Genomic DNA, 142,891 nt, shown 5'->3' with positions numbered 1-142,891 from the left:
CTACCTTTACGTTCTAGGGAGGAACGGGAGTGTTATTATTGTCATGAATTTGGCCATTTAATTGCTGACTGTCAGCTTCGTATGAGAAATCATCCACCGCCCGTTCAACAACCAAAGGGGGTTGGGTTGATAAGTACAGTTTCTCGCTCTGTGGCAGTTATGCCGAATGTGTTTATTTCTGACCTTCCTGACCCCAGCTACAAACCATTCATTTTGAGTGGTCTCGTGTCACTGACCGGTGATCCAAAGGAACAGCAAAAGGTTCAGATTCTCCGTGACACTGGGGCGGCCCAGTCATTTATCCTCTCTGATGCAGTGCCATTGTCAAGTGATTCATTCTGTGGTTCCAGTGTTTTGGTTCAGGGCATAGAGATGGGGTTTGTGCCAGTCCCCTTGCACCTGATACATTTAAAATGTGATTTAGTCAGTGGAATTTTCAAAGTCGGGGTATGTCATAACCTGCCGGTAAAAGGCGTTCAGTTTATCATGGGCAATGATATTGCTGGAGGCAGAGTGCTGCCTTTGTTGGAGGTATTGGACTGTCCCGAAGCTAACGCTGAGGATGAGTTAGCCGAGAGATTCCCTGGGATTTTTCCGGTGGGGGCTGTTACACGGGCGCAGTCCCGACCATTGAGTAATGTGGTTGACCTGTCTGACTCCTTTCTTTTCCCAGTGGGGGACGTAAATGAGGTTGCTGGTTCTACCTCTGTGCCCCCTCCACAGCCTGATAAGAACAGTGCCGTTAAGAGTGCTGGCTTTAGTCTCGACCCATTGCCTCTACCGATAACTCGTGATAAGCTGGTTGCTATGCAAAAGATAGATTCTACACTGGAGCAGTGTTATGGGAAGGCTGTTACTCCGGGTGGGGATATCGACGGTAAGGTGGGTTACTTCCTAGATAATGCTCTTCTCATGCGTAAGTGGACTTCATCTCTTGATTCAGAACGTGACTGGAGTGTGATCTATCAGATTGTAGTGCCTGTTGCATATCGACAGGATATTCTATCACTTGCTCATAGTCACGTATGGTCTGGTCATTTAGGTATCACGAAAACCTATGACAGGATTCTAAGGCACTTCTTTTGGCCTGGACTGAAACGTGATGTAGCTGCATTCTGTCGTACTTGTCATACCTGTCAGGTCACAGGAAAAACAAACCAGGTTATTCCACCCGCTCCTCTCTGTCCGATACCCGCGTTAGGTGAGCCTTTTGAGCACGTGTTAGTTGATTGTGTTGGCCCATTGCCTAAGTCTAAGACTGGTAACCAGTTTTTATTGACGATTATGTGTGTTGCTACACGTTATCCTGAGGCTATTCCCCTTTGGAAAATCACTGCTCAGGCAGTGGTCAAGGCTTTGGTTAAGTTTTTCTCGACGTTTGGGCTCCCGAAAGTGGTGCAAACTGATCAAGGAAGTAATTTCCTTTCTAACCTTTTTGAGCAGGTGCTGACATCTTTGTCTATTACACACAGAGTTTCCAGTGCCTACCACCCTGAGTCTCAGGGTGCCCTCGAACGTTGGCACCAAACGCTTAAATCCATACTGCGAAAGTACTGTCTCGAGACCGGGAGAGACTGGGATGAGGGTGTTCCTTTTGCCTTGTTTGCGGTTCGTGAGATTGTTCAGGACTCCTTAGGGTTTAGTCCGGCTGACCTTGTTTTTGGACATACGGTACGCGGCCCTCTCAGAGTTCTGAAAGACCAGCTTATCTCGGGTAGTGCTTCTTCTCAAAATGTGTTAACTTATGTGAGCCGGTTCCGTGAACGGTTGCACAGTGCCTGTGCCCTCGCTAGGGAAGCTCTGTCCGCCTCACAGAAGCGGATGAAGCGTCACTTTGATGAGAAGGCTGTCCCACGTTCACTGCAGACGGGTGACCAGGTTCTAGTTCTGCTTCCCATTCCCGGATCCTCCCTCTCTGCCCGTTTCTCCGGTCCTTATTGTGTGGGACGGAAGTTGAGTGACACAGATTATGTCATACAGACCCCAGATCGGAGGCGCAAGACAAGAGTTTGCCATGTTAACATGCTTAAGTTGTATCATGCAAAAGTTACTCCTCCTGAGGACTCCGTAGAAGGGTCTACGGGTCCCACAGTCAAGTCTGCCGTTCCAGCTGTATTGGTTCCAGGCTCCTACCAGGTTCCTGAGGGTGACGAGGATGGATTGGAGTTGCGGAGTGCTCCTCAACAGACCCCTCGGTTGTTGAACTCTCGGATGCTGTCATCTCTTGACTCGCATCTGGCCTATCTGGATGAGGAACGTAGGGCTGACATGGTAGCCCTAATACGTGGGTTCCCTTGTCTGTTCGGTGATGTTCCTTCCCTGACCAACGTTTTGAAGCATGATATAGATGTGGGAGGTGCAGCACCTATCAAGCAGCATCCATACCGCATTAACGCTACGAAAAGGTTGATCATGTCGCAGGAGGTGTCTTATTTAGTAGAGAATAGTCTGCCGTCTTCGAGCTCTAGTCCTTGGAGTTCACCATGCCTCTTGGTACCCAAGCCTGATGGCACGTTCCGTTTCTGTACGGATTATAGGAAGGTGAACGCAGTCACGGTTCCTGACTCGTACCCGTTGCCGCGTATTGATGATTGTGTGGACACCATTGGGTCTGCCCGGTATGTGACAAAGCTGGATCTGTTAAAGGGATATTGGCAAGTCCCACTTACTGCTCGTGCTTCGGAGATCTCCGCATTTGTCACTCCAGACAAGTTTCAGCAGTACTCAGTGATGGCGTTTGGGATGCGGAATGCACCTGCCACTTTCCAGCGCTTAGTGAATATTGTTTTAGCTGACGTCCCACACTGTGCTGCTTACCTTGATGATGTGGTTGTGTATTCGTGTGATTGGGCTGCTCATGTAGATACCTTGACAACAGTGTTCCAGCGTTTGGCGAGGGCTTCCTTGACGCTGAATTTGGCAAAATGTGAGTTTGGTAGGGCTACCGTTACTTACCTTGGTAAACAGGTTGGGGGTGGTGAGGTGCGCCCTGTGGAGGCTAAGGTGACTGCTATCACTGCCTTCCCAGTGCCAACCACCCGGCGTGAGCTGCGCCGCTTCTTGGGTATGGCTGGGTATTATCGTGGGTTCTGTAGGAATTTTTCCTCTGTTGTCGCCCCTCTGACTAGTCTGCTGACCCCCTTGGTCCCGTTTGCGTGGTCTCCAGATTGCCAACACGCTTTTGTTTCTGTTAAGACTCTGCTATGTAGTACCCCTGTTCTGGTGGCTCCTGACTTTGAGAAGCCATTCAAGATGGAGGTAGACTCATGCAATGTAGGTGCCGGTGCCGTTCTTATCCAGGAGGATTCCAACGGGCTGGACCATCCGGTCTGCTAGTTCTCACGGAAGTTCAATGAGTGCCAGACACGGTACTCTACTATTGAGCAGGAAGCTCTGGCTTTGCTGATGGCACTCCAGTTTTTTTTGAAGTTTATTTGGGATCGAGTTCTAGGCCAATTGTGGTCTACACGGATCACAATCCGCTGGTTTTTCTCCACCGGATGTATAATCAGAACCAGCGCCTCATGCGGTGGGCGCTGATTGTGCAGGGGTACAACCTGGTGATTCGTCACAAGAAGGGCTCCGAGAATATGTGTGCGGATGCCCTTTCTCGTGTGTGATGTTTGCTCTTATGGGTGGGGGTGTTACGTGTGTGGTTGTTTTCCTGTGTCTCCCCTCTCATTCTCTGTAGGTCTCACACCATTGGCTGTTCCTCCACCATCGTCCAACCCCCTGTCCAATCTGGGAGCTGTCTGTTGGCCAATCAGTGTCGTCAGGCCTTGATAACTTGCACCTGTTTTGTCTCCATGTGGGGAGGCCATTGTCTGCCTGTGTGTGGGCTGTGTGGGGCTGTTGCCTTTTGTTTGTGAGATGCCACCGGGGTTTAGGTGAATAGGTAAGACACCCTTGGGTTTACATTGCCATCACGTAGACCATACTCTGTTATCACATCAGGTTAGGAGCGGGGCCACCCTCTGTATGTATTAGCTAGGTTGTATGTGTGCACTAGTTAGTTGTCACTTTATCTTGTTTTCTTTGCTTTGGCTCCGCTTATAGTTCCCTATTCCCCTTGGCGGAATCGCTGGCTAAATAAAACACACTTACTTATCCAGTTTGCTGTTGTGCCCTGTTTTGTTGTTCTCCGAGTCAGCCTAACAGTAACATGTGTTATGGTTCCCCTACTCCCCCCCTAGACGTAGCAAGCTAACATCCTCGAGCCGTAACAATGTGACACATTTAGGATTTTACTCATCAGGGGATGAAAAGCTTAAATACAGAACAGAGGATGACTGCTCATGACTTTGGTGACTTATATCTTGTCCTCTAGCGCCACCTGCAGTTCCAAGCTTCCATTTATCCACTGAAATCTAAATGTATCTACAAATGTCTTTTCCTCTGGCTCTACCTTGTGGTCACTGGTTGTTCCAACACTTCCTGAGCTCCAGAGCCGCAGGTTGCCAACCCATGGTCTAGATTGACTCACAGATGGTAAATTTAACTATCGGGAGAAGTAAAGATGAGATGGTAGAAGATAGAAGTTCAAGTTAGTTTGCATCAAATATTAAATCTGAACACACAGACATGACACAGATTTTTATATTCAGTGCAACTTACACTTGTGTGTATCTGAGTAATTAGATCCTTACACACACAGAAATTTAAAGTTTTACAGAATTTGTTTTATGATGAATAGACGTTTTTAACTTTAATGTTTTCATGTGTGTGGTTCAGGGTTGGATCCAGTCCAGAGACTTTTCCTGGAGAAGATCAGAGAATACAACAACCTGCACAGGTAGACACACAAAAGAAGTTTGTGTGTCATATTGTTTTATTATATTAAATTATTATAATTTGATCAGATCTGTCTAGTAAAGAGAAAATTTAGGATGTAGATGTCCTGCTTATTTAAAGGTTAATAAGTAATTGTACCACATTGTTAATACAGTACATGAACAGCTATGACTCCTGTTGTCTCCTCTCAGGTCGAGTGGAGGACCAGTGGAGGAGGAGACAGATTATGAGCGACACCTGTCAGAGGAGACAGCAAAGCTCCAGAGACTTTATGGAGGAGGAGACCTGAGCAGCTTCCCTCAGTTCACCTTCACCGGTGAGAGACACATGGAGGGAGAGAGTCAGTCCCTGTAGTGCTTTGTGAAATATTGTTTGTTGTTTTTACCCTCAGGGCCACCGTAGTGTCAGGTCCCAGAAGGAAATGTCCCTTTCACTGCACAACATTAACAGCATCAAACTAAAATAGGATAAATGAATGTTCTTATTGTGTTGTTTTCTTTCTAGAGCCTGAATTGGACCAGGACCCAAAATGATTCATGAATTTCTGCCTCCTGCTCTTTATCCTCCTCTGCCTCTGTGAGGAGGAAATGGGAGAAGAGGAATTATTTGTTGTGGTGATCTGCTGGTTAAACAAAGGGAAAAACCAATGTATGGTGCAGTATTGATAGAAACTATTTTAATTTATTAAAGCAGAACTTTCAAAAGACTAAGTCTGTTTTTTTTTTAAAGGTTGGGGATGTGTCACATGAGGCGACTTGAATCAGACTTTGACATTCTTTACTAATTACAGCTGATGAAAGAGAGAACGATGGTGTTCTTACTGTCTGTTAGAGTTTTCATTCATATTTGAAATTAAATGTTTGTAATTTTAAACTGTGGTTGATAATCAGACTTTATTATGACATCGAACTTCTGTGACCTGAGCAATGATTTGTCTGGATCAGGGGTCAGCAACCTTTACTATCAAAAGAGCCATTTCTCCTCTTCCCCCAAATAAAACTTGTCTGGAGCCTAAAAATATATTTGATAACACAGCCTATAAAGTTATAAGTATAAAGTAATGTACACAGTTATACTCAGTGTTGTGCCAGTTTACACTTAAAATTAACTACTTTAAAGTTCTGTTCATGCAAATGAAAATGAACTAGTTCACATTCATATGTAATATTTTTAAATTTTGAATTAAAGTATTGTTTACAGGACTAAACTAGTTAATTTGTTTCATTTTATATTCATTGGGATGATTTAGGAGACGAACTGACGATCATGTGTTTAATTATTAATCGAAGGTAATACATTTCTTAATGTTTATGAGCTTCGCCCCGAGGTGGAGTGATCTGTCTGAAAGAGGCTGCAGCCAGAGGGTCAAAGTACAGAAACACACAACACAGTGTGAGTCGGTGAGTTGATGAATAAATGTAGCAGCTGCTCCAGGAAAGCTGAAGTGTGTTTGTTAGGTTCAAATCAACCTGATATCTGAAACATGTCCTGGATGTGTTGACCTCGAGGTCAAGCTCCTCTTTATTTACACCGTGTTCACTCACTTCTCTCATCGACTGTGATCGTGTCGGGATCAGTCGCTGGAGAAGCTTTTGACTCGTTTACTGTTCGTTTGTCTTTATGACTTTAGCTTCGGTTATTAGGAGTTCACCAGGTTTCAGGTCTGTTCTTCAGTAACAGACCCAGGGGAGCGGAGACCCGGTGGTCCGTTGAGTAAACTCTTGATTTCTTAACGCTTGACAGGATTTACCTCCACCTGTGGGGGTGGAGCACTTTACAGAAACACTTTCGGTTTGCATTACCCAATGTTCACAGTGGAACTTAGAGTGTGTGAGGCTACAGTCTGAACTCTGCAGAGATCGGAGCTGCAGAGTCTGATCCTCAGCTGCTCTGACTCTGTGTCATGAGTCCAACCAGCTGTTAACTGGTCTCTTCTTCCATTGATCCACAGTCAGTTCTCACAGAATGAAAGACAGATGTCTGTGTTCAAGTCTCTGGTTGTGTGGATCCTCATCATGTGGACTTTCACCACAGCAGGTACGTGAAGTCTCATCTTTCTATATAGAGTTTGTCACAGTGTAGAGGTTGGAAAAATTCACACTTATGCAACATTAATAAAAAAAATTGTTGAAGAAAAACATTTACGATATGTGTGTGTGTGTGTCTATGTGAGTGTGTGAGCTTTCAAAATGGCGGCTTGCCACTATAAAGATAACAGACCCCCCTGGAGGCGGGAGTCAGAGAGATGTGTGGGTAGATGTGTGTGTTGGTGCCAGGTTAGAGGAAGTAGCTCGTTGCATGCAGAGAAAGACTGGGAAGAGCATAACATTAACTTTCAAATAACTTATAACCAAAATATCACAGCAACACAAATCAAACTTATAAACATCACCCGGAATCGAATAAACAGTCTTTGCTTTGCCTAGTATAATTATTAAGCCCAGCTTTTCTTCAGCTGGAAACGGGGCCTGAGTCAAGGTGGAGGGAATTATGAACAATTCCAGATACCAGTAAATTTTTGTACAAAATCTTCAGACTTCTGTTAGAAAGATGAAGATGAAGAGGAATTTCACCTTTTAGCACGACAACGACCCAGCACACATCCAAATCACCAGAAGAAGATTCAAGTTTTGTAATGGCCCAGCCAGACCGCAGACCTGAATCCACTTGAACAACTGTAGGGTGATCTGCAGAGGGCTGTGCACAGGAGACGCCCTTGCAGTCTGACAGATTTGGAGCCTTTTGCAAAGAAGAGTGGGCAAATATGGCCAAGTCAAGATGTTCCCTGTTAATAGACTCCTACCCAAAAAGACTGAGCGCTGTAATAAAATAAAAGGTGCTTCAACAAAGTATTAGTTTAAGGGTGTGCATACTTAGGCAACCAGGTTATTGTAAGTTTTAAATTTTTCCCCCTAAATGATTTGTTTGTTTTTCAATTGAATTGTTCACATTATAGGTCACATTAAGGTGGAAAAAGTTCAGACCTGATTCAATGAGAATTTCAACAGCACATTATTCTACAGTATTTGTCACGAGTTATAATTTAGATAAAAATGCAGGAATCTACATTAAAACACTGATATCTGCTTACAATCAGATTTAAGTTGTTTATGTGCCTCTTTATAAATGGCGACTTTCAAGTCTGTTTAATAATAATAATATATGCAGAACAAAAATAAAAACGAAGATGTCTAATGAGTTTAAACGTTTATTTAAACCACACAAATCAAGTTAATGGATTTTATTTTCTCAAAGAGTCACAAGACCTACGAGTCAAAATAAAGTTAAATAAAGTTAAACTGAATTGACCTCTGGCTCTTGAGAGCTGGTGATCATATATTTCATCGCTCAATCAAAACAACCACAGCTTCTGCTGGTGACCCTTCACAGTAAAGGTTCCATACGGTTCCACTGCTTAGGATGACAGGAAACACAAATTCACTGACCAAACCTTCACAATAAGGCAACTAAATAAATTAGCTTACATTCACACTGGGTGATGATCGACCGGTTCTGCAGATGAGCTGCGTTTATACCAGAGGTTTATACAGAGGCTTTCTTTTGAAAGTGGGTGTGCACGTGTGTTATTCTGTGTACAGACACACACACACACACACACACACACACACACACACACACACACACACACACACACACACACCCCACAGGATTAAAAAAGTAATAATCTTAAATCTTAATTTCCAGATCCTAAATTCTTCTCATCGCAAAGAATGTTCAGATTTTGGTGAATCTCAAAGTCAATTTTCTAAATGAACATTTCTGTGATCAACACAACTTTTCCAACTTGGTGTGAATCTGAGCCTCTTTTAGTTCATATCTTTGGTTTGACAGTAAATGTATATTACACATTTGAATGCCTCGTGTGGCAGGAGGTTGTTTTTGTGAAAGCAGCTCAGGTAAAACTACTGTATGTTAACTGTCAACAGCCAAACAGACAGACAGTTCCATCAGGATATTTACATTCACAATCCGTCTGTTAGCAAATGCTCTAATTGCACTTTGAAAAAAGCTTCGATTCCCCACAGTTGATCCTGAACTGGTTGTTTTTTTACCCGGTGTCTCACAGATGATGAGGTCTCCTGCTTTTTAGAGGAGAGCTGCATCTTACCCTGCAGTTTTCAACCTGGTCCAGACCCAGTCATCCACTGGATGCAGGTGAAACCAGGAAACACTCGTGTCCACTCCTACTACAGTGACAGAGACCAGTTTGCACACCAGGGCGGGCGCTTCAGAGGCCGGACATCGCTGTTCACAGATCAGATCTCCAGAGGAAACGCCTCGATGAGGCTGACAGGGCTGATGCTTCAGGACCAGGGCAGATACGAGTGTTACACCAGCACCATCACTGGAGTCAGGGAGGAGTCAATTATCAACCTGAGAGCAGCTGGTAATGAAACTCACATTGAAAACAGAACACAAATACTAGAAATGATATTTGTCTCTTATTGCTGTTACCTTGTTTAACATGTGTACTGTTGGGTTGAGTTGAAGCTGATACTTAAGCATTGGACGTCTCGTTGCTTGCCGTCACCATTACCTCTTTGAAAAATTGTTAGTCACTAAAGTGCAATGAATCCTGGGACAGGTTGGACGGGGACGGATCCACTCGTTGGAGATCGGTCTTCAAATGCAGCCCCTGAATTGAGACACAGCTGATGTCAGCAGCACAACATAATGGCTCATATGTGACGTGTTAAATAATAAACACAATATGTCAAATTAATGAAGAGCTCCACAGTGCATGAGGTAAAGATGATCAATGAGTTATAAAAGAGAAATGTTTTGCAGCTCCGGTGCATCACGTGGACATTGAGCAGGTGGAGGACAGCTTCACCTGCCGCTCAGAGGGGATCTACCCCGAGCCGCAGCTCACCTGGTCCACCAGGCCTCCGTCCAGCTTCACCCTTCAGAGCCAAACCTCAGTGAAGGAGACGGAGCAGCAGCTCTATGAGATCAGCAGCACACTGACACTGTCAGACAGAGACACTGTTCTGATCTGCAGCATCAGCACTCGCCATGGCAGGAGGAGCGCGGTGTGGTATCAACCCAGTACGTTGAATCTGCTCTATGGAACTGAACCTTTGCTTGATTCACCTACTGCTGCATATTTATATCTGCTCCTACAGATAACTTACATTTTATATCAATGCTGATTCTCAATCTTTACTTTGTTTGTTTTTTTGTCCGCTGAACAGATTTCCACTAAACTAGTTGTGAGGATGGAACGTGGGCCACAAGTCACTCAGTAGAGCTCAGACCTCCACAAGGCCCAACAGCCTCCTTATGAAACCACATTGAAATTCACCAGGTCCAAGATCTGCACCAAATTTCACAAACTCATAAATATCAGTCCTCTAAATTTGTCAGATTGTTTTTTCATCTTCATCAGGTATTCGCAGGGAAATTAATAAAAATGGTGAAAACTCACAATGGAAATGTGAAAAAACAACAAATCCTGGATCCACACAAACATGTGATGAGTTCTTCTCTGAGCCTGACCCATAACACACCTTCCTGCTAAGTTTCATGGAAATCTGTCCAGTAGTTGTTGTGTAATGTTGCTTGAAGCCCAACAAACAAATGGAGCATTGAACAGATCCATTAGTTCTCTTTCTTTAACATTGGACCTTTCTGGACATTTTCCCTGAGAGGACTGATGTGTGTGAGATGTGGTGCAGCTTGAATTGACTGTTGGGCCTTGGAGGAGATATCAGCTCCACTGAGTGACCTTCTAGTTCAGTTCATCATTCCAAGGCCACACCCTCCTCCACATGAATCATTCTGATGATAGAAAATGTTCAGAAAGTCTCATCAGAGCCTGAAACCACATTCTGACAACGATGATATTATTTGATCCCTTTTCTTTTCAGCTCCCGTCCCTGTGTCCCCGTTTAAAACAACAACAACAATCCACTGCACTGCTCCAAACACCAAACCCCCGACACATTGGGTGTGGAAATTCAACCACAGGCAGATCATTGTGAACCAGACCGGGGTCGACGGCCTCCACAGCGTCTCAGAGCAGTGGAGGCAGCAGGTGGAGGATGTGTCAGCGTCAGGCAGCCTCACGCTGCACCACTTATCTTCAGATCACCAGGGAACGTTCACCTGTGAACTCAGTAGTGAAGAGGAGACGCACTTCATCAACAGCTACGTGACGATAGACAAAGGTAAGATCCCATGAGACGAGAACTGATTGATGAAATCCTCAGTGTGACTGTCAGACCTGAGGCTCGTGCAGTGAGCCCTGGTTCCTCCTGGTGGAGCAGATCCCCCAGGGCTCCGTCCTCCAGCTCATCAGGAGCATCATGTCCACATGTTGTCAGGAGAACAGGAACGAGGAGGCCACACACACACACACACACACTACACTTTACACTGAAGACACATCACTGCACTTTGTTGATGCTACAGTTCTACTCTCTGAATTACATGTTTTTCATTTTTAGCTGCAGCAATTGGGGTCGGAGTCCTCGTTGTGTGTGTAGCATTAGGAGCTGGAGCAGGATTCTTCTTCTTTAAAAGACTAAAGGTAAATATTAATACTTACAATAATTCTGCTGTTCATTTATTATGTGATGTTTCTTCTAATGATTTCTTTTGAACTCAGAGAAAACGGATCATCCACAATCAGATTCTTCAGATGACACATTTACAGTAAGTTTACTGTTTATTCTGAACTGAGAATTAAAATATTCTGCTCTAAAGAATAACCCTGTTGTCATGGAGATGCTGTAAACTACTTTATTCTTGTCACGTTGCTCTAACAGCTTCATCTCAGCTGCATCAGCTGACACATCCTAAAGCATCAGTTTCTGAGAGTTCGTTCAAAAGCCATATCCATATTAGAGTAAAAAAAAATCTGATACAGATATAACGTCCAATTAAATTTATGAAAAAGATTTGACAAAGATTCTTAAGATGTCGTTATCAAACCCTTACGGCAAAGAAATGTAACTGAGACTTGATATTTTACAGTTAAACATGAACTGTATTATTAATAACACAAATACAAAGAAGTTTAATTAAAATGGCTGCAACTGGCTGAGTAATCGAGTGGTTGAGGCCTCCTGAGGTCACCTGTCTCACTGCTACAGACAAAGAGTTCAGTCCTTATCAAACACAATGGAAGTGAGTGACTGACAGCTGGATAACTAATGTTAAATATGTACTTATATAAAAGGTAATATTCATATTTAGGACCATATTAAAGTCAAAGTCATTTGGTCAACATTGTGCTGCAGTAGCAGAACTCTTCAGAGCATTGTTGAACTGAGAAGATAAAGATTGAACAGATGCTGTAAATATGAATTAATATTAACGTGAATTTTGTGCATTGAACAGATAAAGTTGCACAACTGCATTTCTTTGTGTATTTTTATCCTCGTGCATTCAGCCTTTAATAGAATTTACAAAATTCATAAATACGAGTGTGACCCTCCTATGTGGGTTTTTGGAAAATGTGTGTGTGTGTGTGTGTGTGTGTCTGTGTGTGTGTGTGTGTGTCTGTGTGTGTGTGTGTGTGTGTGTGTGTGTGTGTGTGTGTGTGTGTGTGTGTGTGTGTGTGTGTGTGTGTGTGTGTGTGTGTGTGTGTGTGTGTGTGTGTGTGTGTGTGTGTGTGTGTGTGTGTGTGTGTGTGTGTGTGTGTGTGTGTGTGTGTGTGTGTGTGTGTGTGTGTGTGGTCCCTCAAGGTTCCTAACATAATTCACAATAATATGAGGTCACTTTGACCTTTGACCTTTGACCACTGAAATCTAATCAGTTTCTTTGCGTCAAAATGTGAAGAAATCCCCTAAAGACAGACTTGAACTTAAAAATGGCATGAACATGTTGTGTGACCTTGACCTTTGACCTTTGACCACCTGATCTAATGAGTTCCTCTGTTAGTCTGAATGAACGCTTGAACCAAATCTGAAGGGATTCTCTTGAGGAGTTTTTAACATGTTCATGAGGCAAAGAGCGGATTTACCAGGATGAGGGTCACATGATCACGTTTTGTATGAATGTTGTGTTTTCTGATTTTATTTTTTTATTTTAACAGATATTTTCTTTATTTACAGATACAGATATGGTGAACTCCCAAAGACTCAGTGTAAAGTTGTGGCCTCTGTCCTGAAGTCAGACCGCTCAATTCTGGTAGAACTGGATCTGAGTGACAACGAGCTGCTGGATTCAGATGTGAAGCTGCTGTGTTCTGGACTGAAGAGTCCAAACTGTCGACTGGAGACTCTGAGGTCCTTAAATCCTTCTTCACTTTTCAGACTTTCTTTCTTATTGGGTTATTATTTATTTAAAATTGTCTCAGTTCTGCTCTGCTCACTGTCCCTCAGTCATCTGTCACTCACCCAGCCTGTCAGTCACGTCCACCTCATCAACTCCATTCACCTGCACTCACCTGCTCCTGATCACTAAGAAAGTGTCAGTAAATAACATGTGGACTGAGGCCAAGCACTCGTGGACATTTGATAAGTATAGAAACAAACAGGAAGTGACTGACAGGAGCCATCCCTACTTCAAACAGTGTTTAATTACACAAACCTGCTCAGTGACCAACACACAGAGAAGAAGCTGATGAATGACACAATGGTCCAACATGTCTGATCTGATATTTACCTTCAGGTCACAGACTGAACTGAGGTCAGCAGCATGTTGAGAGTCTGTGTTGACATGATGATGATCCACAACAACAGGAGGACACATTCAAACATTCATATTTCTTTATCCAGGTTGATGAACTGCAGTCTGTCAGAGATCAGCTGGTCTTCTCTGGCTTCAGCTTTGAGGTCAAACCCCTCTCATCTGAGAAAACTGGATCTGAGTGACAACGACCTGCAGGACTCATCAGTGAAGGAGCTGTGTGGTTTTCTACAGAGTCAAACCTGTCAACTGGAGACTCTGAGGTCAGACATCATGTTTTAATGTTTAAGGTTCAGTCTAAATATGATGTTTATATTTAAATATAAAGTTTTTAATTCTAAATTCTGTAAATATAAAGTATGTAACTATACAATATGTAAATATAAAGTATGTTAATATAAAGTATTTATATATAAAGTATGTTAATATAAAGTATTTAAATATACAGTATTTAAATATAAATGGCTCATTCTAAGTAAAGTAAACAACAGTTGGTACAATTCAGATGAAACTAGTGAAAACATCTCTAGGATTCTTTTCTATTCAGTTTCTAACAATGGATCCTTTCAACTGAATCTTCCACACTGGACCGTTAAGGTCAAAGGTCAGAACATGTGTTCCTAACAGTGAACACTGATACTGAGCTGAGATATGTTTGTAGAATGAGCGCTGAGGACCGAGTCAGGCTCAATGTGACTGAAGTTTTACTGACAGAGAAACAATCCAATGCTGAACAATGTGTACATGTAATGTTTCTGTGGAAGCTAACCAGGACTTGTCCCGGTGGTCCTGTGGACTGACCACATGACAGCGTGCTGCGATGCTGTTCTGGGACTGGGCTCAGGGTCCAGAGTCCAAGTTGATTATATTTGATTCCTTTTATTTTTAGGACCAAGTTCTTCAGCCCTGTTTCTTCCACTTTGGGTTCATTTCCAACATGAAACCCTTCCTCTGGTTTCAGGACTTACACGGGGTCGTCCATGCCTTTATCTTTTCACCTGTAGATCTCTGTCCCGCCCTGTACACACGTGTTCCTCAGGCTCCCTGGACCACTTTCAACTGGTCAAACTGCTGCTCAGATCATCACCACTTCAAGAAAACATGATCATAGAACTGCTCGCCCTTTCACACATCAACTGTGGAACATGCTCTGACAAGTGGGTTGGACATTTTCTGGAGCTGAAGCAGCAGCAGGAGATTGTTCTGGTCCGACTCGTTCACAGCATCAGGAACATGTGGGAACATTCAGACGAGGGGCGGAGCCAAAACACATATCTCCATGACAGCCAGTTGACTCTGAGGTCCTTAAATCCTTCTTCACTTTTCAGACTTTCTTTCTTATTGGGTCATTATTTATTTAAATTGTCTAAGTTCTGCTCTGCTCACTGTCCCTCAGTCATCTGTCACTTACCCAGCCTGTCAGTCACGTCCACCTCATCAACTCCATTCACCTGCACTCACCTGCTCCTGATCACTAAGAAAGTGTCAGTAAATAACGTGTGGACTGAGGCGAGCACTCGTCCTCCTCAGGTTTTCAAAATAAGACACATTCTTATTGAAACATGTTGGACAGTTGATAAGTATAGAAAGAAACAGGAAGTGTCTGTCAGGAGCCATCCCTACTTTAAACAGTGTTAAATTACACAAACCTGCTCAGTGACCAAACACACAGAGAAGAAGCTGATGAATGAAACAATGGTCCAACATGTCTGATCTGATATTTATCTTCAGGTCACAGACTGAACTGAGGCCAGCAGCATGTTGAGAGTCTGTGTTGACATGATGACAATCCACAACAACAGGAGAACACATTCAAATATTCTTATTTCTTTATCCAGGTTGTGGCGCTGCAGTCTGTCAGAGATCAGCTGTTCTTATCTGGCTTCAGCTCTGAGCTCAAACCCCTCTCATCTGAGAGAACTGAATCTGAGTGGGATCGGCCTGCAGGACTCAGGAGTGAAGGAGCTGTGTGGTTTTCTAGAGAGTCCAACCTGTCGACTGAAGACTCTGAGGTCAGACATCATGTTTTAATGTTAAAGGTTCAGTCTAAATATAATGTATATATTTAAATATAAAGTATTTAATTGTCAAGTCTGTCAAAATAAAGTATTTAAATATAAATGGCTTATTCTAAAGTAAAGTAAAAAACAGTTGATACAATTCAGATGAAACTAGTGAAAACATCTCTAAGATTCTTTTCTATTCAGTTTCTAACAATGGATCCTTTCACCTGAATCTTTCACACTGGAGATTTAAGGTCAAAGGTCAGAACATGTGTTCCTAACAGTGAACACTGATACTGACCTGAGAGATGTTTGTAGAATGAGCGCTGAGGACAGAGTCAGGCTCAATGTGACTGAAGTTTTACTGACAGAGAAACAATCCAATGCTGGACAATGTGTTCATGTAATGTTTCTGTGGAAGCTAACCAGGACTTGTCCCGGTGGTCCTGTGGACTGACCACATGACAGCGTGCTGCGTTGGTGTTCTGGGACTGGGCTCAGGGTCCAGAGTCCAAGTTGATTATATTTGATTCCTTTTATTTTTAGGACCAAGTTCTTCAGCCCTGTTTCTTCCACTTTGGGTTCATTTCCAACATGAAACCCTTCCTCTGGTTTCAGGACTTACACGGGGTCGTCCATGCCTTTATCTTTTCACCAGTAGATCTCTGTCCCGCCCTGTACACACGTGTTCCTCAGGCTCCCTGCACCACTTTCAACTGGTCAAACTGCTGCTCAGATCATCACCACTTCAAAACATGATCATAGAACTGCTCGCCCTTTCACACATCAACTGTGGAACATGTTCTGACAAGTGGGTCGGACATCTTCTGGAGCTGAATCAGCAGCAGGAGATTGCCCTGGGTCCGACTCGTTCACAGCAACAGGAACATGTGGGAACATTCAGACGATGGGCGGAGCCAAAACATATGTCTCCATAACAACCAGTTGTCTCTGAGGTCTTTAAATCCTTCTTCACTTTTCAGACTTTCTTTCTTATTGGGTCATTATTTATTTAAATTGTCTCAGTTCTGCTCTGCTCACTGTCCCTCAGTCATCTGTCACTCACCCAGCCTGTCAGTCACGTCCACCTCATCAACTCCATTCACCTGCACTCACCTGCTCCTGATCACTAAGAAAGCGTCAGTAAATAACATGTGGACTGAGGCCGAGCACTCGTCCTCCTCAGGTTTTCAAAATAAGACACATTCTTATTGAAACACGTTGGACAGTTGATAAGTATAGAAACAAACAGGAAGTGACTGTCAGGAGCCGTCCCTACTTTAAACAGTGTTTAATTACACAAACCTGCTCAGTGACCAACACACAGAGAAGAAGCTGATGAATGAAACAATGGTCCAACATGTCTGATCTGATATTTATCTTCAGGTCACAGACTGGACTGAGGTCAGCAGCATGTTGAGAGTCTGTGTTGACATGATGACAATCCACAGCAACAGGAGGACACATTCTAATATTCTTATTTCTTTATCCAGGTTGTGGAGCTGCAGACTGTCAGAGATCAGCTGTTCTTCTCTGGCTTCAGCTCTGAGCTCAAACCCCTCTCATCTGAGAGAACTGGATCTGCGTAACAACGACCTGGAGGACTCGTCAGTGGAGGAGCTGTGTGGTTTTCTACAGAGTCTAACCTGTCGACTGGAGACTCTGAGGTCAGACATCATTTTTTAAATTTAAAGGTTCAGTCTAAATATAATGTATATATTAAAAAATAAAGTATTTAATTCTAAAGTCTGTCAATATAAAGTATTTGAATATAAATGGCTCATTCTAAAGTAAAGTAAACAACAGTTGGTACAATTCAGATGAAACTCGTGAAAACATCTCTAGGATTCTTTTCTATTCAGTTTCTAACAATGGATCCTTTCACCTGAATCTTCCAAACTGGAGCTTTAAGGTCAAAGGTCAGAACATGTGTTCCTAACAGGGAACACTGATACTGAGCTGAGAGATGTTTGTAGAATGAGCGCTGAGGACCGAGTCAGGCTCAATGTGACTGAAGTTTTACTGACAGAGAAACAATCCAATGCTGGACAATGTGTACATGTAATGTTTCTGTGGAAGCTAACCAGGACTTGTCCCGGTGGTCCTGTGGACTGACCACATGACAGTGTGCTGCGTTGGTGTTCTGGGACTGGGCTCAGGGTCCAGAGTCCAAGATGATTATATTTGATTCCTTTTATTTTTAGGACCAAGTTCTTCAGCCCTGTTTCTTCCACTCTAGGTTCATTTCCAACATGAAACCCTTCCTCTGGTTTCAGGACTTACACAGGGTCGTCCATGCCTTTATCTTTTCACCACTAGATCTCTGTCCCGCCCTGTACACACGTGTTCCTCAGGCTCCCTGCACCACTTTCAACTGGTCAAACTGCTGCTCAGATCATCGCCACTTCAAGAAAACATGATCATAGAACTGCTCGCCCTTTCACACATCAACTGTGGAACATGTTCTGACAAGTGGGTCGGACATCTTCTGGAGCTGAATCAGCAGCAGGAGATTGCCCTGGGTCAGACTCGTTCACAGCAACAGGAACATGTGGGAACATTCAGACGATGGGCGGAGCCAAAACATATGTCTCCATAACAACCAGTTGTCTCTGAGGTCCTTAAATCCTTCTTCACTTTTCAGACTTTCTTTCTTATTGGGTCATTTTTTATTTAAATTGTCTCAGTTCTGCTCTGCTCACTGTCCCTCAGTCATCTGTCACTCACCCAGCCTGTCAGTCACGACCACCTCATCAACTCCATTCACCTGCACTCACCTGCTCCTGATCACTAAGAAAGTGTCAGTAAATAACATGTGGACTGAGGCCGAGCACTCGTCCTCCTCAGGTTTTCAAAATAAGACACATTCTTATTGAAACACGTTGGACAGTTGATAAGTATAGAAACAAACAGGAAGTGACTGTCAGGAGCCATCCCTACTTTAAACAGTGTTTAACGACACAAACCTGCTCAGTGACCAACACACAGAGAAGAAGCTGATGAATGAAACAATGGTCCAACATGTCTGATCTGATATTTATCTTCAGTTCAGACTGAACTGAGGTCAGCAGCATGTTGAGAGTCTGTGTTGACATGATGACAATCCACAGCAACAGGAGGACACATTCTAATATTCTTATTTCTTTATCCAGGTTGTGGCGCTGCAGTCTGTCAGAGATCAGCTGTTCTTCTCTGGCTTCAGCTCTGAGCTCAAACCCGTCTCATCTGAGAAAACTGGATCTGCGTAACAACGACCTGCAGGACTCATCAGTGGAGGAGCTGTGTGGTTTTCTACAGAGTCTAACCTGTCGACTGGAGACTCTGAGGTCAGACATCATGTTTTAAATTTAAAGGTTCAGTCTAAATATAATGTATATATTAAAAAATAAAGTATTTAATTCTAAAGTCTGTCAATATAAAGTATTTAATTATAAATGGCTCATTCTAAAGTAAAGTAAACAACAGTTGATACAATTCAGTTGAAACTCGTGAAACATCTATAGGATTCTTTTCTATTCAGTTTCTAACAATGGATCCTTTCACCTGAATCTTCCAAACTGGAGCTTTAAGGTCAAAGGTCAGAACATGTGTTCCTAACAGTGAACACTGATACTGAGCTGAGAGATGTTTGTAGAATGAGCGCTGAGGACCGAGTCAGGCTCAATGTGACTGAAGTTTTACTGACAGAGAAACAATCCAATGCTGGACAATGTGTACATGTAATGTTTCTGTGGAAGCTAACCAGGACTTGTCCCGGTGGTCCTGTGGACTGACCACATGACAGCGTGCTGCGTTGGTGTTCTGGGACTGGGCTCAGGGTCCAGAGTCCAAGTTGATTATATTTGATTCCTTTTATTTTTAGGACCAAGTTCTTCAGCCCTGTTTCTTCCACTTTGGGTTCATTTCCAACATGAAACCCTTCCTCTGGTTTCAGGACTTACACGGGGTCGTCCATGCCTTTATCTTTTCACCAGTAGATCTGTGTCCCGCCCTGTACACACGTGTTCCTCAGGCTCCCTGCACCACTTTCAACTGGTCAAACTGCTGCTCAGATCATCACCACTTCAAGAAAACATGATCATAGAACTGCTCGCCCTTTCACACATCAACTGTGGAACATGTTCTGACAAGTGGGTCGGACATCTTCTGGAGCTGAATCAGCAGCAGGAGATTGCCCTGGGTCCGACTCGTTCACAGCAACAGGAACATGTGGGAACATTCAGACGATGGGCGGAGCCAAAACATATGTCTCCATAACAACCAGTTGTCTCTGAGGTCCTTAAATCCTTCTTCACTTTTCAGACTTTCTTTCTTATTGGGTCATTTTTTATTTAAATTGTCTCAGTTCTGCTCTGCTCACTGTCCCTCAGTCATCTGTCACTCACCCAGCCTGTCAGTCACGTCCACCTCATCAACTCCATTCACCTGCACTCACCTGCTCCTGATCACTAAGAAAGTGTCAGTAAATAACATGTGGACTGAGGCCGAGCACTCGTCCTCCTCAGGTTTTCAAAATAAGACACATTCTTATTGAAACACGTTGGACAGTTGATAAGTATAGAAACAAACAGGAAGTGACTGTCAGGAGCCATCCCTACTTTAAACAGTGTTTAATTACACAAACCTGCTCAGTGACCAAACACAGAGAAGAAGCTGATGAATGAAACAATGGTCCAACATGTCTGATCTGATATTTATCTTCAGGTCACAGACTGATCTGAGGTCAGCAGCATGTTGAGAGTCTGTGTTGACATGATGACGATCCACAACAACAGGAGAACACATTCTAAAATTCTTATTTCTTTATCCAGGTTGTGTCGCTGCAGACTGTCAGAGATCAGCTGTTCTTCTCTGGCTTCAGCTCTGAGGTCAAACCCCTCTCATCTGAGAGAACTTGAATTGAGTGGAAACAACCTGCAGGACTCATCAGTGGAGGAGCTGTGTGGTTTTCTACAGAGTCCAACCTGTCGACTGGAGACTCTGAGGTCAGACATCATGTTTTAAATTTAAAGGTTCAGTCTAAATATAATGTATATATTAAAAAATAAAGTATTTAATTCTAAAGTCTGTCAATATAAAGTATATAAATATAAATGGCTCATTCTAAAGTACAGAAAACATCAGTTGGTACAATTCAGATGAAACTAGTGAAAACATCTCTAGGATTCTTTTCTATTCAGTTTCTAACAATGGATCCTTTCACCTGAATCTTCCACACTGGAGCTTTAAGGTCAAAGGTCAGAACATGTGTTCCTAACAGCGAACACTGATACTGAGCTGAGAGATGTTTGTAGAATGAGCGCTGAGGACCGAGTCAGGTTCAATGAGACTGAAGTTTTACTGACAGAGAAACAATCCAATGCTGGAAAATGTGTACATGTGATGTTTCTGTGGAAGCTAACCAGGACTGTTCCCGGTGGTCCTGTGGACTGACCACATGACAGTGTGCTGCGTTGGTGGTCTGGGACTGGGCTCAGGGTCCAGAGTCCAAGTTGATTATATTTGATTCCTTTTATTTTTAGGACCAAGTTCTTAAGCCCTGTTTCTTCCACTTTGGGTTCATTTCCAACATGAAACCCTTCCTCTGGTTTCAGGACTGACACAGGGTCGTCCATGCCTTTATCTTTTCACCACTAGATCTCTGTCCCGCCCTGTACACACGTGTTCCTCAGCCTCCCTGCACCACTTTCAACTGGTCAAACTGCTGCTCAGATCATCACCACTTCAAGAAAACATGATCATAGAACTGCTCGCCCTTTCACACATCAACTGTGGAACATGTTCTGACAAGTGGGTCGGACATCTTCTGGAGCTGAAGCAGCAGCAGGAGATTGTCCGGTTCCGACTCGTTCACAGCAACAGGAACATGTGGGAACATTCAGCCGAGGGGCGGAGCCAAAACATATGTCTCCATAACAACCAGTTGTCTCTGAGGTCCTTAAATCCTTCTTCACTTTTCAGACTTTCTTTCTTATTGGGTCATTATTTATTTAAATTGTCTCAGTTCTGCTCTGCTCACTGTCCCTCAGTCATCTGTCACTCACCCAGCCTGTCAGTCACGTCCACCTCATCAACTCCATTCACCTGCACTCACCTGCTCCTGATCACTAAGAAAGTGTCAGTAAATAACTTGTGGACTGAGGCCGAGCTCTCGTCCTCCTCAGGTTTTCAAAATAAGACACATTCTTATTGAAACACGTTGGACAGTTGATAAGTATAGAAACAAACAGGAAGTGACTGTCAGGAGCCATCTCTACTTTAAACAGTGTTTAATTACACAAACCTGCTCAGTGACCAACACACAGAGAAGAAGCTGATGAATGAAACACTGGTCCAACATGTCTGATCTGATATTTATCTTCAGGTCACAGACTGGACTGAGGTCAGCAGCATGTTGAGAGTCTGTGTTGACATGATGACGATCCACAACAACAGGAGGACACATTCAAATATTCTTATTTCTTTATCCAGGTTGTGTCGCTGCAGACTGTCAGAGATCAGCTGTTCTTCTCTGGCTTCAGCTCTGAGGTCAAACCCCTCTCATCTGAGAGAACTGGTTCTGAGCTACAACGACCTGCAGGACTCATCAGTGGAGGAGCTGTGTGGTTTTCTACAGAGTCCAACCTGTCGACTGGAGACTCTGAGGTCAGAAAACATGTTTTAAATTGAAAGGTTCAGTCTAAATATAATGTATATATTAAAAAATAAAGTATTTAATTCTAAAGTCTGTCAATATAAAGTATTTAATTATAAATGGCTCATTCTAAAGTAAAGTTAACAACAGTTGATACAATTCAGATGAAACTCGTGAAAACATCTCTAGGATTCTTTTCTATTCAGTTTCTAACAATGGATCCTTTCACCTGAATCTTCCACACTGGAGCTTTAAGGTCAAAGGTCAGAACATGTGTTCCTAACAGTGAACACTGATACTGAGCTGAGAGATGTTTGTAGAATGAGCGCTGAGGACCGAGTCAGGCTCAATGTGACTGAAGTTTTACTGACAGAGAAACAATCCAATGCTGGACAATGTGTACATGTAATGTTTCTGTGGAAGCGAACCAGGACTTGTCCCAGTGGTCGTGTGGACTGACCACATGAAAGCGTTCTGCGTTGGTGGTCTGGGACTGGGCTCAGGGTCCAGAGTCCAAGTTGATTATATTTAGGGATGCACCGATTTATCGGCCGAACATCGGTAGCGGCCGATATTCGCCTCGTTTACTGATATCGGCTTATCGGTAATAAACTTGACTTTCACCGATATCATTGGCCGATGTTCATATTTGTGGTAAAACCGCTGGGCACGTGCCGCGGCTAGGGGAACAGTCGCTCCGTTGCCCTCCTCTCCGCGCCTCACGGCGTCGCTGGTGCGTGGGCTTTGTTTCTCTTGGACCGCGGGATGGTGTCCATCACCCGCGCGGAAGGCGGGCCGTTGGAGTGGACTGGGTACGGCGGTCAGCGGCGGCCACTCTGGACGCGTGTCGGGCCCTTCTCGCGGATCACCTCAGCTACGTCAAACGCTTGGGGAACCCTCTGTACGCGCGGGGGGGGGGGGGGGGGGGGCTAGCAGCTGATTGAGAACTGGTGCGGACCAGGGGAATCCGACTGTTTAATTAAAACAAGCATCGCGAAGGGCCACGGTGGGTGTTGACGCGATGTGATTTCTGCCCAACACTAAAAACAGGTCAAACTGAGGAGGGCTTGTTAAGTTATCTTGACTCACGCAGTGTAACTTGGCGTAAAAAGTATGAGCGTAGCGTCTGTTTAAGTACTTTATTCTCATGTGCGTCGGCTCTATTCATCCGTGTCATGCACAGGTAACAAGGGAATTGACAACATACGTCATACACACAGAAGCCGTAACACATCTAATAAACGGGCAATACTGCTACCGTAAATTAATGAGAAGAGCGTTCTCTATAATGATACTTTAACAGGGCTGTTTTAGACAGGGTAAAAAGGTGCTGTTTTAAATTATCCTTGTGGTATTTTGACCAAAATATGTTACAGTCATTTCATTAAGATCCCAAGGAACCATTTCAACTTGCGCTAAATTGGGTATAATATGTCTCTGTTAAATAAAGTTTAGTTGAATCAAAGATTGTTTCATAAATCTGATTCAATTTGTGCTCATTAAAAGATAAGAGTGATGAAGGGCTGAACATTTTTTAAATAGTTCATTTTTAAATAATGATTTAATTATTTTTCTGGCACAAAAGGGTGAATGAATAACAACAAAAAGAAAACAAATAAATATCGGTATCGGCTATCGGCCAGATTGTTATTTTAAATATCGGTATCGGTATCGGCCAAGAATTTCCATATCGGTGCATCCCTAATTATATTTGATTCCTTTTATTTTTAGGACCAAGTTCTTCAGCCCTGTTTCTTCCACTTTGGGTTCATTTCCAACATGAAACCCTTCCTCTGGTTTCAGGACTTACACGGGGTCGTCCATGCCTTTATCTTTCACCACTAGATCTCTGTCCCGCCCTGTACACACGTGTTCCTCAGGCTCCCTGCACCACTTTCAACTGGTCAAACTGCTGCTCAGATAATCGCCACTTCAAGAAAACATGATCATAGAACTGCTCGCCCTTTCACACATCAACTGTGGAACATGTTCTGACAAGTGGGTCGGACATTTTCTGGACCTGAAGCAGCAGCAGGAGATTGTCCGGTTCCGACTCGTTCACAGCAACAGGAACATGTGGGAACATTCAGACGAGGGGCGGAGCCAAAACATATGTCTCCAAAGCAACCAGTTGTCTCTGAGTTCCTTAAATCCTTCTTCACTTTTCAGACTTTCTTTCTCATTGGGTCATTATTTATTTAAATTGTCTCAGTTCTGCTCTGCTCACTGTCCCTCAGTCATCTGTCACTCACCCAGCCTGTCAGTCACGTCCACCTCATCAACTCCATTCACCTGCACTCACCTGCTCCTGATCACTAAGAAAGTGTCAGTAAATAACATGTGGACTGAGGCCGAGCACTCGTCCTCCTCAGGTTTTCAAAATAAGACATATTCTTATTGAAACACGTTGGACAGTTGATAAGTATAGAAACAAACAGGAAGTGACTGTCAGGAGCCATCCCTACTTTAAACAGTGTTTAATTACACAAACCTGCTCAGTGACCAACACACAGAGAAGAAGCTGATGAATGAAACAATGGTTCAACATGTCTGATCTGATATTTATCTTCAGGTCACAGACTGAACTGAGGTCAGCAGCATGTTGAGAGTCTGTGTTGACATGATGACAATCCACAACAACAGGAGGACACATTCTAATATTCTTATTTCTTTATCCAGGTTGATGGGCTGCAGACTGTCAGAGGACAGTTGTTCTTCTCTGGCTTCAGCTCTGAGGTCAAACCCCTCTCATCTTAGAGAACTGAATCTGAGTGGAAACCTCAACCTGCAGGACTCATCAGTGGAGGAGCTGTGTGGTTTTCTACAGAGTCCAACCTGTCGACTGGAGACTCTGAGGTCAGACATCATGTTTTAATGTTAAAGGTTCAGCCTAAATATAATGTATATATTTAAATATAAAGTATTTTATTCTAAAGTCTGTCAATATAAAGTATTTAAATATAAATGGCTCATTCTAAGTAAAGAAAACAACAGTTGATACAATTCAGATGAAACTCCTGAAAACATCTCTGGGATTCTTTTCTCATCAGTTTCTAAGAATGGATCCTTTCACCTGAATCTTCCACACTGGAGATTTAAGGTCAAAGGTCAGAACATGTGTTCCTAACAGTGAACACTGATACTGAGCTGAGAGATGTTTGTAGAATCAGGCTCAATGTGACGGAAGTTTTACTGACAGAGAAACAATCCAATGCTGGACAATGTTTACATGTAATGTTTCTGTGGAAGCTAACCAGGACTTGTCCCGGTGGTCCTGTGGACTGACCACATGACAGCGTGCTGTGTTGGTGTTCTGAGACTTGGCTCAGGTTCTAGACTCCAAGTTGATTATATTTGATTCCTTTTAGTTTTAGGACCAAGTTCTTCAGCCCTGTTTCTTCCCCTTTGGGTTCATTTCCATCATGAAACCCTTCCTTTGGTTTCAGGACTTACACGGGGTCGTCCATGCCTTTATCTTTCACCACTAGATCTCTGTCCCTCCCTGTACACACGTGTTCCTCAGGCTCCCTGCACCACTTTCAACTGGTCAAACTCCTGCTCAGATCATCACCACTTCAAAACATGATCATAGAACTGCTCGCCCTTTCACACATCAACTGTGGAACATGTTCTGACAAGTGGGTCGGACATTTTCTGGAGCTGAAGCAGCAGCAGGAGATTGTCCTGGTCCGACTCGTTCACAGCAACAGGAACATGTGGGAACATTCAGACGAGGGGCGGAGCCAAAACACATATCTCCATGATAATTATGGTTAGGTTAAGTTATGTAAAGTTACAGGTTCACTGTGAAGGAGTTAGTGACGTCTCCAGGTGTCGTACATGTGAACGTAGTCCACTTGTTCACGTGTACGACTCCTGAACATGTCCAGCAAGATATCTAGAGACATCTTCACCCTGAGATATTTGTGTTTCACGTCCGTCACGTGTTAGAAACCTCATCAACATGTCCACTCACTCTCTGTGAATCCTCTGGACATTCTCCTGCTCTATTCTCACATGGACTCACTCAGAAACTTTATTAGGAGGCTGCAGGAAAACTTCCAGAAAATGTCCAGAACAACTTGACTCAGACTTCAGGTCTGAAAACAGAGACAGTGAGGTTTAGTCAAAGTCCTTTATTTTCACACATGAACTCAGTTTAATTTACAGTTAAGTTTTATTCTTTATCCAGGTTGGATCTCTGCAGTCTGTCAGAGATCAGCTGTTCTTCTCTGGCTTCAGCTCTGAGGTCAAACCCCTCTCATCTGAGAGAACTGGATCTGAGTAACAACAACCTGCAGGACTCAGCAGTGAAGGAGCTGCTTGATCTACAGAAGAGTTCAACCTGTCGACTGGAGACTCTGAGGTCAGTCAATGGCTGGAGTCAGTCCACGCTGCTTTCATCAGTATTTTACTAAACACAGCCAGTATCACAGATCCTGGGTCTGTGCTACCAAGCAGGATTTTGTGGTTATCAGGTAAACTTCAGGTTTACTTTTTTCAGCTCACTTCTTAACGAGGTATACCACCATGGTAACTTCTGATGAACGGCTAACTTGTTCCAGGTTAAGTTGGAGATCAACCTGTATAGAAGCTCCGCCCACTGACCACAGTGACTCTCCACGGTTGTGTCGTGCACACTCTCCGTAAAGGGACGGATAAGGAAAGTTTAAATCAACGTCTGGTTGGTTCAGTTGATCTCTAACTCACCCAGAACATCTCAACGTCTCCAGATTCATCCTGTCACCAAAACACCAGATGACCTCAGTCAGCTTCCTGGAGATAGAGAGACACTGTCCTCAGAGACAGTGTGTGTCCTCAGTGTCAGTGAGACAGTGTGTGTCCTCAGAGACAGTGTGTGTCCTCAGACACAGTGAGACAGTGAGTGTCCTCAGAGACAGTGTGTGTCCTCAGACACAGTGAGGAAGTGTGTGTCCTCAGAGTCAGTGAGACAGTGTGTGTCACATCCTTGGATTCAAACGTTTCTCATCAAGAATTTTCTTCTTCCACTCTTCTTGTTAGTAAACAACAGATTCAGATCTCGTGGCCTCGAGTTATTTATCTCGTTCACACACATTATTATATCGTGGTCATGTAATATATTTTTACCAGATGCCACCAGGGGGCGCTGTAACTTACACATTGACACGATCCAGATGCTTTACCAGCTGTTCTTCCTGCATTTAGCAGCTGTGACTGAGTTTCTTTTATTCTGGATCATGTGTTTGTTCTCCTCTGATTTTTATTATAGAACAGTTTGATCCTGGTTGTGAAATATGAGGCTCTGCTGTCAGTCAAACTGTCCATGTCTGTGATTGGTCATACTCAGTTAACCCCGCCCCTTTTATGTACAGCTCAGACCTCGATGAGGAAAACCTGAGTTAACTTAACGAGTTGATAACCAGCATCATGTGACCACTTAGCCTGAATGTGTCAGTCAGGTTCAGTTGAGCTGATCTCAGAAAGATCTCCTGGACATGTTGAAGTGTCTTCGTAGTTCAGGCCTCAGTGTTTCCTCAGTGAAGCTGTGAGAGGACAATCAGGACAGAGACACAGAGAGACAACAGTCGGCCAATCAGATGAGCCACAAGCTGCTTGGGATCATGTGATTGAGTTGACGTCAAGACGACAGTTGTTGTTGTTTTCATGTGAACAGGAAATGAAGCTGGACCACAGTTGACAGCCTCACACGAGGAACAGACGATGTCGTCTTCATCTGATCTGAGACAGTTTGGTCTTTCACTTCATCAGTGAAGAACTGATCAGGTGGATCTTTGTCACAGCTCTGAGATCAGTGGGACTGAAGCCTCTCCTCATCAGCATGGTAACCAGGAGCTTTTTATACAGAGCAGAACCTCTGCTGAGGTCCATCTGTCTCATCTGGTCCCAGTTTGTCAGAAGCAGATGTTCATCAACACACAGTGAAACATGGCTTCACCTGTTACAGCAGTAAATCCACCTCTCAGGTGTCCACTCTGCACTTTGACATGCAGAGGACACACACTGAGCTCTTAGCGTGTTCATTCCAACACGTGAACATTGGCAGAGGGGAAGCTGCTCCACCTCTGAACAGGACTGAAGTCCCTGCTGCTCTTTCTACTGGATGTGCTGCATCACTGACTCACAGCTGATGAAGTGAGTCTCTGTAACACTGATGTCTTCTTCTCTCCAACAGGTTCTGGTGATCTATGTGTGGACGGAGCCTGAGCTATGTCCTTAGGATCCAGAGGCTGAAGAAGCAGCAGCTTGTGTGTAGAGCGGCTCTGACTGGGCCTTGCTGCTGGGAGGCAGAGTGGAGACAGGGCTCCAGAGGAATCAGAGGAGGTTGTTGTAATATGTAACTTCACCACTAGATGGCCATCGCTACTGATTGTGTTTATTCACATGAAGAATGAACTCTGTAAAGAGTTGCAAATATGTATTTAAGTTTCCTTTATTCTGTTCCCCCTTTGTCCCTCAGTATGTATCCATGTGTGTAGAGCCACATTCTGTGTATATGTCTGTTAGTCTCTGAGGAAACTGTTTAATAAACATTTTACCAGATTTAATAGAAAACTGACCCAAGGACGTTTTATACAAACGTAGATGAAGATTCTTGTTGTACGTTCTCGACCACCACCTCAGAACAACCACCAGGGGGAGACTGTAGCAGGCCTTTATATCCGGAACTGTTTTGTATTTGTTCATATTTTTATGAAACTTTACTTCATCGACTGTTATGGCACAATTAATGTCTTATTAAAATGTATTTTTATAAATCTGTGTGGTATCTTTCTGTGTGTGACACATTTAGGATTTTACTCATCAGGGAATGAAAAGCTTAAATACAGAACAGAGAATGACTGCTCATGACTTTGGTGACCTCTATCTTGTCCTCTACCGCCACCTATAGCTCCAAGCTTCCATTTATCCACTGAAATCCCTAAATTGATCTAAAGATGTCTCCTCCTCTGGTTCCACCGTGTGGTCAATGGTTGTTCCAACACTTCCTGAGATCATGTGTTGTTCCTCTACGATCATGAACTACACCTTTAGAGGAAACACTTGTTTCCTTGAGGAGATAAAATCACTCTTTACTTTTATCCTATTTCACTGGATAATTTCCTCCATTACTTCCAGCCCTCGGCCTCTTACAGTGATCATTGAATCATCTCAACACACAGAACACGTGACTCGATGCAATCAGCTGGTTTTACTCACGGTTCGTCACGTGTCACCGATGTTCTTTTAGTCACATTTTCTTTGGAAAAAATAAACTCACATCGATGTTCACAGGGTTTGTGTCTCCTCCTCTGTTGCTCCATCCCTCCATCATCTCTCCCAGCTGTCAGACCTTCCTCATCAGACACGTGCTGATAACATCATCACGCTTCTTTCCTCATTGTTATTTACTCTTTATTTCAATTTAATTTGTTAAATTAAATCCTAACCAGAAATGATATCATGATCAGAGAGAAGAAGAAACACAGAATATACAGGATGTTGCAAAAACAATATTTTCAACACAAACATACACAATATATATATATATTTATATAGATATATTAACATTTTAACAGCACATTATTCAACAGTATTTGTCACCAGTTACAATTTAGATAAAAGTGCAGGAATCTACACGAAAAAACTGATATCTTCATATGCTGCTTATAAACGGTGACATTCAATTGTGTTATAATTATAATAATAATATATGCAGAACAAAAATCAAATCAAAGATGTCCGCTGAGTTTAAATGTTTATTCAAACCACGCAAATTAAAATACCAGTTTAATTTATTAGTTATTCTGTTGTCCACTTTTAATTAAAGAAACACACAACTATGCCCTTGGACCTACAAATAATATAGAGGCAACAAACTCTAAATTGACTCACAGCAGAGACTCAACTTGATTCATTCTCACGACAGAAACTTGTGACTTGGAGTCTTGTGACTTAGGTTTGATTTACTCCCACCAGGGCTGATTCTTTCTAAACGACAATGTGTGTGACCTGCGATTACAGCATCATTACCCAGTGTTCCCAGCCACAGTGAACTTCAGGTGAAGCTCCCAGTTCTTCACCTCTTTAAGTGGAATACATTTACATGTCTGCCTGCTTCATCCTTTCATCTCTCTCTCCCAGTGGAATTAATTCACAGTATTTGTCTGCACATGCTCTCTCCATCGCTGCTGGATGTGGTGACAGAGCCAATCTTTGCCAAGTCAACCCCCGCCCCCCCCCCCCCCCTCCCACACACACACACACACCCTCCTCAGTCACGACTTTGTAATAAATACAGTGTGAGTCACAACCACAGATTGCACACACACAAACACCAACACACACAAAATAGGCGCAGCACCAGCCTCAACTATAAAAGCAGGCACAAATAAAACTTCTATCCCGTTTCCCTTTTATCTTGACAGAGTAATCACCCATTTGATCAATAAATAAATGTGAATTCTGTTTATGAACAATTCGGCCGCGTGAATTCACACGATGGAGCAGAACGGAGCCCACGAGAGCAGAGTTAACGGTCACGTTCATCCACATCCAGATGTGCTCATCAGGATGCGCTCGCTGCTGACGTCATCCGGTTTGAGGCGGTCTCTCAGATTGCCTGTTCAGAATAGTTGCGTCTGTATGAGTGTATCTGTGTGTGTGTGCGTGGGTGCGTGCGTGTGTGTGTGTCGCCCTAATCACGCCGCTCGTCAACACTCGTTACAACCGCGACACACAAGCGCTCCTCGCACACACGCAGCCATCCTTGCGTGCGAGACACACTTGGTGCGTTAGCCTGCTAGCTAACGAGCTAACGAGCTAACGGACGTCTGGACCAAGCGGCGTCGCGTCGGTTTCACCCGGGTCCCCCCCCCCCCTTTTTCCTCGTGATGTTCACGGGTCTCCACCGTTGAGGTACCGGGATTATCTGCTTCTGCTCCCCCCGCTCCTCGGCTGACCGGGAGCCGCCATGGAGTGCCGCGTGCTGTCCATACAGAGCCATGTAGTCCGGGGATATGTGGGCAACAAGAGCGCATCGTTCCCGTTACAGGTAAATACACCCGAGCATGCACCCAATGTCGGACAGTTAATTGCATCCATTTCCAGTTCGTGCACATGCACATGCTAACCGGTCGTCTCGCTAAGCCCCCGGCGGTACGAGCTGGGTTCGTGTCCGTCGCTGGCACGTCTCATCCCCGCTGGTATTTTGATTGTGTCGGGGCATAAATTACGGGTCTGTGGAAAAAGCCCCAAATAGCCTGGTAGCTGCGGGGATGTGAGAGGAGAACAGCCGGAGACATGTGTCATGTTTCCCCTCAAACAAACACACACATAACATGGATGATGAACACAACAAGAAGCGACGTTTTCATCTTTGTTTAATCATTTAATCTCACTGTAGTGTTTATTATAACGGTGTAATAAACTCTTATAACGGTGTAATAATCACTACCTCACGCCACCTGTCATTGAGGGTGTCCTATAATGGATGAAGGTGTTTTGTCCCCCAAAAGCTTTATTGTCCACCAGAAGCAAACCAACCCATTAACTGAGGGTGAATCATATCAGACAGTGTTAAAGCCTTGTTCGCCCGCCAGATGTGTCCCAGATGTGTGATCCTGGAGCACCTGGTGTTAATCAAATGACCCCTACCTGGTTGAGTGACTGGCGATGGCGGTAACCAGGAAGGTTTGACACCCACAGTTCGAAGTGAAGCACACTGACCGGCAGGGAGCTCAGGTTAAACTCAGGGGTCATAGGGAGATCTGTGCCCAGATGTTAACCAGATGTTAACCAGTCGTCGCCGTGCAGGTCACTCTGGTTCCCATCATTTGCTCAAGACAGCGAAGGGCATCTACACAGCTGTAGTGGTCATGGTGTGTGTGGGAACATCTGGACGTACACACCTCAGTATACATCATACGTGCAGTTGATGGATAAATAATCAGTACAGATGTTTACTGCTTTGAGTTGTCTGGTTATCCTTCTTTCCTGCAGACCAGACAGCTGTACTGGTTTCTCCAAGGTGATCGATAGAAGGATTTTAAGTGTGTGCATGTTATAAAGGTGGTGACATCACAAACTTCACACCACTAAGTTGTCTTCAGTGAAACCAGACTTTTGTTACCTTCATCGAGGAGGTTATGCTTTGTATAGATTTATTATGGTGTTATTGACCAACTTGGATGATAACCTGGCTGACAGCAGGACTGGGGGGGGGGGTCGGTTGCCTGTTTACCCCTCGTGTTCGTAATGGTCAGTTAGACGGATTCGTCTCCACTGTTCTGTGTCGGCACCGGAGAATGATGCACCTCTGGCTGAATCCATTATCATTCAGCTTTTGAGAAAACAAAATGCGTTCGGCAATATGCCCCAAAATGATTAAGAAAATGATTAAGATACAAACTGTATATTTGATATTGATAATCACAATAGGAAATGTAAATGATTATTTATTTTAAGTGTAAGAAATCATTAATGCTCCTGACTGAAGGTTCTGGTTTTAAATTCTTCCTCGTCTGCAGAATCAAACACTTGTAAATGACAAATGTACGATTGTATGATTAAAATCTTCGTCAGAATGGGCTTATTTCAGCAAGCGAGGTACTCTCCTCTAGCAAAGAGGATTTTTTAAATGGTAATAGGCCGGAAGTGGAATGGGAGGAGAAAGGCACCTGAAACAGGCTCCCAGTGCCGGGCTCATACCCTCAGTCTTCATCCTGGGATTCACACGAACGATCCTGTGAGAGAGAGAGAAGGAGAGAGAGAGAGAGTAGCAGGGCAATGAGGAGCCGAATGTTGTGAATATCTGAAGCGATGGTGTGACGGACCCCTACAGTCATAAATATACATTAATATTATCATCACACAGACTAGAGGCCACTCTGTTCAGCTCTACTCGTCAGACCACTGTAATATAACTATCACATCATATTGTAACGTTATATATAAACCCCTCAGACACTTAAAGCTCTAAATCACTGCTTAGTTCCTATGGTCCATCAGTGAGCTGGAAAGTGACCAACGAATCATGTACTGATACTTTACATTGTGTTATTGTTTAACTCGATGGTTAAACCTTAAACCAACCGGTCACTCAGGTTGTACAGCACAGTTGGAACATTGGAAAATGATTTTCGGTTTGTTTTTCATTCCTCCTGCAGACGAGGTTCTGTTTTTATCTGTTAATTTGCAGGATTACGCAAAAATTACCAAACTGATAAGGAAGGTTTCAAATGGGAATTATTCATTCAATTTTGGAGCATATCCAGGTGTTATTTTCTACTTTCTTAAACATTGTTAGATAGAGAGTTCTCTCTCATAGAATAAGTAATGGTTCTTTGTGAAAAAGGAACAGTCTGGCTTCGACGGAGGTATTTCTTCCTTTTATTTCTTGTTTTTATTTTGGTAATAAACATTAACTGACTCCCGCCCCTGGAGGAAAGGGAGGGCTGCAGTTCATCAGTCTATTAACCTGGACTGTGAAGCACTTGCCGATGAAGAACTGTTGAGCACAGCGTCTGAGTGGCTCAACATGTGTCTTGCTCTTTAGTTTAATAATAGGAACAAATTACTTTGGCATTGAGTCATTACCTCGATCAACAGTCGTAATGAAGCTCTTACCTAAAGGTTCAGTTTACAGAGTGCTTGATGGGAGCCTCCAGAGCCCAAAAAAGAGCAGGTGCATCCAGAACAAGCCGGTGAATTGATATCGTGTGAAGGGCCACGGAGGTTATCGGCTCCTTCTGGACGTGAATGAGATCATCATTTCCCTTTTATGATCCCTAATGTCGACCATGGGAGGATACCAGTGATTGCTTCGGGGCTGTAATTGCTTAACGACAAAGCTGGTGATTGTTGCAGTTTGATATTTTCCTGGAGCAGCTGCATGTGGCACTGAGTATTGATGCTGAAGCTGTAGAGAGAGAGAGAGAGACGCTACAGAACATGTCCCGTCATCCTGAAAGACTTGTGAGAAGTGCTGAGTCTATTTTTAGCTGGAAGCGGCCGGGATGTATTTTGCGGTCGTCCTAATGGCTGCTGGGCTTTGATGCATGTCACTCAAGATTCAGCCGCTAATGTTCAACTATACTACGGATGACCAAGGTCTGTTTGTCCTAAAGGCTCCTGTAAAAACAATGTTTACAAATGCAGCACAGTAGAGATTCCAAAATGTGTTAATAGCAATATGGATTTTAATAAGTGGATCTCAATCGATCTCAGGGGTAAACATCTATGGTTAAAATGATGGATCATAATAATTATCAAGGTGAGAATAAGATTATGAACTTTATTTATATAGCAATTTCCAAAAGCAGGTTTACATTGTGCTTTTAATAATATTTTACTTAATTAAGTTAGCTAAAGTTTATTTAACATAGGAGTCAATGGATAAAACATCTGATTGAGAAGCATTGGAGAAATCAATCTAATAAATATCATACACATGATCAAGCAGTTGTTTTGGATAGATAATTTTTTATTGTTCCTTCACTTTTTCAGGGTTAATAATAATACTACTACTACTAATAATAATAATAATAATAAATCTTTTATCAAATTATCTGCAGATAAATTATGTTCAGCCGAAGATGAACAAGATGTTGAATAATGACGTAAACACACGTTTATGTTCATGTCAGATCGAGAGAGAGAGGCAGTTTAATGTAATGGGTTTTAAATATCGACTCCTGAACAGAAAGCCCACTGGTTTGTGTGGGAGCTGCTCTCATTTTTCAGAGTAACAACCACGATTCAGCCGGTGCGGAAGATCAGGGATAAAATGATGATGATGATGAGGACGATGATGATGATGTCAGCGAGCGTGGAGGGCATCCCTCTCTCTCTCTGCTGTCAGGCCGGAGGATCTCAGGCCTGTCAGGCGGCATGGAGACGGCGCTGTGAAGAAGCAGGGCTGTGATTGGCTGCTCCAGGATTCCTCCTAATGACGCCACTGAAGATGGAGACGGGCGGCCTCGGAGCCAGACTGAATAGATTCAGCTTTCACATAGAAACTAAATTTAACCGTGAGCGCTGCCTTCAGGCACCGTGTAAAATGGGCTTCTTTTTTTCAGCTTTATTTTTGTCTTCGTCAGATGAAGAGTTGCAGATTATTTAGCGATGTTAGCATGAGGGTCTGTTCTAATTCTGCTTCAGATCTTTATATCTCAACTGTAAAATGAAAGGTCATTCTTCAGCTGTATGTCATGTGTAGTGCTTTAGCAAATGTGAGCATGGACACTCAAGCTAAGATGGTGGTCAGCATTTAAGTGCTATACATGAGCATTGTATGTTAACATAATCCATTAGACTGTATTTAAAGATGGACGACATGTCTCCACTTCCTCACACTATCCAGAAAGGAAGCCAAACTATCCTAGGTACCATCTTGCACTGATGACATTATTCGGACCCAGATTCTACATAATAACCAATCAGGAGTCGGTCTCAGCTGTCAATCATGTTTCACATTGTTTGTATAGCATCATATAGGTGAAAACTATCTTAATGTGCACTTTGATTTTAGTTCATCTCCCGTCCACGAACATGGAGGATATGGGGTTTAAGATCGATTCTGCAGTCAGCCACCCGGGAGAGATCCAGATGATTTGGCTTCACTTTTGGGAGCCGTCATGTCGTCCATCTTCATCTATAGTCTGATATAATCATTGAGAACATGTTAATTGTCTCAAACAGTCGTTAAAAGTACAGCAGCAAGTGGAATGTTTGGTCTGAGCAACACTGACATTAAGTTGAATAAGTTGCAAATTAAATGTGAAGGTAAAGAATAGACTCAGTAAATATAGTGTTTGTGTTGACTCGTATCTGATCAGCATATGTTGTGACACATGCTAATTAAAGAAACTCGTCTGTCGCAGGAGGGGTTTCCTTATTTCCCCTCAATTTACCAAAGCTTCTTCCAGAAAAGCCAAATGTTTTCCTTTTATAAAGATATAAAAAATCCTCTCTTCAGCCTCTGACTGAGTGGAAGCTTTTCATTCAGCAGCTTTGTAAACACACACTGAGGCTTATGCACAGTGATCAAGGATGTGACCTAAATAACATATTCTCAGCCCCATGAACATCAGAAACACGCTTTTACATCCACAGTCAATTTTCTTCCTGCTCAGCCAGAAGAACATCTTGTAACAGACGGTTTATGTTCTCGGGTCCTGCTGCTAAAACTGTCGACTGCCTTTTTTAATTCAAGCTTCTGTACCAGCAAATAGAAACATCTAGAGAATATGTTACATAAACTTGAATCAAAAGACCAATATCTAATTAATAACTTACAGTACCACATGCATTCATCTTTCATACTCTTCCTCCAGGAGTGTATCCCTACACTACTGACTCATTATGTCATGTCCTGTTTCCCTCACGCTGGTGAAACAAATACAGAGATTGCTAATGAGATTATTTTCATTAGCAGGAGAGTTGACGAGTCACTCCAAGGTCGGAGTTAATATCTACGCTCCTTTATTCCGGGGGTGTCGCTGCCTGTCCCCACTGAAAGCAGAGTCTTGTATCTCAAAGTTAGTCAATTGAAGAGAACAAAGGACTCACCCCCCCCCCCCCCTTCCTGCTTCAGTCCAATTAAATAAAGTAATTTAGATAACAATTGGCTGTGCACGTGGATGAGTCATGTGTCTTTCTCTCTCTCTCTCTCTCTCTTGAGGACACCAGGAGATGCTTTTTGGAACTGGTCTGCAGCTATGTGCAGATTTCAGTTCAGGGTAAACTGAGAGGACGTTGTTTGTTTTTATCAAATTACTGTTTTGAAAGTCTTAGAGCTCAATTAAAGACACAAAACAACTAGAGAGAGACAAAAACAACTAAAAAGAGATGCAAAATTATAAAAAACAGATGTAAAAATGAACACAGAAAGAAAATTACTGTCGAAGGATGCAAAACAACCGCAACTACAGATAATAGACAAACTTGAATTCAAAGGTAATGCAAAAAAAAACAAAATGATCCCCAAAAACACACAAAATAACTATGAATAGGCACAAAAGTAAGTCACATTGACACACAACAGCTCATAAAACCAACTGTCCAATTACTTCTCCATTTTGGGCACTGTGTGTTTGTACACAACCATTTAAATTTTGACTTAAACGTCCTCAAACGGAAGCTGAGACTTGTCATTTTCTTGTTGATATTAATAATTTAATACTGTAAGTAATTATCAGTAAAAGTTATTATACTTTTCGTTTGTGCTGTAGGTGTTTTACAGTACACTTTGCATATTGTGTGTTTTGTGTTTTGTGTGTGTAGGAGTGTGAACTATACGACTGTAATTAAATGCATTCGAGCTGTGGTCGTTGCTCCTAATCGCTCCTGACATAATCCTCCTCTCTCTCCCTGTCTCCAGGTTTTAGGGTTCGAAGTGGACTCCATTAACTCTGTCCAGTTCTCCAACCACACAGGTAAGACTGTCGTGTTTTCTGTTGGGGTGAGAGTGTGTTTTATTTAGTGTGTGTGTGTGGGTGTGTATGAGTCAGGGCCTCTGGTGTCGTGATGAGGTGTTACGGTTTATTAGAGAGACGGTTGTCGTCGAGGCTGACGAGTGAACACAGCAGTGAGTCACATTTTGAGGAGGTCAGCAAATTTATGTCTGACAGCAGAGCAGCTTTAAACACAGAGGCAGCTGTCGGCCACTCGCTCCATTCATACTTTATTTCTCTCTGTGTGTGTGTGTGTGTCTGTGTGTGTGTCCCAGTCACTGATGCTCCTGTTTTTAACATCATGTGGTGAGAAACAGTGGTACAATTAAAATCTGTAAGAAATACGTTAATGAACAGATATATTTGATGATAACTTGAAGAGTATGTCAGTATCAACCTAATGAAGGTATTGTAATGCTATAATGAAGATAATGAATAGTGGTGGAAATGTAGAATGAATGTTTTATATTAAATAATCTGAATAACTCAGTTTATTCACTTTACATTGCAGTTATCAAAATCAGTAATTAAACTCTGATACTTGTGGCAGCCATAATCAGATTTCTTAAAAGGACTTTTGTCTCATCTTGTTACTAGCTCACAGTGTTTCTGCATCGTCCTCATCACATTTACTTGTTGTGTTTTCTGATGTAATTTGCCGGCACCACGAATGAGTAATTCTCTGCTGTGTGTTATTCACACACACTAAACTTGAAGACTGAATCGACTGAGCACTGTGAAAACAAACACGTCCACTCAGCTGTTGCTTGTTGCTTCACAGTGAATACAAACAATCCAGAGACTCACGAATCCTCACAGGATCTGACCATTGCTAGAAACCGTCTTCATGAGCTGTTTATATATATATATTTATATATGAATCCAAATTGCAGCCACCTCTGAACTTGAAAGACGGCTGATTGTCTTTTCTGAAACTTGGATGTGAAGTTCCCAGAGTAAACAAAGGTAGAAACTGTGTCAAGGCACCTTTTTTGTGTCGTTTTTTATTTGTTATAGTTTGAGAAAGCAAGTCGTCATCACCTATTCTCTCTAATTGCCTCTAACGTCTGGTGGAGAATCAGGATAATTGTGAGTGGAGAGAAGGATGAGTGTTGTGTTGCTGTGTGGGCGAGGGAAAAATACTGAAATACTGTGATTTCAAATCTACGTTTGAAGCTGTTGAAGATTCTGCTGTAGTTTGAGGCACATTACTTTTATTACTGGAAAGATGATGTCATGCTATTCAAGGCTACTTTGATTAAAAGATCCACATGTTTCAAAACTAATCAGGAGCTAAAACACAATATTTTATTATCTCCTCACACATCTGTTCTGTCCTGTTGTTGTCAGATGTTATTTAATTGTCTTGTGGCAGAATTGTCTCATCAGAACTGAGACTTGATTCCCATCAGCTCCCAGTATGAAGCTTTAGTCAAGGACGAAACCAGAGAACACGTGAGAATCACTGGTTTCCTCCTCCCTGTTCTTCTTGTCTCCTGAGGACAAGAGGATCAGTGGAGTAAATTGTGTTTGTCCGAGTGACCTTAACCTAGAAATGCCTGAGACTGTGTTGGTGCTGCAGTTTAATCAGATCTTGGACCTGAATTTAGGATAATTAACATTTAGCATTTCTCAGAGGAGAGGTGGCAATTTTGGTTTGACATTTTGAAGATGATGTGAGAGGGGGAGAGTGAGGCTGGCAAGAAGCACATAGATGGAGAATAGAGACAGAGAGAGAGAGAGAGAGAGACAGGATGTAAATGAATGAGAGGGACAGACGGTTGATGATAGAGAGAAGGATGGAGGGAGGGAAGGAGAGGAAGAAGAGCGACAGGATGCAGCAGTAAACAGGAGCAGGCGCCGAGAATTGCGACAGCAGCAAATGATGACGACAGAAGCAGCTCTTATCTGTAGGCCTGACACACACACACACAAGCACACAAGCACACACACACTCCTGACTGCTCATCTCATAGCCCCTTTGGCTTTCTCCCAGCTTGTTGCTTAGCAACCAGAACCCCCCCACCACCACGTGACCTGGCTGTGACTCACCTGGAGCTGCGACATCATCGGCCTGCAGCAAACGTGTCATACGCACACAGACGTGCACCAACGCACGCTCACACTGGCTTTCACGTCACATCCATATACATCCATATCAGTACATGAAGTACCAAACGCACACATACACCCGATGTACAAACACACACACGCAAAGTCAACACACCCAGGCACGCACAGTGTAGGTGTGTGTGCATCAGGAGAACAGTCTGTGTCCTGACCAGAGGCTGCACGTCCACCCTCTGCTGTGTGTGTCTGTGTGTGTGTGTTTGTGTTTGTGTGTGTTTCTGTGTGTGTGTGTGTGTGTATCTGTACCTCATTGAAGTTCACTCTGCTCAGTTAGAGTCAGACGTCACATGGACGTAACAAAATGCTCCCAGTTCTGCTGGTCAGCAATCAATGAATCTGTTCTTTAACAGTATCTGAGAATAATGGACTTTCTTCGTGTGTGTTTGTGTGTTTGTGTTTGTGTTCTTGTGCCAATACAATAGAAGGATTGTGAAAGTTGAGAGTCAGCACTTTTCAAACACAATATCTCTCTCCTCTCCCCCCCTCCTCTCCTCTTTCTCTCTGCAGGTTATTCTCATTGGAAAGGTCAGGTGTTGACGGCAGATGAGCTTCATGTTCTTTATGAGGGAATCAAGCTGAACAACGTGCACCACTATGACTACGTTTTAACTGGTGAATATCCACTTGATCCCATTTCTGTAGTTACACCCAGTCCTGTGTTGATCTGTTTTGACCAGTTCCTGTGTGTTGTGTTCAGGGTACACCAGAGACACGTCCTTCTTGGAGATGGTGGTGGACATTGTTCAGGAGTTAAAGCGAGCCAACCCCAACCTGGTGTACGGTGAGTTCTGACCGCAAGAGGTTTAACTTTCACACCAGTTATTTAAGTAGAACTGGGTGAAAAACATCATTAGAGAAGCTTCGTAGTTGCAAAAGCTTAATAAAGACATAATTAAAACACATAAACAATGTTATAACAGTGAAAAGGCTGAATACATCTAAATACTGTGCAGTCATTGTGTGTCTGTGTGTTGAAAGTGTATTATCTAAGTTATTAAACGTGATTATATTCCATGTATTTACTCCAGAGTTTGTTTTCAGTGGAGGCAAAGGCAAGAGAACGCTATCAGAAAAGCATACAAATATCATTGGAGCAGAATTATAATTTTTCTATAAGTTCCTTCGAGCCAAAGGTCACATTCCAGTCGTCTCTCTGAAGCTCTTGATGGGAGCAGAACTGCAGCTCCGAGGTCGGCAGGGCACTGTATTCATACACATGAGAAATTAATTGTTTCTTCCTGGGGCCTGGAATCAACCTCAGGCACTTATTTTCCTCCTAAAGGTTAATTAATGCAGTTTGGGAAATGTGCATTTTTTGTTGCATCAGTGGAGATGTAATGTGGCTGCTCCTCCAGTCAGGACCTCACAGTCTCAAAGTTGGATTAGATCCAGTTTTTAACACATTCAAGCTTCACTCAGCCTTTTACTGCATTTAATGCTGTTACCAGTATAACAAAAGTTGTGTTTCCAAACTAAGTGCAGAGTCTCTTTGGTCAGTGCAGTGAAAGTTTTTTAGGTATTGAAGGATTCAACGTTCACAGTTTCCTGTAGATGTGGGTTTGGATGTTGACCTGATACACACTCATGTTACCCACATGAACTTAATCTGCTGTTCAGTGTCCGGCCGCCGGTCTTTTACGTTTCTCTTTTTTAAAAGACCTGTTTGACTCCTGTCACTGCAGTGTCCGTGTCATGTGGTATTTAGTGTGAATGTGAATGTTTGTGCAGCTGTACACATCTGTGAACTGACTCTGAGTGTGTTGTTGTTTTTTCAGTATGTGACCCTGTCCTCGGTGATCACGGATCTATGGTGAGGTTCCCGGCAGCTTCATGCTCTTAGTACTGCATGTGCAGTATGTTTGTTTTTGTGTGTTGTCATTAGAGGTTGTTTGTCTCTTTAATGTGTGTGGGAGGGATTTAGTGTTCATCTCTGTGATATCTATATGTGTGTGTATTTTCAGGGTTTAAGATCACATTCTGTCGGTTCGCGCTCATAATTTCCAAACCGTGAAAACAAAGATCAAACAGCTCTGAATTAGCCGAGCGTGTGGTTCTTCCCACGGGGTTAATTTCGGTGTTTCTATTGCGTGACGTGACTCTAACACGTGTGTCTCCATCCACAGTACGTTCCCCAGAATCTGTATCCGGTCTATAAGAACAAGGTGGTTCCTGTCGCCGACATTATTACCCCCAACCAGTTTGAGGCAGAGTGAGTGCAAGTCTTTTTATTTACTGTTTCATATCCACAACTTTTAAATCTAATGGCTTCTTCTTTAAATTACCTTCCCCTCATTGAGTGTGTAACTGTGTGAGTAGCAGAGTATTAGCACAAACCATCTTTATGTAATGCCTCTCATGATGTTATCTAATGCCTCCATTTTGTGGCTGCAGAAACTTGGGGAAGATTGAAGAGAAAATGCACCTTAGCTTCTCTCTAATCCATCTCACCTCCTTCACTTTCACCTTGTTTACTTGTTTTAATCCCTCAATTACTCCATTTAAATCTATACTTTAGAAAATAAGCTCATAGAGAAGCTGTGTGATGCTTATTTAAAAGACCAAGACACGTGTTCTATGGCTGCACAGTGGCATCAAATGGAAATGTAGCATAAACACAAATACACAATTCTCCAAAACTTTAACAGCAAAAATGGTTGAAGCCAGAAACTGAACTTTTCATTTCCAATGGAAGTGATTAGATTTTATTCATACTTATACATTAGTGACATTGAACTTGAGTATTTCAATTAGTGAATGAAGTTTTTTTTATAACTATGCAGGTTCCTTATTTAAATGTGTATATCAAGGAACTTTAAATTGTCTTTGAATAACTCTCAATAGAAACATTAACAAAAGCAAAATACTAAAAAGAAAATCTTAATTATCATGTAAAATAAAGTTTGGAGGACCTCACTGATGTTGGTCTTTTTAAACTGTCCTAAATCAGCAACGTGACAGAGTTTGATGTCAGTGTCTCCTGTTAATTATTTTAATGCCTTGATCTGATGTTTAGTGTTTGAATACATGTAAATGATCATCTTAGAGACACAAGCAGATATAAGTTGTGAACTGACAAATAAAAACATGAACAGTTCCATTAAACAGTTTATCAGACGTCTCCTCTAAACTCGAGTCCACCTTCACTGTCGAGTAGCTCCACCTAGTGGTGTCTCCCTCTGCCTTCTCAACCAGAACAACTTTAAACCATAAACATTTTCAGTCTAGTCTTGAAGACTTTCTCAGACTCCTGAATTTTTTTACTTGATATCTTAAATTTCAATTAAGGCCATGTCTTTGTTGTTGTAGATTACTGACGGGGAAAAACATCAGCACAGAGAAAGATGCTGTGGAGGTAATGAACCAGTTTGATTTAATTCTTCTTTCCTTTCTTGCCTCTTTTCTGTGTTCTGAGCTGTTCTAGTAGTATGTGGTCTTGCATTGTTCTTTCCCTGCTGACACCAAACACGCTCCCTCACTGACTGTGTGTAGGTCATGGACCTTCTTCATGCTATGGGCCCGGACACGGTGGTCATCACCTCGTCTGATCTGCCCTCCAGGCTGGGAGACCGCTTCCTGGTGTCGCTGGGCAGCCAGCGTAAGGGTAGGTGACGTCTCAAAGAGTGTGATGTGTGTGTCTGTACTGTTTTTGAGACATCTGTAGAAATACAGAGTTTGACATTGATTCTGTTTGTTTATAAATTAACCTTTTGTCTCTGCTCTGTCTCAGTTCGTCCAGACGGCAGCAAGACAACACAGAGAGTTCGAATAGAAGTTCCCAAAGTGGACGCCGTTTTCGTAGGAACCGGAGATTTGTTTGCGGCAATGCTCCTAGCGTGGACACACCACTACCCTAATGACCTCAAGGTACAAACACGTGCATGAACACACAACAACCCAGAGAGTCCTGAAGACAGGGACACACGTATAAACCGAGTCGTTCTCTTTTACCCGTCTCTGTCTCAGATGGCCTGTGAGAAGACGTTTTCAGTGATGCACCATGTTATCCAGAGGACCATATCTTATGCTCACGGTAAGAAATATTGGACTAGAATCAACAGGAGTCTTTATTTAAAATGATCGTTTATCTTTATTCATGTCTGCCCGCCCCCACCCCACCCGCCCCTCTCTCCCTCAGAGCTAGCCGGTCCTGGTCGGAAGCCCAGTCCGCCCCAGCTGGAGCTGAGGATGGTTCAGAGTAAAGCTGACATAGAAGACCCTGCTATAGTGACTGAGGCCAAGGTCATATCCTAACATTACCCGCCCATAAGACTCATACTAACCTTGTGCTCTTCACCCATGAATCTCTCAAATCCTATATCTCGGTAAATCTCTCATCACTGTAAAACCTTGACTGTCAAATTCCCAACTTCAACACGTCATCATCCAGACTCCTGAAACCCCTTAGTATTGTAACCCCTTTAGTCCTTTCCCCTTAAAACCTTTACCCCTTGAACTCCTCGGTGTCCGAACCCCTTAAACCCGTAGCTCCGACAACCCCGAACCCGAACTGTTTTTAGAACCGGAGCCATGGATAAACAGAAGGTTTGGTCAGGTTGGGCCGTGATGGCGTCTTCTTGAAACAGGGTATGTGAGTGGAATGCACAGCTGCTACTTTATGGAAAGCTTTAGGCTTTAATTGTCGTTTCTTACTCCAGGATATCACTTAATTATATTCACATGTTCTATAGCAATGGTTAATAAAAAAAGTGTCTCTTTAGAGATAATTAGCGATGAGAAAGTCCATCATAGATATCGATAAGGGAGATTTCTTATAGCAAATGTTGAGAAGTTGTATGTAGTTAATGAAAATTAAGTAAAATAAAATAGGAATTAAGAAATATGGAAATAGACTGAGAGGTAAAGTGGTTTACCCACTGTCAATTTAAAATGAAAACATCAGCACTTATTGTGATACTAGTTGAGACAGGGTTTCCTCTGGGTTTTAAAAATCAGTAATCTGGATTTTAAGCCTTTGAAAACATTTTAAAATATCACACACTAGGTTTTAAATGCGTTCGGGTAAGTTTTATTTAGTTATTTTAAAATGTATTTTGTTGGCAGCATGCATAGTTGTGACGTCTCTGTGTGTTGTGATTCTGGGACTCTGACATTCCTTCATATCTGTCGTACTTGAAATATGTCTTGTAACTTTAATTTAAACCCTAGAAATATACCACACACGGTTTTATTATGTCTTTGTTTTTTAAAGAATATTTCTCAAGAGGTTCTGACATAGTGGAAATTATGTGAAGTTTCTTTTGGAGACAAAAAAAAACCTCAAGTTGATCCAGAACAGAAAGTGAATTGATTCCAGCTCCTGAATATTTCAGGATGTAAAAACACTGCCTCTAGATCCCTGTTACTTCATGGCTCTGTTACTGCCTCTCCACTCACACACTCGTTGTGTTACTGACGGTGTTGCTCCCCAGCGACGCTCCTCCACACCAGTTGCTAGGTTTGCACTGGTTCTACTGTTACATGACCAGACTCTGTTTGTCTATGGCTCCGCCCACAGCTGTCCCCGCCCCCTCCCTGTCTTACAGCAGTGATGTAATGTGACCAAGTCTAACCCCCCGACCCCTTGACAATAATAACAAAGGAAAAAAAAACGCACAATGTATAGTTGATGTATAGATGTTGTACCATAACTGTATTGGACCATCTGTATGATATCTTCTATCTGATCTGTGTATTGGACCATAGTGTTGATGCTACTGTACTATAGACCACACACACTACAATATCACCCCAACCAGGGACGACGGGGGGGGGTTCTGGCACCCGAGCGGCTCCTGTGGCTCCAGATGTTCTCACTTGTTAGTAATAAGTAACTGTCTGATTATCATAGTAAATAGTTGAAACTCTCTCATCTCAACAAAAAGAAAAATGGTCGACTTGGAGCCTCTCAGAGCCGCCGCTTCCCCCCCCCCTGGCTGATTTCTATTCGCAGTGCATTGTTAGACTGATCAGAAATCTGCCGCCTCGGTGCCAGAACCAACCCACATCACGCCGGGCGGTTCCCGGCTCAGCTTTGGCCCAGAACCCTATATCTCAGAGTTGTGCCACTGAAATGACTGGAGGCCTCGAGACGTAGTAGAAGGAGACTTCCCCCACGTCCAGTAGCAGCTCCGCTAACCTTTTGTCGTGGACATTTTTATTTACTTTTGCTTCACTTCACACTCCACTGTGAACGGGAAGATGATGGTTTATATATAATATATAAGATTAAAGATCCAATGTTACATCTGGGTAAACTGGGGCCTGTTTGAAGTGACTGTTAGAAAAATATTGAACATGTTTTATCTTCAGCTGATGATTATTCACTTTCGTTTAATTAAAGCAGGATTTTGTCTATAAATTATATATTTTAAATTATAACATCACTATTTACCCAAGCCTAAGGTAACTTAAAAATGATCAAATGTTTTTCCAAATGAAAAATAATTTATTTTTATCATTAAAGCAAATGTTTGTGATCTAACTTTCCCAGTAAAATCTGAACATGTTTGAATACTGTGATTAAAGTTTTGATTTCAGAAAGTCAAACTTTGCACAGTGTTCTCCGTCACTGACCCAGAAGCAAACTATTTTCTAAATGACTTGAAGCAGATGTGTCGTCTTCCCCTGTTGATTTGACTCAGCTTTATAATGATGCTGGTCCCAATGATCTTACGTTGAATGAATGATAAATTCTAAATGACCATCATCTTCTGTTTCCCACTGTGGAGTGTGACTGGGAACGATGTGACGAGAACACGACTTGCGACGGTGGTAATGAGCCGGTTTCAAACCAACGACGTTGCAAGAACTTGGCATGTGCCTTAGCCCGCTGAGCTACCAGGGCACCACAGCAAATGAGATTTTAATGAAATTTTAACATATTGAAGTTGCCTCAGAATCTTTATTTCTTCTCTGATTTCCTCCCTCGCTGTTTCCTGATTTGAATGTTTGGTAAACTTTTAACGACAGGAAACCGACAACAACAATTCCGGCTGACTCTGCTCAGCAGCAACACACGCATGGAAACCAAATAACTGGAGGCTTAAAAAGAAAAATATGAAAAATTCCAGACGCCGTCAGTGTCTCACCTGAGCTTGATGTAAGGTTCTGGGCAGGCCAGTGTAATTCTGTACTGCTGTTGTTACTCTATGGACTGTACTGTGATACTGCCTTAGGAACCGAACATCATAACATCACAATACTGCTCACTTAGGGAAAGAGAGGGGGGGGGGAGGAAGGTAGGAAGGAAACGTTAGATGTCTTCAATGTACACGTCCTTTTGATTGACAGCACATTTCTGTCCTGCAGAGCAAGAAACGAGACGACATATACTCAGATCTTCTGTTTGAATCTATAGTAATGATGTTCTTTCATTCTCAATTGAGAGGATTTGATTATTTATTCAATTTACAAACCAAGACAACAATTCAAATCCCAAAGAAATTCAATTTGTGACTAGAATGGTTTTCATTTGAGCTCATTTCCTGCCAGAAACCAAATTTGAATTCTCTAGATCCAGAAGTTTTCCAAAAGAGCTCTGAATTATTCTCTGAGAAATCAACAAAACAAATCCCTGAATCCACAACACGATCCAGATAGAGACCAACATTTGATTTGAACTTCCTTGACTCATGTCCTTACACAGATTATCATTACGTCCTCGGCAGAAGTTATAATATAAAACACGGAGAAGCAGGAAATTTTCAGTTTTCTTGATAAATGAAAGATAGGGTTATATTATTCATTTTCTGGAAATCTTCTGGAGTGTAAAGATGCGAGTAAAAGTAAAATGCAGTCTAATTCTTGAAATTGTCCATATTGATTTTCGTACTCGTACAGTTCTATTGTACCACTGTAGCCCTGATGGTCATTTCAGTAATTCAGTAATTCTCGGCCAATCAGCTTTCAGCTCTGCTATAATTGACATGTGCACTATCCAATCCTCTGCTTCCTGCTAACAGACCAGTCAGCTGTACGATCGGGTCAAAGTGTGTCTACCTGTCGTGTCCGTACGAGAGTGTGTGTGTGCGTGTAAGTGTGTGCGTGTTTATAGATAAATATATATATATATAGATGTCTTATGGTCACAGGGTTTTTTGTGTGTGTATGTGTGCGCATCTGAAATGAAAGAGAAGGGTTTTAAAAAATGAAAACTTAAAAAAAAGATAGTGTAGAAGAGGAGGTGGGGTTTGTTCAGGAGGACAATCGTTGTGTGATGATGCAAAGTGTTGCATCACTTCTCTCCTCTCTGATAAACCAGTAGAGGACTGTCACTGCCCGGGACTGGTTGAAACTGGGACGTTCCTTGACGCCTCATGTCTCCTTGTTCTCTTCCTCCCTCTTCCACCTATGGGCAGAGGTCAGAAAACCTCTGCCCACCGCTAGTTGTTGTGTTGCTAGTTTTATCCTCGCAGTGTGTGTGTGTATGTGTGTTGTGTGTTACACCTCATCTCTCTGCTCAATCTGTTCCCGAGCTGGTCACAACAACCTGCCGAATCTCTTTCTGCTTCCATGAACTCTTCCTACATCCTCCCTGCTGCTCTCCTCTTCATCTGTTCATCTGTTCAACATCTGGATTGAGCTGCACCAGCTCTCTTGTACAGACTTGACTAAATTCTGAGTGGTAACTAGTTATGGGGGCATTGAATAGCCGAAGTTTGTGAGCTGCTGGTAAACTGTTAATTTCAGCCTCTTAAACCCGCTAAATTAAAGGGAGGAGGTGAAAGCTGCGGCGGTGGGATGGTAATTCTCATAGGGATGAGCAGTTCTGATAAAAACACTCGTCTAACTTATTCTATAATAAGAATATTGGTAATTTAAGCCTTAAGATTTGTGTTATTTGGCTAAACTGTGTAATCAATGTTGAAAATGTAACTCTCCAGCTTCAAGTCTCTACTCAAGTTTAGTTTAAAGTTTTTTATCCTTTGCCATCAGGCCCTGCGTCTCTGTTTGTAGTTTACGTGGTTACAAGTGAGGCAGACTTCCCATGGGGCTTTGCTTTGACACTCGCCGCTATTCACTCTCCTGCCCATCCCCCCATCCTATTCCCCCTCCTCTTTTCAGCTGTTCTTTTAGACCCTCCCCTCATCCACGCTAAACGATAAAACGTCTGCCATTAAAAAACTGCAGCCGCCCGACTGCCCTTCTCCGACCGTGGTCCTCCTCTCTCTTCCCGATCGACGCTCCCATCTCCGCCATCTTGTTTTTCTGTTCTTGGTGGCCAAAACAAAAAACAAAAAACAAAACGAGGAAATGTACTAATCATTGTTTGGTAACTGTTTCTAGTGCTATGTTTTTGGAGCGTTACGAGTATTTTCTAACATGTTACAATAAAAGATTGTAGTGTACAAATTCACGTTTATAAAATATATATATAGATATATATGAGAAATGTATGTTCTAATGCAATAAAGAGAGATTAAGAACTATGGAAATCTCCTGTTTTTATGTATTTGTGTCTTGACTTCCCGTCTGGTGCAGTCTCTGTTTCAAACTTTAATTTTATGGGTTAGAGTTAAAGTTAAACAAGAAAAAGTCATCCCAGTTTTCTCCTCCTTCCAGAGAAATACAGGTTCCAGGCACTGAGGCATTGGCTTCACTTTCCAGACCTGGAGTCAATAACTTGATGATGATCTTTGTATAAATGTATGACTTAGTGAAATTCATTCAACCTTAATTTTAACATCAGGAATACATTGAGGTACAGACCTCCTTCACAATTAAGCCGAACACAGAAAATAAATAAAACTTTCTAAAACACCATGCAAACATGGTCATATTAGCTAAATAGCTTTGGAATAAATACTATTTGTAAAATTGTATTCAAAGCAAATAAATCCATTAGAGCAAGAAGAACCAGAGGTAAAATAAAGTGAGATTCAAAACAAATTGCCTAAAAAGGAGAGTTGAGCAGTAGATTGTTATCTATGTTAATCCATGCCATTTTAAATCAGTTGGCACCTGTAGTGTAATCAAGACATTTGAAATGTAATTGTATTTTTTAAAGGCCAAAACATATTTAGTTCTGTGGGATGTGTAGCTGTTCAGTCTGTTTTTAGTTTCTTATGATTCTCTTACAAGGATCTCAAGAGGCCAAAACACTTGATGACACCAAGGTGCACAACTGGAATCATCTCCTGTAACACTGACTAACATCTAATGGTAGTAGCTTCAAACGTACAAGGAATATTCACCATCTTGTCCTATATTCTAAAATAATTCAATATTAATGGTTTTAATTGTTTTGTATTAAGTTTTACTCCTCAGAGCTTCAGTAAATAAATGCAGTGCAGTGTGAATCATCAGTAAATGTTAATACTAATGTAAAGTACAAGTACTTGAGTACAAATACTTGAGTAAAGTTGCTGGCGTCTGTGTCACTTTCCTCTGACCGCTTGTTTTCTTTTGGCCTCACTCGTCTTCCGTACTCAGCTGCTGTTTGTTGACATGTCTCCTGTGTTTGTCTGTGACTCGTCGGTGAATCGCTCGACGGCACAATGACCCGAACCCGCTCCATCGAACCTCGGCCTCGTCTCACAGCTTCACGGACACAGCGGCTCGGGATGGAGGTCGATTCCTAACGAGGGACCCGGAAGCCCCGGAGCTAGCTAGCTAACAGGCTACATTAGCCGATGGTAAACAATGGAGGGGATCCTGCACAAATGGACAAACTACATGACAGGTGTGTGTCTGTGACGTGTTTTAACTCACTGACTTTTCTGTCAGGTGGTGACACGGGGATCTAATGACTTGTGATGGTGGTTTGTGTCAGTTAGCTAACAGCTAGCACGCTAAGCTAGCAAACTGAAGCTTTAGCACCGAAGCTAACAAGTTAATATCAACATTTAATGACATCCCTAGTCCTCTAGCTGCGTCACTGGTGTTATTTTATAGTAATTTACATTCATACATAGTTTGTATTCATCATGAGCTTCAGCATCAAACATCAACAGATCCAATTCATTTCAAAACAAAGGTTATTTAACCCACAAATACTCACTTATCATGTAAAGTATGACCTAATGTAAACACACATGTGTGTAGAAAACAAGTGTGGACATGATAACTTGATTCCCAACCCCAACAAACCTTCTAAATGTTGATGTGTAGATAGATTTTGTGGTTGTTGCATGTCCCGTCTGCTAACGTGGAGGAGGCGGGCTGCAGGAAGATGTCAAGTCGTCCATCTTCATCCACCGTCTGGGATTAATAAACAAACATCCCTCAAACAGTCACAGATTTCTCTCAGTGTTTGTGTTGTTGTTAATTTTGTCTTGACAATCTACGCACACACATCTGCACCCAGTGAGTTTCCTCACCTCACGCTGGCTGTCTGTCCTCAGGCTGGCAGCCCCGCTGGTTCGTCCTGGAGGACGGAGACATCTCCTACTACGACAGCGAGGACGACGTTGGTAAAGGAAGCAAAGGATCCATCAAGATGTCCATGTGTGAGATTAAAGGTCGGGCCACTGCTCAAATGACAAGATATACGTGATTTCCTTCATCTCCCTTTTCTCATATAAAGATAAACACATCCATCAAACCTTTCTAATATTCTTTTTTTTTTTACGTTTCAGTTCATTCAACTGACTCCACCCGTCTGGAGCTGATCATCCCCGGTGAGCAGCATTTCTACGTCAGAGCGGTGAATGCTGCAGAGCGACAAAGATGGCTGGTGGCGTTGGGTTCGTCTAAAGCTGGAACACTGGACACTCACAAACACAGAGGTAAACACACTTCCTGTCGTCGGCCATGTCGGGATTTAAACCATCTGTCACGTCTGCTTTGAAAAAGTGATGATTTTTGACCAAGCTGCTTAATACAACAGATATGTGGCTTATTACACATTCTGTGTTTAAGGAACATTCAGTCTAAAAAACTTGGAACAGAACAAGTGATGACAAATAGTAGTAAATCCATGTTAGTGTCTCTTTTAGGCTGCAACAAATATTTGACCTGATGAGGGCGATAAATCCCAAGTTAAGAGAAAGTTATTAAAATTCATCAGTTGTAAATAAAACATGAATTTAATTTTGTCTTTAAACTACAAGTTACTTATTTATTTCCGGGAGAAATCGAAAATTACACGTTCATTAATTTATCCTTGAGAGTTTAATAAAAACTTAATTTCCCAAGGTCCCGACTGTCTGAAGACGAAGATGTCTGAACTGCGTCTGTACTGCGACCTGCTCGTCCAGCAAGTCCAGACCATCCAATCACAGCACAGCACTGACACAGAGACCACTGACACTTCTGAGGTAAACAACACAAAACATTTATCTTGATTGTTTCTCACATTTATCTTTTATTTAGGCAGAAACATTAACAAGTGATCTTCAGATCTATTGCAGAGATGACTCGTACGTGTGTGTGACTGATGCAGATGATTCATATTCTCTCTCTCTCTTTCTCCAGGCGTCTCTCCTCAGTGCGACCTGTGCTACGTTCATCAGGACCTTGGAGGAGTGTATGACCCTGGCCAACCAGAGCTTGATCCCTGACCTCCGACCTCCTGAAAAGGTAACTTCAGATAAATCCCTTAAGTCTACAATCTTATTTTAATTACTAAAACCCTTATTTTGTTCTTTTATGCCAGCATAAGCTCATGTTATTGTTTTATTAAATGCAGATTTTTTATTTTTTTTTATTTTTACTGTGTCATAAAACTGTAAGGAAGCTTCAGAGGAGCATGAGTGTAAACACAGTTTTACTCTTCTCTTGTCTCTGCTCAGATGAAGAGGTCGATCAGTCATCCTGGAACCTACAGCTTCGACAGGTGAGTTCAGACTTTGAGTCCATTAGAAATTATTAACTTTATTTCTATTGTAGTTTTCAATGCAAAGATGAAGATGCTTCACTCAACTGGATCAAAAGCAAACAAACACTAAACCCAGAAATTATAAGGCTGTTAATAAACAGAACACATTTTTTAACAGTTTAAGAGCAGACAAAGCAGGATCATCCCCAAATTAAATCCATGTTAAAATAAATATCTAACTAACTGAATCCCTAAATTATTATCAACTGTAGCCTCCAGGGGGCAGCATTGTAACACTGTGAATAACAAAGCGACCTTTAAAAACTGGTGTTTAGCACCAAACAAGAATAAACAAACTGGATTGTTCAGATTGTGAGTTTTCAGTCACAGGAAGCAGATGTTTATGTTTCAATAAAAAGCTTTTGTGTCACGTGTTGAAGATGATAAAATAAAGTTTCGATATCACGTCAAAGCAAAGAATTTCATAGCTGTAACAAAGTTTTCATCTATACAAAGCATATCTCATATCTCCGTCTTCTCTTCCCAGGTCGGGTGTGCAGAAGGAGTACGTGAGTGGAGGTCAAAGGTCAACGCAGCGAAGGAACCGGACTTTCTCCGACAGCTCTGTTTACGATACTGAACGTAAGACAATTTTTTTATTGTCCTGGAAATTCTCAATTATTTCCCATTAAGTTTTGGGGAAACGACAAATTTAATGTAGTAGAAAACAACAAGAGTTCTGTAAATCTTTAAGAAACATCCCCGTGTGAAGGAGGCAAACAACCTCAGCCTGTTCCCTCTGAAGTTGTTGAATGGAAACACACACTCCATGTCATTTTGAACAGGTAAAATAAAGAGGACTTGAATCTGACTTGTATGTGGACGTGTTGCAGGTTTCCTGTCGAGTCCTAACGGCGACCCGTCCTCCATCCCTGAGGAGCGAGGAGGCAGCACGAGCCCGAAGAACACAGCCACCGACACAGACACGGACTTATCCATCTGACAAGCTGACGTCCACCAGAACCTGCTGAGCTCTGGACTCTGACGAGTTTAACGTCACAGCGGAGATGGCGACATCATCTCCATCGAAGTGAGGAGGAACTGGCCTCGAGGGAAAGTTCTTGTTTTTCACATGTGCTGTTTGGAATCATGGGTCACTTTTCCCTCGAGCCTTGAAATTAAACGGAACACACTGGAGAGACTGAAAGACGAATCCACACGTCGCCACATTCACAGTTCATAACGACTGTGAAGCTGGAATCCTGGAAAAAAAACTCTGTGAATCAACAAGTGAAAGAAAAGTGCAGTTATATTATATGCGGTTAGGCCCAGCAACCAAACGATGACTCCCTGGAAGAGTATAAATACCCATATAAACCGTGACATCCGGTTTTCTGGACAGTTTAGAAGCCAGAGTCGGATGTTTCACAGTTTTTAAATTGACCCAAGAATGTACAGATAGTTTTTAAATCAGCAGCCGTTGTCACAGAAGCATCTTCTTCTACAGTATTTTCTGCTTTTTCCACATATTCCCAAAAAACTCTGTACCTCTTCCCTGACAGCTTTGAGGTGGTGAGGTCGGTCAACCAGACTGATCCTGGAGCAGCTTTGAGACTCAGAGCCGAGGAGTTCAGTGGTGAGGTCGGTCAACCAGACTGATCCTGGAGCAGCTTTGAGACTCAGAGCCGAGGAGTTCAGGTCTTCAGATGCAAACGATGCTTGAATGCAAAGATCAATAAATGTGCCATTGTGATATTCTCCAGAAGACGACTTTCTCCGAGGTTTAGCTGCAAGAACGAGGAAGGAAGGAGGAGGAAGACGAGACTTTGATTCTATCTTCCGCTTCCTTTGAGGAGTTTGCACCTTCTCCTGTTTTTTGTTTCTGCTGGGTTGTGTTGTTCTCCCCGCGCTCTCATTGTGAATGTGTTGCAAGTTACTGCCTTTTTAACGTGTGTGTATTTCCTCAGTGATTATTTAGCCTTTTTAAGATGATGCCGTCCAAACATGACCCCAAAGAGAGAGAAGTACGGTGGCCCTGGAAGCTCAACTCACTGAAAAGACAAGGAAGAAAAATGAACAGAACAAATATTTACCTTTTAGGATTTCAGTTTATTTCTGAAGCATGTTTCTGTATCTGGTGGTTTTGTAGAAACTTGATTCTCAGATTTCAGATGAGGCCGTTTGCAGATTTGTTATCTTCGTGAGTCACTTTCTGCCGGGAGCTTTACACTCCGCTGCCAAAACAAACAACTTTGTAAAGTATTTCTACAACAGTGACGCTGGAGGAATCAGTGTGCAGAGCTAACGAATTGAAAAAAGTATTATAGGTCAATCACATTATTTATTAATGCCTTATAGATTAAAACATTAATGAGGAAAGCTTTTGTGTTGACAGGTTGTGAAGAAAATTAAAATAATAAGTGGTTGAACAATTTAAGATTCAACAAAACAAGCAGAGGAGTTTTTCCACAACCTGGAAACTTTTTAAAGTTGTTTGTATTCAAACTCATTTTTTTGAAGCAGTTAAAGACGGACACACAAAGTCGTGTGGATCTCTGCCCTCGATGAATCTCCTCCAGTAGTGTTGTGACACGTTTCACTGTTCAATCACACGCAGAATCATTATGTGGTAACTGCTCCACTGAGCGTCTGAAGGATCCTGTTTCCAGCTCCTTCACCTGTAAATCCTCTCATGTAACCTTCTCACGAGACAGTTAACTCCTCCTCGTCCTGGACAAAACAACCTTAATGCTTTGTGTATTTGATCTACCCTTAAAGACACAAAGGCGTGACGACAGCTGTCGCATCTGCAGCCACGTGAGAATCGGCAGTTTGTTTCTCTCCTGGTTCCAAACACTGAGAATAATAAGTTGAACATATATCATCGATAACCTCACGGTAACTTTCCCTCCATTTACAGTGTGTAGATGTTGTTTTGCACTTTAAAGTTTTTTATTTGAATATTTGTTTCTGAAAGTTGTAAACAATCCAGATGTTAAGGTTTTTTCTCTGAAGTGATGCGTTTGGATTTGCTGCAGCCTTATGTTTTATTCTCTCGTATAACTTTAACCGAAACACGTGTTTCCAGTATTTGCTGTGAACATGTTCAGGCTGTGGATCCTGTATTTTTCTTGACTTCTTCTAAAAGAAATACTGTGAAAACGTGTTTTTTTCCTGAAGCTTCAGCAGCGACACTGCTGCAGGTTCCCTGAGGCGTCCGGTTGGTTTTATAGTTAAACGCTCTGACAGGAGATTTTAAAACTAAATATCACAAAATGGATTTTTAGAACTTTTGAAGAAAATTTACAAATGCTTTAGTTTGTGATTGTGGCTCGTCATGTGCCTCTTTATGATTTTGACCTGACAGCAGCTTAACTATTTATCTCTGACAAAATCATGTTTTATTTTAGTTAAATCTGTTTGTTTTCTTGGCAAGAGAAGATTGAAGCAACTCTTCTTTATCCAGCATATAATCCATAATCTGTCCTGGTTTTATCGGAGTTTAACACTTTAATTAGTGTTAACTCTTCTTGTCTTTATGTTTAACTCCGCTGCTGGTTTTTCACTTCATCTTAAACATGAAGATATTTCGCGTGTTGTCAAACTTCTTTCTCCAAATGTCCAAATGAATCTTATCTTTGTCCTGAAGTTCTTATTGATCCACTTCCTGTTTAAACTCGGTTGAACCAGCAGAGACATTCATGCCTTAAGTGTCTCTGCACAAAGTGACGTGTGTTTCTTCCTCTGAATAAAATCATGTTTTAAAGTTGAGTGAACCTGTGGTTGTGTGTGTGTGTGTCTCTTTGTGTCGACGACTATTTGCACAAGTACACACGTTTCATTTGTCAATGACACACAATAAGATAATTAGACTAGAGATAATACAAATTACAGTAGAATAAAGTAATGCTTTAATTACTGATTCAACAGGTGGGAGTTGGGCAAGGCGCATGATCATGGAGTGTGTTTACAGAGGGCGTGTGCGTGTGTGTGTGTGTGTGTGTGTGTGTTTTAAGGAGAACTCCCTGTGTGAAAAAGGAGACACACACTCATGACTCTTGATTCCTCAGAACAGAAGCTGGTCCCTGAAGCAGTTGTTGAAATAAACCCAGTTTCCTGGAGCTGAAGACGGGAACGTGAAACAACAAGTATGTAAGTTTTATATTTCTAATTTAATAAGTTAAAACGTTTCTGTATCAGTTGACACTAATACATGAAATTTACTCTGGGGAGTTTTTATCAGACTAGAAAAAGAGTTTAAAGAAACCAAGGTTACAGTTTTAAGAGCTGCAACGAAGAATTATTCTCATTGTTGATTAATATGATTTTAATCCCAGTTACACAACATTATTAAAAACTTAAAAAAAGAAGATTGTTAATAGCCTATTGTTTTTTTAGTTTTTCAGACGTAAACATGTTTATCTGTATTCAACCTGATTTCACAGTTTAAACAGGAAGTTATTCTAAACTAAACATTATATTATTAGTGAATAAACGTTTTACTGTCGGGCCTCGTTTGTTCTCTTTCAGCTTTAAGTTTGTGTTTCTTTCAGTTACAGAGCAGCGATGTGAAGAAAACAATGAGTGAAGCAATCACAGGCGGAGGTGAGTCAGTGTGGAATCATTCCATAAACCACAACCAGTGTCCTGATGGAAAAATACAAACAAGCATCCAATGTTTTGTGTGAACAGAGAAAACTACAGGACTCATGTCAGAGTCCAGAGACTCGACTGACGATCAGTCTGCAGACACAAACACACAACTGAAGGTAAGTGCTAATATTATTATTATCACAACCTGTAAACAAACCTCATCAGTTAGGTTAGAAATTATCTAATGAGACGTGAGTCATCACAGGTTTTATTAAACTGCTGTTCGGTCTCAGTAGCTAAATGAAACTCCTGCAGGAGCATTTTAAACAATTAAATAATCACCTTTCTACAGAGCTTTATTCACATTTTAAATCATGTTATTTATCTGATTAAATAATTTTAGATCTTTACAATAACAGAATAATCAAATTCCACTTTCCTCCATCCTTCACTTTGCAGCCTGCTGACGGCTGCACAGACTCTTGGGACGCCGTTATAAAACTACATTAATATTCAGAATGTTACTCTAAAAAGTCCTGTTAACTCTTAACTTTTAAATGTTTTTCTTAAATGAAACATACATTTGTCTTGATCCCCAGTGTGAGTGACTGTCCTTGTCTCTGTGTTCAGTCCAGATCCAGCCCTGTGCCCCTCAGCCTGGCTCGCTGTGCCGCCTGCTACAACCACAAGTCCAGCACCGTGTCCTGGCGCGGGGACACCGGCGAGTCCAGCTCCTCGGCCGAAGACTCGGGTCCAGAGGTGGAGGACGAGGAGTCGGAGGCAGAGTCCAGCTCCTCCAGCTCCAGCAGCTGCAGGAGCTCCGCGACCGAGGAGCCTGAACCCGAGAGGAGTGGAGATGCTGCTGAGGAGGAATCCAGAGGAGATGGAGGAGGAGGAGGGGAGGGAGGAGGAGAGGAAGGAGAAGACAGTGAGAAGACGGTAGAGATGTCAAACAGGCAGGAGGATAAGAACGAGCCTCCCTCCCTGACTCCTCACCTCCTCCCTCGCTCCCTCCTGCCTCGCCCCCCTCTGGTCGTCTCCACCCTCCACCTGCAGGTGCTCCCTCAGAACTGTGGTGATGATGAAACGCTCTTCAACATCCGAGAGCTCCGGCCTGAGAGAGAGGAGGAGCAAACACAGGAGGGTTACGGAGGAGGAGGAGGAAGAGGAGGAGGAGGAGGAGGAGGAAGAGGAGGAGGAGGAGGAGGAGGAGGAAGAGGAGGAGGAGGAGGAAGCATCTACAAGCTTCTGCCTCCACAGCCGCATCAGTACCAGCAGATGATGATACCATGGCAAAATATGTCACAACAAACAATACAACAACATCTTCATCATCAACAACAACAACTTCAGAGATCTGGACACCTCTCAGCTCAGGGTCAAAGGTTACCCCCTCCCTCATGCACAGGCCCCCCCACACCGTGCATGCCACTGTGGGCACCGAACCCACCACAGACACACACACACACACTCACTCCGCAGCCATGTTGGCACTGTCGCTACGTGCACCCCCCAAACACACACTGCAGCTATTAACCAGGTGAGGCCGACTGTGCAGCAGTGGACAATGATCATGAGTGTGTGTGTGTGTGTTTGTGTGCGTGGCTGTGTGTGTGTGTCTGTGTTCTGTGTTCTGTGTTGACGTGGTGGAAATATTGTGATGTCTTATTGTGTGTAAAACAATATGCTTTGTTTTGATTAAAATGTGATATTTCTGTGACATCAGAACTTCTGCTGCATTTTTTAATGTCTGAAAACAAGTTCAGTGAAATCTTAATTATTTGTGCTTGTATGAATTTCGTAATATCAATCCAGTAGTTTAGAGATACTTCTGTCTTGACGAGAGATACTTCTACTCTTCTTCTGTTTCTTTACTTCGACAAGTATTAAATGAATTTAATGAAAACACTTCCTCCGGTTCAGCTCTGACGTGTGATAAGAAATCGACTTTTACAGTAACTGATATGAGTTTAAAGACCAGGTGAGATAAAAAAGTCACAGCTTTCGTTTCTGTCTGACGTTCAGTTTCCACACACAGACACACAAACACACACAAAGACACAAACACAAGAGGCTCTTTGTGTGATGTGTGTGAGGTTTGTTCCACCTACAGTAGCCAGTAAGTCTCTCCAGATGGCTCCACTGAGACAAAGTGTTTCCACTGAGATTGCCAACAACACACACACACACACACACACACACACACACACAAACCCATAAACACACACACATTGAAAAGGATGCAGGATATTTTAAGTTTCCTGCCTGAAGCTGATGATTTTTGTGCGTTTAGTGAATGCGTGAGTCTCAATTAATCATTGGTCAAATGTTACTGTCACTGAGATAGTTGTGTGTTTATATGTGTTTATTTGTCTGTGTTTGTTTGTTAGTCAGCAGAGTTACACAAAAAATGTAAAAAAAAAATAAAAGAACATGTTAAAAGAATACACATTTTTAAGAAACATTTATCTGACTTTGTGGTTGGGCCCCATGTCCCATCTGCTCACATGGAGGAGGCTGGGTTCATGACCCATGATGACAGACTCACACTTTGCAAGTGCACTACAAAACAACACTTTAATATGATGTCATCAGAATAATCTCTTATCAGTATTTAAACTCTGATATGAGAAGGTTAAATCTGTAAATGTGTCAAAGCTGCAGTCAGGAGCCGTGAACTCTTTATTTATCTTCAGAATCACATTATGAAAATGTCACTTCTCTTTTCTGACACATGATTTCACTTCTTCATGCTTCATCAGTGTTTTGGAAAACGCTGCAATAACTGAGCTTCTATTCTTTCTCTCTCTCTCTCTCTCTCTCTCTCTCTCTCTCTCTCTCTCTCTCTCTCTCTCAGTCTGTCAATTAGTGATAATGGACCCCAGCAGCCAAGAGGAGACCACTCCCTCCCTCTCTGCTCCCTCCCTCCTCCACACACACACACACACACACACACAGACACACACAGACACACACAATCTCTCTCTCTCTCTCTCTTCCGTCTGTCTTTCTTTCTACCTCTCAGTCTGTGATAATGGAGCCCAGCAGTCCGAAGAAGATCCAGTTTGCTGTGCCTCCTCTGCAGGGACAGTTGGACCCACAGGCCGCCGAACATGTGAGTGTGTGTGTCCCTGTGTGCATGTGTCCCTGTGTGTGTGTGTGTTGTGCGTCCATGGGGCTGAATGGGGCCACTATCCCTGATCCTGGGAGGAATGTACAATGTGTGGGTGCAGAGCTGCATGTGTGCGTATGTCACATCTCATGAAAACTGCTGATTGTGTGTATGGAACGTGTGTAACTGTCATGTTCACGCTGAGCTGTGTGAGACACTTTGAGGTGTTTTGTGTGTTGTGCAGGTTTGTTATGTCACATTTTCCTAGTTTGAGTGAGAATTACAAACAAATCAATCTAAGAAACAGTTTCTACTCTACATTCCTGAGATATTTGCTGCAGTTACAGTCCCACATGTTCTCATCCATGTGCTGTTGACGTGTTTACATGTTGACGTGTTTACATGTTGACGTGAGCAGCAGCAGCTGATGATGTCAACGTGACGCTCAGACAGGGACATGTACGTACGTTACACCCACTCCTGTCACGCTTGATCTGAGGCTGATTGCCAGTTGACGCCCATTCTCTAAGGGCACGTGCAGAGAGGCATTCTGGGAAAACCCAGGATGTGACAGACAGAGCGAGGTGGAGAAGTCAGGTAGAGAGACGTGAACCCCACAGGTCTGTTTGTAACGTGAACAGGAAACAGAAGCTTCTCCCACAGCTTCTGTTTAACTCGCTGACATCTTTACGAGGTGTTCAGTCACTGGAAGCAGGAAGTCGTTCGCTTTTAAGGAAGCTGGTTAATGAACAGTGACGGATTAGGGCCCCTCAGTGTGTGTGTGTGTGTGTGTTTGTTTGGAGGGTCTCTGTGTTGGGAACCAGTCTCCAGGACTCAAAGATAAATACCAGCGATGCTTTTTTACGAGATACCATCTTGTAAACCTCCAGTCGCTCGTCCAGGATGAACGTTTACATTCCTCTGAGCAGGAGCTGAGAGTCTTTATCTTAACACTACAGTGAGCTAAACCCTGAGCTTTACAGTTATTATCATTGACAATTTGATCAGTGTAGGTTTTAGAAGAGTCATATTAAAACCATGAGGTAGACAACATAAAGAAAATGTCTTTTCATGGTGATTCTGCTATTATATTTGCTATTTGCAGTATGAGTAAAGGTTGTTATAATCCTGAATGACGTGGGTCCTAAAGCTCTAAGTGGTAAATTATATTTTAAAGATGCGTTTAACATAATAAACTTCAAACGAACACAAAGTTTCCATTGTGTTTTTATTGTGCAAGAATCAGGGCAGAGCTGAGGTTTGTGTTTTTAAAGCTCAGTGACTCATTGAGTTTTTAAAGCCTAATTACAGATACGGTAAAACTTTATTTGTACTTTAATTTGATTTGTGTGGCACCTTTCACACTGAAGGATTCAGGGAATCTCACAGAGCACCAGGAGAAGTGTTTTCTTTCAATAAAGAGAAAATAAGAATAAAATTAATTTTTGTGTTTTCACCTCAGATCCGCCGCAGACGACCGACTCCTGCGACTCTGCAGATCTACAGACCACCTGGCACAGGTGAGGGGGGGGGGGGGGGGGGATAGAGAGAGAGAGAGAGAGAGATGGTGAGAGAGAGGGTGAGCGGGTGAGTGGGTTGGGTGAGAGGAGTAGATGTGGGGGGAGGGGAGAGGGGGAGGTAGAACTGAAAAGCAGCGAATATAATGGAACCTTTATTAGATTTGTGCTGCCGCTTTTTGTAAAGTGATCCCAGTGTTCCGACTGATGGATGCCTCAAGTGTGTGTGTGTGTGTGTGTGTGTGTGTGTGTGTGTGTGAGTGTGTATGAGTGTGTGTGTGTGTGTTTCATAAATCCCCCCCACACAGGAACCGACTGATTGAATAATCGGCCTGATTCCATTCTGTGAGCTCAGCTCTGTGCTGGTTCCAACAAGCAGAAAGAACCTGACGTGTTATTAAACAGAGATTTGATCTGATTCTCCCTGAAATCACAGACTGAGAAAGTCTTTGATTCTACCAAATAATTAATTTAACGATTACGTCCTGATCAGAACTTTACGTCTCTGTGGAAACTGCAGATCTGGATGGAGACTGAATTATTGTCGGTTGTCCCTTGACTGGAGTTCGAGCTTCGTTCCAGAAGTTCAGCTCAGTTCTTGGTCCCAGTGAGTGAGATGAGATCCAGCTGCAGCTGCACAAACACACTGAGCAGCTCTCAGCCTCGGAATAACAAGTGCACGTGTTTTACTGGAAATAACTATTTTCTATAAATGCAAACATTCCCTGAAAGTTTTAAAGGACCTTATAGATCTTTGTAGCTTCACAATGACTCACCAGTCACCACAGGTTCACTGGAATCAGCTCAGTAGTCAGTGAGTAATCCTGCAAACAAACAAAGAAAAGATCTCAAACCTCCACTGACACTGAACAGTCGCCATAATAATTATTTCCCATTAAGATCCATGAATTAATTTATTACACAAACAAACAAACAAATTAACACAACACGATCCCAGCGAAGCTTCAGACCACAAGAGGAAACAAAACCATAATGATCCATTATCCAACTTGACCACATGTGGTTTGGACGAGCAGAGGTGAGAACAGAAACCCTACTGTGTGTGTGTGTGTGTGTGTTAAAAACCTGGTTCTTCTTGGCTGCAGAGTTTCTATCCAGGTCTGAGAACTATTAAAAACACATGAACTGTATAACACATTTCTTTACCTCATCATGAACACACACACACACACACACACACACACACATACACACACACACACACTCACACATACATTTATCACCTGCAGGTGTCAAAGACGTAATTGTTCAGTTCCAGGAAATCCTGCAAACCTCATTTGCAATTCAAACTCTGCACTTTCTGATCCTGTGGGAATCATCTCCCAGTCGTTTTGTTTCCCACACCAGTCCCAGCGTCTCCTCGGGCCTCAGAGGAAACCATCACAACCCAACCCGGCCGCTGTGGTTTGGACGAGCAGACACGTTGAGAAACGTTTCTCAGGCTGAAAGATGTGTCTGTCACGCAGAATTACAAATAGCAACGTGTCAGACTTTTAAAAAAAATGAACTTCTGACAAATGAGTAGAAAGAGAAATCGCTCACTGCTGCCGTCTCTCCTGCAGATGTTGGAGATCAGAACAACGCCAGCGGAGAGTCACAGGTTTGTAAAGTGTGGATGTGAAGTGGAGAAAAACACATGAGCAGCTGGAGTCAAACCTCACGTCTGGATCCGTGATGGAACCATAATGTCAGAATGTACTGGAGGGAACTAAAGTTAATCTAGAAAAACTGTGGTTGAAGCTTCAGTCGACATACACTTCTTTTCCCAGAGTCGTATGAGGCCCCTCTGACCTTTGACCCCTGGAATCTAATCAGTTCATCTTTGAGTCCTAGAAAATATAAAGTTATTCCCATGAGGCAGAGTTGAGATGATTTGTGAGGTCCACTGTGACCTTGACCTTCGACCTTTGACCTCTCGGATCTAATCAGCTCATCCATGAGTCTAAGTCAACATTTCTGACAGATTTGAAAGGATCATCTCGAGTCGTTCTGGAGTTTAAACGTTCACAATGTAAATAAAAGGGGTTTTGTGAGATCACTGTGATGTTGAAACTCTAATCACAGGATCTTTGATTTTAAATTAAGTTTTCCCCCAAATTTGATTTCTTTCTTGAGATATTCGAGCTACATTCAGTCCTGACACGTCGACTTTTCACTTTGACGTCTCTCCATCATCACTCTTCACCTTCAGTTCATCATAAAGTTATAAAGTGTGAGGATAAAGTTTTTATTCACAGATTTCCTCATGGTGTTGTGACCTTTAAGCTTCTCAGCGTCTGTGGTCTGAAGCTCCTGCAGAGGAACTGACTCAGTGTTGTTTCACCGTAATAAGATTAGGAAGAGCAGCACGCTGCATCCTGTCCTGACCCGGCTGGATATTAATATTTCATCATGAGCCTCAGAACAGAACAAATCCATTGTCCGTTACATTATGTTGAAGAGCACAGTCACTCACTCAGGATGTGTCTCACTCATCCTATGTCTGTTTGAAAATCTTTGTGTTTTTAATGAATCTTTATATGAAAATCCACTGATTTGTCCTTCTACTGGTTTTAATCAGGTCCTAATTGGTTTTCTTCTGTTCTGCAGGAGTCCGATTCATCTCAGAGGAAGCAGAGCACCTTCGCCCCCCCCACCATGAAAGGTAAACACAGGACACACTTCACTTTCCTCTGGTTCTGCAGAATGTGTCTGCAGGTTTATTAAAGAGAGCAAATCAATATCTCCACTGTTCAAAGTCTTAAAGAGAAACGTTGAAGATGAGAGTTGAAACTCACTTGACGTCTTTCAGAGTAAAAACCTTTCATTCTGGATTATTTGACCCACTTTGGTTCTGAAAGTGGATTTAAAGGGAACCCAGATCAAACTGTATTAAGCTACGTTTCAAAAGTAGAAAAACATATTTTAATAGAGGTTATGTTTTCATCTGTGTTTGTTTGTTTGTTATTTAGCAGGATTACGCAAAAACATTTAAAATCTTGGTCAAGGGGCAGATCAGGGAATTCATTTTTCATGGAATAATTCATTATTATATGAAAAATTTGGTACAGATCCAAACAAAAATCTGGTGAATTGAAACGTTCTGCTCTGCGAGAAGCCTTCTAGTTTTGAACTGCAACAAATTGCTCATGAAGAATTAATGGAACCTTTCTTGATCTTTTTCCTTCATGATGGAAATTGATTCAGAAGTTTTTGCGTAACAACAACAAACACAGTTGAAAACCTCCTCAGTCGAGGGACCAGGAGTTTTGAGAAATTAGGGAGAAACGTACTCAGAGATGGATCAGTTCATCTTTTCTTCATATATACAGATTATATATAAATAATATGCATGTCGTCATTTCTGCCTGTATGTTCCTGAACATCTGTTGCAGCTGTGTCCACAGTCTCTGCTCAGTCTCTCTGTGTGTTTGCTTTGTGTGTGGACGTTGTGTTTTTGTTTTAGGACACAACGATGGTCTCTCTGTTTCTGGTCCCCCCCCCCCCCTTCTCCTGTTTTCTTTGTCCTAGTTTTGGTCTGAAGTTTTTGGTTTTGTTTTTCAGTCTCATGTCGGCACATCTGGCAGAAGGATGGGGGGGGGGGGGGGATTTCATACATTTAAAGACCAGATATTTCCCCTTAACTAGTCAAACAATCAGAGGTTAAACTTTTTAAGGATTAGACGGTTGATATTATATATTTTTTAGTTGTCAACTCAAGTCTCTGTTCAAACCCGGAGGATCTCATCCCTCTGAGGCTGAATCAACCTGCTCGGCCAATCAGAGGAAAGTAGTCGCTGTGCCCAATGAATACTTGGAAGTATAAATACATCCCAGAGTACACAGAAATACACCAGTACTCTAAAGATGATTAAGTGATTAGTCGACCAACTGAATATTTATAGACAAGCTCCAGACTTAAACGCTGTCCTGCTGCCACGTGATTGGCTGACTGGATAGTTGCATAAACACACTTGTGTAAAGGTTCCTAATAAAGTGCTTGGTGAGATAAAAAGGTCTGATTGGAGGTTTGACCTGTGGAGTCGTCGAGCACAGACACTAAACAAGTGACACTGAACTGAAGCTGAGTTTAAAGAACGTGACTCATTGAGCTGGTGTTGTCTGATGGAGCTGATCTCTGAAAGACTGGAAGATGATGTTGTTGTTTTTTTAATCCTCAGTCGGGCTGAATAATTTATAAAACAGTTGAAGAGCTTCTCCATCACACCACATGTGATTCTGCCTGTAAGACAGTGAGGAGCTCAGACTGACGCTGCTGCAGAGGGTCAGGATCTGCAGGTGAACTGTGTTGGGTTCAGACTTTTAAAAACAGGGTGCAAATTGAAATCTGTCGTTTGAGGTCGTTGTTAATGCAATAAAGTTTGTTCAAGTGTTGATGATTCTGCTAAGTTTGGTTTTGAGTAGTTATAAAGGGTAGACACGTCATGATTGACAGCTGACACTGACATTCACCAATTTGCAAGTGCACCTGATTTTAAAGGGGAGTCGGCCGCAGACCTCTCATTGGTTTATTGCATGATCACCATAAATCAACCCATGATTAATTTATAGCGACCTTATAAATGAAAACTTGAAAAAGAAAAGGGAAGAAAGAGAGGAAGAAAATACATAATGGTGCCGAGCTGAGTGCAGCGCGGAGCTGGTTCCGGGAAGTGGAGACAGTAAAAGCTTTTCTTTTTATTGATTGTGTGTGCGTGTGTGTGTGCGTGTGAGTGTGTGTGTGTGTGTGTGTGTGTGTGTGTGTGTGGTTGTGTGTGTGCATTCTCTCATAAATCCCTCTGAACAGAAACCGACTGATTGAATAATCGTCCTGATTCCGGCTCAGTGAGCGTTTTACATTCTGTGAGATCAGGAAAAACATGTTTGCATTTCTTGATGTATTTTAATTAATTAAATAAAGAGGTTTTATTGTCACACTGTGGTTTCACAGCGTTTGATGCTTTATGTTTCATGTGGAAGCTGAAATTCAGTTTTTATTAGACTTTCTTTGTCTTTAAATTCATTTCATAATTCTAATATTTGTCCTCTGTTGCCTCATGACGCAGGATTTTAGGGCAAGTGTACAAATCTTACAGGACATGACTCAGGAGGAGTTTATACCTTGGAAGCAGCTTTACAACATAAATATCAACATGGACGTTTACATTACATCAGGTTTTGTTTGGAATAAGTTTGTGAAACTTCTTCTATAAACATTTGCAAGTGAGATGGATTTCTCTTCACTCGACTGCTCGTGGCTGCTGAGCTGAATATTTATGTTTTTTGACTTTTCATCGGCTGGTTTTTCTCCTCAAGTTTGAGTTCAGATATTTTTTCCCCATTTTTCAAATCTTAGTTTTGATTTTTAAGCCTCGGTTTTAATCCCCTCCCACTTTGTTGCAACATGTCTGTAGTTGAAGCGTCTCTCCACTAGAGGTGCTCTTCTCTTCTCAGAGCTTCAGCTGGGGGTGGAGCAGCATCTCCTGGGGGCGGGGCTGAGCGAGACGGACAGTGGCCAGCTGAGCCCAATCACTGCACAGCTCTATGCCACCGGTCCTCTGTGGGCCAATCACAACGGGCCAGAGGAGGCCAACGGGAACGAGGTGCCGTTAGCCAATCAGGAGAGAGGAGTGGCCGATGGCAACAGTTTAGGGGGTAAACGCTTTAATTTAAGACAGAAACACAAACACACATTGTGAACAGCGAACGCAAAGATAACGTAGAATTTGTTTTTATAACTAAAGTTTGTTCTCACCGGTCGTGAGGAAAACATTCACAACAAGATTCTTCAAAATAAAAGTGATAGAATTCAGAGCTTTAAAAATCTTTATCGTTCGGTTCGTCAAATTGTCGTTAGAATTCCTTTCGTCTCAACAACAGATCACAAAACACAACAACTTATATAAGAAAATGTGACTTTGACACTTTGACGTCAAACTGAAGAGGTTCCTGCTGTCGGCAGAGATCCTTGCTGATTGGATGAGGAAGGAAATGCTGCTTTCTCGTGAGGCGTGTCTCCTTCCTGTTTCGTTTCCGTTTGTCCAATCAGCAGCGATCTGTGACCACAGCAGGTATCGGCTGTTGTGTGTCGTTATCTGTTGTTGTGTTGATCAATGTCTTTTTTGTTGTCGTTGCCAAAAATTGACGTGTGCAGCTTTGTGCTTTTTGTGTTGCGTTCCCCCTACAAAGAAACAAATACAAACACAGACACACACTCAATGTGTGTTACTAATAACTCACTGTTGTGTTGTTTCATTCACTAACACTCTGTTCTTTAAACACCACTAACTCCTCTCTCTCTCTCTCTCTCTCTCTCTCTCTCTCTCTTTTCTCCTCCTCACGATCTATCACTTTTCTATCATTTCCTTCTCTCTGCTTCTCTCGCAGATTTGTCACGTGACCACAAACAGGAAGCGTCCAGTCCTGACTCTGTTTCCCGATAGCCATCTCTACCTCCTCTCCTTCATCTCTCCTCCTCATCCTCCTTCCTCCTCCTCCTCCTCCTCCTCTTTTCCGCCAGCTGTTCATCAGATCATATTTAACTCGCTGCTTCTCTCACGCACATCAACACTGTGTTGTCTCATCTGATGGCAGCTATGCCTCACTACACACATACTACACACACACACACACTACACACTACACACTACACATTACACACACTACACACTAAAAAAACACACACTACACACTAAACACAGGTTAAATGTTCAGAATCAGTGGAAACTTAAATACTGAAGGTGAAGTTTTGCTTGTGAAGAAACGGCTGTGAATAAAAATATATTATATTGGAACGTTTACTGAAAGTCTGAGTTGAATTACCCTGCATGTGTGTGTGTGTGTGTGTGTGTGTGTGTGAGTGACCTTGCATGAACTGGTTGAGTTTAAAGGTTTTGGTTGGATTGTGTGTTTGTACAAAATAACTCAACAACACATTGAAAGATCTTCAACAAACTTGGCAGGATCGTTACCTGAGAGTTTATCTGCACATGATTAATTCTCCTGGCTGATTGATGAAGGTCAAGTGAAATATGGTTTCGAAAAAACACGACAATCAAAAGATTAACAAATGATTCAAATGAGGTCAAGTGACGTCATGAAGAAGTCAGGATCAAGTCCAATGAGGGAAACGTTTCCTCTTCAAACCCGTGTCCAACTCTTCATCCATCAACTCCTTCATTCATTTCAGTTTTTCTGCCACAGACAGATTTACTGTGGTTCAGGTTTTGCTCTTGGAGGTTTAAGCAGGTTTCTCTGTTGATGCTGAGTTTTGACGTGAAGCAGGAAACCTGATGATTTATTCAGGGGACACGATTCTTATTCTTTTCTGCCAAACAGTCACAGGTTTATTCCAGTTTCCTTCCAGGTAATAACTGTTTGTGCACATGTGATCTAATGAAGTGGTTTATAATGAATTTTAATGTTTGATTTGTTGAAAATTTACCTTTTGAATGAGTAGATGGGACTTTTATTGGAAGGTATTAAGCCAGAATAGTAAATTAAATTAAATCATATCTTTATGTTTCATTTTTAGAATGATGGTTGAAGTGATAATGTGGAAGAAAAATCAAGATTCAGGTTTTTAGCAGATTAAATCTGACAAAAAAAGTTATAATAACTGAATTCTATTCCAAGACACTTTTTCCTGGAGGTTCCAACACAGTTTCAAATTGAAGAACCTCCAAAAGTTATTTAAAGGTCAGTAAGTGTCTTGTTATAATTAGTATTTAATAATGTTAAATCTAAGCCGAGTTTTTGTTTGTGCAGGGAAGCTGGATAGTGCTGTACCCGAGGAGGAAGAGGAGGAGAACATCCCTCAGGACGACTGATCCAGGGATGAAGGATTTATCTCTTTGTTATTCTGGACGAACCAACACTTTCAGCTCAGCAGCATCACGACAGGACTCTGATTTTCAGTGGAGAGCAGATCAGGAACCATGTGACAGCAGCTTCTCCTAGTCGAACCAGTGAGAAACCAGAGTCGACCTGACTGAGCACATTCACACAAACTGAATTCACCATTACTCTTTACTCTGTTTGACCTGCTTCAAGGTGGAAGTTCATTTTCACTTTGGTCAAATTCATAACATATTTCCCAGTGGATAGAATCAATGATTTGTCACCATAAAATTAAAAAAAAAGAATTAGAAAAACTTAATGTTTATTTAAATAGAAAACCTGCAGACTTACTAGAGGTATTAATTATTGTCATAATCCATTAATCCTGTTTTGTTTTGTCCAGAACCCAAAGAATTATTCAGGTTTAAAAGACTTTCGACAGAGAAAAGCATCAAACTGACTCTTTGCAGAAGCTGCAGCCAAAGAAAAACTGTCACTTTTTCTGTTTTTGGTTGAAATATTCAGTAAAAATGAATCGGGATCGTTGCTTAAACTGCCCGATAACTGATTTCATGTTTTAAAATGTTCAGTGTGATCAGACGTTTAAGAGGCTTGACACCAAACACCTGTAAAATACATCAACTTAGATAAACCTGAGAATATAAAGCAATAACTTTAACACTTGCAGCTTTTAGCTTTTAGCATAAAGACATATTGACCTGTGTTTATTATTACTTGTTTTTTCCTGCAGAGACAAAATGATATTCGACGACTGATAGAACAATATAGTGAGTGAGCAGTTTTCAACTGAGGAGACATTTAGTTTTTTTAAATCTTCTGTATATCCAGTTTGTTTCTTTGTGACTTTTTTTTTATCACTAACAGCAATAAGATGTCACCTGTGATTTTCTACACAATAAAACATTAGAATTTTAAACCTCTGACATAATTTATGTTCATGACATCTGCATTACTGCACAAGTGTTTTCTGATGGAGCCCCCTGGTGGCCTTTGTGAGAAACAGCAGGAAAACACCTGTCAACAGATTTATACAATTGTTTATATAAATAAGACTGATTCTTCTTTTAAATCTTCTCTTATCAGCTTTTATAAATGATGGACATTAGCTCTTATTAAAATGGCGTAATCATATTTATCTGTATTTTGATAATCACAATATATAATTATATCCATGTTAAAGGTTTATATATAATTTGATTCATATAATTATCTCAGACACACAAAGATTAATTTTGTCGAATGGAACCAAATTCAGTTTAAATTCAACGGGAGATGAGATGAAGTTTTAATGAAGAAGCACAAAGTTTACATGGACTGTTTTTAATTCCAGCCGTCTGCACCTTTACTTTTTAATTAACATTTCTGCAGTGTTAATGTGGAATTAAAATTTAATTCAACACTTTCAACGCTCTTTCATTGTCACACAGGTATAGTTGACAGAGTAATAGAGTATAAATATCTGTAATCATGAACACAGTGTTGAAGTTGAAGTAAAATCTCTGCCTCCAACGGGAATGAGAAATACTTATAATTTAGACAGATCCTTTATTTAATTGCCTTTTGAGAGGATGTTTTTATATTTCAACAGCTGCAGGTTCATGTGATACTTTTAACTTCTGTACACGATTAGTGACCGAGGTGAATCCGTCAATTCTGCATTTGTTGATCTAGATGCAATTAAGTCTTAATTAAGTTTTATATTAAAAAGCTTGTGCGACAGTTGTTTCTAACTTAGAACTGAATTGTCTAAAGACATTTGTGACATTTAATCCAGCATGATTTGGTTTTATCAACAAAGTACGAGCTGAAAATGTAAATTCAAAACCACTTCTAACTTCTCAGGGTTTACCCTCATCATCATCATCATCTAAACTCAGCCGAGGCCGTGACCAGGACCCTCCTCCCCCACACACACACACTCACAGCTCAGGTCTGACACAGCCCTAAAGTTTACTTTATTCATGTCATTTAAGTTACACGGTGGAATTAGAGACACAAAAAAAAAAGAAAAAGAAAAGAGGTTAGAAATAAAAGAAAAGCAACAACCACCATTTCACATCAAATGGCAGAATGTGTCCACGGATCCGTCCTCACAGGGTCATAGTGCGCACTACTGACTACACACACACACACACACACACACACACACATGGTCTCTACTGTGTAGTGTGTACTTTAGTTTTAGAGTTCAGTCGTGTGTAGTTTGCAGTATGAGTGTTCAGACAGATCCATGGTGTTAGAGGGACATGAGCAGAGGGAACCACATGAAGGACACATCATGTGTGTTGTGTGTGTGTCTCAATGTATCGTCTCTGCCACGTCTCCCTTCAGACAAATAAATGACTGCACTTTGAAAGAGGTCGCCCGTCCGTCTGTCCTAACAGGTCCCGAATAACCGTCGCACAAAAATTTAAATCGCTCACGTAGGAAAGTTCATCGGAGGACGACTTAAATAAAAAAACTCCAGCGTGTTATTTCTTCTCCGGACTTTTCTCAGGTCGGAGGAATCGGTTTAATTTTAGATCTATTGTTCCCGTGAATCGCCGTTAACTACTTTTGCAAGATGTCATATAAATTATGTTTTGTTCATTACTGGAAAAAAAAAGAGCAGAAGAAGAAAAACACCTACTGGTCCTCGAGCCAATCAGGAGCCTCGACTGTAAATAAATATGGACGCCATGACAGCTCTCCAAAAGTGAAGCCAAAGCATCTTGATCACCCCCTGGTGGCCGGGTGCTGTATAGATTAATAAACTCAGAATCCTCCTTGTTGGGGGATAGGACAGGGACTAAGCTAAAAGGTCAAAGTGCACGTTAAAATGTTTGGTTTCTGTCACATTAGTGTTGGATAAGTTTAGTTTTAATTTGTTATTTAATGTTGTTAAAACAGGGTGACAGGTCGTGATTGACAGCTGAGACTGGCGCTCAAGATGGCGGTTTTTGTAACCAGGATGTTTTGGCTTCAGTTCTGGATATTAGGAAGTGTCGTCCATCTTTAATTTCAGCCGGTGACCACGAGAGTTGAGAGGAATATTAGCGCGGTCTCTGACAGCAAGACGGGTCGACCGGCTCCAGAACTACACTGTAGCTTCACTGCAGTATTTTCAAACTTATATGTTCCCACTGTAAAAAGTTATGGTGTAACCGAGCTGCTGCGGATTCAGGCTGATTGTGTCCGGTATCATCCAAACGTTTAAAATGGTGTTTTCACCCGTTAACACCCAAACACTCCAGCACTTCCAACCCCCTGATATACAAGTTGCTGTTTCTTTTTTTTTTTTAGTGTCAACACATTTGGCAAATCGTCGTTATCATTGTCGTCATCATAAAAATAACAAAAACATGAACATTGAAAACAGACGAGCTCAGTTCACATCAAAGTAGAATACGGATATTATATCTTTACCCACAAAAAGTTTGTTACGACTAGCTAGAAAAAAAGAAAGGAAACATCACCATGTTCTACAAGTGTGTGTCTGTCAGTGTGTGTGTGTCTGTGTGTTTGCTATGAAATGTTCAGAGATTAGTGTTTGTAGTTTTTACATCTCCTCAGCATGTGTGTGTGTAAACTTACATTAACAAGCAACATGTCTTTCATTATCAACACATTATCACGAACCACCCGCCCTCCTGCATAAAACCAAAATATTATAATAAAAATAAAAAACCCACATCACATCAGAACCATTTGCATTCCCAAAGTAAGCATCCAAAATCCATCACCACGTAGAAGCTGGCCACTGAAAATCTCTGATCTTTCATCGAAAAACAAAAGAATATTTTAGTGTCAACTATATATATACTATATATTTATATTTTTGTTCTTTTATACCAACCAAACATATGGTATATTATGTGTTGCTGTGGTTATGGTCCCTGGCAACATCATGAAAAAAGTACAATGATTAAAATAAAGACACTGATCCCCAACTTCATCCAGCTCGTGTGTATCTGTGTGTTTCAGTTTCTGCTCGTGTTTGTGTATTTTTGTCGTCTGTGTGCAATGGATTGTGTGTTTCACATGTGTTCTTTTGGCGTGTTTGTTTTTAAATGTACAGTATTTGTTCTGAATTCAGAGAGGACTTGTTTAAATGCTACACGTTTAGTGTGTTACGTTTTGTCGACACCGACTGTGTGTTTGTAGTCGTCAGGATGGTACGTTGAGGCATTCTAGGCATAGTTTAGCGTGTTTAGTTTGTCTTTAGTGTATGCTCTTAGTGTGTAATTGTCGTGGTGCGAGCGCGAACGCTGTAATGGCAGACAGCACAGGAGGCCTTCGCTGTGTGTGTTCTGTGTTTCTACGCATTCGAGCTGATGCTCTGTTTATAGACGGCGTGGTAGGCGTTTCGCAGCAGGACGTAGGGGAAGCAGGACTCCAGCAGGTCCATGGTCAGGAAGGGAGACTCCTGCACAATCTGAAACACAAAATGAAACACACAATCAGGCTGTCAGATGGTAGACACACATAGACGTGGTTTTCTTCTACACTCAGTTTTCTTTCTCTCACCATGTCCAGCAGTAAGTAAACAGACTCTCTGTTACGTGTCGTCATCTTGTCCGTCTCCTGGCCGATCTTCAACAGGCTGGATGAGGCCAGCTACACACGCACACACAGACACACACATAGTAAAACATGTTAGAGAGGTGTGCTGCAGTTTGAAGCCAATTTCTAAAGCAGCCGTGTGCAGCTGAGGTGGAAAACAGTTTGATGTTTAATAAAGTAATTTGTCTTACGGCCAGGAACTCTTTCAGACGATCCTCTATGCTCCCCTTGTGGATGGTGAAGAGAGCTGCAGCGATCTGGTTGATGGCTTTGGCCAGGCAGTGGATGTTGTTACAGTGACCTGTAGGGGGCAGCACACACAGGGTTATTAAGAGAATAAGAACAAATTGATCCTGTTCTGATTTCTGATGTGTGTGTGAGGCTCTTTAATCTTTTCAGATTCTCCGGTCCAGAGGTGAAACTCATTTTAGTATTTCATGCAGATGACAGTTACCTCGTGTGTGTGTGTGTGAGATGCATAAAAAGTAGGTGCGTGTAATTGTACGCTCACTAAATGTTTAGTGTGATTGCACCGTCGTGAGATGTGCTGTCGGAAAACCAATCACATGCTGATACGCCGGCTGCATACTAACGCTGCTGCAGCCCATTACAACTCATTATCCTGTTCAACTGTTCTTTATTAACAATGGCGCCTTTCATTTCAAGGTTGTTAGGAGGCGACGTCTTGATAATTCATCCCGAGTGACACAACTCTTTGAGACCTGATCAAAGCTTCATTCAACCTCAATAGTGTCTCTATTACACTGAAAAGTATATATCATGTTTATTTAACGTGATGAATCTTTTCACTGCAACAAATAAGGATTAAACAGGTCACACGGAGTAAACTGACCTTTATTCTCATTATTATCAGAGGATGAGTAATCGTGTGCACACACATGAATCAAACTGAGGGCACGGGGTCAGTCTCATCTATATGCAGAGCAGATGCAGCAGATCATATCGCAGTAGTTTCTCCTGCTCTGCTCTCAGTCGCTCCACCATGATCAGTCAATCGATTGGACGGAGGACAGAATATCTAACAGTGATTGTTGTGGTAATGATTAACCCCGTATGGGTCTTTATTTCCAGTAAAGAAAAACATTTTCTCAGGATCAAGCCTCATTAGATTGAGATATACAACACGAGAAGTAGAAGGGCAGTTGGTGAGTCTATCCCTCTGAGAGACGCCTTCTCACAATGGTAAAGAAAATATTCCTGGAAGATCGCTTTCACTGATCTCCTATTAATGAATCTGTTTATTTTTTAATAAGAGAAAAATCCTTGTTCATGTCACAACAAAGCGTTGGATCATCGCGGTGTCTCACCTTCGATGGCCGGGCTGTACTGGGACATCACGTTGCTCGCCAGCGTTGGCAGTGAAACGGCCACAAACACCATCAGCAGGCAGGCGATCTTATACTCCTCCTCCGGACTGATGTTCTCTACACACACACACACATTAAAGAAGGAAACTCAGGAGAGGAGATTTGAAGAAGATGGATTCAGGTCTCATTCCTGTGTTTGATTCTCACCACTCTTCTGTGAGGACAGAGCCACGACCAGCGCCGGGTCGATCTCACAGGGTAAACCTGCGGCTGACGACAGCTCGTAGACATTCATGGCCACCTGGAAAAGAGACTTGAGATTCACATACACACCAGGAGAGAGAGGACATCTGAACCCTGACAACAGGTGACTTTATTTGTCGTTTTTTAAATGTCTGTTTCACCTTCATGTCCGTCTCTCTGGGAATGTGGTCTTTGAAATCTTCCACCGAACTGACCAGGAAAGGAATGTGACAGGATAAGACCTGGAGAAGGTGAGACGGGGACAAAAACATGATGTTCAAGGAAGAACAAGAGCGTAATATTCTGCACATTTAAAAAATGTGTGTGTGAGTGTCTCTTACATCTCTCAGAGCCTCCTGAGCGAGGGAGCGGAAAGACAAAATGACTCCAATGATGGTCATTCTCTTCAAAACACTGTCCACAGCTACAAGAACACATTAAAACAAACATCAGTCAAATACATGAACCATAAAGCTACAACTGTTAAATCAGTGGCAAAAAACATCCTTTTTAATCATCAGCTCCCTAAAAAATTGACTGGAAAGATTCAATGTGTGTTTGTTGTATGTTTACAGGTGAGCTTCTTGAAGAGCGCAGCCATGTGCTCTGGTTTGTCGAAGCTCGTCCTCATCTGAGTCAGCACCTCCATGTTCTCCACCACCAGTTTCTACCCGGACACACATGCACACAGTTAATGTACATGAACTGAAACAAATCTGCAGTGTTTAACCCTTTAAATCAGAGGAGATCCTGTGAGATTAAAACTGTAGTTTGTGTGTAAAGACAGTGCATTGTGTGTGTGTGTGTGTACCTTCAACTCCGCGACCTGCGACGAGATGTGCCACATCAGACTCTCACTGAGGAACTTCATCCCGTACGGCCCCAGCAGCTCCGACAGAGAACGCATCTCTGTGAAATAAAACAGTAATAAGAAAATATTAAATAATTTGGACAGCAGGAGAATTAACTTAATTATTAACCATTATTGCAGATGTGTATTACTTTAGAATACTAATTATTCTGAACGACAGCACCATGATATTTTCCACCTGCTGACTAAATGTTGTAAAGTGTTGTTTTGCTGTGTGTGTATGTTTGTACCGGAGATGTCAGAGTATTCCTCAGCGTTGAAAGTCAGTTCGTTCTCGGTGGGCAGGTTGACAAAGGCCTTCATAGCAGGGAAGTAGGCGATGTGTCCGTTACTGACCTGACGGAGCAACGTCTCCAAATACCTGAACACACAAAATATAAAATATATATTTGACATCCAATGGCAAAACTGAGAACACTCAAAACCCCCCCGAATAACCCGTCTGACATGTGGATGTTTGTTCTGAAACATTTTCTGCAGAGAGAATAAAAGAAAAAACCTGTAAAGGTAAAAAAAGATTTCTGTCTGTGGAGCGATAAAAGATATATGTTTTACCAACTGTTTTAATAAAAGAGTCTCTTACAGATCTGAGAACACAGGCTCCAGGAAAAAAGCAAGTCGGTACAGGTACAACATGAGATTCTGAAATAACCGTCCTGCTGGAACAAAAACCTTCCATCTCCTTTTCTTTTTTAAAATCAGGCTTTAAAGTGAACGCACCAGTTTGTATACAGACTGGTGATGGTGGGTTCCCCATGGCTGTCCAGGTGCTGCGTCTGCTGCAGGAGGACGTTGTTGAAGACGCGGGTGATGTCGATGGTGACGTAGTTCTCTATGGACTGCAGCACCGTCATGTAGGCCCGGACGCTGGTCAGCAGCTCGCTGGGCTTGGCTATCTCCTGGGTCGCCTGGTTGTACATCGTCATCCCCACTATGGACCTGGTGACGGAGGGGTACAGGTCTTTGAGCTGTCTGTCTGTCTAGGAATTGATTCTTCTTCTATTCACAGATAAATGCCTAGTATTTCTTTAATTTAAAAAAAGGTACATAGACGAGTTACATCTAAACTCAACACAAAAAATGGATTTGACTTTTCTCTGTGTGTTTACTTGGTGAATCGGATCTCCAGGTGCGAGGTGAGATACTCTCTGGGTGTGAAGGTGTGTTCCCACACCGCCAGGTTGGGGACGTAGTTGATGGAGAAGCAGAGTTCAGATAGCGCTGTGTGGAGTTTGTCCAGACTGGAAGAATGAAAGATAATAAAACAGGCTTTAGAAGATAGGATCAAACTCTTTATAGAAATAGAATGAACACAGATAGAAAAGGAAATGTAGAAAATCACAAGAACGAGTACAAGGATAACCCAACATGAGCATAAACAGCTGTGAAATGGCGTTAATGGAAACTCTATTCAACAATACAAATTGTGGTTATTAATCTATTATTAATAACTAGGAGAATAGTAATTACGTATTCATATATTCAAAGAAAAACAAAGAACTAAAAGAGAGTAAGTGAGACACATGATGAGTCTGGTTACTAACTTGGTGACCAGTAGTCTGTTCTTCCTCATGCTCTCCACTCCCGGTTTCTCGCGCTCCGGCTCGCCCTTCTTCCCCGTCGCCTTCTTGCTCTTCTTGTTCACGGCCTGGCTGATGGTCTTCGCACAATGCTTGGGAAGCAGCTGGAGACGGGAGGAAGAAGAAGAAGAGAGTCAAGAGGAAAGAAAACCACAGACACGTAGAGAAAGAGAAGATATTGAGGGAAAGACAGAATGAAGTGAGAACCTCAGTAGATTTACTCAAATGTGTGAACGCAGCTTCCTGATGCAGATGAACTTAAGAAGCTTTTAACGACAGGCATCACAGAAGGACTCAGAACATTAATGTGACAGCATGTAATATTACACAATGGGTATAAAAGTCAAGAGACTAGGTTTATTTTAAAAGTACATGTCAAGAAAACTTTGTGTTGAAGTATTAATTCATTCCTTCATTTATAAACCAGCTCAGTCTGAATGTGACTTGTTATCGATCAATCAGACTTTAACTTTGGGCTGAAAACATCCAGACACTGAAAACTTCTCTCAGCCTCTTCTCTCATTCTTGAAGGGAAATAGTTCGATGTTCAGAGAACTGGGCTCACTCGCTCTCTGCCAGAGAGATTTAATGAGAAGATTGATGCCTCTCTCATTTCTGATCAATAACTCTCCCAGAACATAACTGGGCGGGGACCAGTAAGTCTCTACTGGTTGCCAGGCAACTGGTCAGCGCAAGAAGGAAAAGTAGTTCAGCATATCACCTGTTTTTCGACTGCAGTGTTTTCATGGGTTAAAACAAACGAGATAAAAATTTGATAATTGATGAGCTGTAGAGTTGCTGAGTCAGGTGAGCTACTTCCAGTCTTTGTGTGAGAGCTGGGCAAACACGGTGCAACTTTAAATCCCACCTCACACTGACCTAGTGAATCGTCTAAGATGGAAAACCACAGCAATGATTTATAGGCTCTCACTGTACACTGCTGTTGGCCCCCATTCACCTTCACTGTGTTTTATCATTTTGCACAGGAGAGTTTAGAGAACTGACATGAAAACAGCTGACATGACAGAAATCCATCTGACCGTCCAACCTGCCGTCGAGAGCATCTGATCGCTCCTTGCTCTCCTTGTGAACGGCGAAACAAACGATGCAAACCGAAGCTGAACTTCAGTCAGACTCTGAAACGAGTCGTGAATCTCAAAAACACGTTTAAATTGCAACGTGTATCTCCAGCTTTAGCTTCCAGGCTGCTGCTGTGGCCTTGTATTCACTTTAAAGACATGAGAGCAGTGATAAACTTCAACAACCAGTGATTCCTTTCCAGTTGCTGCCGCTGCATGTGTGTTCCTCACCTGGTCGCTGAGTGTACATTGTTCAGTGCAGATGTCTGTGATCAGGTTTCTGGCCTGTTTGGCCATTTCATCCAGAAACATGTTACACAACGACAGGCTCCGGTCTCCTATGTGGTGTCGCTGCGGAGGAGGAAGAGTAAAAGGACATAAGTCACGACTGAATATAACCTCCTCATTATTATGTTTGTGATACAATAGATGTGCACGTGTGTGTGTGTGTGTGTGTGTGTGTGTGTTTGTGTTTTTACCTCTTCAGGACAGAGCTCGTGTGTACAGGACATGAAGTGTGTGCAGAGCAGAGGGAAACAGATGGAGTGTCGGCTCTGGGAGGGAAGCTCCAAGCACTGCTGGAACATCTTCTCAAATGCACGGCTGTAGAAGCTACACACACACAGACACACACACACAAAAAAAAACATGAGGACACAAATAAAACACACTGCATGAAGTTAAGTCATTTTATTAAGATGCCTGAAGATAAGATTTATTCTCTGAGTTCATCCTACTATTCATGTGTATTAGTGTGTGTGTGTGTGTGTGTGTGTGTGTGTGTGTGTGTGTGTGTGTGTGTGTGTGTGTGTGTGTGTGTGTGTGTGTGTGTGTGTGTGTGTGTTTCTCACCAGAAGATGGACAGGTCGGATGTCTCCACCAGCATCTCCACCAGAGAATCCACCATTTTTGTGTGGAAGATAATGGTGTTCATCATTTTACCAAGCTCCTTGTGATCGGCTATTCCAAGACTGGCCTTGGAGACGCTTGTGTAGGCCTGGAGAAAAGAAAACATAAAAGAAACAGAAACAGTCAAACCAACAACAGAGAAAATCCATGTTGCACTGGCAGAACCTCTTTGACCTTCAGAAATGTGTTTAAGTAGATTTGTGTGTGCGTCTGTGTGTGTACCTGCAGTCTGAACCAGTCCAGCCTCATGCCTCTGAAGTCAAAAACCTCTCCATCCTCCACTGCAACACAAACACAACAATTAACTCAAATTCTATCAACAAAGACTCTGTTAGCTAACATAAAACCAGATTACCCCATTTCACACATTTTACTTTTATATATACGAGTTTAATTACAGCTGCTGTAAATTAAAAGTGACGGTTTACCTTGTTTGACACTGAGAGAGGTCATAGTGTTCACAAATGAAGACATGATAATAGACTCGTCCTCTGGACACACGGACAGGTTCTGTTTCATTGAAGACAGGTGATAAGTTTGGGTTAGAAAAGAAGTGCAGCGTGGAAGAATCTTTATTCTGACACACAAGATTGAAGCTTTAGTCTGCGTTTATCTAAAAGACAATATTTGAAAGTCATGCAGGTCCACATACAGCGTCTTTGAGTGTGTGTAAGCATTTAGTGTGTGGTTTTATCAGTGTGTGTTAAAGAGTATGAATGTGTGTATACCTGCACCAGCTCATTCAGCACCACAGCATCAAACCCTGACAAGTACTGGACGTAATATCGCTGCATCACCGGGCCATACTTCCTGACATGAGCTCTGAGCTCCTCCATGTAGAAGATCAACTCTGCTATGTGTCTGCAAAACACACAACCGTGCACACAGAGTCAGACGAGAGGTGCACAGGCAGCGAAGCAGAAAATATGCAAAGGACTTGGTGGTAATTGCATTTAGATGAGCACTGAAATGTTGATGCAGGTGAGCAGGTCGTACTTGTCTATGAAGTCGTCTGTGCTTTTCTTCTGGATGTTGTCTGCATGTCGGAGAAGCCATATTATCTCGTCACGGGCGAACGACAATGCCATGAACACAAATAATGCCTGGTGGGAAAAAGAGAGAGAGAGAATGAAATGAAGGAACATGGCAAGTAGAGAATGTGATTTAAATAAATGTCTGATAAATTTCCAGGAGCAGTTGGAAGCAAGTGCACACTCACAGTGTCTGAACCAAATATGCTAAATGTTTACTGTCCGTCTGGCTCATGGTTCAATTCTGTCACAGATTTATGAAGGTCGCCATCTGGCCACTGGAGGTCAGACCTTTTTTACGATGGTAATATCTATCGGCCTTGGTAAGCTGCAAAATCTATGCAACATAAAAACTGGTATTGCAATGGTTTAAAATTTCATTATGGTTTATCGTATTCCAAAATTCCACAGAGAAGAGCAGAGTCATAATATAAGGACATTTAGCTTGAAATTCTGAATGTTTAAAGGTGATATTCAAGTTTATGTTGTGCCTATGTCCTTATCTGTTTATACCATTTGTATTTGTTGATGCAAAAATGTTTTATGCAGAGAGTAATGTCTAACATAAAGATTTTGTTCTCAGTGATTAAGTGTTTGTTTAAAATAGAAGCCAACTTTCTGGGAGACAATAGCAGTGTGCAAGGGGGAGTGACTAAACCTAAAGATCTCTATTGTTATTATGAGAAGTGTAGACATTCTTTATGAACGAAATTAGAATATGGCAGGCAACCACAGTCTAGATAATTAACGGTAATCACAGATTTTCCATTACCTTAGGACCGAGCAGTCCAGGCTGATCCGCTAAAACCGTGGCCAGCTCCTTCAGAGCCGATCTGAGGAACTTGCGTCTCTCTCGGTGCATGGAGCCTCTGCAGAGAGTCAGACAGTGGAAGTCAGAGCAGAGCATCAAAACACACCAGTCGCCTGATTAAACGTGATTTTGACACTTTCAGGACAATCCCGCCAGAGGACATAAAAAAGTAAGAGGATGACAGGAGCAGGAGGAGAAAGAAGATGAAAGGGGAAGATGGAATAAGTAATGGGGATAAAAGCAGGGATGAGACTGAGGGGGAGACAAAGAGGGGAGGATGAAACAGGGAAAAAACTGAATAGGGGATAAAGGGAGGAAGGAGGTGATCTGTCTGGGTGACACTCTCCCGGAGAGACACAAATAAAATGATGGTAAAATAGGGATGAGGTGAAAAATAGATAAAACTTGAAATGTGGGCAGTGAAAAGAAGCAATAAAAAGTGAGGAACAAAAAGAAGAAATATGATGAAAATCTCTAGAGAAATGATGAAGGGATGGGAAAGGGATTATATACATACGCATGAGACAGGGCCTGTTCTTTGCACTCTCTGATGTCGTTGATGCGTTTGTTGTACCTGGAAAAAACAAAGCAACGGAGCATTTGCATTATACTGTGATATGGTTTTCAAATATATGAAAATATAGTTTATTATTCTCAAATTCCTATCTTGTACTTAGCACTGCTAAATATAAAGGCTTGAATGATAAATGACTTAATACAAATCGGTGAAACGTGGTTCACTCATGGTCTGTGTCCACACATGTAAAGGTTTTTACCCTCTGATGTTCACAAACAGATCCTCTGCGGCCTTGTGGATGTGGAAGACCTCGTCCCTGAACAGGCAGAGGCAGGTGGAGCTTTGCAGAGCCAACTTCCACAGAGACAACGCCGCTGCATCGGTGTTCAGCACCGCATGACACAGGATGAAACCGACTGCAGACAGAACGGAAAGTGGTTTATGAGTGCGTGCTGACAGAACCCTTATGATCAGGTCAGATGAAGGATTTAAATGTTTCTGCAGTACTCACAAACAATCCACTTCTCCATCGCGTCCAGTGACAGATATTCACACGGCATCTGAAGACAGAAACGTAAGAGGTCAGTGAGGCGTGACTTTAGTTATGTCTGGACGGATGCCATTTTCCATTATTGCAATACTAACAGTGTCTGACTGAGCAGGATTGAGCATGGTGGAAGGGGCAGAGATGAGCGAGAGCAGCTGGGCGTTCCTCCATTGGTCGGCAGACAGGTTCCTCCTGGGGTAAACCATCGTGAGACTGATCAACGCGTCCGACAGGGACTGCAGGAAGGGAAGGGCATGAAGAGATGAAAGATACGAAACAGACACTGAAACTTACTGTACTGATATTATATTAAAAAAGGGCCAGTTTCATGGTTTATTTATGACAAATGAGCCAAATTAACCAGTTTGTCTGGATGTGATTTCATATTCCTGCTTTTGTGGATGACCATGCATCTCTGTACTGCGTGAAAAACTCTATAAAATATGTCCCTGTCATGTAACAGGATCCAACTTCATTTGTGTATGAAGTGTATTAAAGTAAAAACTGCAGTGTTAATGTTTCAGTGGAATGAAAACACATTAGTTAGTTTCACATGTTTCACTTTGATTTTAATTGAGCTGATACTTCTGCTTCCGCATCAGAAACAGGAAATAGTTTCAAGTAACTGAGCTCAATTTGGCTGCTATGGCCACTGTGCCTCTGTTTAAAAAGATGATATCTGTTGCACACATGGTGGATCACACTGTAAACATGCAGAACTACTTCAGAGGTTTACTCTGTGCTTCTCTTACAGGCCGTCATACAGAGAAAATGTGACATGTAAAAACACTGTAAAAAGCCAAAAGAACAACAACATAAATGTATGTTTTGTTTGTAAGCTGATTACACTGTACAGGTCAGTTTCAAGTTTCAAGGGACACTGGTAAAAGGGACCTAAATTAAAACTTGTACCTTTCCGTGTGGAACAAACTCCTCCATCATCTTCTTCAAAGGGTTTTCATAATCCACAATCATCTGGCCCAACCTGGGATACTCACGATCACTGTAACACACACAGAATCATAACTTCACCAACAATTTCCAGGTTAAATCGGTATTTTTGTGGTAAGTAAAAGAGAACACTAAGACAAATGTGTTTGTGCGTCTTGCTCACCTGGCTCCGTGTGTCATCTCATGGGCATAGTTGTACAGCCCTATGATGGCTTTCCTCTCCTCTATGCGTGACAGTATTGTCATCAGAGTAGTGTAGGTCACCACCAGGTCCAGGTAGTTCTTGGTCAGGTCAAAGTTCACCGTCTGGCAGAAGACAAATAAGACAGGTTGAATTGTATTTACCTATAAAGCATCTCTTCAGATGAGAATTCACATTGTTCTAGTCGTCAATAAAATCCACAGACATATGATCTATGTGTCTGTCGTCTGGTTTGTGTGTTGCACTTACAATATCAAAGAAGACCTGGCAGGCGTCGATGGTGTTCAGCAGCTCACACACATGGTCCTGTGGATGAAGAAGTGCAAATTAAATATCTTCATTAGAATCAACAGATCACAAGTTCCCTCCCCGTTAACACTCACTGTGTGTGTGTGTGTGTGTGTGTGTGTGTGTGTGTGTGTGTGTGTGTGTGTGTGTGTGTGTGTATGTGTGTATATATGTGTGTGTGTGTGTCTGTTTTCCTACCTTGAATTCCATGACATCTACGAACGTAAAATAGTAGAGAGCCAAGTTTTTCAGGATCTCTGACTTCTCCTTCTGCAGCTGAGCCAGCTGTTGCTGTTAAGCCACACAGCAGAAGACACAGTTACAGAGGAACTAATAAATATGTGATTAACACAACCCGTTTATTATTCAATGGATTCGCTAGCCCCAAAATAATGATTTGTCTGCTTGAGTCCTCCCGTGATGTGGTTTTATCCTGTGCAGCAGAGAAGTTCTATGTGTCCCATTAACAACGCATTAGAAACTGCCCTGCTCTATCAGATATACTAAGATATGCATCATCTTACAAGTTGATGTAAAATACATTAAGTTCAAAGTCTAATTTTCTTCTTTATGTTTTAACAAATACTAAAGCTTTCCATCCAACAATGTGTTTTCTAGGTTTTTAAATACAGAATAGAAATAGGAACTTTATTCAAAGCACTGAAAGCCAAACTTCTTTCTGTACGTGATGATGGTTGGAAATGTTTCTCAGTGGATGCTGTATTTCTGATTTCAAAATAATAATAATTTAAAGAATTCAGCTTTAAAAGACTGTCACGTCAATCTTTTAAAGTCAAACATGCAGAGTGAAAGCTCTACTTTAGGTAATAAAAAGCTGTTTCTATTTACATGACCAAAGAATCCTGCATGTAAATCAAACCCATCTCCAGAAGCTGTGAGCGTCTGAGCTCAGAGCTGTAGCCTGAACCAGAGCTAATCTACCAAGGAAAGAGGGAGAAGGTGTAGAAGGAAGTGTGGGACACTGCTGCTGCACCGAGGAGTTCAAACTTCTGTTACACCAAGAGGAAGTGTTTAATCTTTATCAAACTTGTACAGGTGATTAGTTTCCTGTTATTTATCTATAGTTTGTAAAGGCCAGTTTACCTGTATGTTGGTTTCTGTTGCTGCTTCTCCTCAAGCCTGTAGCCTCACAAGAAGCTATATCTACTGTTTATATCACTCCTCAGTGCAGGCAGTCAGTGCATTAATTAAACAGCCGGCTAGTTGGTCATCGAGCCATCTAACCAATCAGCATCCAGCCAGCCAACCCATTATAAACCAGCCACACAGTCACTCAGAGGATGAAGGAATGAAAAGTATAAAAAGCTGCCAGCGGAGGACAGAGGGGAGATGGCAGAGCGAAGCAAGACACACTGCAAATAGCTTTAAAATCAGGTACAACAGAATAACGTTATCGCAAAACTTAGGTACATGAACTAAAATACAAAAAGGTTACAGGAACTTAGATACAAAAACTTACCAAAAAGCACAAGTCCGGAATAAGCCGAGTTTTAGCATGCAAAACACAAACAAACACAGAAACAAAGCAGAAAAACAACGTAAGAGACAATTTCTGCACAGTTATACTGAATAAAGCAGTTAGCTTGACACAAACACACACGCACATACAAACACACACACAGCTGTTTCCTTAATGACAGTTTCACATTAACACAAAGGCCAGAAGCTATGACTTAAGCTTACAAGTAAAGCTAAAATAAGTATTTGATGAGCAATGACTTAGTTTAGTTCACTCAACAAACCTCCAGCACAATCACAGACACACTCAGAACTACAATCACAGTCTTGTGCACACAATCCATTGTGGATACAAAACATAATCTGCAGGTTAGAATATAATTTGGCAAGTGGAGAGAAAAGGTTTCAAGTAATGTCACTTTGATTTTCCTGATTAATGGAAAATGGCCTGTTCTATTGTTTAAATACAATCTTCCACTGCATAAAGCTATTACAGAACATAATTGTAAACTGAGTTAAAGCTGCAATGTCGTAATAAATTGATCAGTTCGAAGAAAAGGGTTCAATAACTATAGTGATATAATTGAATTGTGATGGCCCTAGGTTCTCTAATGGAAGCACTTGTTAACTTGACACGTTAATGACTTTGCCTTGTGATGTAAGATACAGCAATTTACATTTTTAACCATTTTATGAGAATTTATAGATAAAATATGAATTAATTATTCAAGAAAATGATCAGGAGATTTATCTATAATGAAAATAATCGACATCCACAGCTCTAAACTGAATAATATAATTTCTGACAAAACTGTCTATTGCAAAGCGAAAGTCGAGGTGAGGAGCAGGTTTCACACTTACGTTATTATTCCGCGTCTCCACCGCAGGAAACTTCCTGACGATGAATTTAACCGCCGACTCCAGGTTCTTATCAACGAGATAGGAGGGCTTAGCCTTTGGATCCCCACATGCCTGGAAAGGAGAGGAGAAGAAGAAGAGGTGAGCAGAGTCACAAGAACAAATATGATGAAGTAAACCTCTAAGCTCTTTACTCTTTATCTCAGCATCTCTGACTCTATTTATTTAACATTTTCTTTCCTCATGATCAGGCATGTTAGATGTGTGGTCATCGCCAGGGACACATTTACTGCTCAGATAAAACTGGTTTATCTCAGATGTGGGGCAGGGGGAGGGGGGGGTCGGTAGATGAAATACTGACACCACTGACATTGAGTGACGTTTCCGGGACATGAAAACGAGCACACACAAAGCTTGATGCAGTGACCCGAGTAAAAGACTAATTCGACATGTAGATGTGCATGTTGACAAAGGAGATTTGGGAAGGTTTATGTTGGGGGGGGGGGTCATATTAAGATAAACCAGGTTTAACTGTTGTAAAAGAGCCTGAAGTGATCAGTGGTTCTCAGCTGCTGAGCTGTGGAGAAACATTAGACAGCAGAGCCGTGACTAATTGAAAGTTTGATGTCAAATTGAAATTATACTTTGTGTTAGAGTCGGACCTTGAGCCAATAACAATATTATTCTCAAGATGTTATAATTACAAAGAAATATAATTAGGGCTTAATATTAAACAGTTTAACGGTAATGTTTATTATAAATGACTTTATATGAAAACAAAATATAAATACAGCCAAATATGTGAATACAGTGAAATATTTTTTAAATGTATTTAAATTCACATCTTTTCTGCATTGTTTATTCTATAAATGAAAAACTAAACATTTAATGGCTCAAATGCTCAACTTTACTTTAGCTTTTAGTGGACAAAACAATTAAGTAAATAGATTTATTAATTTATCATTATCGAAAGTGAAGGCAAATGTGGAGGCAAATGTTCTCTACAGCAGCAAGAGGTTGAGAACCACTGAGTCCCAGGTAATGAGAGGGTTTGAGTTTCAAACTGTCTACGAGCTGTCACTGGTTAGTGTCACTGTATGACAGGCAGAGTGCAGAGTGATGGATGGGTAGAGTGAAGGAGGGACTGAATGAAACAGCAGAGATAGAGAGATAAATACACAGAGAAGGAGGAGGAGGAGGAGGAGGAAGAGGAGGAAGGGGAAAGAGGGGGAACTTAAACAAAAAGGGGGGGGGGCACACATAGGGGTCAACTGAGAAATGACGAAAGAGCCTGAGACGAGAGAAATAAGCTGTATTTAATGTGTCCTGTCATCTGCACCTACACAAGCTGAACTTTCTGGAGAGCAGCAACATTAATACTCATTTCACTGCATCTGCAGACCTATTTTATAAAATCTAATTAAATACTTGAATCTACTCCTCAACATGGGTCACAGTATCTGCCTCACAGTCCTGACTATGGCAGGAAGCAGCAGCGCTCATGCATTATGGGTAGGGCCGTAGTGGATGGCGAGGAAGATGTGGTCCATGCATGTGCCATTAAAACAGAGGGGATGTATAAAGGAGGTTGGCTGCAAACACAGAGGAACAATCCTAGAAGAGGTCAGTGTCTTTGACCATTCTGAGGATTCAGTTCCTCATGGTTAAGGTTTAAGTTTAGAGAGTGGAAGCACACATTTAGAAAAAAGGCATATAAGTAACATGAGGTTACGAAAATGAACTCTTACAACACAAAACTGCACCGTTAATGTCATGTTGCCTCTTGTATTTACAAACCACAGCTAATGAACCGAGGGCCTTGAAACATCACCACAACCATAAACCAGGATTTCAGTTTGCATGGCGCTGGAATGTCTCCAGCTGTAGCCAGTGCAGAATGAAACCACAAACAGCAACACATGCTGGTTCACACAAGCACAGGAGGGAACGTCTACCTGGGTTTAATACGTGATGAGACACAAAACTGAGGTATAAAGAGCAACACACCACACTGCCGACAGTGTGTGTGGTCGTAGCAACACAACTTTGAAACCTTTGAACCACAGAGATCAGGGCCACAAGGAGGATTTCAATCTAAAAACTAAAACTTAATTTAACAGATTAGCTTTGAATATAACAGAGCCACCGTTTGTGGATGTTGCTGGTTTACCTTCAGGTTCAAGAAGAAGCACCTGCTCCCACTTTGCATCCAATATAATCTGTTACCTCCACCAAGGAGGTTTTCCTCTGGCTTGAGTTTGAGTATTTTTAGCAAGATTAAGCTCCAGCTACTGAGCCAATTACCACGGAGCTTGATGAGTCATGGAAGAACCAGGGAATTAATTTTTTAACGTTGCGAATTAGGCTTTTTTCCAACATTTGTGCAGATCAAAACAAAAATCTGGTTCTAATAGATTTAAACTGTATCGAGGGGGCTGTAGTTTGGTAACAAATAAGACTGGAAACCTCCAACTACCACCAATGAGTATAGAAATAATATCATTGATTTTATTGCTTACAGGAATACGCAATAACCGCTACACCAATTTGAGCCAAACTTGATTCTGGATCTGAGAAGAAGCCCAATACCTTAGATGAGGATTTTCAGACCACTTCCTTTTCCTTTTATGTTTCTACAATAAGAAATAGACAATCATGTGTAGGATTGTACGACATCGGTAAAGGCGCTTATGTCTGGTTTAACGTGGGATGCAAAATGGCGCAAGTGTAAAATAGTCTTAAAACGCTACTAAGAATCCTGACAGGGGAAAAAAGCACCGATAAAAATCAACTAAATAGTTTGTCTCATGCTAACAACTTAGCTAAAACCCCAGTTCAGTTTGTTGCTGGGGTCACCTCTCTCTCTAGAACACCAGAAACAAGCAGCGCTGAGCTTGTTCTGAAACACATCTACTGGTGCGGGATCTCAAAACACAAAACACTGGGACTCTTTGACACAGAACAACACACAACACCAACACGATTGTCAAAACCAATCAACGACACAGACTGGACCTTGAGTCTCAGCTTGTTTCCTCGCGCCCACTTCTCTCACATCTGACCAGATGTCCAACCTCAAACAGATCTCACTGTTAATGTGTGGGTCAGATCTGTGTCGCGTGTGAGGCAGGCGGAATATTAACCACGTTAACAAGGAAACAAGTTGTGACTGTGGAATCCATGCAGCTGCGAGCACAAGCCTTAGTTTTCCTGCTAATACAGCGCTCTTCTGACAACAACACAGCGCTAACCTCGCCCTACACAACAGACTAGGTTCTACATTGGCCACTAGGAAGGTAGTTACCCTTTGACTCACTCCGGGGAACTGTGGAGTAAAAAACGCTATTGGGTTAGCAATAGTACTCTAACTCAAAATTAGCCAACAATCAAAAGTTTCTGAAATGGCTGTGATTTAGATATATTTATAGACCTTTTGTCTTCCTAGGAACTCACTCACAATATTCTCAGACTTCTGTTGGTGGATGTGATGCAGCAGTGACTGACTTTAAGGTTATAAAAAGTGATAAAACTAATATTTGCCATTAGCATCTGCTCTGACCGCTGAATTACAGATGACAATGACATGATTCTGACAGAGTTCGATTAACAACACATTGACAGACATTTATGTAAACATCTAGAATATGCTTTAAATCATGATTGGCAGAAATGTACAGTTATAGTTAATGGACTCAAACATGCAAATTGTCCAAAGCGATGATTCAAAATTGTTTCTACTTTGAAACTACCATATAGTAGTGACCTTGATATAGCCACAACATTACAGCATCTCACTTGAGCTATGCTACAACCTCAACTATTATCAATTATCTTACTTTCAGGAGTTGAGGGAAGAATTGGCTACCTAGCTTCTTAGCATCACAAAACAAAACGATTCAACAATAATGTTGAGTAATATTAGTTGTGGTGGTGGCTAGTGCAATAAGCTGGCTAGCTGGGTTTGGGTTGGGGCTGATGGAAGGATGGATGGAAGGGGAGGCGGGGGGCGCAGTGAATGACAGGAGAGGGCATGGGAATAAGCTGAGAAGCAGTAGTGGTCATGAAGGAGTGAGGGAACTGTTTCCTGGATACCAGAACAGACCTAAGTCTCGCCTTCACCATCGTTCCTCCACTCCAGGTAGCAATTAACAGCCGAGCTTCTCAAATGGTCCCCCACACTGACCCAACATATGGCAGGGGACTCCCCAGCAGAGCACTGGGCTAAAGGGAAACCTACATCTGAAAACTAATTACGCCTGCTAATTACAGGGTAAAATATTCAGAACACCCTGTGGCATCTTTTTAGCAAACCTGCCGAGTCCCAGGAAACCACTCGTAAAACCAACTTGTCACTCCTCACTGAGATGATTTTGTTCTGCTGCCCCTCACAGTGTGAGCGCTCTTGTTTTCACAAGGAGGGATTTACTGCAGCGATAAAGACATGTTAAAAAAAAGTCCAAAGAATGGATGGTCTCATGTGATTGGAGAGAGAACCACTAAAGAGCTGGAGGAGTGCCTGCTGGCTGGCAGCTCTATAGACCTAATCTTCACTCATCCTTCTGCATTTGTCAGGGTTATTCCCTCTACTAGGATACCTCTGAGCTCTCTGGGATCATGCAAATATAAATCTGCAGCCAAATCAGGTAATTTATGAGGTACTACTTCAAAACCAAATACATTATTTCAATATTCTAAAAAGGCAGCTTCTGATAACCTGTCCAGATTTAGGCAGAAATTTCCAGAATAAACTGTTTCCTCTTTGCTTGGGCCTCTTGTCCACACGCAACTTTAAAACCCTAGTTTCTCTGTATACTTGTTAAAAAAGAGCATTTAGGAAGTGATGGCGTCACATCTTACATTTTGCGCAAGCCTGTTGTTGCTTTGTGTAATGAGCATGCGCCAGAGACAACAACAATGGCAGCTACATACAATTTCTCTACATTTGGTTAGCACTGCTAGGTCTAATTACATGTTTGCAGCTAGATTCATCGTTTCTGCACCACGTTACCAGTATACACAGCCGTCTACCTCACCAAATATTACCTTGACCACAGCTCTCTTCTCTGGCAATGGACGGAGCAGTGACTTTATCGCCACCTACTTTGTAGCTTTGTAGGGATCTTTGTGTTCTTGTCTGGACGGAGATATTTTGTAAAATAAAGTTTGTGTGGTTGAAAATTTGTTTTGTTTAAACGCAGCAAAAAATATCTGATACGATTTTTAAATACAGAGCAGATTAACAATATGTGACCAGGATTAGTATCAATGCATAACATTGAAAACTGACATTTTAAAAGAATATTTCCTAAATTCTTTTAACAGGAGCCCAGCCAGTCTTTCTAGATGCACTAATTTGATCAGGTACTATGAGTAATATAATCTGCATATTAAGCCTCTATATTTAGTTTGACTGATTTCTGGTTAGCATCCACAAAATTTTTAGTTCTGCTTTGCAGACTAGCTATGTCTCAGGACTAAAATAACTGTGTATATGGTGTTTCAGGCTTAAATGTCAGCATTGCAGTCTCTAACATGAAGAGGAGTGAAGCACAAAGGAGAAGACCAACAGATCAGTACAGGTAGCCAGGAGCAGGAGGAGGAGGAGGAGGTGAAGGGAGGAGGAAGAGTAGGGAGCTGAGGAAGGGTGAAGGAGGAGGGGTTTCATTAGTGGAAGGTGATAAACTTTGCAAACCTTCCAAACTTGTCCTTGCTGCATAGGAGAAGGGGGGGAAGCATTGGAACGGAGAGAAGAAGAGAAAAAATCAAAAACAAAGAGCCCACCCAGACAAACTGCTGCATCAGTGATCTACACACTCACAAATACATACACAATCACACACACTCACACGTCTTGGACAACTGTTTGTGTGTACAGGCATTTTTTCTGCATATCTGAGAGTTTCATTGAGCGATAGCAAGTCTCATTGCTTTTCAACACATAACACAACACATGCTGCGCCAACGTGTGACGAAATTAACACTTGTTTTAACGCACACCGAGTAACACAAGCTGTAGTTTGTCCCTACCTACGCAGCGAGACACATTAAAACGTTTCCATTTAAACATTGAGGAAATGTGGTGAAATAATGAGGCTGGCACTCGGCCGCCCCACTGCCTCAACACACTAAACGGAGTGAGGACAAAGTTTGGTCCCTGCTGTTTTCACTGGCTGTGATATTGGCTCCACACTTCGGCTCCAATGCTTAGCAACAGATGATGCAGCTCTCCCTCATCGCTGACGCATCGTTGCTCCTGATGCTATCATACATGTTTAAAAGCATTTCTTAATAGTTGCATTGGAGTGTAGCAGCACAATTCACTCATACCTGGACACAGTGAACCGTGGCACTGGTCTTGCCTGTGAAAAACAGCAGGGTTCTGTGGTGTATTCCCGGTCGACTGTGATGGTGTTTAAAGAGGAATTTAATCATAATTGTGAAAAGTGGACACTGGGTTTAGTCTGGTGGTGAGAGCCAGTAATCAGGAATAAATAAACAGTTTTATGCCGTTTTTTGTTGTAGTTCAGAGAAACAGAGCAACAGAGCAGCAATGAGCAACTTAAGAGTTACTACTAGTTATATGTACAGGCTAATACCCTGGTTGCTATTATCTTCTATTTACAGTGTAGAAATACCAATTGACAGTTGGGCCTTAGTGGAACTATGGGCTCTACATTCTACTATAGACCAATATAATATGGTCATGATATACTTTTTGTAAGCTGGAATAAACAACTGGTTCCCCCATAATGAGTAAGTTATTCAATTAGCGGACAACTAGTTTGATAATCAACTAGTCCTTTCTGAGCACTGAGGAATAAAGGGAATCTCTCTGCAAACACTTTGTCACACAGCATACATTTAGAAGTCTGCTACAGTTCAAACAGATGTGCAGTAATGCCATGGAGGGAGTCTGCAGGTTTTCATCCAAACTAAAAACTACAACAAGTGATTTCACAGATAGAACCACTTCTAGAACTTGTCAACCAGAAGGCAGAGACTAGGCATCTTCAGTTTTCAAAGAAAACCTGCACTCACAGCCATCAATGGCACGACTACTCATTTGTTACTCAAATCCCTCCATCTGAGTTCTGTCTCTTCAATCCAAACAGATTAGAGACAAATATTTAATGTTTCACATTTCCCCTGAGGAATGTGCCATTCATACCATGAGAAATTAATGGGGGGTTTCAGGCAACTTGGCCTTAACAGCTCATAAAATGCCCCAGAAATTAAAAATGAGTAACAAAATGCCCCGAGTAAATCAGGAGTGCCCTTCATTAAATGTCAACCTGTAATTATTCATTGAGTTAAGTGAGTAATGGCCAGGCTGACATGTTTCCCTGTGTGTGTTCTGGGCAGTGCAAAGGCTCCAGTAATTAAACCAAAATCTAAGAAGAACAAACCACATAGTGAGTGACAGAAGAAGATCTGGATCTCACAGGAACAATTGTTAAAAAAACAACTGTAGAAGAACAGTAGAGGTGAAAAAATAGTTGGAAAGAAGAAAAGGGTGATACGATCTTCAGAGTACCAGCAGCAGTAGGCAAGACCACTGGTACACACTCTTACTACACACTCATGAGCACTTTATCAGGAACACCTAATTTATACTGAGTAGTTACTCTCTTTGCTCTTAAAAACAGTCTCCGATCTTCATGTCATAAATTCCACAAAATATCGGACATGTTGATGTCTCATCGCATATGTTCTGCAGATTTATCAGCTCCTGTTTAGTTTGTCTGTAGGTGGGCTGAACTCACTGTCATGTTAATGAAACCTGTTCTAGACAACTTGCTTTGTCCCAAGACGCATTATTCTGCCAGAAGTAGCCATAAGAAGATGGTCAACTGTGGTCCAGGAGAAGTCGATGTGGGAATCCAGCAGGGGATCACCACGCTGGATTCACTGCAAGCCGTTAAGTGCAAGAATATGCAGATTTGAAGGTGTTCCTAATAAAGTGCTCAGGTAGAGTGAAAGCAAATTTCCCAACTGAAACCTCACATCACTACCGTAAAATATATGCACTCTAATCCAAAAGCCTTTCTGGAAATATGACCTATAGTGTAACCCTCCCTGTCTTAACTGAGATGTGTCCTTTTTAACTTAACTTCTTTTATAGACATTTAAAACGAACACCTGAAAGTAGCAGAACAAGCTCCAGCCTGGTGATGGATAGATAGATAGATAGATAGATAGATAGATCGATACTTTATTAATCCCGAAGGAAATTCAGAATCGTAGCGCGATTACATTTACTGCATCTGAATTTACAGGTGTTAGGTTTGTTGTTTCTCTCTGTTTCCCCCTGTGGATATAAGCAATCCTGCAGTCAATCTTACTGCTGGTATTAAGAGAACCGAAAAGCCAATAAAATCCTTTCTCTGGGTTGAAGCTTTACATTTAAGAACTAACCTACTTTTCACTTGCTGTCATGATGAATTGGAAAAAGTGTATTTTTCACTTACTGCATAGCAGCTTAGGAGACTATGGGATTTACCTGAATATAAGCAAGATTAAGTAAAATAAATACATGTAAGCGCTGTGTGCAAGACAAAGATATGATGTTAGAAGGTTCACAGGCTGAAAGATAAGCACAGCAAAGAAAAACTTTAATGCCACTCAGCCAGGATTAGCAAAGGTGACTGTTAAGGGGAATTTAAGGAACCGATTTAAAGGTTAACTGCAGCTAATCGGTGGGTATGTAATGAGTGACAGTACTTGAAATGGAAAAGAACTTTACTGTGATCTTGGATGATAATACCGTTAGTGAACATGAATTGCTCTCTCCCAAAGGCAGAAACCAAACAACCGGGTCTGTCATCTGTGTTTTTATTAAGAAATAATGAAGCTACTCCACAGATGATAAATTGGAGAGCTTCATCTGGGAATCACTTAAGAAATTTCAGAAATAAATGGGATCAAGCTAGTCTCCAAATGGCCATTGAGGGAGCCAGAGTGAGCACTGCTGATCGTACTGTATCACAAATTATATCCCCGGTTCTTTTATTTCTGGCTTTGGGATGCAGATGCTAGAGGATGCTGGGAGGTTTGCTAATATTCACAAGGTAAAAATAAAACAACAAAAAAAACCATATGAACACCATTACAGGGTGGATGTGTTCAGAAGCCTGATGGTGAGGCGGAGCAGGGGAGATATGAGGATGGTGGGACGGACAGAAAGAAAAGGGAAGGAAGGAGGGAGGAGAGGAAGGGCGGATTTAGAAGAGCAATCAGCAGCAAAATCTCTGATTTTGTCTCATACTGTCCTAAAACTTCTACACAAACTAAAAACACACTTGTGTTGACAGTGGGGGAAATAAAATCATTTGCTGATGTTTTTTTCTGCTGACGAGTATAAATATAAATACAAAATCTGATAAAAGGCTTTACGAATAGCAGTTGAATAGCTGAAAAGTAACCGAGTACACAAAATGCCAATAGTTAGAACACAGTATTGGCTTTCAGTCATTCTAACATCTACTCAGTGTACTCTCTAAAACTTCATCAGTGACCTCTTTCACTCTCTCCCTCTTGTTCTTTATTCATCATACACACCCAAGCACAGAGGCTCGTCCCACACAGACCCAGTACCCATTTTTCCTCCCACACACAAACCATTGAGCATCACATTGAAGAGTCAGTAACATTAATAATTGGGTTATATTTCACATATACGTGGATATTGCACTGGGACAGTGTAAGAAAGCGTCAAAGTTATTCTAAATATTTGTGGTGAAATATTTAGAATAACTGGTGGAAAAAGTTCATTAATCAATCGCCATGTCCATCAAGGGAAGCTAAATTCTGGCAAGCTTTAGTTTTATATACATACATTATATACATTTTAAAATTTGTTATATTGTACATTTGATTATTTTGATGTTTTTGCTACTGGTCTATATTGAGTCATCATACTGTATTCTTACAACCAGTGGTGGACAAAGTATTCAGATCATTACTCAAGTAAAAGTATCAATACAATAAAGTAAAAACAGGGGTATTATCAGCTAAATATACTTGAAATGAACAAGAAAAGCACAAATTATGCAGTTAAGTATCCCCTGTGACTGTTGATATTATTATATATATATATATATATATATACTATAAGATTGTTAAACCTGATGCATGATGAATCTGAGGGGTTTTGAAATCATTAATAAAATTACGTTTCTCTACTGTTTACCTTATTTGAAATATTGTTCCTCTGTCATTTTAATGAAACCAGGTGAGAAGCTGAATTTAAGCCTTTTTGGTGGAATTGCAAATATCAGAAACAGAATGAGGAGCATGTTTTTATGACAGAGGTCGAAACACTTTATTTCTGTAGTTCATTCTATTTAGTTGGGTCAAACTTATTTCCCTCTGAAACTTTTAGGAGTTGATAAATATAGAAGTAATATAAGTTTATATGCTGCCCGTGGTTTTTACGTCTGTGCTTCTGCTTTGTAAGTTTCAGTTAGTGCGACTATCCAGTAGAACACTTTGATTACTGCATATTTCTATTAACATTATATATCCTCATTGTATTTGTTTGCTATTTTTTGTATTGTGATTCTCTGTATTGCACGATTTTACCGTCTCATGAATAATGTTTTTACTAACATGAGAATGATCTGTTTATTATTGTTCTGCATACTTGAGTGATTATATTAGTTCTACTTCATCCTCTATTTTTCAATATGACTTTTTAACATCTGCCTCTGGACTAGTAAACAAAAATAATTTAACATAGATCACAATTAATTTCAGTCGACAGTGTTATTTAAACAGTTGTGATTTTTAACTCTTCTTCATGAGTCATAATCTTGACCTGTTACACCTCTTCACTGTGCTTATAAAACACAACTATATAGATGTACACTGAACTTTTATCACAATGCTACTAGTTGATAATTGATTACTGCCAGGGCTACTATGGGCTAACATTGACTGATATATTAAAAACAAATCAAATGCATCACAAGTGACTCATAAATGACACTTGAGAAAATGAACTGAGATACTTTCCATCACTGCTGATCCCTTGTATTGATTATTATGTGCTGATCAATATGACCAGTAGCTAAAGTTACTGATTAAATTGACAAATTATCAACAGCCTATATTTGGCTTTTTGCTCCATATTCTTATCAATTAGGAGGATCAGGCTAAATAGCTTGATGTTATGATATAATATTAAATGTATAATAACGATAGGTTAGGTTGCACGTGACTAACTGGTTTGATATAATGAATTAAACCCAATAACCAGACTGAAGCTGGATCTGTGGTTTGTTGTTTTCATGGAGCAGAGACGACGCCCGACTACTAGCTTTAGCATTTTAGCTTTAGCCAGCAGCCGTCCGCCATTACCAGCCGACGTTAGCTAAATCAGCTACCGCCGCCGCAGCAGGCCTGGCTGTTCCCGGGTCGCCACTTAATCGCTCCCCGGTAATTATTTGGTATTTCCGCTAAACACCCATTCGCCACACTGCTCACAACACGCGGCCAGGAGATTGTGTTTTAAATCGGTCTCGAATCGTAAAACACGACGGGCATCTTTACCGCAAGCTAACGTGCTAGCTAGCTAGCCCAGCCCACATCCTGCTTCCCGAGGAAAACCATTGGGAAAACGTGAGTATCCATTAAAAGGGATTTTTACTCATTTAAAACACATTATTTGCACACATTATTAACACTGGGTGGTGTAATAAACATGGTGGTTTATTAATATAGAGGTAAGTGGGTGCTAGCTGCTCGAGCATCAATGCTTTTCCCCGAACACTGACAGCAGAGTTCGGGATGCAGGTGCAGATCCGATCTATCTCATGCTAAACGCTCCCGGTTTGTCAGACCCGGGGATTCGAACCCGTGGCGTGTGTGTCCGTGTGCGCGAACCTTTTTGATATTGTAAACACGGGTCAACATCCCGATGCCCCGGTCGTTGAGGATGGTGAGTTTCTCGGCCAGCTTCTGCTGGCTGGGCTGGATCACTCCCCGAGACATCTTCTCGCTTTAATGTCCCACAAGATCCGTCCAGGAAATTAAATCAAAAAGCAAAATGGCAGATTATTCGCCGGGGTCCCCTACAGGGTTGAGGCGGAGGAAGAAGCTCGGTGTGGCGGGTTAGATTGGGCCCATGTTCGGCTGGTGGTGGACAGCGGCTTCCTGTACTCCACCCCTCCGTGTCCCTGCCTCGGTTCTCGGTCTCGGGGATGAGGAGGTGTCCTGGGGCTGGAGAGTGCTGCCTTCACGGCCCCTCGGCAACAGCACCACCGCCGCCCACATTCCGAAATCAGCTGTCAGAGTTAGTCTGGTTTTTATAAATTTATTTCAATACATGTGACTAATTTCAAAATCCAACACAGCAAAAGCAAGGGCAACTAAGTGTATACGTCAATTAAAGGCCCCAACATGACTGATATTACTACTTCTATGACTGTACTAAGTGACAAATACTTATACACTACTTCAAATAATGACTGCAATACTACAGCTGCTTCTTATATTATCGTGGATCCTGAATATGGATCATGGTGATGGATCCTGATCATCAATATTGGTGATTGATCGTGATCTTGATAGTGGATTATCGATTATGGTGATGGATAGATAGATAGATAGATAGATAGATAGATGTACTCAATCTGCATGTCAAGGGCATTGCACATAAAGCAAAGAACAAAAGAGGACTAAAGAGACAAGAGTGGACAATTGCAGTAGTTGTTTGAAAGGTAAAGTTAGGGACATGACTAAGATAAATTCATATGAATTTAAGATGTGCAGTAATTTGTGATCCTAGTGATGGATCATGATCGTGGATCGTAGTGACGGATCGTGGTGATGGATCGTGACCATGTTGATGGATCGTGATGGTGGATTGTCTGCTAGATAGATCTGGGTTCATAGTGAACGCCATAATGTCCTATTTCTCTCCTTGGTCCCTGAACGCGTCGTGCTGTTGACGCAGCTTCCGACTCAGCTGATCGTTTGTGTTCATTCTGGTTTCAGCTTCCATCGCTGCAGCACAATCTGTCTCTCACTGGTTTATCTCGTGTTCTCTGAACTCCAGCTGCTGTGCTCTATCATTTACACCTCAAGCTCCGATGGTTGAAGGATTTCCTGGATTCACTTTGATTTCAAACCGTTTAAATCAGATCAGGTGGGTGCACGAAGCAGGGACATGTCAGATAGGTTACTCATAATCAGCCTTGATCAGAGGAGGAGGACGAACTCAGACATTCTCCTGAAGTGAAAGTAGCACCACAGTGTTCTTCTCATTTACAAGAAGAACATGTCACTCAAGCGAAGGCACAAATCAATTAGAATAAAAACATATATATACTTGAAGTACCACAGTGCAGAATGAACCATGCAGTTGTATGAGATATTTAATTAGTGGATTGTAATTACTGATGCAATAAAGACTACATCATTTAATGTTGCAGCCGGTAAAGGTGGAGCTTATTTCATTGTTTTGTATAGTATTTGGTATTGTGTGAATTCCCCCTATACTCAGCATTATAATGAATTAGTTGTTATATTTTGTCTAATAAGGTAGATCTACAGAGTAACTAAAGTAATCAGTTAATCCACTGCTATAAATAAAGTACAATACTAACATCTGAAATCTGAAAAAGAAGCAGAAACTAGTAATTCAACAAATACCTCAGGTTTTGGGGGGGCTTTAGCTGTTTTATATACTGTATTACACAAATTATACATACGTGTGTAGTTTTTATAAATGACTAAAATATGTAAAAGTTTATTAAGTGTGTTTAGTGGTTGTTAATTGTAATCTCTGAGTATAAACAGTTCTCTGTGGACTCCTGTCTATTCCAGCTGTAGACCCTGGTGTGATGCAGTCACTGGGTCAGGAGATCCACGGCTTCTCCAAAAACCGTCTGAGGAAGCAGTGCACGCGTGTTACCACAGTGACGGGTCGGAAGCTGCTGGAGACGAGGAGCGACGGGGCCGAGGGAGAGGTGGAGCGGGTGGAGGAGCTGGAGGAGGGAAGTGGATGTGGATTTGTAGAAGATAAAAGTCTGGACCTTCAAGTTGGTGTCGTTAGATCCTTCCTGTTACTGGGTAATATAAGTACTACTACTACTATTACTATTAATACCAACACTACTGCTTTTACCACCACCAAACTACTACTACCAGTGCAAGTCTAGTATTGTTATTAACCTAAGTTCTGTGGAATGTATACCCTGCCCTACACACAAGATCCTTTTCCCATCATTGTTTCTTATTGTTGTAATTACTATGATTATTATTAATATAACTGATATTACTTATTTTATGACTGCACATACTACTACCTCACTCCTTCAAATAAATATCACACCAGTGCTATCACCATTGAGGCTATTACATCAAAACTTGCACCACTATCTCCTGTTAGTGAGATACTACTACAAATATTCATATAAATTCTATATATGATCATAGAATAGTTATTTCCTGCTCTTTACTACCATCACTACTGTCTTTAAAACATATACCATCTTTATAACCTCCATCGCAGCTGCTCCTACGACCACTGTGACAGCTGCCTCTAGTAAATGGTAAATTGACCGTATTCATATGGAGCCTTTCTAGTCTCAACGGCCATTGAAGTGCGTTATATTAAATGTCACGTTCACTCATTCATACAGTTTGTTCATTCTATTCACACACCAGCGGCTCAGCGATTAGAGGCAGGTTAAGGTACAATGTGTTCAGCATGTAAACTGGAGAAGCCGGGGATGAAAGCTCCACCTTCAGATTAATGGACGACTCGACCCTGCCACTAATATTACTAGTTATCATAATATTAATAGTAATTTTGGGGACTTCAATTAATATACAAAAATGTTACTGAAAGGCTGAGGTGTGTCAGTTTCAGTGGGAAAGCCTCAGAGGAGCTTGTGAGGTGTTGAGTGTCCGACAGTATCAGTTTCACAGAGTCACCAGTCCACAAAGGCACAAGGTCACGGTTGTTCTAATAATAAATAGATAAACTCCTAATAACAAACAAATCAATATCATTAATTCTGAATTGGTCTCAGGGAGCGCGGTGCCCTGCAGCTGGAGGACATGGGTTGACACCCTCACATGTCAGCATGTATCCGTCCTGCCGACGTGTCCTTGGGCCTGACATTGACTCCTCCTCCCAGTGCTTGGGTGCTGTTTCGCTCCTGATGCTAACGCTGCGCTCTGACCTCTCGGCTGGAGAGAGTCCAAAGCAGAATATCTCAGCAGGGATCAATGAAATATTACATCTGTTGGATTAAGTAGAGGTGACTTTTTTTCACACGGGGCTTCGGCACTGCTGTCATCGGATGAAACTGCTGCTGATTTCCCAAAATACACGTTAATTATCCTCTGTAGCAGCTCCGGAGAATAAATGAAGTGTCTTGCACCACATCCGTGTTGACGTCAACTTGTTTCGACACTCAGCTGTACATCTGATCGGCTTCTCGAGTATTGGGGAAATTGCCACCTGTCATTGTGGTTTTTCTCACAGTCTGCCATTCAAAAATGAAAAACACACATTTGATATATTTTCCCCAGTAATTTAAAGCACTAATTCGAATTGTCAAAGAAGCTGCTTCTATTTATTATTTTGACACACACCTAAATGTAATATATATATATATATAGAGAGAGAGAGAGAGAGAGAGAGAGTGAGAGGAGAGAGAGAGAGAGAGAGAGAGAGAGAGAGAGAGAGAGAGAGAGAGAGAGAGAGAGAGAGAGAGAGAGAGAGAGAGAGAGAGAGAGAGAGAGAGAGAGAGAGAGAGAGAGAGAGAGAGAGAGAGAGAGAGAGAGAGAGAGAGAGAGAGATACAGTATATAGTGGACAGTGTACAGAACTAAAATAATCAAAGTTCATGTTAAATACATTTTCCTCAAAGATGGTTTCTGTCATTTTATGTAGTTCTTATCACACTGGTGTTGGATCAGGTGTGTTGGTTTTAATTATTTATTTGATAATATAAAATTAAGGTAAACCATCATGATTGACAGCTGAGACAGGCACCTGATTGGCTCTGTGTGTGTCTGTGAAACCAAAATTCCAAACCACGACACTTCTGCACATACTCTGGCTCAAAATTACCATATTACTGCTGCAAGATGAAATCACCTGTAATAATATGTATAATATTTCCTATCTGAGTTAGTTGACAACTTTTAACACCACTCCTATGTCTGCGATTTAAATATGGAGCAACAGACAGGAGTCAGTTTCCAGTCTGTATGCCAAGCTAGGTTAACCTGCTGCTACCTGTCAAACTTTTACCATAAATCTTTTTGTTTTAAAGATGGCTATAAAAGAAAACAACGCATAGGATTTTATTTAACATCAAAACTTGTTTGCTTAAAACAATAAAGTTTTAATCCTTGAAACAGACACACTGTCGATAGAATGCATCTCAATCACTTGATTCACTTCACAACCTAAAAATGACCAAATGTGGAGATAGATGCTTCTCAGTGGAATACAGCCGTTTTAACCAAAAGGAAAAATCAATCCTCAAACTGAGAAACTACTTAATTAATGTCTCACTTTATTTTCAATCTCTTGGGGCAAAGTCGGCCACTTAAAGACGTTAACAACCGCCGGCAAATCGAGCCAAACGTCAAGCAAATATATAGTTTTATTTCTAAACATAGAATTATAAAAATTGTCATCCTTTGCCATATTTGTGTTGGAAAAATGTTTTTTTAAATCCTGGCATCCTGCATCATTTCACAGACGTGTCAGTTTGAATCTTTCCTCTCGACACTGATGAGGCTCATGTGCCGGGTGCTGGCTTGTTTCCAGAGATGCTCCATCCCTTTCGGATTTAGACTTAAGCCTCCGCCCCATGAATTTGGCATTATGTGGAAGTGGCTTGGCGAATGCAAAGAGTGCATACATGAGCGACTTTAAAGGCTGTGAGCTGCTTCAGAGAATCTGGTGAAGGCCCGCGATCCTATTCTGTTTCCATTCCTCTCTTGTTATTGTCCAGCCCTTGTCATTAAGTACCACTATGAAGACGTATATGACGAATTGAATTGATGTGTGGGTCCTTCTGATTTAATTTCCTCTATTAGTCGTAGAGCTGCTTCCTTTGCTGCATTACTCATTGAAACTCCTGCTCTTAAAGAAGGCTGTTGTCACTTTGATTCGATTCCCGTTCCGGTTCTTTCTGTTGGTTTCCTCTGACTGAAATCAGACTGACTGTACAGAGAAGGTTTTCTGATATGTTGTGGCTTTTGCTTCATGCTACTTAACTTTAAAACACAGAATGGACAATTGATGGGATTAGATACATCTGTTCATACGCTGATTGTATCAGGAATAAGGCTGCAACTAAGCAGTTTTCAATATCATTCATCTGTTAATGAATTTGTACAATTAAGGGATTTGTTGTTCAGCTGTTAAAATGTGTGAAAAAGTAAAATAAATACCTGCCACATGTTTCCAGAGGTCTGTTGATCTGAAATCCAATAATATTAAATTTAAATTCCAACAAAACACAAAGAAACACTGCAAATCGTCACATTATAGAGGCTGGAATAATCTAAATGTTTTGGTAAATATGATTTATTTAAAAGATTAATCACCTGACAACTCCCTGAATTACCTTTTAATGATTTTTGTAACTGTTAGTTTAGTTTGTCAAAGTATTTTTTTTAAATCACAGAGTGTTTCTGTCTTTTCAGGCTTGCAGCCCACGACTCGGACACCCTGCAGAGATGTAAGGTCAGTGCAGAGGGATCAATAGAGCGGGCCTGCCCTTGCCTTGTTGTGATGATATGTGCGGTGACATGAGATTAGAGGCAGCCGCGTACGTGTGCCTTTCTCATGTGACGGCAGCAACCAGCCGGCAGCCGGAAGAGCTTCGTGACTCATGCAGTGACAGTGTAGCTCAGTAGAGGGAGTAAATGATTACAGTAAGTCTCAGCGCTGCTCCTCCTCATCAGAGGAATGAGACGACTCCTCTCTGCAGTGGCTGCTCCCAGGCACCGGCATATTGCTGCCTGTGCAGCCTCACCATGATGAATTGGAGAGATTACAAATACCTTCACTTTCTGGGATGAAACCTTGACTGGCTAATAACCAAACCAGCCATAAATTACCCGGTAGCATTTAAAGCCCAGGAGATTTGATAGCCGGCCCCAGAGGATGCTTTATAAAAACCTGCCCTCACTGGTAAAACGTTTAATAAACATTTAATGGTGTCGGAATGAAAAGGCCGTAACAGTAAAGGTGTAGTTTGTGAGGAAATCAAATCTGTAATCTGGAGAGTCAATAAACAATGAAGACATTTACATGCACGTCCATTCACTCCCTATTTGCATGAAAACTCTATTATCCATTATCCATGTCCGTGTAAGATTGTCTTCTGCTCTTCCCCATGTTAAACACACTTCCCGCACATTTCTGCATCGTCTGACTTACCTCAATGTTTGAGGATATGTTTGGTTTCCGACTGCATGAACTGCAACTGTGCTCGATTTGGATTCTCCATTGAATCTTTAGAAAATGGATGAGAAGAGCGAGAAACAAAATGAGGATCATCTGCTTTGCGGAAGTCCAGACATTTGTTTTTGTGTCAGAGAGAGAAGACCGAAGTTATTTTGTTATATTCACTATTCTTATCAGGGTGTTATTTATATTTGTGTAAGTATTTTAATGTTGTAGAGTTTTATGAAGTTTGCTATTTTATTCTACTTTTGTTTGAAATTTTAAAATCTAGCCAGAAACAACAAATAACAAAAAGCTAAACCTGCTATATGGTAACACTAACTTACTTCTGATCAATGAACAATCTCCCTCTAAAACTATCAAATTAAAAATATACCAGAATACTAGTTCTATACCATCCTGTGTACATATCAAAGAGAAACAACCATTATTATTTTTTTTTATTGTTAACGATATATTTGCTTGACATTTGTCTCGATGTGCTGCTTGTTGTTAATAGCTTTAAGTGGCCGACTTTGCCCCAAGAGATTGAAAAATAATGTGAGACTAGTAATTAGGTCGTTTTTCAAGTGCACGGATTGATCCTATTAGCCGGGCATTGTAGTTTTGAGAAAATATGACCTGAGTACATTATGCATTTGCTGGGGTCTATTTTCAGAAGCAAATTAATAAGTTTGCTCTCTTCCAGCAGCGTCAGTGGGATCAACACATAATAAACTGTGATGTGTGTTCATTGTAATGAAGGTACATGTTGTACAGTGTGGTTGCATGGGTTTGGTTTTCGGAGGAAAAGGTTAGATGAAGCTTTATCAGACTTTGGATACACACATAATTATTGTTAGTAGAGTAGGATCAGTTTATTGCTGGTTCTGCCATTTTCCTGATTTGTCGACAATAAGAAAAAACCTCTAGCACCAGACTCATCCTGAAAATGAAAAGAATCAATGTTGGATGTTATGAACGGTCGAGAGGCAGCAGACATCAGAACAATTCAAAGATGCAGAGGAGGAGAGAATCCAGCCCTCTGAGGGAAGCTAAATTTAAGTGAGAGTAGACAGGTACTGCAAAATGAATTGGAGCCATCTGTCTTCTCTCCCCCCCCTCTCCCTCCTTTTCTCCCTCTCGCTCACCTTCTTTCTCTTGCTCTCCGTCTTCGGTCCCTCGCTCCCTCAGCCAAGTTCAGGCCGTGTCATGTCATCGCTGTGGCCGACGGTCAAATAGGTCTCACTGTCCTGCCAAAGAAAAGACAAGCCAATGCTTGAGGGTCATTTTCTCCCATTGTCTTTGTGTCCATCAGGTGTCTCATGTGCTTAACGTGGCCTACGGAGTAAACAACCTGTTCCCAGATCAGCTGGTGTACAAGACGCTGCAGGTCCTGGACCTCCCAGAAACTGACATCACTTCTTATCTGGAAGAATGCAGCTCCTTCATCAACCAGGCTCGAGAGCAGGTACACACACGGTCTGCGTCACACATCGAGAGTTGACAGAGGTGGACGAATACAAGTAGAGTCTTGGATTCCCCAGTTTCCTTAACACCTCTGAGAGAAAAGCTATTTTATTCAGTTTTGGAACAAAGTGGACACCATTTCCAAAAACTATAATAATGCACATTCCTAGTTTGCTGTCAGTGTCCGATGAATTTGAATTTCTTTCCACAGCAATGAAAAATCTGAAAAAAATAAAAAAATAGCAGCCAGTTTCGAATGCGCTGCCCCTCCGTCCACTTAAAATCAATTCAAGTAGCATGACATGATTCGATCACATCGGCCAAACCTAAGATTAAATATTACTGCATCTGAGAACTGCATCCAACAGAGTCAGACTAAAGACTATACCAGACTGGGTGGGATAAAACCGAAATAGCTTGAATTCTACTCAAATGACTTTGTGTTTTTTAAGTAATTATACATCCAGGCAGACAAAAATAACACGTGGAGTTCCCCAAGGCTCCGTCCTGGGGCCTCCTCTGTTCATCAGTCTCCCACCAGCTCAGATTATGGAAAACAACATAATTATTCAGATGACATACAAGTTTACCTGACAAAGCTCTGAGCAAGTACAACAACAACAATGGCATTTTTATTCACTTAAACAAAGATAAAGGTTAAAAGCCAAATTTCTAAGAGACAAGGATGAACAGCCACATTGTGACAATCACAGAATCAGTTAACTGTCACTTCAAGAACTTATTAAAGGACTGTAAAGGTCTCAGCAGGATTTGGTAAAGGCTTTACCGCTGTAATGCTTTGTTTACAGGTCCTTAAAAGAAAAAAATATCAGCAGCTGATTCAGAATTCTGCTGCTGGAGTCCTCGCTGAGATCAAGTGAGTGGATCCCGTTGGTCCAGTTCTCAGATCTTCACTCTGGCTCTCTGTCCATCAAAGAATTGATTTCATAATCCTGCTGTTGGTTTGGAAAGCACTGGATGGTTTAGGGCCAAAACACGTTTCTGATCTGCTGGTGAAAATATAGAGAGGCAGTTTTTTTGCTCCACATATCTGGAGCAAACTGCCAGAGAACTGCAGGTCGGGGGGGAAGACTTCTCTGTTTGCTACTTCTTTATTTCTACACTGCACTGTAACTTCTACTCTTTATTAACTCAGCAGAGCAGGTTATGTTCATATCCCTGTCGTTTCAAGGTTGGTTGGTTTGTTTGGAAGCAAGAAGGAGGGATGTGCTAATTTCTGTTCAACTGATTTTAATATAATTTCATAGGCTTTATTTATTTTTGTATTATATGTATTTATTAAGGCTATATGTGTGAATCTTATGTCACTTTTACATTTTTTTGTTTTGATGCTTTTCATGTTTTATGTAAAGCATTTTATATTAGAGATAGAGTTACACATCCTCACACTGAATAAGAAGCTTCTCCCAGTTCCTAAATTAGATTTTCTTCTTGCAGCCTTTACTGGTGACTTGTAACAGTTCCTGGCTTGAAATAGACAAAGTTCAGCGTGGAAACTACAAATTGTTGTTATCACAAACAAACAAGATTTAGAGTATTATCTAATGAGCACTAAAGGTTCTTGTAAATGGACTTTGTCAGATTTGGAGAAAGAAACAGGCTGTTCTTCAATCTCTATGCTAAACCAAGCCGACTGGCTGTTGCTTCATGTTTACTGTGCAGACATGAGACGAGTCAGTCTTCAGGCAAGAAAGGAAAAAGAAACATATTTCTCAAAATGTGAAAATACTCCTTCAAGTCAGGAATCATCAGTATTATCGTCAAAGTGTGTCGAAGGCCCTTAAAGTAAAAGCAGCCGTCAGTCTTGTGTGTCTATGTCGTATGTAATTGGATTAATATACATCAGAGGTTCTCACAGTGGTAGGTGGGCCTCCACAGGGCTCTCAACACAGTTCAGGGGGAAATACATTACTTATTACATTAGTTATCAGAAGGGGATCTTCTGGAAAAGCTTAAACGAGTCTGATATGGATAAAGAGATTTCACTGCTTTTCTCCCATTCCCGGAGTCAGAGACTAATAAGAGCTTCAGGACAAACCGTCTTATGTTTGTTGTGGTCTCGAGTCGAGTCCAACAGCAACATGAGGCTGAACTGTTGAGTGTCTGTGGGATCAAATGAAATAGTCGTGATGCTAAAGGCAGCCATGGATTGAGCAAGAGGGGGGGCAGAAGGTCTGAGGGGAGGCTCGCAGACACAGACTTCAAAACCCCTGATATACATAATTCTGATACATTCTCAGTTTCCTTTAAAAGCTGAATTTTAAATCAACACTAGACAACTTTTTAAAACTTAAAATAGCAGTTGGATTCAAATGAGTTTCATTCCGTATCACCAAAGGTGGTACTGCTCTGTTTCGTGTGTTTCGTTCATGGCCGTATGCTTTTAGAAGACAAACGTAAAATGGTTTTAATGTATTTAATGTATTTCCGTATAAGTATCTCACGTTGAGTAAGAAGTCATGAAAAAAACAGCGTTTGACTCAATATTCAGCCTAAAATCTATTAAACTATGAATAATTCTAAACAGAGTTTAGCAGATTTGTTACAGCGGCTGCTCTTCTGGTTCTAGAAGCCGGGGATCATGGGTAATATCTACAATATCCACCTCTTGGCTGTGTTTTCAGATATTGGAGCCCAACTACATTTATCACCACTTGGGTCTACAGAGGGCGCTGTTGCTCAGTGAAAGGTGCACAGTGTTGCTTTAATGCTTTAATTTGTTGAAGTAGTGTTGAGTTTTACTACTCCTGGGAAAATTTCCTTTTGATTATTTGTGAAGAGGTGAATAGTGAGTAGAGTGGTATGCAATTGACATATCTGAGTGAAGTTTGATCTAAATTCTACTTGTGTTAATGCATTTCATCACTTTCCACCACTGACAGATGCTGAAACACAAACACACAAACACACATATACGAACATCCACAGTCGATTTCATTGTTCCACCAGGCAAAAAAAAAAAAAGGTGTCAAATCTATTTAAACCTTTCTGGCTCTACTTTCTCCCCCGAGGCTCAACGCAACCTGAAAATGCCGTCTTTTATATCTGCCGGCTAATTTAACATGTCAGTGTGCACACGCAGCTCTCCTGCCTCCTCACTGTACGCCGTCTACACACATCCAACAGTCGGTTTATCTGGAACCCGGCACAAAGACGAGGCAGGTGGTCTGGATACCTATTAAAAGACCACGCTGGGGCCAGTTCATGTTGAAAGTCGAAATGTTTTCTGCTCGCATTTAGTTTCCCCCCTCACATGCTGCATGTAAAGGGATTATTTCCTGGTAGAGACGTGCATTTCCTCCCCTCTGTGTGTGTGTCTGTGTGCGTGTGTGTTTGTGTATCTGTTTGTGTGTGTGTGTCAGGAGATTGACCGTAAGCAGAACGTAATGTGATGTGAGCGCTGATATGAAAACACTCAGCTCGAGCGCAATGAAATAACAGCAAAACAAGAAACTCTGACAAAACCAAATTACGTCTCCATGTTTGCGGTGATGGATTATCTGGCTCAGGCAATTTTCAAGTCTGTAGAAGTTTTGTGTTTATGTTTTCTTTTCCGGGGAAAAAGAGCTGATCTGTAACTGCACTGACTGCAGGCCCCGGCAGTAATATTACAACCTGTCTGATTGATGGAAACCTATAAAGGACTGATATTGTTCACTGTGTGTTCTATACGTGCTTCACTTGATTGTATCTTCCCCCGAGGAGCCGTCTGATTGGATTACAGCCCCAAATAACGGCGATAACGTGTCAATTACAGGGAGCGGAGTGCTGCATGTGCGCGTTCAGCCAATTCCAATCCTCTGCCCCTCAATGGGTATGGATTGACGTGTGAAATCAAAAATGTGCTGTACAGTTTCTGTTCTGCTCCACGTCAGCCCGAGCAGAGACTTCACCCAGGGACGGGAGGCTCCGGAGCCGAGGGCCTGCACGCATTGTCTACAGATGTGGCTGGAATTTTAAAAGTTTATTTTCAGCAGGGCACTCGAGGCGGTAAAATAACTACATCAGCATTAATATTAATCGTATCACAAATTTGTTGCCGCACACACACATATACACACTGAATTCATGCTCTGTCTAATGCTGCTTTCAGAGATGGTGACAAGTCAGAAATTGCAGATTTTCACAAGTTGTGAAAGAACAACAGTTCAAGCTGTGAAGCCACATCAGCATGAACACCACACTCGCTCATTAGAACGTGACAAGTGGCCAAGTGGAGGATTTAACACTCAGATACCAGCAGCATGAATCCAGGATGTGAATATCTGGAAATCTCTGCAGATAAAACGGGTTAAACGTGTTTGTAGTTGAGGTGAATCGCTCTTTTAATCTGCTGCTAAACTGCTGAACCTGTCCGTTTGTCGTTCAGCTGCATTAATAGCTTGAACTTTCTGAACCATATTATTAGTTTTGCAATTATTACGTTGTGAACATGATTTTAGGTTCAGATAAATTCATGTTTCTTCTCTGTTTCTTCTCCTGAACATGACCACTTGTTCATCTGGGGGGTTGTTAAAAAAAAAGGAAAAGACCAGGATTTCCAAGCTGTTCCCTTTTTCTCTTCGGTGCTGCGTTCACGTCTGTAATTATGAGCAGCGAAGTGGAAAGAGGTTCACATCTGCCTCTGACTTGTAATTCCAAATAGCAGATATTGTATCTTTCTGACATTGACAGTGTCTCCCACCGGGTGAAGGGACCTGCAGACGTTTATCACGCTGTCGGCAGAACGGCTGAAAATGCACCAGCTCTGGTGGTTAAATCAAAATAAAACATCGTCAACTAAACAATCAAACTTCTCTGTGTCCTGTCTTACGCTCCTCTCCTCTCTCCACAGGGGGGCGCTGTGCTGGTCCACTGTAATGCCGGCGTGTCACGCTCCTCCTCCGTTGTGATTGGCTACCTTATGTTGCGGGAGGGGCTCCTGTTCGATGATGCGTTCAGCCAGGTGAAGCTGGCGAGGCCCTCGACTCGTCCGAACCCCGGATTCTACCTGCAGCTGCAGAGCTACACACCAGGGAGAGTGTAGCTGCTTGTCTCATAGAGCATAGTTTGTACTATTTTGAATTCTTATCAACGTTTTCATCAGCCTAAAGAGAAAGTTTGATATTCAAGATATGTTTTTTGCATTTAAAGAATGTACATTGTCTTTTTTCTGTTGCCAAATGCCCAGTGTGTGTCTGTTCTCTTAAGTTAGTGTTAATTTCTATGTTTTCTAATTAAAGGATGAACCCGTTTTCCTGAGTTTCAACTTCCTTCCTTTCTCATCTATATAAAACAGCTACACCATCAGTTCTAATGGGCGACCTCGCTGCTGCATTGTCTCTATCAATTTCTCAACTTTGCAAAGGTAACTAACCTCGCTGCCTGGAGATAATTAGTTCGTAATTAGCTCGTTAGATACTGAGGGAGAAGTTGCTTCACATTCTAATCAACAAACACCGCGGGGACGAGCTCCTGACACCGAAAACCCACGGAACACAAAGGTGTCTTCACGTTCGAGTTGAGAAAGTGTACGTGAGACAGGTGTGTGTGTGTTTGTTGTTGAGCTGAGATCATTTACTGGTAATTGTTGTTCGGGATTCATGTCCAGGGAGTTAGCATTAACACATCTACACAGAGGATGTTCTGGAGCTTTGTGCAATTTAAATACACAAAGAGAAGCTGGAAGTAATGTGTGATGCTACATTAAAATAAAATAAGCTTTAAGTTTACTGGCCCAATGTTCAAAATGACTATAATTTATCTTCTATTCTGAGTAATAACAGTGACTGAGTGACTTCTTCAAGTTTTACTTTCAAGTATTTGTGTTTTAAGTACCTGTTTTCACGTTTAACTGTTGAATGAAAGCGTAGGAACATCTGGAACAGCTGGATTTCAAACCAAGCTGTAGTCATACAGGGATCGACATTCTAGTCCAAACTGAAATATCTCAACTTCATATGTGTGGGTTGTCTTGGTATTTGGTGCAGACACCCGTGGACCCCATAGGATTAATCTGAGTTAATTGGTTGTGCAGCAGCAGCAGCAGTTGGGACTCATCAACAGAGATTCAAGACGGCAGCAGCAGCTCAGGGTTCAGTGCAGCAGTACACAGACAGGTACAGTCACTGACTACACAGCTCTTTCCTCCTTTTTGCTAAATCACTGTATCTCCGTGCAGAAGCTACGAGTGTTATCTCTTTAAACCTGATATTAGCAGTGGATCTCTCTGGTCGTCTCCTGTGTGAAAATGCAGCCTCTGCAGTTTGCGTCAGCTGCAGGCGGTTGTCGCCCGGCGGAGGCGGAAGGAGGGAGGGAGGTTGGTTCGGAGCCAGACACTCGGAGGAGGAGGTAACTTCTGCCAAATTTGTGGCAATTCCTACTGGTCCTATAAAGGTCATAGATTATTTAACAGCCCTTTAAAGCCACGGACTGATTGCAAAGAGCACTCCTCCGTCGCAGTTAGCATAAATATCAGGAGCCATTGGCTTTGTTTGTTCCCAGTAAATGTGCACTCCTCTCCAGTAAATACACAACCCTGACTCTTATAGTCTTCAGCTTTGAATAAGAGTGGAATAAAACAGTGAGGCGGTGTGTGACTAATGGCTGCAGAGTGTGACAGCACTTGAGTGGAGGGGAGTTTGGCCTTTTCCTTTGGTGCTGTTCACTGGTAGATCACTGAAGAGAAGCCGCTCTGAAGCCAACCGGGTTTCCCCCTGACATTTTTGTGACATTTTGCCGTCTGGATGTGACGACCCACAGTCGGGCACAAGCTGTCCCATCTGCAGGGCCTCCTGGGGTCCGGCCAGCATCTCGGTCTGCACAGGCCTGAGTGTGAGAGAGCGATGTGAGAGCCAGGTTGCACACGGGAGGACCGACACTTTCCCCCTGAAGCAGTGCAGCGTCATCTGTCCTGTTGGGTCTCATCAGGTTTGATGAACGATGGAGAATTCCTGCTCCGCTTTATTATTCCACGAAAAAAACAGTCACAGTCTCGAAATGAACAAAATGAACGGAGCTGTGATAAAACACATTGTGATCGGGCGACCTGCAGTTTCTTGACATTACAAGCTCATACATGAATAAAGGCACGGCTGCGTGGAGCTACACCATCTGCATATATAAAAGAGCACATCATCACATGGAGATCCTATGTTTATAGAAATCTGTGAATTAAATACATTTCATTAGGTGGAGTGTTTAGATTTTGTTCTGTCTGTCTGTCTGTTTTGGCAAATACAGTTTACAGTATTAAAGAATTAAAGGATAATGGCATTAACAAATGAAGGCAGACAGATGGGGAGTGATGGCTCACTGGACGGTCTGATGAGCAGAGAAGTGATGTCAGTCACCAGAGCTCAGATTTATCAAACTGCTAAAAGAGAAATTTAAGAGTAAATCAAAGATAGAGTAAAAAATTGTACTTAACCCTTTTGGTCACAGATTTAAGAATAGAAAATATTTCCAATATTTCAGCTGCATTGTTATTATGGTCCTAAATCCTCTGATGATGGAGGTTATGTTTTTTTTGCCATTTGTTGGTTAACATGTTTATTCATAAAATACCTTTGATTTACGAACAAGAGAGGCACAAGAAAGAACCCGTTGGACAAACAGGTGGATTCAGGATCCCGGAGAAAAGGTCCAAGAAAAGGAGGAGTTGTCCACTTTCTGACCTTCCCACCAGTTTAACTTATATGCTACGAATACTGAATGGGGACGGAGCTGAATCTGTTCTGGAGCTTTATGCTGGACCACCTATTGACTTCATCTTAATTCATCTGCACATATATGACACACGTTCTAAACGTGACCAGAGCCCACGTCAAAGAATCCTCCTCCACCCTTCACGCTGGAAAACATCTGCTCACCATTAAACTGCACTACATCATATTTTTCTTTGTCTTCTCAAATGTGCAGATGTTGAAAATGAATCGCAGCATTAGCATGAATCTATAATTAGTTTCCCTGTGGGTGCATATTATTAAATAAGCCAAGCATTCGTTTAACACAGTATTATTATTACGACAGTGCTTATTTTAATGATTTCCTTCTTATCTCCTCAGCCTCTGAGCAGGAATCCTAATCCAGCTGCAAAGCCACCTTATCTTTCTGTTGCATTGAAAAACGCAAACAAAATATAAATGTACCAGAGACAGAAAACTTTGCATTATGGGACGTGAGGAAAAGTATAGATTTGCATATTCAAAAACCAGTGATATGGAAATGATAAGAATCCTGGAGACAAATAAAATATAGCTTCTGTGTTACATTAATGTGTGTGGTGGTGGTGGTGGGGGGGGGGGGTGATAGTGCTGGATAATGTGACCCAAAGTAGAAGGGAATTTATCAGATAAGCCTCTTACTGTGGACTTTATTTTCTCAGAGCGCACCGACAATATTTGGTCAATAAACCAGAGAGATACTCCGAGGGGGGGAGGGAGGGGGGGTCTTGATAATTTCCTGTTGAGGAAAATCCTTCCACGAGCCGCCGCCGCCGCACATGAGGTGATTCAGACTCACTCAGTGAAACAAGAAAGGAATTGTTTGGTTTCTTATTGAATGAAAACATAAGTGGGACAGCCGGGCGTCACTCAGACATGCAGCGAGGCTTTCAGATGGAGATTACCAAAGTAATGTGTGTAGTTTCTTCTGTAAAACCTCATCACAGCTGAATAATGCAGTGGAGACAACTCCAGCAAACCCCCGAGATGAGAAACCTAAAGTTAATGGTTGTGTACTTTTGGAGAAAATTGCAAATGTGCTGCGAGCTGCAGAGGAGCTGGTGCAGCGGAGCGTTGCAGCTTGTCCTTCTTGCAAAAGGTCATTAGGTGCATTTTAACTAAACAAGGTCCAGCAGGGATGTGCGATCACCATGAGGCACATGAATATTAAAAAAATGACTAAAAATACAGATATAGAAAAGCACAACTCTTTAATCTTGTTTCCTTATTATTTTTATTTTAAAGTCTGCATAGAAATGATAACGTTTGAACCACAGAGGGACTGAAAGTGAGAATCTGTGCTGCAGCAGTGACATCACACATCATCTAATCTCACATTGTCTAATCCATAAGTAAGTAATCAGTTATTGGTGACATCATAAATCTAAATCTTGCCCAGAGCACTAAAATATGATTTGTACCTCAAACCAAAGAGGTTGTGTTTTAATTGTCCATCAGCAGGATCACACAAAAACTACTAAAGTGTTTTTCCATGAAGTTTGGTGGTTTGGTGGACGTGACCCGAGGAAGAAAACATTCAAATGTATTCACATAAACAGATCCAGGAATATGAACATGGTGAAAAAGGGCAGTAGCCTTGACGGAGGTAAACACTCTCCAAGCACCTTTTTGTGGGACATCACTGAAATGTAAAGTCTTTGGTAAAAACTTGTGTTCAGCGCTGAGCTCATGTTCAAGAGTTCAGTACCGTGAAGAGTCTTTGAGCCCAGTGTTGTTATTATGATCTTTATTCTTCATCCTCTGCTTGCACCATAATCACTGAAGCGTGAACCTATACACATTGGCCAAAGGATCTGTTTGCATTTTTTAAATAATGAAAATCAAGATGCTGTGGTCTGAGCCGCAGACTCTGAATTATCTTGTTTTAGTTTAGAGCTTAAACGATTGAACTAAACCAGACTTTGCCCACAGAGGCAGCGATCGTTACTCGTGTGAGTCATTTGGTACAAACCTCTTTTTTAAGGTGTGAGGATTTCCTTTGTTCTTTTACATTTCAGACCAGAATGGTTTAATTGACGTTTACTGAAATAACATCATGATTGTTCTGCTTGAAACAGGAAGCTCGGAATCAGGTGGCCCTGCTAAGAGGAACATTTGATGCAGACAGAGGTAAAATGGAGGATAAACTGAAGGAATTAGTTGTAACTGCAGCTTTAATGTCCTGAGTAAATATTTGCAGCCTCTATTTGTGCATTTCCTGAGAAATAAAGAGAAACTGGTCTCTGATACTCAGGTTTTATTTCTCCTCAAGACAGAGAAAACAAGATTAGAAACAGGATTAACATTTTAACTCAGGTGGAATAACTCCCACCCTGTAGATTCCCTCACTAAACTAAACTGAATTAAAAGATTCATGTTGTCTTCTGACGTCTCCACTCACCTAAACTGGGTCTGGAGGATGTTTTGTCTCCATTTCTCACTATCTAGAGTTTTATGTTTCTCCGTGTGAGTCAGCTCGGTCTCGTTTGCTCGCTCAGCGTCTTCCTGGCATGAAGCTCGGATGCAGAACCTCCCGTGGAGAATCGATTGTTTTCGTATCTCTGACCTCCTCCACAGATCTTCCACTTTAAGGCCTCCCCTGCTAAACTACTCCACAGTCTGCTCCCAGCCCTCCTCCATGCTCACCTTTGACCTGCTGTTTCTGGAACACGTAGCTTCTTAAATGCAGTGCACGACTGTCTGGCCGTTTCATTTTTTTAAATTTGGTTTCAAACGGCTAAGCTGCAGATAATTGGAGTTAACCGGGAATTTGTTTGTGACCTTTCTGACCCCCCGGTTGTAAAACTGTGATGTTGCGTCCTCGTCCGTCAAGTTAAATTATATTTTGACGGATGAAAAGCTTCGGAGCCCCTGAAGGTTCACGGCAAGAATCAGTTTGAAGATAACGTTTGGATTCTCTTGCAAAGGTTCCTCCTTCCCATAATGCAACAGTGTCATGTCATCATAGGTGCTCTGTCGTCTGTATCACATCAATGAAGAGAATGTCAGGGGTCAGACAGAAACATGTGGAGGTAGTAAAGCTGAATGTAGGAAAATGTTATTTAATAAATGAAATAAACCCAAAGATGGATTCACTGTTTCCTAATGTGTGATCTGACTCTGCTGAGGTTAAAGACTTGTGCAGGTAGAATCTATTGGTCAAAGGGAAACTGTGCATCTGAAAGTCAGTGCAGGTGAGTCCTCTCTGAAGCTGCTGCACAGTGGAAACACCATGAAACCTTCTGTGTTGTGGGGAGACGTGTGAGCTCTGATTAAATACTGGTTTGGTCTAATGTCTCCAGATTTGATAAGGAAATGAAGTGGGGGGGTGTGAGGTGAGAGAAGTCCGACCTCTGCAGCTCCCCGTTCGTCTCGGCCTCGGGCCACAGGATGGAGACTACATCAGCTGCTACTAGCTTAACACACAGGAATCCAGCAGAATTACATTATGAGTAATGTTGGTGCCAGGATCTGACAAGGAAGAAGAATGTGTGGAATGAAAAAAAGACAGTAAATGAGGTTCTGCAGCAGAGATTACGATGGTTTTATTTTAAACTGTCCGTGCTGAGTGACGATGGTGCAGCCGTGCAGAGCTAAATCAGTGAGTTAGTCTTAAAGGTGGCGTTATGTTAATTACAGGTCTGTGACGGGTCCTGCAGGAGAGTTGGACTCGATCTGCAACACTGATCCACATCCTGACCTCCTACCTTGTTATGTAAAGGGCACGCTGACCCCTGCAGTGACGTCCGGCTCCAGTTGTAAACCGATCTGATCAATGATCTTTGAGGTTTAGTTCAGGCTTAAGAACCTCAGGATTATCTGCAGACTTTCTCCATCTGGTCCCCGATATAAAGTCCTTAGAAAGGCTGTAGAATCTTATGTGACGGATGCAAACATTTAATAATAAAATAGAAAACGCGTCCGTGCAGAAAACCTCCTGCTTTGTTGTTCATGTGTGAAAAGCAACAAAGCAGCAAAGGTCAGATCTGAAAATGGCTTAAATGTATTTCATTAAAGTGGAGAAAGGTCGTGGGTAGAGTTAAAAACAACTCTCTGTTAAAGTCATAGACTGAAAACAAAAATGGCTCGTAGCAGTATCGGCCACCTCCTCCATGTTTGTGGATGGGACATGGACCAGAGAAGAAACCTTGATTCACAGGATTCAGTATATTTCGGGGATTTTGTTAGAGATCAATGTGAAGAGAGACAGAAGCGAGGAGGAAGAGGAGATGAGATGAAGAACAGGCAGTAAACGCTCCAGCCGGCTGGGGGTCGTACCAGTGACCTGCCTGGAGGCGTGTTTGCCCGAGTGGTTTGAGCTCCAGCCCTTCGACCGACCCTTCAGCTCATTGTTTCAGTTTGAATCTGGTTTGTTCTCGTCTGTTCTGCTCCCGGCTGCAGCTGTTTTCTAATAAAACCTCTGAACGCTTCAGACAAAGCTGGTGAACACAAATTGGAGCATTTAGCTGCTTTATCTCCGACAACTGGAGGTGAATTAAACAAAGTGCTGAATATTGGACTTTCATTCATCACCTGGGTAGAAACCAGACTCCCATGAATACTGATGCTGCTCGTGTGTGATGTGCAAATAAGCAACTGTCTCCCATGAAACCTTAAAAGTGGATCATGTGTCAGTGCTGTGTTTGCAGCTCGACTCCGCTGTGACCATCAAAATCGATCCATACAGGTTGGAAGTCAGACCAGGGTCATGATTCACACGCTGAGGCGTCCTCGTCTGCCACTCTCAGACATGAACTCCGGTAAATGTCCGTACGTTCGGGGGGAAGGACATTCTCCGGAGTTTGACTTGTAACAACTCGTTCACTCGCTTAAACGTCCGGTTAATCTAATGGACTCATGTGGACATTCTCCAGAACTTTATCAAGAAGCAGAAACTCCTGTGATTGTCTGCAGCAACTGACTCTGACATTTACGTTCTCACACACATCCCCTCCGGATAGATTCAGGAGATCATCCAGACATGTCTGCTCCTCTGGCTCTGCACCTGAACACAGTTGGCAGCTTTGTTCTTTGAATACATCCCTGTGCATTTGTTCATAGTTTGGCACAAGGCTTATGATTCTTTAAAGCTGAACATACATTAGATTTCAAATACATTTTAATTACTTAATGATCGAATTTGTCTAAAATCTTGATTAATTAAAGTTGACGTCTGAAATTGCTTTACTTGTTGTTTAACTGTAATTTTAATAATGTCTTTAATATCTATTTACCTATTTATCAGTTAACCTGAGCCGAACTAATCTGTGCAACTAACCTGAGCCCATATTTGTGTTTTTAATCATTTATTTCATTTCCTTTGAGGTTAAAACCCTCATGACAGCAGGAGAATCAGGATTTAAAAGGGACACATCTGAAGTGCCCTTGAGCTAAACACTGATTCCCCGGCAGCCTCATCATGTCATTCCACATAGGGATTAATAAAGTGTCTAGTTCCCTGCATGGGATCGACCTCACACGACATAAAGGAGACGTCCTTCTCCTCCTGCTGCTCCGCTCGCTCCTCACCTTCGTTCCCTTTTTCTCATGTTCCCTGCTTACCAGTAGGTGGAGCTTGTCTCCTTCGGCTCGAGAGAAAAAGAGAAGGAGGGAGAGAAGGAGATGATTAAAGAGAGAAGAAAGCCAGCGAGAGCGGAGAGATGGAGGGAGGAGGAGGTGGAGGGTTTGGCGAGGGGAGGGAGGGGGATGGAGAGGGAGGGAGGAGAGAGCAAGCGTCAGCACTCCATGCGTTAAAAGGGCAGATGGTAACCGCGGGTAACTGAGGAGCAAACCACTCTGCTGGCCACAGAGCAAGAGATCAGCAGAGAGAGAGAGAGAGAGAGAGAGAGAGAGGAGAGAGGGAGGAGAGCGAACACATGCAGCGCAGCAGAGGAGAGGAGAGGAGCATCTGAGAGGAAGCTGCACGCCTGCAGACAGAGGGAGGAGAAGACTGAGTACTTCTTCTTCTCTTCTTCTTCTTCTTCTCCAGCACTATCCAGGAGGCAGGGAGCAGAAAGACACGGAGAGAGAGAGAGGACGAGGACAGGAGATGGGGAGATAGTAAGAGGAGGAGGAGGAGGAGGAAAAAGTATCCCTCCCTTCCACTTAGAGACAGATAGAGACAAAGAAGGGAGAGAAGACCAAAGGGAATCTGCTGGAGAGACTGTGAAGTGAAGGAGAGGGAGGGATGCAGCGGTCGGGAGATAGTTAGAGGAACCGCAAGACTGATCAATGAGCAGCTGAGATTTGTGAGAGGAGAGAGAGAGAGGACTCAGCAAAGAAAGCCAGGGAGGAGTGGGAGAGAGAGAGAGAGACTGATGAATGAAAGATGGGAGCAAAACATCTGGAGGGGAGAGGACTGAAAGAGGAAGATTTAAAGGGAGAAGGAGGAATCTGACACCGAAAAGAACACTTAGGGAGGATAAGAGTGGAAAGAAAGGGGGAGCAGGAGGGTTAAATATTCAAGAGGAGACAGAGACTGAGGTGAGATGAGAGGAGAAGAGGCAGAGTCGAAAACTTAGAGAAGAGAGGGAATAAATCAGAGCAGCGAGGGGAACCTGCCATTTCTTCTTTCCTCTACTTTATAAAACAGAGGAGGGGAGGGGGGGATGGAGTGACAGAAGAAGAAGACGGAGGAGGAGGAGGAGAGGAGGAAGCAGTTTCAAAGACTTTCTCCTCCGCATCCAGATTTTGAAAAAGAGACAAAGAAGTTGATATTTTTTTTAAACATATGAATTCAAACGACATCCAATGGCGTGCTACTACATCGTGATCAGTTCCACCCACCTGCGTGACGGACAGCTGAGGAGCATCAAGGGGGTGTTCAGGGGACCAATAGGAGCCAACGGGCAGCGGAACACGGTAAGGCCTCTGTTAAGTGCTTTTATTTTGAAAAAGTGGCATGTGTGTGTGTGTTTTTGTTTCCTTGCACCAAAGTGGATCCAGGAAACTCGTTACGTCTAAATCAGCTTCACTTAAACCTCTGCCACTCACTTGATTGTCAGGTCCTTAATCATTGTGTTTGCCGAGTTAATTAATTGCCACTTCCATTAGGTTAATTGACTCGGTATTGGAGGCATAAAGATGCAGGGGGGGGGGGGGGGGCTGCACCTTCTCTTGCACTAACAGCTCCTCTGGCTCCTCGTCTGTGCTCCAACAGGAACCGCTTCTTATTTTCTGCCTTTAAACGCACTCGATGTCGGGGGTCAGTGAAATGTCAGGAGGATTTTTGGACTTAATAAATATGTGGCCGTGCATTTTGTTTGAGCAGAAACCACATGTATTTATTTTACATTAGATTTCATTTGATGGAATCTTGCTCTTGTAGTGAGGTAAAGATGATGTGATCTGGAAATCTGAGAGAAGATGAGTTCTTGGAAATAACCTTTCAAGTGTTTAGTTCTGAATCTGAGCTTGTGAGAGGTTTTGAGATTAGCAGACGCTTCTTTACTTTTCCTCTCGTGATTCAAACTCCAGCTAAACCTTGTCTTCTTATATGATTTGTCCTTATTCTTAACATTAGCTCAAGTGCGTCTGTTGGTTGTGAACCTGAAACCTGCTCTGGTATCGTTTTCTGCCAATTTTAGAGGCTGCATTCGAGTTCCACCTGATTTTCTGAATCTTCACCGGATGCATTTAAGACTTTTGAAGTCAAATGAAAACCCTGACCTTGAAATCTGAAGGAAAATGAGACATCTTGTCTGGTCTGAGGAGAATCCAGTCGCTCAGACACCTCCACACTTTCCTCCTCATGATTCCAACTCTAGCTGAAGCTCACATTTCTTTTATTACATGATATGTCATCATAGATGATCTGTGCTTAACCCTGACTGAAGTGCGTCTGTGAACATGAAACCTGGATCCTCTGCCCTCACACACGTGAGCTGCTGCTCATCAGCGGAGCTCTGCATAGTTTCTGCACAGTTTAGAGTCTGCGATAGATTGTCTGAGTTCTTCCAGGATCAAATCTTCTCTCAAATTAAAAATCTGGATGAAGTAAAGTTGGGAATCTGAAGGAAAATGAGTTCAGTAATGAGTCTTCTTGTCAGATGGGAGTGGAGTCGACCAGACGCTTCTTTACTCTCTAAAGCTCGTCCTTCGTTCTCACTCAACGTTACAGGGAAACATAATTACAGCTCGAGTCGAGACGAACCCAAAATTCCTACAGGCTTCAAAGAGAAGCATCGCATGAGACATCAGGAGGTTGTGTGAGGGCAGCTGCAGAAGACTCACACGACATAAAACACTCACACAAGAAACAGAAACACACACATTTTCACAAAATGTACAAACTTTAACCTCTTTCAAACATCTTTTGATTCATAACGTGCATTCATCATCAGAGATTTACACTCTGGACACACATTTAAAACAAGTGTCGTCTGATGAAGTGATCGTCTGCCTGGGATTCGTCTTGTGTGACCTCCTGCCGCGCCGCTGACAGGTCATATTTCATCTCTACTTATGTCGATACTTTTAATAACTGTCGTAAATCACGTGTTAGGATGACACGTCATGGAGAAATGATGGTGCAGTAAGTCTTCAGGAGCGACCGGCCCTCGGTAAATCAACAGGGCGTCCCACTCGGCCTGTAATTAAATGGAGAGGCACGCGATGGAGTCGGCTGCAGCTCTGATCTGATCTGCACCGGCCTCTGTGGTTTGTATCGAGCCAGCAACCAGGAGGTTCAGTGCTTTAAAACACGTAATGCACAATGTTGTTACCGTGATGTGAACTCTGCCTCGTGCTGCTGGTGGAGAACAGAACAGAGGAACCTGCTTCAGAGCTGCAGGTGTTGACGGCTGTGAGAGGAACACGTCACGATCCTGACGAGGGAGTGAACCTCAATGAAAGAGGCTCATTTTCAAAGATGGACTGTTTGTGTTTGTGGAGTTTGTTTTCTCCTCCAGTTAAAAAAAACTAAAACGCTGACGTCATGAGTTGAACTTTGTGTTGCATCTGAGATCGATAGTTTTTATGAATTCAGCTCCACAGCATCGTTCTTCAGTGTCCGACATTAAAACATCACAAGTCTCCGCTGCAGGAATAAAAACCTGTTTCCTGATCTGTCTCTGCTGCGACTGAGGTTTAAGGTTTAGAAAACGGGGATGAGATCAAAGTTTGGGTTGAAGTTGACGCTTTGTTAGAGTTGTGGGACTTTCTGTTATTATATTTATTATTAAACGTCATTTATTATGTGACATTAATACATAATATGTGATCTTTATCAGTCGGGTTTTAACAAGATACCAAAGCATATTGTTAAAAACCCGACTTCTCTGGTGGGACGGTCTTGCAAATATCCACCCCCTGTTAATTAATGTAGCCCCGCATTTGATTTATAAAAATAAAATCGGTTAAAATAAAGTTTTCCCTCTGATCATAATCCTGCAGCGATAACGTTGCCACCACAACGTCTCATTTTCTATTTCTACTGTTCTAAATAAAGCAGAAGCTGTAGGTGTGGAGGCTCTGGAGTTGAATCACATCTTTCTCCACAGAGTCATTAAAGTAAAAAGTAAAGTCCTCAAAGTATAATTACTGTGGAGTAATTAGTAATGGAGTACAGTTTGAGATACCTGGCTCAGCCCTGTGAGTACGTTACTCATCACAGCTGTACGAGAGGAAACAGGAAGCGAGAGTTTTCACACGACAGTCGTGGAAATAATTTTGTTGCTTTTCTCAGATCCCCTTTTTTCCTCTTCCAGCCTCTTTCCAACTCGTCTCTAACTAACTCTGTAGCCGATTCCACTTCCCCTCATTACAGAGCATCACAGCACAGTCAGAAATAGACTTCCCCTCGCCAACACATTAATTATTGTGCTTCATTAAAAAAAAAAGACGACAAACTAATGAAGCCATTATCACACCTTTAACAAGGCAGAGCCGTCAGAGCCGTTGAATGACACACCAACCCAGAAGGAGGCAGAAGGTACCGTGTCCACTGTTAACACCTGAGCAGAAATACATCTTCTTTAACGACGCACAATAAGACGGAGGCACGTTTTTTTTTTCAGATGCGTTTGTCACTTTTTCCAGGAATAGAAAGAATTACCGAGTGGTTTCATTGGTGAACAGCCACATATGACGACCACGTTACCTTGGATCCCTCATTTCATACAGCAGCTAATTTTATCTCCGGGTTCCTCGGCGCAGGCAGGTCTGATGAAACTGGATGAAACAATCACTTTTTAGAAAATCTTTTTTAAAGAACATGCTCCGTGCATGGAAATGGGACAGAAATATCTTTTCCAGCACAAAAAGGATTTCATGAGAGAGACGTGAGCGGAGGGGTGGGACGGATGAGTGTCCGCAGCCTCTTTTAACTCCGGTGACTCAAGTCCGGGCCCACGTTGAACCGCCTCTGCACCGCGACAGTGGCCAGAGACCCGTCTTCACGTTGTCCGTCCAAATGTCCCATTCTCGTGGACATGATATCATTCGGGATATCTCAAAATCCCCTTGAGGAAATGTCAAATACTATTATTTGATGGCTGAAGGTCGAAGGTCAAGGACGCTGTGACCTCAAATTAGTTTTTGCCTTGTGAACACAATGTTTTAATAACATACTGATCAAATTTCTTCAAACCTGGCACAAGTGTTCACTTAGATTCCCAGATGCACTGAGTAGATGTGGGTTGACAAAGGCCAAAGGTCACGGTGAGTCTGTTCTCGTGAACATTATATCTCAAGTCTGTTTTCAGGGAATTCTTCAAATTCACAAACGCCTCTTCAGGACCTCGTTTCTTGAATGTGTACAAAATCTGTAAAAGTCTAAAACCTTCACTTGACTATTTCCTAACTTCTTCAAGACGCTGTTGGTTTTCTTAGATTTTCATGTTGACACGACTTCACTCTTAACCTTGGGATTTTATTTCTGAGCACTTTTTGTCGTTGTGGTGAGATCCAGACTTCGTTCTTCATGTCGGTAACGAAGCCGTTTCTCTACAAGGTCCTTCCCAAATTCAGTTTTAAAGCTTTCAACAACATGTGACCTCGCGTGTGAGATGATTCTCTCAAAACATATTTTAAAACCTCATGGTTACGTTATAAATATGATCAGACATGTTTTTTAAGTTTTCTAAAGCTTGGAGAGAAAATAACACAACCCCTTGGGCCCCTGAGCCTGTGCCCAGTATTTAGTTACCCACTTATTTTCTAAATGAATATTTCTGGAAACAGTTTATTACTGAAACTGTGAAGTGAGTGAAGTAGTGACAATTTATATTTTCTTAATCTGAAAAACCATCTTGAACGCCCCCTACTGGCTGGCTGTGATAAGTCATAAACCTGTCCCCTCCATGTTAACAGATGGGACAAAACAAAAAAATCATAGTACATGATTCCAATATGACCCTAAAACTCTTTTAGTTCCCAAATCCTTTTCTTTTATCAATTCAATTCATCAATTATTTTGCATTTAAGCACACTGACCCTCAAACCAATAGTTAAAATATAGTTTAAAGGCTTTTAAAATGCATGTTGTTATTAATGAACACACGTTTAGCTGCTGCAGAGACTCGACACATCTCACATGTTGGTTCCAGCCTCTTCTCTCCTCGTTGAAGGGAAACAAATCCTTCCAACACCCTGAATCAAATGTTGTCGGTTTTTTTCTGCTCCTTAATTGGTCGAACGTGCCAGAGCTACTTGGGCTCGATGCCGGAGTCGCTCTGTTGTGTTACTATTCCTGCTGTCGACTGCGCTCATATCAGGAGCTCGCCGGGGGGTCCCAGGTCTTCATTTATTAAAACAACATTTTAAACCATTCAACAAGTGCACGTGTGTGTGAGTGCGTGCGTGAGTGTGTGTCTGCTGCTGTGTGTACTGCGGCGGTCCCATGTATTCATGTCAGCCCACCAGCTGTCAGGGAATGTTTCACACCTTTTCCCAATACCAGCGGGGCCCCAGTCACGTTGCTATAGAGACATCGATTCCAGGGATTTAAGAAACGTTGATTTTTGGCTCAAAGCGTCGACACCAGTTTGCCTCTGAGGCTTTAATGGGAGAGTTTCTCTTTATTTGTTTGTTGACGCGTCGGGACGATAAAAACCTCCAAACTCCGGCTGTAAAAGAGGAAGCGACTAGTTAACTGCGTTCTGGTTTGTGTGCTTTATTTGTCTGTATTTAGTGTTGAGTGTTTTCAATTAAACCCACAGGTGCTGCTCTCTTCCCTGTAAAAGCAATAATGTCCTTGAGCTGCCGGCTTCTGGTGGAATCTTCTCACTCGGTGTTATCGGCTATTTGACATCAGGCCTAACAACACCCATGACAATACTGCACTGTTGTAACCCACTGCCTCACAGCCATTAGTGTGTGTGTGTGTGTCTGTGTGAGTGTGTGTGATGAGGTTTGACTGAACTCGCCAAAAACATGGCTCCTCACTCCATAAATTAGCACCAAGGAGGACACTCTGTGCATGCGTGCGCATTTGTGCACTAGATGCGTGTGCACGGGCTTGTGTGTGTGATAAAGTGAGTGTGCATATGTGTGTGTGTGTGTGTGTGTGTGTATCAGAGTGTGTGAGGGTGACGCTCAGGCCGTCTGGGTTCGAGCAGTTACACATGTACGCAAGCATGTTTCTCCGTGTGCGTGCAGTGTTCAGTAGTTGTGACTTAATTGAGAGTGTGTGTGAGTGTGTGTGTGTGTGTGTGAGAGAGAGAGAGAGTGAGGGTGTGTATTCAGTAGTTGTGAGTACATGGTGTGCTTCACTGATGTGTGAAACATCAGCCATGACTATGGAGCCATCTGCTCCAAAGGGAGAGATGGAGTGCAAGTGATTGTGTGTCTGTTTGCATGTATGTTTATGCACATGAGTGTGTTTGTGTCACACAGCAAATGTGTGTGTCAGTGTGTCAGTCTTGGCCGAGTGTTTTCTTTTGTGCGTTTGGGAATTCTGAGACTCTGTAAACTGAAATATCTTGTGAATTATTTTTAACCAAAAGGTGAAAACTCTTTTTCTCTCTTTCTGTTCAAATTTACTTATTTTTCTACTCTGATATTTTCAACTCAAATCCAAGAACTCATACACGACAGGTCGGCAGCGAAAACCTTTTTAGTTTTCTGTTGTGTACAAATCCATTGATCCTGAACATGTCAGTCACTTTTCACTATTCAACTTGCTTCAAGCTTCACGTTGTTTCTGTTAGGAGGAAGAAAAGCGAGGTGTTACGGTCTTGCACCTTTTACGCCGTCCACACACACAACCACGTCCTGGCAAGTGAGCTGCTGTTAAAACATGCAGCGTGTTATTCATTCAGGACCAAAGAGAATGAAATCACAACCTCAGGCTCCGTTTAAATGTGGGAAATCTCAGGAGGGTCGTTTCACTGCTAACAAGAGGACGACTCACTGTTTAGATACGAGCCTCTCACACATCTCATCTGTGTTTGTTTTGATTTTACAGAATGAACGATACAGACACAGTGTGAATTCATGTGTAGATTTTACATATAAAACTCTTGTATGTTTTATTCCAAGATCTATTTCTGGTGTTTTTTATCGTAAAGTTTATGGTTAAACTGGGAATTCATGTGATTCAGGCTCTAGATTTAACTTTGGTGTAGTGAGGATCAACTCAAGGACACCAAGTTGTTTTTAATGTCATAAACAAGTGTGTAGTAAACGGCAGGGCGCAGCTAAAAGGCTTATATGCTGAAAAGAATAATGATGTTTATTAATTAGTAAAATAATCTGAGAGATCCAAAAGTAATATCAGGAATTACTCCCCTAATATCGCAAACATTTTAAAGTAAGAGGAAGAAACAAATCCTGGATCCGCCTTTTGATCCCTGACCCACAACATCTCCTTCCATATCGTGGTGGTTTGCACAGTAGCCTGTTGTGTTATTATCCTGAAATACAAACACACAAGTGGAAACACCCAGATGTAATATCCAGATGTGCAGCTACAGCTCCACGTCCAGCAGGAAGTTGATTTACCCTCTAAATCGCCGGCTGCATTATACTTGCACACTGTCTAACACAGTAAAACTCTATCAGGGACGTTTCTCAGACGCTTGAACGGATGAATGATTTTAAAACAATGTCAGAGTTTTCATGAGCTTTGTTTCTGAGTCGTGAACTAGAAAACCTTCCTGTTGTTGCTCGTGAAGATTCCCCCCCCCCCCCCCCCCCCCCGGGGTCGTATTAACCATCAGGTCACGACCTCACCCTTCAGCGGCTCGGCCCTTTGAGAAGAACGACTGAGAGAGGGAGGGAGGGAGAGATAGTTATTTATCTCTCTTTTTCTATTTCCACGCAAAGATGTTCTTAATGAGTTGTGTTGAGCAGAATGTTAAAGTGTGTGTTTGTGTAGTGCGGCCGCTACTCGATTTCCATGGAAACTGAGGTAGCGTGTTGGAGGTGAGTGGGCGTCGACGCGACTCGGATGAACCCTGCGAACGTGGTGGGAGGGACGGTGAGAGAGAGAGAGAGGGAGAGCGAGAGACAGAGAGAGAGAGAGAAAGAGAGAGAGAGAGAGTCACAGAGTCACAGAGAGGGGGGGTGACAGAGGAAGCAGAAACAGATGGAGAAGAGTCGTGAAGAAACGGAGAGAAACTTTTCTCGCTCCGAGAAGTTTGCCTCTCTCCCTCCGTCTCCCCCTTTCATCCTGTTTACTCCTCCCTCCTCCTCCTCTCGCTTCTCATTGAACAACCTTTGTCTCCTCACGCATCACTCGCTCCTCTCCTCTCCTCCCGTTTCGCCACTTATTTCTCCCCCTCCTCTTTCCTCACTCGTGTTTACTTCACTCCCTCTCGACCCATCTTTCTCTCTTTTTCACTCCTCCTCACATCGTTAAACTTGCTTTTCACTCATTTTTTCCTCCATCCATCACGTTCTCCCTCTCCTCTTCCTCCTCTCTCTTCTCGCCATGTCTCAATGAGACATTACTCATCTTCTCTCCTCTCGTCCTCTTTTCCATTCATCCTGAATACGACATCTTTTCCTCCGTCCAAAATGTCTCCTCTCTCTCTTTTCACCCTTATTTCTTTTTCACTCCTAACCTCATTTCCATTTTCAGTTTCTCTCTCTCCTTTATTCATTTGCACTCATCTGTTGCATCACTAATTTCTCTCATCCTTCCTTCTCTCCTCCCATTTCTTATGAGTTTGTTTCGTCTCCTTCTTTCGTCTCCTCTTCTCTCACTTTGTTTTTCATCTCTCCACGTTTCAATGAACCTTTGCAGTCGTTTACACATCTTCCTTTCATTTCTCTCCCTTCATTTGTTCCCTCGCTCCTTTACTTCTTTAATTTCTTTCTCCTCTCATCCTCCTAAGACATGTACAACCTTGCTTTCTATTCCTTTCATCCTTCCACCACTTCCTACTTGTTGTCTTCTCTCCTCCCCTCTCCTTTCTCCTCTTCTTCTTCTTCCTCTCCTTTCCCCTCCCCTCCTCTCTCCGCAAGACATTGGCATCCTTTCTTTCCAGGAATATTCCTCCTCTCCTTCCTTTCTAATTTGTTTCTCCTCTCCTCATCTTTTTGTCCTTTATCTCCTGTTGGTTCTCTCCTTCCTCTTGTGTCTTTGTTCCAACAATACCTTTGCAGCTTCACTCTCTTGTTTGTCTTTCCCTCCTTCCATCACTCCTTCACTCTGCTCCCCCTTCTTTCCCTTATTTACCGCCCGACTCTCCGTCTCTTCCTGTCCTCCTTCTCTCCTTCCGTCTCTGCTCTTCATCCTCAGTTTAGTGAGCAGTAAAAACAGCGATAAAATAATAATAAAAACAACAACTGTCCCGAGATTGTAAACCCATCTCCATCTGGATCTCACAAACACATGCACACGTGCACACACTCTCACACAGCATCACACTGAGACACGCCCACACACACACACACTGAGCCGAATAGGAAGTCAAACAGAAGGCCAATAAGACACGCTTCACTGGAGGTGACTGCAGCGAGTGTGTGTGTGTGTGTGTGTGTGTGTGTGTGTGTGTGTGTGTGTGATAGAGATGGAGAGATAGAGCAGGGCTGTGTGCGTACACAGAGAGTATTCACTGCTGTCATTGTGTGAACCTCGTGTCCTCGCAGCCACAGGAAGATGAGATAAAACCCTGAGAACATTCAGACTGAAGACACCTGGAGGTCAGGGCGCCACGTCGGGAACCAAGTCAGAGGAAACGTTATCGAGCCGAGACGACGGCTGTAATTCCTGATTCTTACTTGAAGATTAAAACCATTCTGTCATTGCTCCATTTTTAAAACTGTTTAAGTCATAAAACACGTCCGACTGTCACCATCCACAACAGGTTTTACGGCTGTGGGTTTAAACAAATGGCTTGGTGGCATTATTAATACAAACATGGTGTGTGTGGGTGTGTGGGTGTGTGTGTAAGTGTAAGTGTGTGCGTGTCTGTGTGTGTGGGTGCGCGTGTGCCTGATAAAGTTTAAGAAGCAGTGGTGCAAAAGATGATGGCAAAAGGGACACATCTGGACATAACAGCCCAAGGGACACACACATACACACACATGCACACCCATACACACCCACCCATCCACCCTCACACACACACACGAAGATCCTCACATGTAAGGTCTTGCAAGCTGCTTTCAGTCATGTGCTGAGCTCCTGGACATTTATGAGGATATGAGAACTCAGTCAGAATCTGTTGCTCCAGACGTTTTTCATAACTTTTCCTGCCGGCCTAGAAGTCAAATGTTTGAGTGACAGTTCAGACCGATGACAGCTGTTGAGAAAAACTGTCTAAAACGCTGTTGCTAATGTGCATCTAAATAAACTAAAATATAAGGATCTATAAATTTTTTTGAAAAATCCAAACCAGAACCAACAATATAAAGAAAACGATAAAAACTAGACAATTTGTGCAGCGGAATGAAAAACAACACAATGTTCTCATCCCGTCACACGGAGCCTCCGGGGCCACGACCACTTCTCAGGATCTACTGTTCTCTGAACGACTGCCTCACTTATCTCTGCTCCGCGGCTGGAAGCCAACATCTGGGTACAAGTCCTCCGAGCGGAGTGGACAGCCCAAACACAGATGACCTATAGATGCCCTTGCTCCAGGGCACGTTGGCAGTGTCGGGGCCGCTGTTGATACCTGAGATGAGACGAGTAATTCCTCCTCCAGCCCGGTGGCCTTTCTAAGAGGAGAGACGGATAGTCAGATATTTTGGCACTCAGGCTCTGCTCTAATGACACAGCAGACGAGCAGATAGCATTGATCACAGTGACCCCTCTTCCCAAATCAATAGAAATGATCCCATCTAGATAACGTTACACACAATCAATAATGCGGTGGGTGTGTTTGTCTGTGTGTGTCTGTGTGGGTGCGTGTGTGTGGTTGTCTGCACCGAAGACCCGACCTATGTCTTTGTGATGCTACCTGTGTGTGTGTGTGTGTGTGTGTGTTTTCCTTTATATTGTTTTGCGATTGCATTGTCTGTGTGTATATGTGCATGATTAAGTGTGTGTGTGTGTGTGTGTGTGTGTGTGTGTGTGTGTGTGTGTATGTGTGTGTGAGGTGGGGGTGGGGCGGAGGGGGGGGGTGCTTAAGGTCATCCAAGGTGAGGCGTAATGGGACTCTGTCCAGATCCAATCTGGGACCACTTGTGGCAAAATGAATTGGCCTCGCACAAGGAAGCTGAGTCTATCCCTGAGTCTGTGTGTGTGTTTGTGTGTGTGTGTGTCAGTCCTTCTGTGTGAGTGCGTGTGCACCCAGCTGTCTTTGTGTTTCTCAGTGTGTTTGGATATGTGTAAAGGCCACGCTTGCTGTGGAAAACTAATCTAATTTTGACAAGTTCGCACAGACAAAAGGGCACATTTATTAAAAAAATAAAAACTCCCGACACACCACATTGGCTTTGTGGCTCCGGGGGCGTGGAAGCTCGCAGGCTGAACCCGTCGCCGCTTTCACACGAACCAGCCGCTGCTTTGTGACGAGTGGAAAATGACACATGATCGGTCGGGCCGCCGTGGAGAAGGCGTCTCCATTTTCCTCTCTTCTGGTTCAGCGCCTCACGGCCAATGATGAGATGAGTTTTTTAAATCCTCAAATTCTCGCTGCTGCGTTGGGTCAACAAATGACATCAAGGTTAATACTGGAATAAATTCAACACGTCCACTCGTCCAGGTTAAACACAACTACACGTTTAATGACATTACACCTGAAAGTCTGTTTTTTTCCTATTGTACAAAATAGTAGTAATAAACGTCCTTGTCACACAAACATTATATCGTCGGAGGTGAAGATCCTGCAGCTGCTTCTTCTTCTTCTTCAATTTTTAATAGTCTCTCAACTTCCTGAGATTTGTCCAAAAGTCTGAACACCTCTTTTGGTCGGATTCCATGTTGGTCCGTTGGTCCAGACTCTGGTCTGTGGAGCCTTTCACACCTGAAATTTAAGATTCGGACCAAAACTGAAAAGTCCGACGATCTTGACCAAACAAAGTAGGTGTTAAAAATTCTTCACCAGTTCTGTTGTGTGTCTGATGTTCCCACACTTCTCTGCTGCAGAGCTGCGACGTTTTAAACTAGCTTAAAACTGTTTTCCACTAAATGCCAGGACTCCCCGGTACGAAGCCGTTCCTCTTCTAGATGGTGAGACCCCGACTCTCTGGAGGAGCAGCTCAGCTCACAGTGCGTTGACCTGATAACACGACTCCATGCATGATTCTGATATGCGATGACATGTAACATAAATATCTAAATAACGTCTTCACTTCTCAGCTCAGTTTCAACCAGCGTCTAATGTCACGACACGCTCGCTCACAGACACACAAACGACCTGGAGTGAGAGCGAGCACAGATTTGTATGCACCTTGCAGTTCAAGTGTGTGTGCTTTGTTTCCAGGTCAGTTCTTGACATCTCGGTTCCAGCTTCTTTAGTTCAGTCACAGCGCAGAAAACAAACAATCACAATTCACACTTAATGAACAATTCAGAGTTTCCTCTTCACCTGACCTGCGTGCTCTAGTTTTCAGGCTGCTGGGGGGGGGGGGGTTTCTGAGTATTGCTTGTTGTCTCGATGTTCCCAACCCGCTCCTGCAACAGAATCCACTTCCATACCTTGGTCTGTATGTGGAGTTTCCTCGCTGCCAGGATTAGGCCTCCAGGATTAGTGTATTTCAGAGCAAATCATTGTCACAGATAAAATCCAGGCTGCTGCAGACCCAGTTTATTATTCTATTATTCTTTGCCAAAGATCTGATCTTAAATTCATGGGTTCAGCGAGCTGACGGAATAAGCTCCGACAAACGGCCGGCCTTATTATACGATCTGGAACAAGCACTCACGTCCCAGTGAATACACACACGCAGGTAAACCTTCAAATTATACCAAACAAAACTGTGTAACCACATGAAAGTTGTCAAACACAGTGAAGGAGAATCTGCGAGAGGCTCTAATCAGGACGAGCGGCTGTCGCTCTGGATCCCCGCAGAGATTTGATTGGATCATTTATGGATGATCCAGAGGCAGATTTCATCAAAGATTAGAGACACAGTTACCATGTGAGGAAAAACCAGGCTGGCTCCAGAGCAGCTGCACCACACTCCACAAAGAGGGCAGCACATGTAAGGATCATCATACATGCAGGTTTATTGTGTTATTGATAAGTTATTATTGTAGTGATATGACAACAATAATAATGATCAACACCACAAATCGTTTTTACACAAAAACATTACTCTTGAGATCCCTCACTCAGATCCACCAAAGCCATTAACTAACAACCTGTCACAAATAACCAATAATGATTTTTCTGATCTGACGCCTCCAATCAGCAGGACGATATGATCTGTCAATAATCTGTCAATAATCTGTCAAACCAAATCATCGAATCAAAATCCTTCAATGAATCTCATTAGGGTTTCTCTCTCATTATCAACAAGAACATTGAGTTTAGATCAGAGGCACAAGACAGTGTTCAGTGGTGGATGCTGATTTATTTAACAGTAAAGTGGGAAATAATATGAGTGATGCAGTTCAGCTAAAGGCTGCTGTACATTTCATAGCATCCATATCAGTGATGCAGATAATTAAGTTGAATTTATTTCTGGTATTTGGATAAAACATGCAAGTCATTGAAGATTAAAGATCGCGGCTATTTTAAAGCATGCAAAATGTAATTTGAAATAAAGTTCAGCCAATTTAGAAACTGGTTCTGTTCCCTCCGATTCATTGTTAATTATCTAAAACAGAGGTTTTCCATTTCTTCTCAGCACTAAGATAGAAAATATCTGGAATAATTTGATGTGTTTTTACACTTCTACTTAATTATGTGAGAGAAGAAAACAAAAGAAATGTCTTAGAAAGAACTTTAGCCACTAATTTAGGGATTTCCACAAATAGAGACTGAATCTAAAATGGAAAAGATGAAATTCAAATAAAGTTTTGGACCTTTAGAAAACCACGTCACCTGACTTTTCTCCTGACAAACAAGTCAATAGGACGTTTTCTTTACAGTAAGCATTTACCATTCGTTAGAAGAACTCTAATTTATAATAAAGTATTGATCGTTTTAAAACATATCTACTTAATAAACTGTTGAGAAGTTGATTATGAGAAACTTTCTGTAGTTGTTCTGATGTTTGAGTCACAGCTTGAATCAACTGAGACGTTTGTGGATCAAATCTGAAACTTCCCTCCCTCAGATTCAGAATAGATCCCGAGTCACCGTACTGTGTGTTTGACCGTCTTCTGTTCGCCCCCCCACTCCATCAGACGCTTCTTTCAAATCAACATCTCCTCCGTCGCTCCGTCACTGCCTCTTCAACCTCGCCTCCGATTCTCTGTCGCTGCTATTTCCGGCTTCTCTCAGTTTTACCTCTTTACTCACCACGTCGCACCATGCAGCGTGGAATGTAAATAAACCGACACCAAGAAACCACAACCAGCACACCCACACACACACACACACACACCGACACGTACACACAAACAAACCCACACAGACACACACAGATTTGTATGCAGCAACGAGTTTGACCGTGTTTCTATTTCGGGACGGTTCTGACTTCTTTGTAAGTCGGCCGCTCTGCCTTGAGAGCGCTGCTTGGTTGTAAAATAACGTCTGTGGATACATGTACTTCTCCACAAAGATTTGTTAGCTCTCTCTATTACAAGGTGTGAGTCTGAGTGTTTGTGAGTCTGAGTGTGAGTCTGTGTGTGTGTGGGTGTGTGTGTGTGTGTGTGTGTGTGTGGAGAAAGAGGCAGAGATAACATTGTTCTCCCAGAAATCTATCAGCGCCAACAGGATTGCTTTCCCCCCGCCTCGTTTTTTCCTGTGTTTCATTCCTATTTCCATCTCCTCTGCTTTGTCTCTCTCTCTCTTTCTCTCTCTCTCCTTCACCCCCCCTCCCCCTTTCTCCACCTCCTACTCCTCTCTTTCTAATACTCTCCATGCTCCGGCTCTCCCCAAACGGTGCACCAGTTGCACTTTATAACGTCTAGTTTAGCGGCTGCCCACCGAACACTGAGACCCACTGGGAGACAATGGATTGGCAGGCTAAGTTGTGAGTGTGTGTGTTTGCGTGTGCATGTGTGTGTGTGTGTATTTGTGTGTGTGCATGTGTGTGTGTGTAGGGAGAGAGAGAGAGCATCAGCATGTCTGTGAAAGCCATCTTCTCTAAATGATACTCTGCCTCCTCCACCCCTGACAGGGAGCGAGATAGATATGAAGGCGGCAGAGAAATGGGAGTCGAGAGGCAAGTGGTGATGCGGGAGACAGATGCGAAGACGGGAGAACGAGGTGGAGGAAAGAGAGGGATGAGGGGGAAAGTGAGACGACGGGGGAAGATATAGAGCAGGGGGGGGGAGGGTATGAGTGATGGAGGGCGAGAGAATAAAAAGAGATGTATAGGGATTAGGTGAGAGGGAAAGAATTAGTTGTGGCTGCTGCGGATGGGAGACAAGAGGGATGGAGGTAGGGCACAGCAAGGTTGTACTCAGTGTTTGTCAGTTCAACTCGGGTCTACTGGGAATGTGTGATTTGCCTGTTGGGGGGGGGGGGGGGAACATATGAGGGGACGAGCGGCAGCCTGGAGATGATCTAACAAGCGTCTATTAGACCAGCGGAGTGTTGAAGATGAATCAGCCTCAGAAACCTGCAGCATTAAAGCTGAATCTATATGAAATGATAACGCTGACGCTCGACAGCAGGAGATTCTCCACAGGATTCACAGAGAGCGAGTGGGTTTCTAACATTAACGCCCAAAAAAATTCATAAAAAAAGATGTGTTTATGTCTTAAACTGTAAAGATGTTCAGAGATGTTAAATCTGATTGGAGGAACTTTTCAATTTGAATTTAACGGTCTCAAAAATACGACTGTCGACACCTGGACAAGTTACATTCTGCTGTTTAAGCTTTGAAATATTCTCATTGAGAAGGATAAAGAGAGGCATTTGAAATTATTTCTAATCAGATCATAATTATTCCAAGCATAGTTCTGTTTTACTTTTATAGCTTAAATCATATCCAGAGGATATAAAGCAACAGGAAACACTTTAGTAAACACGCAGGTTCTTCTCAGAACTAAGAGAAGCTGCAACATCACAATGTGATGAATTTTTGTAACATCAGAACTGATTCAGAAAATGTTTAAGCTGCACTGAAAGATTTTTGGCCACTAACTCACTACCACCACCTTGCAGACGGAGAGAATTGGCACAGAAAGTTGTTTACGTCAAATACAACCAGCAGAGACGGACATTTGTCCATATAATCTTTCAGTTAGGTTTCTACAAATCCTCAGAGAAATGTGTTTAGAACAACTTTGTAAAGATACAGATTTAGTGGAGTAGTATAGTTTACTATAAAAATAAATAAAGGAACAAATAAACCAAAGAAGATCCCGATCAATCAGTCGGTGAAAAGTAAACACTATTTGATTGACAGCTATAAGTACAGAGTAAATCCTGCCTACTAGAAATACATAAATAAACTAGTGAGAAGATGTAGAAATACAGAAATATAATGTATAAATGCAGAATATGTGGAATAAAACGTAGAAATGTATGAAGGCATGGATTGATAAACAAATAAATAGTTTTAAAAATAAACAATTAAATAAATACAAAAATTAAGAAATACAGAAATGGCCTAAATTTATGTAGAGCATACATAACTGTAGAAATATACAAATTTATGAATTATTGGGCGTAGAAATTAATAATGTAGGAATAAATTAATATGTAGATGAATGTAGAAATAAATACATCTTCCTTTATCATAGTCAAACTGCATTTTTTACTTTTCATTTCTTTATATAATTCATAATTTCTTTGTTTATTTATTTGTTTACATACTATTTAGTCCTAAAATACATAAAGAGATACATATCTCTTTATGTATTTTAAATTGTTGGAAGCAGTTTTTGGTTCCATGTTGATAAGCAGCCAGAACAGAAAGTAAATAGAAGCAAGACAAAAACCAACCGCAAAAACAAATTGAGGAATTATACAACGAGAATTGAGTCCAACAAAGACCTGTGTGTGCAGTTGTGTGTCTGTGTGTGAACAGGATCATGATAATGGAGATAACAGCAGCGTAGAACGAGGCTGTGTGTGTAATAAATATATATACACACACATGCACAGCACACAACACACACACAAACATTCTCAGCCTAAATCTGCTGAAAGCAGCAGTATTGATTTACCGTCCGGCCTAATGTGTAAATGCAGAAATGCAGCGTAGTGTCTGAATTACATTCATCATTCAATATAGAGGAGCTCTGCGTTAAAGCAGCGCTGGCTCAGCTGACTGTGATTTATGGGATTAACTGTATTTATGCTTCTCGGCTACTTGAATTCATTGTGAATATCTGCAATGGGAAAAAATGGGTCCTTCCATTCTTGGGTTTAGGCTTTAAGTAATTATGTTGCAGGTATCTCCTGCTTGGAAGTGAGTAAAGCTTTCTAATTGCAGTATTGGATTGCTCATGCTTTGCTGCAAAGCATTAACTAAATGTCTGAGGAGACAGATATATGCTGTGAGGTAGTTAATTAGAATGCCAGCAGTTAAGACATCCCATAATATGGCTGTAATGCCTGAGAGGTTCTGGGATGAACCACCTCAGTGACCGAGGGCGACTCCAGCTTCCAGACGCCTCCTCAGTCACAGGGGGGGGGCATTAAAAATGCAGCGTTGAGGCTTTTTCACATCACTTCTTTCTGGAGAGTTTCCCCTGCACTTCATGATCTCCTCCCTCTCTCTCTCCCTCTCTCTCTCTCTCTCTCCGTTATTTACCCACCTGCATTTTCTTTGTCTCATCCCCCCCGTCGTCCTCCATCCCTCCCTCTATCCGTTGTAATCTCTGCGCTCCTCCCTCGCCTCTCTATCAATTCATCTCGATCTGCTTCCATGTCTTTATTTCTATCTCGTCCGCTCCCTCTTGCCTCTTAGAAATTCCTTAATGACTCTCTTCTCTTTTTTTCGGTGGGAGGAGAGACGGAGATTGATGGAGTGAACAGCAATAAAGAGACAGGAGGAGCGAGGGGGAGAGAGGGAGAGAGAGAGAGGGGGAGAGAGGAGGAGAGAGAGAGAGAGAGAGGGAGAGAGAAGTGAAAAATCTCTGAGCCATAATCTTCACTCAGCCTGGAGAAGCTCTGCCAAGCTGACCACACACACACACACACACACACACACACACACACACAAACACACAGAGACACAAACACACACACACACACTGTGTGGGCTAAGTTTAAGACAGAGTGGAAATCAATGCAACCACTACCACTATGCATGATAATGAGAAACACTGTGTCTCCATGTGTGTGTGTGTGTGTGTGTGTGTGTGCGTGTGAAGCAGTATGACTGAGTTGTGTGTATGAAACAAGAATCTGTTTGTGTACGTGTGTGCGTGTGTGTGCGTGTGTGTGTGGATGCCAGTGGATATCTGCAGAGTGTGTGTTTGTGTGCGGTCTAATCCTGACTAAGCCTGTGGATGTGTGTCTGACTCTGATACAGAGTCGTAGGCTGATTGGTGTATCTGCCACGAGAACGTGCGTGTGTGTGTGTGTGTTGTGCATGTGTGTGTTGTGTGTGTGTGTGCGGCCTCTGTGGAGGTAAACTCAGCTGCCTGAATGTGATGAGGAAGAGTTCAGGTTGGCCAAAAAGCCACTTTATTAAATGTGAGGGGGAAAGGGCAGGAGCAGTGAGTGAAACTAAGACTCTTCCCGGTCACGCTATCGCTGCTCGGGCAAATTCAGGCTCTGGCCTCAGGGGGAGGTGGTGGAGGTGGTGGAGTGGGGGGGGGGGCGACGCAGAGGAGGTGGGGGTGAGGCGAGGTGGGGGTGATGGCGGTTGGAGGTTAAGGACGAGGCCGTGTAACTACAAGCAGCACTAACCTGTCAAGATCCTGCGCTTGAAGCCTGGATCCAAAATCGTTATTCCCCGGTCATGCTGCAGGCTCCGTGGAAATCCATAACGCCACGGCCGGATCCTGACATGTCGGCAGTTCATCAGCACTTTGTTCACATTACGCTGGAGGAAGTCAGAGATATAAGAGGGAGCAGTGAGGATGTCTCGGCTGACGCATGGGGCTGCAGCTCACTCGTATGGATCTCTGGATGTGCAGATATTTAATTAAAACTAAAAATTGTAGATTTGACTGAATGATACTGTTTTTCCCTTTAGATAGAGAGATAATCTATGATGGTGTTTATGGTCCTGACTGGTTTGATGCTGCAGAAACCAAAAGGAACAGCTGCCCCCGTTAACAGATATGGCTGGGGGAGTTACCTCATTTGAAAATGGTGGATGGTTGAAACGCTCCCTGCAAACCAAACAGTCGTTGGTCAGACAATCACTGGTGTTATGTTCAAAAGGACAAAAGCGTGACATCGATAGTCCTCCGGGATTAATCCATTATCTTCAGCCGTGGGGGTGATCGACTTCATTTCAAATCCCTGAATGTTGTCTGGGATCTGGCTCCAAACTGTTTATTACCGTGTCGGACGTGCAGGTCGTCAATGTGGCAGCAGTCAGTGTCTGTGATGCTTTGAAACCGGCGTATTTCACCATGTTCTGTGAGATAACCCAGTACAAATTGTTTTGTTTACTCCAAATAATAGATTTGATCGTTTATTGCACTCTTTGTGTTGCCTACACTTTGCGATTATTGCACCATGAGCCTTAATGAGAACTGATACTGGAGCGACTGGCGGTTTATTTAATTTTCTTTTTGGAAAGTTTGTGAGTCTACTTGTCAAAAAACACTGGTTTGTAATTGAAAACATTTCTGTGATATAGTTTCTTGTTTCTCATCGATTGAAAACGACACAGAAATCAAATTATTTGCAAAATGTTAAACTTGAAAATTAACCCCGCCTCCTCCATGTTAGCAGATGGGACATGGACTTAACTACAATAACTTGTTTGGACAGCTGTGGATAAATGAAGCAAACAAACAGTATAAACAAACTGTGGTGTTCATCCTTGCTGGCTCTGTAAAGGCCTGAAATCACTTTCTAAACTCCACCATGTCACAAGTCTATCAACATTTTTGCACATAATGATCAAAGTCTCAAATCGTGCACATAAAGAAGAAAGTTCCTTATTTTATTCTTTTTTATTTGCACCCTGAATCTCATGATCACCTTATTACACACACACACGTACACAAAAAACACACACAAGCAGTTAATTCACTGAGCAAGCAGCTGAACAAATATCCACATTGTGTGTAAAAGTATTAAAAGATTCTGCAGCATCAACTTTACAAACAAACGTAAAGTCGGAGAAAAAAAACATTCAGCCACAAAGAGTCAAACGTCTTCAAGCAGAATCCGACTCAGCTGCGTGTGAACGTGTCTCCACTCGGGTACTGTACATGTTGGTGTGTACGTGTTGCATTGTGTGTGAGAGTGTTTGTCTGTGGCGGATGTGGCTGTGTGAGTCTCTTTGCTTTGCATGTGTGTGTGTGTGTGTAGTGTGATTTGTGAGTGTGTCTGTGTGTTAATTGGAGAGCTGTTGTCTTGAGAGATCATCCATTTGTCTCCATCTGGCCCCCTGGCTGCAGATACCTCCTGCCACATCGCACACACACACACAGACACACAATCACACACACAATCACATTTAGTGAACAGTACATCCACTCCAGCGATTATGATATTTTTTTCAAACACAACACCGTTTTATCAAAGCAGTCGCTCAAACGCGTTTTTGAATCTACATCTTCAATCACACTTGCTGCCGTAGGATTTCCAGGTTCTGTCGCCTGCCGGATAAAAGCCTCCACCATCCACGGGGAAGTGTGTGTTTGTGTGTGTGTGTGTGGGGAGGGGGGGGGGGGGGCTGAGGACAGAGCTGCGAGCCCGATGGCTCTATTCACAGTCTCCTCTCATTTGTTTTAAAGATGGATAAGGTGCCGCTAACACTCAGTTAAAATCACCAAACCACTGCCTCCTCTTTTTATCGAGTGTGAGCCACAACGTCTCTGTCGAACATGAAGTAACTGATGAGTCCAACGTGTGTGTGAGTGTGTCTGTGTGTGTGCGTGTGTGTCTTGTCTAATTTGAACAATGTTTATTCATGGAATAAGACTTTGGCTGGAATGTGGGTCGTGTTCAGAGAAACAACACGCCAAACACTTTCAAAGTGATGAAATATTAATGTCAATATGCTCGACTCATTTTCATCTCACTCTCGCATATTTGGTGGGAGTTCTTGAAAAGGCCGGTTCACTCAGAAACCCAGACAGATATTATCATCCATATGTTTTCTATATAGTTTATTCTCCGAGGGCGGCCGGGAGCTGGAGCCAATCCCAGCTGACCCCTAGGGGAGAGGCGGGGTATATAGGTCACAGTTATGACATAAAGGGACAAACAAGATGATGTATGCCAGTAAAATGAAAATGGGGATTAAAACACAAGGACAAATTAAAATAAAAAAACGATTAACTCAAATGCAAATGGTCTTAAAGTAGTTTTGAAAAATGTATCTCAAACTAAAGCTCGATAGATTTTTAGTGGTCGATGCTGAGAAAGATAAAGTATCCGATATACAAGTAAAAATGTCAATGGAAGCATCTCAACATCTGCAGAGCTCCAGAATCAATCAAATGGGGCTAAATTCTTGGAAAGAGATCCCATACACGAATGCAGTTTACTACCGAGTAACGACTTTCCTCAATTAACTTCTTCCTATTTTCTTTAAATCTCCACACCATAAACACATCAAGGTTTTAAAGTGGAACTTCAGTTTACACACGATCAGAATCAGCTTCACTCTACTTTGTGTAAAGGTACATGAAGTGTGATTCAGGACTCCTGTCACTCTGTGTGTTCGCACAAAGAGCAGAGCTGCTCAGTTCCTCTCCAGCTTGAAGTTGAATATGAATTTGAGTAACGAATATGAAAAAAAACATTATTTCAGAGTTCACACCGAGAACAAAAAATCACCATTAAAGAGCAGCTGGCATTAAACACAACTTGGCAGCGTGGCCGACACCCCGCCTGTGTGGGAGCTCGCTGAGACACAACAACGACAACAACATGCACAACGGAGTTCAACCCATATGCTTGAGGAAGCAAATGATTTCACACCAAAGTCACCAGCAGGAGAAACACGA

General features: G+C 42.1%; 8 protein-coding genes across 13 annotated transcripts; 7 read left to right on the top strand and 1 right to left on the bottom strand.

Moving 5' to 3' along the window:
• The first annotated feature begins 6,180 nt into the window (after positions 1-6,180).
• Positions 6,181-22,116, top strand: LOC133966553 (ribonuclease inhibitor-like). Its single transcript, XM_062401533.1, has 14 exons — positions 6,181-6,299; positions 6,422-6,828; positions 8,879-9,199; positions 9,601-9,861; positions 10,683-10,982; positions 11,262-11,344; positions 11,423-11,469; positions 12,873-13,046; positions 13,539-13,712; positions 15,288-15,461; positions 16,946-17,119; positions 18,605-18,778; positions 20,264-20,437; positions 21,924-22,116. The coding sequence occupies exons 2-14, from the start codon at positions 6,768-6,770 to the stop codon at positions 22,114-22,116; spliced, it is 2,310 nt and encodes a 769-aa protein (XP_062257517.1). The 5' UTR covers positions 6,181-6,299; positions 6,422-6,767.
• A 735-nt stretch (positions 22,117-22,851) lies between these two features.
• Positions 22,852-28,844, top strand: LOC133966550 (NACHT, LRR and PYD domains-containing protein 12-like). The gene is made up of 4 exons (XM_062401531.1): positions 22,852-22,898; positions 24,766-24,942; positions 26,279-26,452; positions 28,262-28,844. Exons 1-4 carry the CDS (start codon positions 22,852-22,854, stop codon positions 28,269-28,271), a joined length of 408 nt encoding a protein of 135 aa, XP_062257515.1. The 3' UTR covers positions 28,272-28,844.
• A 1,906-nt stretch (positions 28,845-30,750) lies between these two features.
• On the top strand, positions 30,751-49,078 carry pdxkb (pyridoxal (pyridoxine, vitamin B6) kinase b). Its single transcript, XM_062401167.1, has 11 exons — positions 30,751-31,120; positions 37,448-37,502; positions 40,158-40,262; positions 40,348-40,431; positions 41,426-41,460; positions 41,774-41,859; positions 42,957-43,002; positions 43,140-43,251; positions 43,378-43,514; positions 43,614-43,680; positions 43,786-49,078. Exons 1-11 carry the CDS (start codon positions 31,040-31,042, stop codon positions 43,899-43,901), a joined length of 924 nt encoding a protein of 307 aa, XP_062257151.1. The 5' UTR covers positions 30,751-31,039; the 3' UTR covers positions 43,902-49,078.
• A 976-nt stretch (positions 49,079-50,054) lies between these two features.
• Positions 50,055-56,178, top strand: plekha3 (pleckstrin homology domain containing, family A (phosphoinositide binding specific) member 3). Of its 2 annotated transcripts, XR_009923938.1 has the most exons (9): positions 50,055-50,331; positions 50,993-51,109; positions 51,227-51,376; positions 51,786-51,907; positions 52,065-52,169; positions 52,382-52,425; positions 52,955-53,049; positions 53,301-53,984; positions 54,049-56,178. XR_009923938.1 is itself a non-coding variant. In XM_062401143.1 (8 exons), exons 1-8 carry the CDS (start codon positions 50,292-50,294, stop codon positions 53,408-53,410), a joined length of 783 nt encoding a protein of 260 aa, XP_062257127.1. In that variant the 5' UTR covers positions 50,055-50,291; the 3' UTR covers positions 53,411-56,178. The 2 variants fall into 2 exon arrangements, 1 of the variants encoding a protein (XP_062257127.1); XM_062401143.1 differs by having other exon boundaries at positions 53,301-56,178.
• A 247-nt stretch (positions 56,179-56,425) lies between these two features.
• LOC133965924 (E3 ubiquitin-protein ligase RING1-like) lies at positions 56,426-58,720 on the top strand. Of its 2 annotated transcripts, none has more exons than XM_062400519.1 (4): positions 56,426-56,555; positions 56,961-57,012; positions 57,100-57,176; positions 57,631-58,720. In XM_062400519.1, exons 2-4 carry the CDS (start codon positions 56,988-56,990, stop codon positions 58,534-58,536), a joined length of 1,008 nt encoding a protein of 335 aa, XP_062256503.1. In that variant the 5' UTR covers positions 56,426-56,555; positions 56,961-56,987; the 3' UTR covers positions 58,537-58,720. The 2 variants fall into 2 exon arrangements, with proteins under 2 accessions (XP_062256503.1, XP_062256504.1); XM_062400520.1 differs by having other exon boundaries at positions 56,471-56,559.
• Positions 58,721-59,909: 1,189 nt separating this feature from the next.
• ppp1r1c (protein phosphatase 1, regulatory (inhibitor) subunit 1C) lies at positions 59,910-69,389 on the top strand. The gene is made up of 6 exons (XM_062401630.1): positions 59,910-60,115; positions 61,575-61,632; positions 63,213-63,250; positions 64,240-64,294; positions 67,084-67,284; positions 68,017-69,389. Exons 1-6 carry the CDS (start codon positions 60,035-60,037, stop codon positions 68,070-68,072), a joined length of 489 nt encoding a protein of 162 aa, XP_062257614.1. The 5' UTR covers positions 59,910-60,034; the 3' UTR covers positions 68,073-69,389.
• A 2,031-nt stretch (positions 69,390-71,420) lies between these two features.
• On the bottom strand, positions 71,421-98,919 carry nckap1 (NCK-associated protein 1). Of its 4 annotated transcripts, none has more exons than XM_062401626.1 (32): positions 98,609-98,919; positions 92,418-92,435; positions 86,729-86,839; positions 84,587-84,679; positions 84,350-84,406; positions 84,062-84,204; positions 83,860-83,950; positions 83,046-83,183; positions 82,912-82,960; positions 82,660-82,816; positions 82,401-82,457; positions 81,845-81,941; positions 81,038-81,144; positions 80,770-80,902; positions 80,470-80,551; positions 80,264-80,322; positions 79,984-80,129; positions 79,612-79,744; positions 79,364-79,483; positions 78,018-78,157; positions 77,583-77,714; positions 77,194-77,412; positions 76,704-76,834; positions 76,414-76,511; positions 76,176-76,269; positions 75,944-76,026; positions 75,764-75,844; positions 75,567-75,660; positions 75,360-75,476; positions 74,223-74,332; positions 73,996-74,085; positions 71,421-73,903 (listed from the first exon to the last, which is right to left on the bottom strand). In XM_062401626.1, the coding sequence occupies exons 1-32, from the start codon at positions 98,714-98,716 to the stop codon at positions 73,787-73,789; spliced, it is 3,405 nt and encodes a 1,134-aa protein (XP_062257610.1). In that variant the 5' UTR covers positions 98,717-98,919; the 3' UTR covers positions 71,421-73,786. The 4 variants fall into 4 exon arrangements, with proteins under 4 accessions (XP_062257610.1, XP_062257611.1, XP_062257612.1 ...); XM_062401627.1 differs by having other exon boundaries at positions 84,587-84,673; XM_062401628.1 differs by lacking the exon at positions 92,418-92,435.
• A 779-nt stretch (positions 98,920-99,698) lies between these two features.
• LOC133966637 (dual specificity protein phosphatase 19-like) lies at positions 99,699-111,872 on the top strand. The gene is made up of 6 exons (XM_062401631.1): positions 99,699-99,872; positions 100,553-100,798; positions 101,396-101,402; positions 104,404-104,443; positions 106,467-106,619; positions 111,474-111,872. The coding sequence occupies exons 2-6, from the start codon at positions 100,570-100,572 to the stop codon at positions 111,663-111,665; spliced, it is 621 nt and encodes a 206-aa protein (XP_062257615.1). The 5' UTR covers positions 99,699-99,872; positions 100,553-100,569; the 3' UTR covers positions 111,666-111,872.
• The last annotated feature ends 31,019 nt before the right edge of the window (positions 111,873-142,891 follow it).

Source organism: Platichthys flesus, chromosome 12 (genome assembly GCF_949316205.1).
Source record: "Platichthys flesus chromosome 12, fPlaFle2.1, whole genome shotgun sequence".
Classification (NCBI taxonomy): domain Eukaryota; kingdom Metazoa; phylum Chordata; class Actinopteri; order Pleuronectiformes; family Pleuronectidae; genus Platichthys; species Platichthys flesus.
Note: the sequence above shows the minus strand (reverse complement) of the source record. Positions and strands in the feature narration are given on the sequence as shown.

Coding starts and splice junctions, on each gene's coding strand:
- LOC133965924 (XM_062400519.1), top strand. CDS start 56,988: ATGAGTGAAGCAATCACAGGCGGAG. Junction 57,013..57,099: donor TGAAGCAATCACAGGCGGAG/GTGAGTCAGTGT, acceptor TTGTGTGAACAG/AGAAAACTACAGGACTCATG. Junction 57,177..57,630: donor ACACAAACACACAACTGAAG/GTAAGTGCTAAT, acceptor CTCTGTGTTCAG/TCCAGATCCAGCCCTGTGCC.
- LOC133966637 (XM_062401631.1), top strand. CDS start 100,570: ATGCAGTCACTGGGTCAGGAGATCCACGGCTTCTCCAAAAACCGTCTG. Junction 104,444..106,466: donor ACACCCTGCAGAGATGTAAG/GTCAGTGCAGAG, acceptor TGTGTCCATCAG/GTGTCTCATGTGCTTAACGT. Junction 106,620..111,473: donor TCAACCAGGCTCGAGAGCAG/GTACACACACGG, acceptor CTCTCTCCACAG/GGGGGCGCTGTGCTGGTCCA.
- plekha3 (XM_062401143.1), top strand. CDS start 50,292: ATGGAGGGGATCCTGCACAAATGGACAAACTACATGACAG. Junction 51,110..51,226: donor GTCCATGTGTGAGATTAAAG/GTCGGGCCACTG, acceptor TTTACGTTTCAG/TTCATTCAACTGACTCCACC. Junction 51,908..52,064: donor AGACCACTGACACTTCTGAG/GTAAACAACACA, acceptor CTCTTTCTCCAG/GCGTCTCTCCTCAGTGCGAC.
- LOC133966550 (XM_062401531.1), top strand. CDS start 22,852: ATGGTGTCCATCACCCGCGCGGAAGGCGGGCCGTTGGAGTGGACTGG. Junction 22,899..24,765: donor GGGCCGTTGGAGTGGACTGG/GTACGGCGGTCA, acceptor TTCTTTATCCAG/GTTGATGGGCTGCAGACTGT. Junction 24,943..26,278: donor TGTCGACTGGAGACTCTGAG/GTCAGACATCAT, acceptor TTCTTTATCCAG/GTTGGATCTCTGCAGTCTGT.
- ppp1r1c (XM_062401630.1), top strand. CDS start 60,035: ATGGAGCCCAGCAGTCCGAAGAAGATCCAGTTTGCTGTGCCTCCTCTG. Junction 63,251..64,239: donor ACGCCAGCGGAGAGTCACAG/GTTTGTAAAGTG, acceptor TCTGTTCTGCAG/GAGTCCGATTCATCTCAGAG. Junction 64,295..67,083: donor CGCCCCCCCCACCATGAAAG/GTAAACACAGGA, acceptor TTCTCTTCTCAG/AGCTTCAGCTGGGGGTGGAG.
- LOC133966553 (XM_062401533.1), top strand. CDS start 6,768: ATGTCTGTGTTCAAGTCTCTGGTTGTGTGGATCCTCATCATGTGGACT. Junction 17,120..18,604: donor TGTCGACTGGAGACTCTGAG/GTCAGACATCAT, acceptor TTCTTTATCCAG/GTTGTGGCGCTGCAGTCTGT. Junction 18,779..20,263: donor TGTCGACTGGAGACTCTGAG/GTCAGACATCAT, acceptor TTCTTTATCCAG/GTTGTGTCGCTGCAGACTGT.
- nckap1 (XM_062401626.1), bottom strand. CDS start 98,716: ATGTCTCGGGGAGTGATCCAGCCCAGCCAGCAGAAGCTGGCCGAGAAA. Junction 76,027..76,175: donor GCTCTTCAAGAAGCTCACCT/GTAAACATACAA, acceptor GTGTTCTTGTAG/CTGTGGACAGTGTTTTGAAG. Junction 74,333..75,359: donor GTACAGCCCGGCCATCGAAG/GTGAGACACCGC, acceptor TGCCCCCTACAG/GTCACTGTAACAACATCCAC.
- pdxkb (XM_062401167.1), top strand. CDS start 31,040: ATGGAGTGCCGCGTGCTGTCCATACAGAGCCATGTAGTCCGGGGATAT. Junction 43,252..43,377: donor GCTGGGCAGCCAGCGTAAGG/GTAGGTGACGTC, acceptor GCTCTGTCTCAG/TTCGTCCAGACGGCAGCAAG. Junction 43,681..43,785: donor GACCATATCTTATGCTCACG/GTAAGAAATATT, acceptor TCTCTCCCTCAG/AGCTAGCCGGTCCTGGTCGG.